The sequence below is a fragment of the Uloborus diversus genome, unplaced genomic scaffold (assembly GCF_026930045.1).
Source record: "Uloborus diversus isolate 005 unplaced genomic scaffold, Udiv.v.3.1 scaffold_75, whole genome shotgun sequence".
In the NCBI taxonomy this organism is placed as follows: Eukaryota; Metazoa; Arthropoda; class Arachnida; order Araneae; family Uloboridae; genus Uloborus; species Uloborus diversus.
Genome location: NW_026558956.1, coordinates 1 through 105,125, shown reverse-complemented (window position 1 = coordinate 105,125; position 105,125 = coordinate 1). Strand labels below are relative to the sequence as shown.

The following is a 105,125-nucleotide window of genomic DNA, read 5'->3' as shown; positions in this document are numbered from 1 at the left end:
AAGAGGTTTTCCATCTCCAGCTCAGTCACTTTCCTATGCCGGGCTGATGAGTGCTAATAAGCACAAAACTGCAGTCCTCGGCTGGAAATGACTGAGCTGGCGGTGTATTTCACGTATTATAATACAATGTTATATTTGAATTTTTTTGTGTAAGACGGATATCTTTTAAGAGCAGATTATTTGTACATTGCTTCAACTACAACGCAAAATTAGTAAAGAAATTATTTCGTCAAATAGTTAACAAGACAGTACATCATGAACCAGACCGTTGCAAAATGAGCAAATCACCAATCAATGACATCATTTGCCAAAAGAAATTTTCCCAGATGATTTAGTTTGTATTAAAACATATATGATTGAAATAACGTTATTAAATTTTATTTACTAAAGCACATTATTCTCATATAAAATTTTTTTATTTGCTACATTTCATTTCTTAGTTTTTTTTTTTTTTTTTTTTTTTTTTTTTGTGTGTGTTCATGGAATTTAGCTAAAATGATTCTTATTATATTCTGGACAATTCATCAACAGAGGCAATTAATATTATGTGTCACCCATTTAACATTAACTTTCAAAATTTTATGTTGAAAATACTGTACTTCTTATAGCCAGCCTAAAATATATCAAAATATGCAACAATCTGCAAATCAATAATACTGTGCATAAGAATGCATTGTGCACAATTGACATACGGTACTGTTATCCTATCCATAAATTCATAAATGCACAAAATATTATGATTATGTTACAACATATTGTTTCATAACATTTGCACCTTCAGTATTGTAGGGTAAAATATAAGTTTTGAAGCAATTTTTACTTTTGATAGTTATTCAAATAAATAACAAAAACAAAACATTGCTCTAACAAATTTGAAAACAATTCAAGTAAAATTCAATCCAAAGAAACAATCAAATATCTTCCAGCACAAATGTTAGAAGGGCAAAGCTTCATTAGAAATATGGAAAACAATAAAATACTTTTACATTACACTCTTTGCAAATTTATATATATAGATATATATCTGAACACATATTAAATGAAAATTCTCCATACATTTAGCTTTTACCTATACTAAATGTTTAAAAATATGAAGCCAATACACCGGTACTAGAAACATTGGTATTGCAAACTCTAAAGATTGGAAAGGGTTAGGAAATGACCTGAATTTGGTTCAATACAACAATCATAAATATAAACAGACAGTAAAAAACAGTCAATGACTAAGTCCTACTAGAAACGTCATTAAATATAAATTAACTTGAACTATGTACACATACCCCACAGGGGTCACTTTCAAAATTAACTTCGAGTCAATGCCACATAACTGCTCACTGGGTAACCTTGGAATGTACAAGTGTTCGTTAATAAGCACCAATCAACTCTATACAAAGTGCTGAGCACAAACAAAAATTTTTATGTCTAGGACTGCGGATAGTGAAACACGGGCATGTTGCACTGAAAAAATCACATGCAAGTGTTTCACTTTCATAAAATAGATTTTGAGCATACACATTTCTGCTCAGTCAAATTTTATGGTGTTTTTGAACTGTTATTTAGTGTAAATCAAAGTGTTGTTAAAATGTCACTAATTACAGGAAGAAAACATTTTAAAAGTTATTGATTAGTACATACACATACCTGTGATTTTCTAAATGAAAAAAAAAATGTAAGCAAAATCTAAATAAAATGTTGTTATCAGCAGAATGAAAACTTTCATCAGAACTTAAAGTTCAAAGAGTTCAAATATAGTCACGCCCATTTATAGCATAGCAGCGAATTTATGGCTGTAACATAATAGGTTCAAATCCCCTTCATGGTTTTACTGCGTGTAATTCAGCTTTTTATAATGAAATTACAGCTATAAAGAAAATTTCATTCAGTCCCTTTGATTTTGATACAAGTGGGCATCGACTGTAGTTACTAAATAACAAAAAGTTCTTAATTAAAAAAGATCTATAAAAGCAAAACTTCATGGTTGTGAGTACTTTTTCAAAATTATATCTCTATATCGTAAAAAAATGCCAACCACGGGCAAAAACATCCTTTTCAACATTCCACTCTTAAGACTTTTATTTTTCTTGCAAAATTTTGATAGAAGTTTTTCACATGCTATTTATTTCATGATGCAAGCAATTGGTAAAATATGTTTATTTGTTGGTTTTTTTTATGAAAAAGAAGTAAACATATTTTGTTAAAAAATTGATATGTTTTTTATCTTCAAATTTTCCTTAATAAGTAAAAGGGTCATTTAATAAAAAATATATACATGCAGTTGTTTTTCAAGCGCAATTGTGATAAAAATAATTAAGTAGAAAAGCATTTTTTTTTGTACTGAATAAAAAAGAGGGAGGGAGTAATATTGAAAAATAAGAATAAATTTGCAAAAAATAATAAATGATGTAATTAAGAAAAATCATATTAATTTTTACAATAGAAATTTCAAGATCATCAATCTAATTGTAAACTTATTTTTCAATCATCAATTCTTATGATACAATAGGGCCATTCCAGGAAAAAAAAGTTTTTTTTTCTGTACATAACAGCCTATGTATTTCACTAACAGTAATAATTTTAAAAGGTAATGAACAAATTTTTTGCCCCAGAAATCACATACATTAGTAACAAAAAATTTTCATTGTCCTTTTAAAAATCGTTATTTTTAATAAATAGATAAGGTATCAAGTGCAGGACAAAATGTGCATTATTCTATGGAATGGCCCAATATAAGATTTTTCGAATTATGTTACTCTCAAAATATTTACATAAATACAAAAATAATATACATAAATACATCATTAAATAACTATAGTTCTATCAAAAGAAGACAACATAGATTTTACTTTTGCATCAAAACATTAAATGCATTGATTAAAACAAAATATTTTTTAATGTATTCTTTGTATTTTGTACAGCTGTACACGAAAAAAAAATAATCTAAAACACTAAAGAAAAATATAATTATAAAAATCATTGATTTCATTAATACAATGTTCTAGATTTTTCTTACTTAAAAAGAACAGCAATTGTACTTAAGACAAATAAGCAACACAGTAAACATTCTCATATACCATACCTACTTGATGCTTCACTCTTAGTTGTACAGTATGCAGAGGGTGGCCAAATTTTTATACTCAAACTAACTTTTCATATTTTTAGTGTTTTTTATTGTTGTTATTGTTTTATCATTTGAACACATTTTAAAGTTTATTTAAAATATGAATTGAACATATTAAATGTAAAGGAATTTCTGATCGATACTACAAATAGCTTGATTTTAATTTATTTCTGTCAAAATGTTTTTAGTTCACAAGTTAATTTCTTAAAACTAAACTGCTATTCTTCATGTATTTTTTATCTGTTTCTGTACATCAATTTCATCTAAAATAAAGGTGAATTTCAATTAAAGGTATGTCTAATGCTTCTTTTATGGCAAGCTCCTCGTGTTGATAGTAAGGGAGAGATTTCTGTATTTGAATGTACTGCAATTGCACATAATTACATAATAGCAGGGGTCATTTCCTCATATTTAAAACAAAAGGATAAGTATATATATATAAATATATACACACACATCTACATTCACAAAATTTTTCATAGTTTCATTTTCCATGCATTGAAAAATAGGACCCCCACTGTGACTTAAAACAGTCTTATAATACTTTTTTTTTTATAATTATAAATTTGTGTCTTAAGTACATTGATGTAAACAAAATGTTTGCGATCTGCTCAAAATGAATAGAATGATTTGTTTCAATAGAAATCCTAATCAAAATTATTTTAAATAATACATGATTTTGAAAAAAAAAAAAAAAGAATTTAGTGGCACATGTCTTTTATTAGTATCATTTAAAAAAATTACACAAAAACTCATCAGTAAAGCAAAATAAATAAATTAGAAAATCCTAACCTATTCACTAATAAAAATATGTTCATAACAGCATAAATTGCTATAAATAGTTTTAAAAAAATTCATAAATATTAAAGCATAAGTAAATATTTGGCATCACACTTCCTATATGTATGCAGCATTCAATAAACAAATGAAAAGATCCACAATCTGCTGTTAACAATTATTAGTCAAAAATCACATTATTCAGCAAAATATAAAAACCATAGACATTTGTTCAATGTAAATTAAGTTTCAAAACCAGAGTTTTGAATAAGTACATTCATTTACATTCTTATGAAACATTGCCAAGATTTTAAGAATAGCAAAAATAATTACTTTTTTTTCCTCAAAGGTCCATTTGTTTTTCCTTTGAATATATAAACCAAATGTTATAAAAAATTTTAACTTGTACTGACATCATGACAAAAAGTAATCACAAAATATATCAAGATATATTAATTAAAAAGAATAAGAAAGAAAAGTTACATCCCAAAAAAATTATGATAAGGCCTACCAGTGACATAACTCATTCAACTAAATGCACTAAAAGAGCTAAATGCTTTATATAACTTAACAGACTATTGTTCATATTTCTAAGCAACTTTTAAAACAAATATTTAAATGGAGAGACAATTTACTGATTTCTTACATTTTATTTTTTTTTTAAAACAATGGTTACTTTACTAAGTGAGAAGATATCTAACAACTAAAGAAGTAAGAACTTATGATCTAAAAGCAAAAAATTATGGGAAAATATACAATTAAGAGTTTAATACTTTTTATTAAATTCAATGACAACTTTCCCTTTAAGTTGTTAACAGAAAGGAAAAAATATCAAGTAGTCATTGATACTTCAAAAAACATATACACACATGTAGTGTACACTCAAGTTTATCAAATAATTACAACAAATAAGGCAGCTTTTTAAAAAAAAATTGGACTGGGCAAAACTTGAACTTCAATCTTCAGGCAATAAAATTCTGGTTAAAACAACTGTTGTACCAGGAAAAAAAAAAAAAAAAATAAATATATAAAATCTCACTTGGATATGCTATGGATACACTCAGTGTACTAGCAAAAAAAAAAAAAAAGAGAGAGACTTTTCTCTTGGTACAACATATGCACTATTGCTGTAAGGAAAAGGTTTAACTCAAAAACACAAATGCCTAAATGGTTTTGATATTTTTTGAAATTTTGATCCCAAGAATGCAGCAGCAATGATGAATTCTATCCTCGAAAAACCACACCACAGTGATATCTGAGATTCGACATTTTCAGAGGGCCCATGTACGTAAGGCAATGCACAGCATTCGGTACAATCAGCACTAGAGCCGAATTTGTGGAGACTTTTCAAGTACTTATTTAAAATTTTGTGCTAATCAAAAGCCCTCTACAAAACTTGAAGGGAAGAGTCCAGTTTTACCAGTTCTTTGCAGTGTACCTTTATACCATCCGTCTTCGCGTTTTTTGTGAACATAAACAATATCACCAACTTTCAATTCTAACTCATAGTCACTGTTAGGTGGATAAGGCACAATGCAACGAAACCTGAAATAAAAGTGGATTGTTAATTATTTTCATTAACATTAGTAATTTGCTTGCATTTTTTCTCATTTCAGTTAAACTTGAAATTCAAGTCAATTTTATTAACAGCATGTCGATTCCAAAATGACGTAAAATTTGTCTTTAAATAGGCTGAATGGCATTCTTATTTGCTCACATTTTGTCTTGTGTTGTCACTTTTAATGTGATTATATTTTCTTGGTAGTTATGCTAAATATTAATTATTTTAATAAATGATTTGTGAATATCTAACCTGGCAGCATTATGAAGGTTGCACAGATCCTAATCACAGCTTTACTGCCCTACTAGGCTAAGTTTGCCTTAACAATTGAAACACTATTTAACATTGAAATAACTGAAAAATCTTAAATGTAATTTAACTTTGAGGATTTCAATATAATTTTGAAATTCATTTGTGTAGATTTGTTTATGGATTAAATTTTAATTTGCATATACATAAGAGATAAATGTACCCATAGATACATAAGTAACAATTTAGTAAAAATTCAATTTAGTAAAAATTAAGTTTTAATCTCTCGGCAGGGGCGCCGACTTGCAAAACTATTGGGGGGGGGGGCAGATATCACTGGGATATTCGGGTGAATGAACTCACCCTCAGGTAAGGGGGAGTCTGGCTGTCTTTTCCCATAAAATTTTTAGGTTTATGTACCTTGAAAATGACATTTTGTAAATTTTCTAGTGCATACAAGTCACACAAATCAGTAATATATGATATGTCGCTTTCAAGGTAAAAGAATCTAAGCATTGGTATACTAATTTGATGGTTCAATTAGACCATGTCAATTGACTAAAGGGATATTTTGACAGCTCTATATTGTGTTGAGCCTTGCAGTGGACACATATTGTTGTGGATGGAAATATAAAAACCAACTTCTGAAGTCTACGAAACTACACCCTCATATTCATTGGTGGGGACCGGGACTTATAAGTTGGGGACAAATTCTTTTTTGAATACTGAAGACTTTTTAGGCCATCTATGAGTGACTTAATGACTCTCCCCCATGAATGCTTTGACATTCTAGTTCTAAAAACAGTTTTGATACTACTTTGTCAACATATGGAAAATGAAGTGGAGAATCAAGGGTTCCCACCAGTAATCATTCGAGATTGAAGTCTTAAAAAAAACTTTTGGACTGTCTTGATGATGTGAAGGTAAAGAGGGATGTTCCCAAAATTTTTTTTCTGAAACTGTTGTCGAAAAAGCGTAAGTTTTTGCCATCTTTAGCAATTTTAGGAAGTTTGGGGGGTTTCTCCTGAAAAATTTAGTGACTTTGAAGCTTTATAAACGTAATTTCAGGCCGTCTCACAGTGGGGCGAAAATGCCAGAAAGAGCTTAAAAATGTTTTTAAACCTCTCTCACTTGTTTGTTTACAAAGGCATGTTATTATGGAGCTTTTTCAATTTGTTTGGGCTCAGGGTCCAAAGTTTGCAGGTTTATGCAGCTAATTTCTTTTCAGGGTCTTTCTACAGACCATTTATGACTAAGTAGTATTAATTTCTAAGAGGACATAAGAGCAGGGCCCAATTTCCCAATAGGCAGAGTAGGCAGCTGCGTAGGGCTGCAAATTTTGCTTTAACCACGTTTTTATTTTTTTAAATTATTACTCTTGAAGCTATTATTCTTTTATTTTCCATAGTGACATCCTTTTCTTGCAATTTAATAATAGTTTACTTTAACTCATCTTATGAAAATGAAATACTTTTCAAGCATGGAAATAGATGCGTGTAAAACAATAAGTGTGAAGACAAATAGCGGCGTCGATTGAAGAAAAGCAAGTGTCATTGCGTTTGACCAGAAGCTCCAACAAGATTGGAGTTTGACAAAGATTTTCAGTGCCATAGTAAAGTTAATTTAATTATGGTTTCTTCAGTGATTGACATATATTTTCTTTTCTACATTATTAATATTTAAAAACTTTTCGCTTAATAGTAGTAAGTCTGGGCGGCAAATGAAATTGAGTGATGAGCGAAAAAGGTTGAATGATTTTAAATGAAGAGAGCATGCTTAGTTAAAAACCGATGAACAAAAAAGAGTTTTCAAAATGTTTTCAAAAAGTGATACATATTTTTCAAGTGGGCAGTTTTCAAAAGCAGAATCTTTGAGCTTTTTGGAATGTAATCCAGTAGCAATTTACAAGTGAAATACCATCGAGCAATGAGGAATGGTTAGAAACGTTAAGTGAGTGAACGTAATATCACACAGGAAATTACTTAAATCGTTGATTCACAGATGAAAACAATTCTCAATTTGCAGAATGATAAAATACGAGCATGCACGAATATCATACATTCAGAACACTTAATCGGATGGAACATTTTTCAGCATTAAAAAACAATTTTAAAAATTTAAAAAAAAAAAAAAATAATAATCTCAATGTTGCAATTTTGTCTCTGAATTTTTCAAATAAGTAATTTTTGGGGAGGTCACAAGCGTTTTTTTTTTATTCATGGAATTTTTTTATCTTCTTAAAAAAATTTTTTAGAGTAGGGTGGGCGGCAGATTTCAGACTTGCCTAGAGGCGGCGTGGAGCTAAATTTGGCTCTGCATAAGAAGACTTTTTTTTTGTAGAGTGTTTTGAAAAAAAAAAAAAAACCCTTCAATTCCCAAGTTTTCGGTGCTGATTAAAAAGGATTTTCAGTTTGAGAATTCAGTTACTTATTTTTTGCGTCCTATTACTATGGTTGGACACGAGAGAAATTAAATATACCTGCCTCTAAATAAGAAAAAAAAAAAAAAAAAATCCTGCTTAAAAGCAATTTTTGTAAATTCTCACACTCATGGTTCTTTAACTTTCTAAAGGTTTCCTTCAGCTTTGTAGTGGACGAAGGGTTCTAAAATTTCAGTTCCGATTGTCAAAGAATAGACCTGTGCAAATTTATTAATCCTCAACTGGTTTAACATAGGAGGAAAAAAACATTTATAAGCGCTTTTAGGCGTTTTTGTTCCACTGTGTGTCTTTGGGTGACAAAAGAAGGAAAAAAGGGGTTTGAGGGTTGTCTTTGTATTTTTTTGTTGTTGAACTAATGAAGTCCTAAAAATTCAATTTTGGAGTTTCTGTTATGACTACAGAAGAAGATTCAAAGGCTACCCCTGGATTTTTTTCTAAATTGAAGTCACAAAAACGTAATTTTACGCTATCTTTAGGCTTCTTAGTAACACTAATTTAGGCATCTTTGAAGTTGGGAGGAAGGCAGTTTGGGGGTTTCCTTTCAAATGTTTTGAAATTAAAACCTTAATAATATCATATTTTTTGGCCATTTTTTTTGTAATTTTAGGGTTCAGATGATCTTTCTAGAATAAAAGAAAAGTGTGGGAGCAACCCCAACTTTCTTGAGCAGGATACAGAGGTTGTGCATTGAAACAATAGATGTATTCTTATACTTACAAATTGAAAATTATGTTGTTTTGCATAATTTCTAAAATTGAGTGGCAATCTTGAACCATCAGCCTGTAATTCTCTATAATAGTTATCATTTTCTAAACAGAGGACAATATAAAGCATAAGGGAGAATCCCCCCTACTAATGTAGGTGTTTTGTTAAATTCCTGTATTTCTCTTTTAAAATCTTAAAAACAGAACAACTGAGAAAACCGACTTCCACAAATCTAAAGACTGGAATTTGCCTATTAGTGGAAAATCATGAGTATAGAGTTTGTCATCTCAATAACTAACATTCAACTAAAACTTTAGTAAATATGGTACAGTGAAACTTCTCCAGAGTGACCGCTCTCCGATCCTGACAATAGAGGTCCTTAATGGATGGTAGTCATTCAAAGAGGTCGTTTTTGAATTCCCAAAAGACATTAGCACCAATGGAAATCGTTTTAATTCAGCTTAGAGTATATTAAATAGGACCATTATGATATGAATATATTTTAGTACAGGAACTAAAATTTTTCTTTTCAAATTTTTAAAACAAAATATACTTATTCTTACATTTTTTTTCCTAGAAACTAATTTGCTTTAAAATATTAGGAAAGAGATCTATCTCTTTGCTTTGCCTGAAACATTTTTTGTTCCCATTAATTTTTTAGCTGCAAAAATAAATGATTAATGTCTTTATCATTAGTGCAATAAGAGCTTATTAGTGCAATAGAGAGAGAGAGAGGGAGGGGGGGGGGACAAGTGCTTAAGATCTAAACTAAATTCTTGCAAAAAAATTCAAACGGCAATTTAAAGGCAAGAAACTTTACAACATGAAGAGACTTAAAATTTCTCCAGAAAAGAATTTCAGAATATTTATTAAATTATTTATGAATGCTTTTAATTTCCCCAGGTACAACCTATGATGAAATATTCACCTTATTGTCGATTTAATGTTTACACAATTTGATAAAATGAAGCATTTACCTCTCTCGCACAAGTGGAGCGGGCTGTTTCGGCCGTGACGAAGACTTTGGAACTTCACCATTCGAGCCATCTAACGATCCCGTTTTTTTATGACTGACATTCTGACTACCCAATGCTTCACTGGGGCATGATGTAGATCTGAAATGTTAAAAAATTACTGTTCTGGTTAAAACTAATGGAGTCAAAAAATTTCACTGTTTCTATCAAAACAAGGGCTGACACTGCATATTAATTCTTTGCATAATTTCATACACACTTTGACTAGGTCAAACATTTCAATGTTCTCAGCACAGTTTTATTAATACTTTTTTTCACCAAAAAACATTCACAAGAAGATTAGGTAAAAGCAAATCTTCCTTCACTTTGCAAGGAGAGCAGTACCATGCTAGCAGACTGTCACTGGTGTGCTAAATTAGTAAATTTAGCTACCAGTGAGAAGGTAACCTCAGCTTCAATGAGAGAACGGGAAAATTAGTGATGATGATTTTTTTCTGCAAATCAATTTTTCAGTAAATTAAAAAATACCAACTTCATTAAATTCTGAAAACACTGACAAATACAGATCAAACTGAAGAATACTGACTTATATTGACCAGTTTTATGCCCTGTTTTAAATTCAAAATAAAATTTTTAGCAATGTCTCTACACTGAAATAAAATAAACACACGTTAAATAACAAACAGAAAAAAGAAAAAGAAAAAAAAGAGGATAAAATTTTAAATTCCTCCACTATCAGAAAAGCTTAAAAACAGTTGAAGAATTTTATTTGTCCATACTTAGGAAAAAACATGGCATTCAGATAAATTCAGTCTATATATATATATATATATATATATATATATATATATATATATATATATATATATATATATATATATATATATATAAATCTATATCTGACCCAGACTATTTTAATGTCGAATTTAAAAGTGATTTTCCTTGCTGGAAAACGCGCTTATTATGATTTTCCTGGTTAATTTAGGTACCTCGGTACTTTTGGACCGAGTGCAGAAAATCTTCTAAGGGGGTCAACACAAACTGAAAATTTCAACAAAATTGGTCCAGTAGTTTCAGAGTTTACTCGGGATATACACATTTAGACTTTAAAATTTATTAATAAAAAAAAAAAAAAAAAAAAAAAAAAAACAGCTGCATTGCTCGGGGTTGCCCCGTCTACCTTGAAAACAAAAGTTATGTCAAGTGCGCATGTTGAACATTCAGGCATAAATAAATAAAAAAGAAAAAAGGTATAAAATTTCCCATCAACGTGCAGAAGAGAAAATTCTTTATGACTCAAAATTTAAATTTAAACCTCGTCAAATTATTCAAAAAAACTCCAAATATCAGTTATGTGAATTTTTGAGCATCAAAGGATCTCTGAGCCAAATTTGGCCAAGATCCGATGTAAACTTTGGATTTGTATAAAGAACATACACTCAAAGACATACATTCTTTTATACAACACTCATATTATTATTATTACTGTTATTGATTTTTCCCAATCTTTTGAAACTGGCTATTAGATGGCAGCACATGCAGTAATTATTTTAAAATTCAAAGAACCCGTTTTGTGAATTTTTGAGGATGAAAAGATTATTCGACATAAACTGTGGATTTGTAAAATGAACACACAAACCCATTTTATATGCATGTAGATTGAAAATTACTTATGAAATGATACACCAAAATAGATTTATTAGGCAATAGGTACCTAAAATTCTATACTCGACTGCAAGCTTACTTGACAGTGGAGAACTATGCTGAGGTGAAGAGAATGAAATAGTTCCTAGCTCCTTGTCTGATAGTTGGGTGAAATTACGCTCTTCAATTAAGAAATCGGATCAGTTAGTTAAACCCACACATATGTAACCATTTTTTGTCATAATTTCTGTCAATCTTTAAACATTTTCAATTTTACCAGAGAGCATTTGTCCATTTGAATCAAACACGCCAACTAATAGCAACTCATAGACAGGTTGCGATCTTCTCTTATTGGTGAAGAAGATAGGGGAGGTAGCTAGTCAGTTTTTGACGTTTTATCTGTTAACTCTTTTTTCTCCCGCACGTCGTGATGTCATTGCCAATTTAAGTTGCAAGCAAGAACAGCTATGCTTCTGTACAAAAATATAACCACTTTCCATGGCTTAGTTTACATACCTTACATGAACAGCAGAGAGAGATTGTTGAGATGATGATGTTCCATCTACGAATGAGGGATTATCACATGAGTAATCAGATGGGGGTGGAGATTTTGATTTCCTCTTCGTCAGCCTTTTCATTAGACTAACTATTTCCTTTTCCTTCTTCTCTTTGTGCTAAAATTATGAAGAAAAGTTGATATAATTGCGTTAAAAACACAGAAGGAAGTAAAATAATCAGCTAAAAGGATTTTTTTTCAGTAAAATTTAGAGGTTCTGAACATAGTCAAATAAGACTCCTATTGATTTTTACTTTCAAGCTGTTAGCATATCTTTAAAAGCATCCTAAATAACTTTTCTTTTTGTTATTTATGCTTTTATAAAAAAATTCATGCTTAAACTAAAAACTTTAAAACAACAAAGATATAGAACTAAATAAAGCAAAGAAATATTCCAAAAGTATATTTTGTCACTATCATTATTTACATGTAAGTACATAAAAAAACTGCAATGTTAAAAAATTCAAAAATGAATGAATAAAAGAAGTTTATTGTCTTATTTAAGGACTTTCTGAAACTATTTTAACTGATTTTTACCTTTAAGTTTTCGAAATACATGACTGTATAATAGGGTGGTTCAAAAAAACTTTTTTTCAACAAGGATCCAGGACACCCCCATCTTTTTAGACTTACTAATAGTATTATGCTGTAAAAGTATTAGCTTCTTACTCAAATTTTAAGAGGTGCTCAATGACTCCTCAATTTAACATTAGCCGTACCGTAGAAAATGCCACAAATTCAGAAACATTTAATATCCCCAGCTGTTTTTTTGTAAATAATTATTTTATTGCAATGCATATTACTACCTCCCCATACTTATAAAGTTTGGGGGAGGGGATTGAGCATCCTCTTTCAGTTGAAATAGGAAGCTAAAATTCTTCCAATATATTGCTATCCACAAGTCTAAAAAATATTGATGGGTGTCCCGTTATCTAGGAGAAACTTTTTTTACATGTATTTTTGAACCACCCTACCGTAGAACTTGCTCACATTAATCATCAGAAAAGGAATTACTTATTTTTAACATTCTATACCCAGTTAAATATTCTGTATTGAAGATAGATGATTTCATACAAAAGAAAAATAAATGCCAAAAGAGCTTAGACATGCTTAATTTTGATATAAAAAGCAAAAAAGAAACTCGCAGTTTTCATTATTGTTTTTCAGCTTCCACAAATCAGCTCAAATCAAGTTTTGTAAGATAAACTTTCATACTGACAGACATGAAAATAAGAACTGCAGAAGTCTAAGACTTTTTTTTTTTGAAATTCTTTTTAAAGCTTAATTTGTAGATAAACACAAATGAAAACTAAAAACAGATAGAGTGAAACCTGTATAAGTTGACACAGTTGATGCTTTAGTGATGAATTTAAACAGGTAGTCAAGAAGTATAGGGTGATGACAAAATAATAGTAGATTTTTTTTTGTACCTGACAAAACTAGTCAACTTTACAGGGTTCAATCTACAGTTAACTAACTCGCTTAAATATGATGATCTAAAATCTGCACCGATAACAATGAGTTAGAATATTAATGAAGAAGTTTACAGTTGACTGCTGAGAAGAAATCAAGCACTTCTGACATAACAGATTTAAGATGTTTACAGACAGCTCATTCATCTCGAATTTAGAGAATATGTAATTTTAAAACTTTTAGTAATTATTAGTAATAATGAACTACTAGAGAACTGTCAAAATTTGTTATTTTTATATGATATACTTCCTTGTAGTCAGATACAGGGGCCCAGTAGGCAGGGGTAGGGGTTAATCCTTCAGAACCCATAGTTTCAACACATAGGGTGGGTTGGGATAAGTGGGTCACCCCCCTAAAACTGAAATATGGATATTGTTTTTGTCCTTTTTTACACTGATCATGTTAAATTTCATTCCGATTGATTGGTTTTGCATACATTTGGGATTTGTGGAATTTTTTTCTAAATCATTAAACTTAGTCAAAAAAAAAAAAAGAAAATTTCTAAAAAATATTTTTTTGCAAGTTCAAGAAACACTTTTCAACACAGTGTTTCCAGGGCAGTTTTTGTTATTCATTTATGATCATCAAACTTTCGTGTCTAGTGTAACCTTAAGTGTATGATGCAACAAGAATTTTTGTTTAAAATATTATTAATAAGTATTTAAGAGAAGGGATCCCACTCACCTTGTAAATTTTTGCTATAAGGGGTAGTGGTCCCTCCATATTAGTGACAATTTTAAAATCAAAAGCAACTCTAATGAAGAAAATTTTTTATTAAACAAATACGAGATAACTATGAAGACCTAGTAGGAATTAATAGTTGAGCTACAAAACTACTAAAGCTGATTGCTATGTATTTATGAAACTTGCACCAAAGAAAAACATGAAGTATTATGAAGCTCTAATGTTGGAAGTTGATGATGCAAAAGAAAAAATACTGTTGAATTTTCAAGAACAAATAGTAATGGTGACCCTTTTTATTGGCCTGATGCAACGGATGTTGAAATTATTACTGAGGATGAAGTGATAATTGTTCTCCCTTAGCCAACTCTAAATAGACCTTACGATCTAGTCTTTCCGATTTCGTTTTTAAATTAATATATCTGGCTAATTTACCAAAGTTGAGCTAAATCATCTGTATTGTGTTTATTCAACACACCTTATATGTAAAAGTAAAATATATGCCTATAGGCTTTCAATAAATTTCACAGATGCAATTATTTTGTATTTTTCTTCTATGATTACTAGTTATACAGATTTGAATGACAGTAAATATCTCATAAATGGATGCATTTACAAAAAACTATTGCATACTAAAAATTTACATACTTTATCACGTAAGACCTTCCTAACCCTGTTTTAGATATGCTTGATTTAAATTCAAACAAAAGGGGGTTGACCTACTTACTCCATCGTATGGAGTAAGTGGGACACCCATCCGATTGTTTGAAAAATATAATCGTTAAGAATATTGAAAGCATCATTTTAGAAAATGATAATGAACTTTTGTTTATTAATAATGTCCAAGATAAAATCCATGACTTTTCCAGTCGGCAGATACCATAAAAAAAAACGTTTTAAAGCATGCCGTAAACTACCAATTATCCACAGAACAGGGTGGCATGGTAACCAAGGATAAGCTGCAACTTTGATTAAATACGATATTAATGTATGCAAGAGTTTAAAAAAGCAATAGCACTCGAATACAGCTGTTTGAAGGTAAAGCGCAGTATCTGCAGGAATGTGTTTCTGAGAGATTTGATGTAACACGTTTTGGATTCCATACATAGAGATAGAGAAATGCTTGAATTTGACATTTTTTGTGCTTTATTTGCGATGGAAAACAAATAAGCATGTTTGTGCAATAAAGCTGAAAGTCTCTCTGTGCGGAGGATGTCTGGATGTCTGGATATCTGTAGGATGTCCATAGGATGTCTGTAGGATGTCTGTGACGCGCATAGCGCCTAAACCGTTCGGCCGATTTTTATGAAATTTGGCACAAAGTTAGTATGTAGCATGGGGGTGTGCACCTCGAAGCGATTTTTCGAAAATTCGATGTGGTTCTTTTTTTATTCCAATTTTAAGAAAAAAAATTATCATAAATTACGAAATTATCATAACGTGGAACCGTAACATGGGCACAAGCCAATTGGCGAGATACAAAATTATCATAACGTGGAACTGTAACGTCGGTACAAGCCAATTGGCGAGAAAATTCACCATACATTATTTGTAAATATACAAGCGAACCAAAAGACCTTTAATTTTTCTATTACGGGCGAAGCCGTGCGGGTGCCACTAGAAGATGATAAAAATGCAACAATTTGCATTGAAACTACAGCTAAAAACAATAACAGTGTATGTAAAAAATGTTGATAACAGTAAATCAAAAGAGGTGAGTTGTGTAGATCTAAAAATCTGGTTTCAAGTGTGGTGCAGATCTAAAAACCCCATAAACCAGTAAGTAGTGTAGGTTTGAAAATCAGACAGGGCTAGTCAAGTTTTGGTGACCGAGGAAGGTTTGATGTCATTCAAAGGAGGGGAAGAAAGAACCACTAGTAGCCTACAATCTGTTAAACTCTCAGTCCCAAGCCGTGCAGATTTAAAAGAGTCAGTTCGAAACAAAATTACCTTTTCGACTCTCGTCTGAGAAGTGGTCGCTTGGGCCGCCAAGAGGCAAGCTGTCGCTGTCGTGACGGCAGAGCATCCCACCCTGTCGGGGGTGACGAAGGGGTTCGTGTTGGGGGGCGCCACATGTGGCATCATCAGCGGCGTAGAAGGCTGTGAGGTGCTGTACCGGGGCTGGGACCCCCCTTCCATGATCCCCTGGTTGGGGTTGCCGATGCCAGTGGTGGGCGAGGCCTGGTAGGAGAGCATCCTCGTTGGCGAAGCACTGGTGGTCCTCACTGGGAAGTCCGTGATGACCTGTGAGGATGAGGGCGGTGAGCTGAAGTCAATGGCACAGAGGGAAGTCCAAGGAGCCATTGCTAATGAGCGGGACTGGGTACATGGGAATCCATTTTGTTTCAACATCTAAAACAGATTTGGGGCACATTTCTTCCATTGTTTTGCATTTCCGTTCATTACATGAATTAGTTGTTTTTATATGAAATGAAGTGCAGCTAAGATTGCCACATATGATGGTTTAGCATTCATTTAGGAAAATACTACGGTTTGAATAACTTCAAATAAAAATTTAGATGTAATGACTTTTAAGGAATTAACTCATTATGAATGGGACAGTGACATGCTTTTATGAACTGATCGGGAGTTTTGGGAGTAATTTATCACCAACATCAATAAGTTCATTGATTATAGCAGAACACATAGCTATGTTTTTAATAGCTTAAGTAAACGTTCATTGTTCGAAATGAAAAGCAGATTCTATTTGCTTTTACTTTGGCAGCTATCTGTCGATACACTTCCAGACACAGGTGAGACATTTGTAAAGGGTTAAATTAAAATACAATTAACACTTTACAACAAAAAATTCAGAATAAATAGAAGACAGGCTTTGAAAAAAAAAAGAAATGAATTATTTTCTAACTTTTCAATAGTTTCGTGCATTGCCTTAGACAAGTATAACTGCAAGTGATTATATTCACTAAATATTGATTAGTATCTCTCAGATTTGTACTGTGACAAAACAGTCTTACACTTTTTGGTTTACAAATGTCAAGTTTACACAATAATTGTTTTATTGCATTAATCAATAAAACAATTTAAAAAAAATGTTCAACACATTTATCAGGTGAAACTAATGCTAACTCTGAATACTATGAAATGCTTTTCATTAGTTCCACCTCATTTATTTCTGTTTTTTCATTGAATAAATATTTTTGCTGAATTCAATAGAAGCCTCAAACTTAGTTTCAAAAACTTCTAATTTTAAAGTTACAAATGGTTTATATTATTACTATTTTTAATCCTTACTTGGTATATCTTATTTATAGCAATGCTCTTCTCTAAAACAACATATTGCTATTTCTTTCTCTAATTTATTTGGGATTAACTTTTTTCATAGTGGCATTCAAGAAAATAATTACTATCATAGTCAATTACTTGCTCAACTGTGTTAATCTTTAATAATCATATCATAGTTCTAACAACTTTCTGTAGTGTAAGGGAGGAGATGCCATTCACCAAAATATTAAATTTTTTATTGAAAAAAAATCCCATGAAAATCCAATGAATATTGGTTTCAAAGCAACTTGAAAAAAAAAAGGGTCTGCTTTTTCAATTTAAGCTGAATAATTAATCTAAACCACTTTTTTTGACCTAACAAAATCTGTCAACCATAAGATCTATTTTATAATAAATAGAAGGGTTCATCCCAAGTATTTTCTAACTACAGCGCTGCATAAAAAGAAGAGCTGTATTTTGAAATTTAGCATTGTTTATAACATACAAGTGCTATTTAAAGGCTTGAAAAGGTTTTTAAATGTATGAACGGGAAACAACATTGTAAAGATAATATAGTATTATAACAAAGACACATGTCAAGTTACATGTTATACTTCATAAATTCATTACACATAAATACAGTTAAACGGTATACCACCTCCTTATTTGGAACATTGAGGTCGTAAGCTAAATAATGTTACAGATGATTTACATTAAAGTTGACAACTAATAAAGGGACCAGAATTATTTGATGCCATAACAGTGTAGACACTATGAACACAGTCATTATAACTTAAGTTCAACTGTAATTTTGAGAACAAGCAGAACTGTCAGAATAGTACTTGTATGTTCCCTAAAATTAACAACTGATATTTTCAAAACAAGAACTCAATTAATTTTTATGTGTAATTGAGCAGAGTTATTGACAATTTACCAATTTACACTAGATTTACTTGGGGCACAAAACTAAGCACTTAAAAAATAAGTAAAAATAGAAGTAAATACTAAACACACTTTGTTTTTCATTCATTAATTTTGAAAGTAAAGCTCCAAAACTAAGGGTGTATCCAATTTCTGCAATAATGACTGGCTATTCACACAAGAAAGACTATCCCTTTTTGGCATGAGTCTTTAAAGTTTTAGAAATACTGCAAAAAAAAACACTATGAGCGGGTGTAATTGATCATATAGACGTAGGTTTTGCAGTCAAAAAAAAGTTTAAGGTTTTATTCTTTTGCAGTGAGTGGTGCCCTATTTGTCAATAGCACTGACCTAGGGAGGGTATGTTTATTCTTTCAAAAAGGAATTTTTATCTTTCACAAAAACATAATTGAACACCTCACGGAAAATGAAGAAAATTAGTTGACTGTCTTAGAACCAAATTAAAATTTTATGAACATTTTTCCACTTTTGCGATAAAAAAAATTGGGGAGATTTTAACAAGAAATTGAGACAGTAGAAAGTCACTTTTGTACTGCTGCCATCCATAGTTGTTAAAGAGAAAAAAATATTACTTCTGCGGCAGTTTTTGTGGTTTTATATAAGAAAAAAAATTTTTTTTAAAGAAATTTTTTGACTGGTGTCTATTGTGCCTGAGAGGGTTAATATGACAGTACAGTAAACTCCCGATTACCTGCAGAATTGAGTGGCACAGGTGTTGCGGACAGTAAAAATCGGGGATAAATCGCAAAAAGGTTAAAATGAGGGACAATAAAAAAAAACATTGTCCTTCCTCAAAAACTTAGCTGTATTGATGCATAATACTTTCTACCAAGAGTGAAATTATATACAGTACAGTAAAAATGTTTTGTATTCTTGCACACAGAATTTAACATCAATATAGAACGGATGTATGTACAATAAACAGGCCCAAAAATAAACAAATAAATAAAGCGAAACAACTGAGTTTAAATTTACAATTTTTTGACAAAAAACAGTCATTGGTATTTGCTTTTTGCTGCAAAAATACACATTTCTGATCGTTGGTTGACTCGCGGATAATCGGGAGTTCACTGCACAAGAAACATTACTTCCAAATTAATAGTTCCAACTTACCTCAGATTTATACAGTGCAGGAGAAAATGCTCCAACAGAGCTCAGGGGCCTTGGTAACCTCTGCAAAGGAGCAGCCACTGCAATACTATGTGCCCACTCCAAAACAGCAGGATGAGCGGGAGAGACTGGACTTGTCGAGGTGGCTGGGACTCTCCCGCACATGGTGATGGGGCTGTTGGTGTAAATGGGTCCCTGAGTGGAGATAGGGTAAAAGAGGTGTGGGTTGTCTGTCGTTGCACCAGAAAGACTTGTTCGCTGTTGGATTGCAGAACTCGAAGGAGGTGGGGAAGTAGTTGAAGAAGCAGGTGAAGTTCTACCTGCCACAGAAACATTTATGTGTGGCTGCAGCACTGCTGACCTGAAATTCACAAAAGTAAGATTTTTAAAATTAGGATTGCGGTATAGAAGGAAGAAGAAAAACATTTCTGAATAACATTTTACACAAAGGTTTTAAGATAGATTTTTAAAATCAAAGCACAGTAGTTAAGTTATATAATGAGAGAAATGTTTTCCAATACATTAGGCTATAAAATATAGTTTCAAATGCTGCATCAACACTTAAATATTGGCAGAATAATTTAGTAATATTATACAAACAAAGTACAATAAACATCATTAAGCCAAAACCGATAAAACAAGTTAAATTTAGAACAGAAGTCCAAACAGTTCACATGTCTTCAAGAAGTAGTTTACCATTGACATTGAAGTTCTCATATAAAACATACTGACATTGCAGAACATTTTATTTTTAGGACCCTAATTTAACACACACATAGGGGAAGGGGAGAGGAGGAATGGTTATTATTTTTACGACTTGCAATTCGATGTTCTGCTATTAAACGCTAAACAACACTTATTACATCTCAAATGCATTTTTTTCTCTTTTAACAAAGGAAAAAATTGCATGAACACTTATAACAGAATGGTCACTGAAGGGCAAAATAAATTTCCTAATATTTTCAAGTTTACAACTGTTTCCAGCTTTTTTCAGGTCTACCTACTTCTTTACTTACATTGTTTCCCACAGTTTTGTTTTAGCAAAAATTAAATTTTACTTTAATGATTAATTAACTTTAAAGTAAAACAGAAAATATCCTGAAAATAACATTTACACAATGCAGGTATAAGAAACTACAAATGCAAGTGTTAGTGATCTTAGGAAATTTTATTTAAGAAAAAGTAAAGACTAGAACCAATATGCACTTGACCATATTTTATGGAAAATATGAAAAAAATAGAAATGTACGAGATCATAAGAAAATGAATTTAAGAAAAACATAAAGAATAACATTACTTTGCAATTTGAACATAATTTCCGGGAAATACTCCACTAAGCCCAGTTCTTAAAGATGTCCCTTTAAACCAGCCATCTTGGCACTTTTCACTAACAGTATATAATTCACCTTTTCGAAGTTCCAGTTCATCTTCTTTCAGCGGTCTGTATGTATAAAGTGCTAAATAGCTGTATAAAATAAAAATTATAAACATCATTTAGAGAAGATTTCTTTTATTTTGTTTGAAAATTTTAAGCAACTTTAAGCTAAAATTGCTTTTTGCCCCGGATCAATGAGAAAAAATACACAATAATGAGAAGAATTGAATAAAATCAGGAATGGCAACAAATATAAACCAATTGACAACTCAAAAAATCATCTGTCATTCAAGAAACCATTTATCTCCATTTTTAATTTCTCAAATTAATTCTCTCGTTCTTAGTTTCTGAAATTGACCTGCTCGAAATGTATACTATTGAATGTTGCAGAATTACTAACTAGAGCAGCCTTTCATAAATTTTAGACTGTGACTCATTAATGAGTTGTGAGTCTTCTTCAGTGAGTTGTGATCTATCTAATAATCTTTATTTTTTAAAATTAGAGGGTTACTTTGCACCAGACTTGTAGGAATAATTTGGATTGGTTCAAAATTTAGTTTTCAGAAATCTTTTTTTTGCAAATAGAATGAGGACAATTTTTTAAGAGAGGGGGGGGGGGAGGGATCATATAATATCTGACATTTAAGTAGTAAATTCTCGATAAGACATCCCCCCCCCCCCAACATTTTGAACAGTAAAACATCCTGCACAAAGAATATGGTCTGGTCTTTGGATTGCTGTCTAGTATGTGACAGTAAAATAAAGTGAAGCAAGCAATACAAGTAGTGCCATTAGTTAAATAAATCAAACATAGTAAAATAAAAAAAAAAACATTTTAAGGTCTTTTATAAAGGGGGTTGAAATGTTAAAAGATATGGAAACCCATCCACTAGAGACAGAATTTTTAGAGAGAAAACATTCTTCCATCCTTCTCATTGGAGATTGTCCCTAACATATATAAATTTTAATATTTTCAAAAGTAGGCAAAGCAGTAAATTGGGGATAGGGGGGGGAACATCCTGGTGAATGGCAAAAAACACTTTGAAAATCCTCCAACTCCACTATTTCCCCCTCTTTTTATTTTGTAAGCTGCAACGTTATTATCTGTAAATTTCAGTTTTTATTTTGCTCATTTTCTGGAATTCTTTTTTTTCTTTCATGCAACTAAGCATTTATTAAGGAGGTTTTTAATTGAAAAAGAAAAAATGCCAGAAGATTCAGAATTTTCTATTCAAGAGCACAAGCTATGTTTCTACCAAACCATAAATCTGTTCATAATTTTAAAATTATGCCTTGTACAAATAATAACATTAAAATACATACGAGAAATTTTCCAAAAAAAAAAAAAAAAATTGAATAAATTTTTTCTATTCAAATTTATTAATTCAATTATTATTTCAGAGTTGAACAAGAAAATTGATAAAACAGAAATCAACATACAAAGTTGGAACAGCAACGTGTGTTGAGGGCTGACTGGAACTGCTACTTCTAGCAGAAGAGTGACTACTTTTTGAAGCATCGGATGAACACACAAGGGGAGAAGTGACACCAGAACTCTCTTCCTGGCTTCCTTGGGTGGGAGTATGAGCACCAGTAATGGATTCAGCACGCTTTAAAGTAACACAATATAATTGATGAAAGGTTGATTTAGTCAAGTCATACATTAAAATAACTTACAATTCATGACACAGTTTGGGCAAAGAGAGATAAATAGTCTACAAAACAGTGGAAAAGTGACCCAATATTAACCCTTGAGAACTATAACTATCAGAACTGTAAATTTGCACGGAATATATCTGGAGGTACTTATTGGTGATGTGGACCATGCGTTGGTTCTTTTTTGAGTTGTCACCAACATGAGCATTGCTGATCTTTGGCAATAAATTTGTATAAACTACTATTAGTAAGTTCATGATATTTGAAAATGAATGCGAAGGTTGCTATTTGCTATATCAGCTGATTTGAGATTGGTAGAAACTTTTTTTTTTATGCATTTTGCACATAATATTCACTTTTCATAATTCCAAATGGTTGATATTAAGTTGCAAGGCAACAAGTGTTTGAGCATTCTTACACAGATGGTATTATTCTAAATATGCAAAATTTTAATAGAAAACAGTTTTGGACAGATCAGGTTTGGTTACTTGTTTAAATTCAAACCATGGATGTTAGCATTATGATAAAAAGCCTCAATCGAATTTCAACTGCAATGCAAGAAAATTACCTGACAAAAATTTAAAAAAATATTAAAATTTTTTATCAGATGAAAAATTATACATTCAAAAATAAAAGCTGGAAAATTTATCTGATTTCATGATTTGTTTAACCTTATCAATTGGTTATTGTTATCAAAATTATTTTGCCCCAAACTGATCTCATCAAGTGAAGACTACTGTATTTAAGTAGTTTGAAATACATTCATTTTTACAGAAACTGACAAGAAAAAGAAACCCTAAAATATGCTGAAATATCTTGCAAAAAACAAACTTATTGCAAGTCATACCTGTGTGACTAAAGGAGGAGTGACAGAAGCAACAGAAAAAACTGGACCAGGACTGGGCGTAGACCTAGATTTGGCAACAGCAGATGAAGTTTCGTGTGAGCTATCTGCAGCAGACTGATGGTCTTCAGCACCATTTTTGGCTTGTTGCTGCTGTCTGTGGTGAGAACTACTATGATGTTGGGAGTCATACGAAGTGCCGGGATATGCAGCCATGCTGACGCTCTGTTGCATTGTAAGTGATGCATTGTGGATAGGAGATGTAAATGCTGATGATGAAAAAGGAGGATTGATGGCCGATGACACTGGCTGGGGAATATTACCTCCGGAATTCAACTCTTGATACTGTGGACTCTGAGATGCATTAACATCTGGTAATAAAATGAAGAAAAGTGAGTGTTAAAGATTACTAACTCTGCAAATAACTAATAAACTTTTACTTACAAAGGATAAATTATTTTTTCAACAATATTCATATCACTTATTGACACGAGAAGGAATACAATTAAAAAAAAAATGGAAGATTTACTTTTCATACTTGATCTTTAAAAGATTCTTTTTTTTTTAAAGTACAGTAAAATCCCATTACTGGACTCATCCTCTCTTCTCTTCAATAGGTAGCTAAAATGAGTACCAATTGTGCTTGAGAACTAAACAATGGGATTTCACAATCAAATGACCACCTAACTAAAACATTTGCCTTTGCATCCCAGAACCCTTGCTTAAGAGAACTGAAATGGCGACTGTCATCCTAGACCCTAATTGGACTGTTGCAGCACTAGTTTTAGTTTAAATCCCCTTACGACGAACTTCAAAGAATTACATATTGTTCACTGTAAGGGTAGTTCAACCGGGACTGAACATTTATTTCATTGAAATGGACTTTCATTGCATTGGTGTTTGCTGTAATGAGATTTTACTCTAGTTTTAAATCTAAACAGGAATTTTTTTTTTTCACAAGTTTACTACAAATAAAAGCATTAAATGTTGAGATTAAAAAAAAAGAAAACTGGACTATTTTTGTTTTATAAGACACGTATCCTTCAAGAAAAATATTTGAGGAGGGGGGGGGGGAGGGCATAAAAATACAAAAGTGCAAACAAGCAACAAAAGCAATAAATATTATTCAACACAGAAATCCGAAAATTATTTAATTTTAAGTCTTTTTCAAACCTCACATCACATTTCCTAAACTTGAAAAGACTCCTGCTGTAGGGGAAAATTAATTGAAATTTTTTTACAAGAGCAGAACTTTGCTAGAAGTAAAAATCAAGAATATTTGTGCAGATGTACAGAAAGCTAATTTGAAAACATTGTGGCGCAGTAGGGGTCAAAAACAACTCCCAGGGGCAATGTTTTTAACATTATTGCCAATCCTAGAACAGTAGTTTATGCACATGTAAGGACTGTTTTGTTAAAAAAAAAACTTTCCAGAAGGTAATTCTGGCTGCCTTAGAGGTCTTAAATAATCTTTTCTTTTACAATAAACCATAAATTCCAGGACAAATATAGAAAAAAATGTAAATAAAAAATACTTACTTGTTGTAGGAGTTTGAGCTGAGACAAAATGAGAATCAGTGGATGGGGCAACAGGTGGTACAATTCTTGATGAAGACTGAGCACTGAAACACAATTTTAAATTAACATCCGAGTGATGACATTAAAAAACACTCAAATAAAAATGTAGTAATGAGTAATGGTACAAATAAGCACATGGAAGTACATTGATAATTAGATTATAAGTCTTATATTTGAATTGCTAGTTCTAAAAACCCTAAATGTCACTTTTGGCATTTTGGCATACGGCTTGGTTTTTGAAGTCAGACTTATTACAATAGGACAACAAAATTTATCAGTTCTTTATCTAGAAACATAAATTTAATTCTGCTCTTTTCATAGTCATTCTTTATTCAAAACCAAACTCAGTTCTCATTAACACACATCACTATTCAATGAAAATTTGAAATTCCAGCAGGATTTTACAAAAATTGATTGATACATAATTCCCTTTCATTTTACAGAAAAAGCCTGACTATTTAAGAAGTAAATTACAGAAATTATACAAGTATTATTCTCTAGTCCTCTACTGGAGATCTTACAAGGTAACACATTGATACAATACATATACATAGACAGCTCTAATATCATACAAGAAAAAAGTTTATAATCATTAGTAATTGTAAAAAAAAAAATATATATATATATTTGTGATGATGAGCAATTTAAAAATTTGCACAACTTATAAAAATAAGATGGAAAAAAACTAAAAACTTACTTTGCAGATAATTTCATGACAGACCTTGCAGCAGCATTCATCTGCAAAAAACCAATACTTCAGATTAATAATATAATAAACAAACGAAATAAAAATACAATGATGATGTTGCTCAAAACATTACATGTTACAAAAATAGCTTGATAAGAAACAAATATAAAATCTTGTTGAACATAGGAGAGAGTGGCTCACCTTGGGAGACACAGCAAACTGCAAGCGGCTCAAGTTTTTGCCCAAGATTTAAAATTAATGCTTAGCTTTTGCAGATGTTGATACATGCCGAAATGAGTTAACTTTAAGGTATATCTTCATTCCAATGATAAAGCAGGTTAGAACTTATCAAGATTTTTATTTAGCAATCTTGTCAAACAATTTTCATGAAAAAGTTAGATAAGTCGTATGACGGAATTTCAGCGAAAATATATTGAAGTAAAAGGTAATATAGGAAATTTTTAACTTTTCCCTATCCTATGAAACTACTCTAGTAGACAACTTTAAAGTAGAATCGTCTAATGCGTGTACGCAAAGTGTCTGCCAAAATTAGTTGGAAAATTTATAAACTGCAGATACATTTACTACTTAGGTATAACTTTACATTTTGTTAAATTTTTCATTAATATTAATAAGAAACTCCTTTATCAAACCTGCTTGTCGCCTAAATTACACTAGAATAAATCTAACACACAGGCTAAATAAAAAAGATATGAACAATAAATAACATGGATTAAAATTTATGCAAAAAACAACTTAAAACAATAACAGAAGATATATATTAAAAAAAATAGTACCTCAACAAATGATATTGGAAAAATTCCAATCCGATCTCTCAACTTTCCTTCAGCCCAATGGTCATCTATTCTTCTTATCACGGTTAATACATCACCCTAAAAAAGTTATTTTGCATTATTATCAATATTGATTACACAAATAGAAATAGATGAACTCGTGGCTTATTCAAGAGTTATTCAAATTCAGCTCATTAGATCGGTGATAACTTTTTGAATTTTAAAGATATTCAACTGGAATTTTATCACGAGTTGAAGAATCTATTTGGGTTATATATTATGGAAGTTATAAAATGCTATCTTTCATGCATGAGCAGTGAAAAATGAATTGTTTTAAATGTCCATATTTTATCAAATTTTCAATATTTTTAATTTCAAATTTTAGTATTATACTTCTCTTGAATGCTGTCAAGTTTTCTGAAATTTAGTGATTTTTGATGGAAAACTTTATGTGTATGAGCCAAAAGCCTTCAAATAAAATTTGTAGTTTTGAAAGAAATGCTCAGATCTTCGTGAATATCCGGGATACTTTCTCGAAAGTATGTAAAATAATTGTAAGTAGTAAGCAAACTAATTTCTGAAATTTATAGCTTATTCTCAATTTGTTACTGATTAACGAAACGCAAGGGTGATATAACTTTTATTGAAAAATAACAGCTAGAGCATGCCTTTTATATGACAAAAGTTACAGAGCAATTGGTGTCTTATTTCTCAAAAAATTCTTTAAAATGTGAATTTTTGAAAGTGTCCCAATACTTTTGGTCATATGGTGTAAAATGTTAACATGTGCAAGTATTTTTTCACCCCAAATTACAGAATTTATATGAAAATCACACCTTATGGGGGGTCTTGCCCCTATAATGGGACGAAAATTACGTCATGTGTTATTCTGATGCATAAGCTATATTATTGAAAAGTTTCATTAAAATCTATTCAGTAGTTTTTGTGGGAAAGAGTAACAAACATACAAACATACGTTCATATAGATAATAAAAATAAGATTTTTTTAAATATTAAATATTGTATGCAAAAAAGAAGAATTCTGAAAACCATCATGAATATTAATACAATGAAGAAAATCATACACATACTTTTCCAAATGTTAAGCAGTCTTTCTCCTCACTACTGCTAATCTGAAAGTCATATAATGCTTTACACTGTGGCACATGTGAAGGAATGGGTACAACAACTTGCACAAAGCTGGCTGGTACAAAGCCAGATTTGCCACCCAATTCTCCATAAAACCAGTTCTGATCCACTCTTTTCCGAAGAATAATAAAATCTCCCTTCTTAAATGTCAAATCACTGAAAAAATAAATAAATAATAGAAGTCAAAAAACAAAATAAAAACCCAAAACTAAAAACTTAAGGGTAGCATAAAATATAGATCTTAACCAGTATTATTGAAGAATTTCATTTGCAAACTATTGTATGCAAGTGTTACAAAGAACTCCTTTTTTAATGATGTATACATTAGCTTATGTATAAGAAACTATCCTAAAATGTTTTCAGTACTGAGAAAAAAGTGAAAAAAAAAAAAGAAAAAAGAAACAACCTTGAAATACCAAAACACATGTATGCAATAATTTGCAATATTTGAGACCCATTATCATTGTTCAGATAGATTTATTTAAATCACAAACATATTTTATTTTTAACATGAAGTATTTTTCTAAAAATCTATATTTATTTATAACTGTGTCCAAGAACACACAGAGTACAAATTTTTTTTTATAACTGCAGTTAAAACACGTTGCATTAAGAACAATGATTATACATAAGTAATAAAGGGAATATTGAATTAATGTTTCAACATTGTCAAATCTTGGCTACTTTTGAATAGTTTTTTCTTTGTGTCATGGAATATTTTGAGATTAAAAAAACATATATTTCTTTATTTTATGGTATTTTTTAAAAAATGTCTTCAATTGTTCACATGTGCCCTTATAGGAGTGCACATGTGTTACATACTGCACATATATGAATATTAATTAATAATAATTATGAATAAATTTTCAAACTGATTGTGAAAAAATAATAATTTACACATTTTTTAACACTTTTAATATTCTACACTAATATTAAGAAGAAGATATGGGAACTGTTCACATGTGCTCCTAGTTGTTGTGTTTACAAGTGTCCCCCCATGCATAGAAGTAACTTGCAAAAATAAAGAATTCTTATTTAATAAAAATAATTTAAAATTCATAAATTTCCTTGAATGTTCATTTAACGGTCTGCCAATAATTAAGTAAAGCTTATTAGTTAGTTGATAATGTTTTTATTTTATTTTATTTTTTCATGTGAAGAAGATCTACTAAAACAAAGAAGTTGTCAACACAGAAACATAAACTGGTTCATTGCTCTAAAAGTTCGGCCAAGGGTAAGGACTGGTACTGTCATTACTTGATAATTTTTCAAAATTTTTTTGCTTGAAATTATCTTAGTAAAACATACCGTGTTTATAGATGCCCCCTTTCTCCTTTAAACAAAACTGATGAACAACACAAGCTCTGGATACAATTAAACTGGTTCTTGTCAAATAATCTCCAACTAAGACACTGAAATTAGTTCTAAGCGTCACTTTCATTTACTTCATAAAATTTACCATTTTCGCACAGCTTCTTGAGAAAAAACTTTTGATTCTGTAATTTAATTAAGCAAAAAAGTGGCATATCGGCCCGTCAGAACAACAGTAGGAACTTTTACTGTTATTTCTGGGTTTAGATGTCTTCTTTGTTGCTCTGAGGCAGCGATATATATGTAGTTTTACAAATTATCTATTCTTACTATGTATCTTTTCTTTCAACAGCATGGAAATACATTGCTCTTTTCCTAAATTTGAAGCTTACATAATTTTAGTCAAAAAAATTATATATATATATTTTTTGAACAACCTACCACATTTTGCATCTTATACAAGACCAGGGTTCGTACTCAATTTCAGAAATAAAATGAAGGAGTTTTGAAGGAGTACTAATGGGCTGCCCATAAATGATGTCACACTTTTTTTTCCAAATGTTTGACCCCTTCCTTCTTTGTCACAAAGTGTCAACTTTATCTTACTCCTCCTCTTGTCAAATGTCATATTTTTTTATAAACATACTGTTATAATAACTGCGTGATGTTACTTTTTGTCACCCTCTCTCTTCCTCTTGTCACAATTTCATGAACCCCTCCACAACTCTCAAGGCATGACAACACTTGCGGACGTTACAATATCATAACTGCGATTTGCTAAAGAATTTTTTTTTTTTAACACAATCACTTCTTAACGTAGTACATCTGCTTATGTATTTCTAAATATTTAAATAATAATTACAAAAACTGACTTTTGCAGATGAGAGTGTGGTGGAGAGAAAAGCACAGCCAAGCACCATTTAAGTATGGTTTACTTTATTTATTATATGTCTTAGTCTAATAATATTTTCACTTTCAACTTTTATAACTTCTATGATCAATTTTAAATCACATCTTTATGAAAAAATAAATATACGAAATTACTACATTAAAATCGCTCTTATACCTTCGTCCTTGTGATGAATGTAAGTTATGTCGACTGAAGTATTTTAAGTTAGTTATAGAAGAAGACTATGTAGTCTTGCAATAAGGAAGGAGTTTTGAAGGAGTTCAAAAAAAAATGAAGGAGTCTGAAGGGCTCTTCAAAAAAATTTCCTAAATGAAGGAGTATTGGAGGAGTTTTGAAGGAGCGTACAAACCCTGAAGACATGAATAATTACTTCTACAATATGTTTTCTTGTTTGTGTCAATATTTCTATTGTAACTATTTAATATTACTTGTAACAACTTGGTTCTGATACAATTAGTTTCAAAATTGAGAATCAAACGTAATCTGTTATATTCGCTGAGTTATAAACAGTAACAGTACTAACTCGATGAAGCCACAATTAAAATTAATTTGTGATATCATACTTCAGATCAAAATAATTTTAGCTGTTTGAAACAAATGATTTATTAATGTATTTTAAATTTGACTGACAACTGATTTATAAGTTTATAACTAACTAAAAGTGCTATAAAAAGACTTTTATTGCACCCTAACAAGCTACAGTAAACTGAAATCAGATCATACATCTCATAAATACACACAGAGCTTTAAAATATATGAATTTTCTAAACAACTGTTTGCATACAAATTTTCAGTTTGATCCCTTTAAGTGGCTGCAATGCAAAATTACTTCACTAAATAACACATCTAAGAGCGCAATATCACACTGTGGCGCGGCCGCTGAAAAGGTAAAAAAAAATATCTTTAAATAAAACAAATTACCCAGGTACTTTGGCTTCATATGGGTAGAGAGCTTTTGCACAAGGACATGCTTGAAGGACCTGTAATCAAGAAATATGAAATTTATTATAAAAAATTAAAGCATGCGGTTTCCTTTTTTACTGTAACAATCATAATGCATGGACAAAGCACGTTACCATGAGTTGGGACAGCACGATAAAAACAGAGGTGCTCACTCCCCTTAAAGGCAAGTTCGCACCCCCCCCCCCTCCAGAAGCAAGAGCTCCACAATGAGAAAAATACCCATCAAAACACTCCCACTCCCAAAAAATTTCAATGGCGTAGTCTGTGCCTTGACCCCCCACCCCAGATGGGTGCCCCTGATAAAAATTTAAAGCTGAATATCTTTTTGCTTCCATATCTAAATGCTTACTAGTTATGAAATTAAATTCCTAACAAGCCATTGGATCTCTTTCAATGCTCATTTCAGGGTACAAAAAATTAAATTTTTTGAAAAATGAAAAAATTTATGGCTTTTTAGCAGAAAAAAAAAAGTTTACCAAAAATGAATTTAGTTTTTTAATATCAATATTAATTTTTTAAGTTACAATTAGTGCTGTTGAACAGGTTAATCAATTGGGTAAGTAAATTTTTTTGGGTACAAAACAAGGGAGCCTCGATAAATAGTGGTTAAGACGCTGGCCTCTCACATTTAAAGGAGCAGGATCAAACCTGGCTCTAGTCGGGGATTTTCAAGATACAGAAAATTGACAGTGTCCATGTCGTATGATTATGGGGCATGTAAAAGATTCCTCGAGTACTCATTGGACATGGAGTATCTCTTGGCAAAATTAAATTCCTAGTGCAGTTTTGCATTGAATAGAGTCAGGTGCTTCCATCTAGTGGGGAAACTGGGCGTCGAAATTCTCTTGGCAATGGCATCCTGCCGATAATGGTGCTACATGAAAGAGTAAATGTTAAGCTTGGGGTTCACACTGGCTACGTAAAAGGCAATGCCTCCACCGCAGCCCCATTAGAAAATAAAAGAAAAAAAGAATTTTGTAAGCTGAAAAAAAAAAAAAATAAAAGAACAAACGTAATAGTGATTTGTAGCATTGGAAAAATGGAATTTCGCTTGAGAATGAAATTTTGGTTCAGAATGGTGATGTAAAATCCCCAGGTATTAATTTTTAAAGGTAAATACCCAAAATGGGTATTTATACTGGTATTTATTTCAAAAATTTATATTCAACTAAAATACTTTTCTGTATGTATTCCACTATGTATATATACAGGGTCTATTCCAAAAGTAATGCAATTTTTTTTAAAAGTAATTTATTGAACAGATTTGCACAAACACTAAAAATTCTTCAAAGTAATGTCCTTGGGCTTCTGCACATTTCTTCCATCATCTCTGGCATGACTGGTAAGTGTCCCGAAAGGCGTTTTTGGGGACCTCCTTTAAGGTCTTCATCAGGGATGATTGGATCTCTTCTAGGGATGAAAAATGGGTTCATTTCAGGCCTGCCTTAATCCGAGAGAACAAAAAGTCTGTCGAGGCGACGTCAGGAATATAGGGGGCTGGGACAGCGTTTTCACCTGGTGTTTAGCCAGGAACTCGGGGATTCATAGCGCGTTATGGCAAGGTGCTTCGGCACGAACTTGCTTCACACTTTTCTTATGGCTAAATCTTGAGTAAAGCGAAACACAGTAGTAGACGACATGTTCAGTTCATTTGCAACCATCTTGATAGTCAATTAAGGGTCAAAGTCCAACATGTGAGGAACACGAGTCACATTGTTGTCGGTTTTGCTGGTTGATGGCTGCCCAGAGCGTTGTTCATCTTGAATCTCTTCTCGGCCCTCTTCAAGGGTCTTTAACCATGTCAAAACTTGTTAACAGGACATAGAAGAGAACCCATAAGCCTCAAGAATTATTTTGTTAGTCTCCTTAAGAGATTTTGTTGGTTAAGCTACAAAACTTAATGGCGTACCATTGTTCCCGTGACACAGTCGATGCGCAGAGGTCTTACATCCAGCCATTTCCACAGCTCGAAGAACCCTGAGACTGGTTTTCCGGAAAAACTTAGGGCCCCCCTCATCGAAACCAAGTAGTTCGATTATACTTCGAACAATAAAAGCAGCCAAAAAAAACCATTGCATTACTTTCAGAATACACCTTGTATAATGTACAAAACAATAAATTTTTGCCCAAAAAATTGTATTTTGATCACATATTTAAAGAATTATTGCGTGAAACAACTTAGCAATTTAATATGGTATTCACATTAAATGTATTGGCTATGCCTAATCTATGTTGATAGCCAAATTTCAGATATAAAAAGCCATTCTACAAAAAGTAAAAAGCTTAACTGCTTACAAAAAAGGGCAAACATCTTCTCCAATTATGACATTGAAAAGAAAGATTCTTTGGTTCACACGACATGTTTCTTTCATAATTTCATCAAGTCTTTCAATAAAAAATATTATGAACTGTGTAATTCATATGTATGTATCAGTTTTACCAATTATTTCATATTCAGATTCTTAAAAAAAATTCCCATTCACTTTTTGCATTTTTTTGTAAAATACCCAGTTTTTGGGTATTTACCCAGGCCTTGGGTAAATATTGTACCCAGGCCTATTATTACTAGGCCAGGTATTTACCCAGGCCTTGGGTAAATATCCAAAAAATATTTACCTACCCGCTGGGTATTTACCAGATCCACATCACTAGTTCAGAATAGCACAAATATTATTTTTCCTTTAAATAATGTATTAATAATCATGTAGGAACAAACATATTACCTGTTTTGGCACCATTCTTAAATCAGTTGCACTAGGAGTGCGAGGCAAGTTCCCCAAAGGTTGAGGCAACTGTGGGTGAGGTGGTATTTGTTGCTGACCAGATGAGGACTCTGCATTACGAGAAATAACATCAGTACTGCTTCCAACTCTTTTTGGCCGCACATTATTTTTTATGCCTTCAAGAAGTCGCACAAGTAAAATATTACAAGGCAGTTCTTCAATTTTCACATCTACCAGAATTCTGCACTCTGGGCATCTCAGTTCTTTGTGAGAGTTGAGAATTTCCTGTAGGCATCGCTTGCAAAACGTATGTTGACAGGGTAGAACTTTGCTGCTGCTATCTAACTGTTCCAAACATACTGAGCATTCAAGAAGATCATTCAAAAATGCTTCATCCATAGTGAAACATTTTACACTTTTGTCACATTTTTCAGTGTCTTTACCCAACTCTACCATGGTAGAGGAAGAATTATTCATTCTACACATGAAAATAAAATAAAAAAGTTTATTGAACTGAAAATGCTGTGAAAAGTTCAGTTTTATATAATTTAATAGAACACATTTTTATCACTCTAGAGTTAGCATCTAATCAGTAATCGCAGATCAAATATTATACAAATTTGTTACATTTGAAATTGGGATCCCGGAAACTTTAGGGCCACGTTTTACAGTCAATATTTGAACCATCTATCAGTTTTCCCAACCTTGATTTACGGACCAGCAAAAGCTTTTGAAAAATTTCCCAGACTTGTGAAGTTTTTTTTTTTTGTCTTTTTTTCTTTCTGTCTTGCAATATTAAAAAAATAATAAAAAACCCTTGCATCTCTCGATCATTCAAAACAAGATTTTTTTTACAATTAAGTGAAGATTCCTCAGCCTTTTTTTTATATTTTACAAAAAATTAAGGAAAAACTTTCGACTCTTGGACCAATAATAAACATTGCTGAAAATCCATAGAAAACTAGAAAAAATGATTACAGAATCTTCTATAAAAGATGTCATATAGGATATTATTAGGTATTATTGTGATGGTACTTTTTTTTTCCTTTTTAGTACGGAAATATTTTAAACGTGGACAAGCAAAATCTCTAAGGGCCAGTCAGATCTTTCTGCAAACAATTGCTGAAGCCTAACAAACTAAAAGGAAAGGTCAAAGATCAGGGTCTAATGGCACAGAAAGCCTATGCAGGAGTAAAGGCTAAGGTTCAAACTGGTGGCATAAAAAGTTTTAGGGTGTTTTGTTTTGGAGAGGGGCTTGCTCTCCCTTTTTTTTCTGGAAGTAGGACTCACACTCTTGGGGGGGGGGGGGGAGACTCTTAGCAGCTTTTTGGATGTTGTTATCAGCGCCATTAGAACCTGCAGTTTTCTGACCTTTTTCTAAAAAAAGAACACATTTCTATTTCCGAAATATACTAAAACATTAATAACATAGAGAAAAAAATATTAATGAAACATATAATTTATGCAACAGTAAAAAATAAATAATAACTTTCAGTTTTAAATTACTGTTTTTTAAAACACACTTTTGCTTATATACAAGAAAACTAGAATAACTAGAAACAAAAAGTTTTCAACTCAAAAATCTCCCAGGTTAAGTGTGTTTTCCATCCTTTTCTAAATTAACTCATTGACTACAAGAAAGAACAAGTTCTCTTTTTCACATGGTTTTCCATGGGTTGTCCAATTTGCTTTCCTTTGTAAAGGACAAAATGTGTTTCTAATTTCATTAAATTAAGCTTCAAAATATAAACTTATCATATTCTTCTTTTTTTGTTTAAAGTATTTCATTACTGTTATGTTTAAACACATGTGTAGTGATATTTTGGATAAAGATGTTCCTTAAATCAATAAAATGTATTGATCATTTCTGCCAGTATAATATTGAACTTTCAATTTACCTATTAAATGTAAGTGAACAACATAATTTTTCCAGGACAATATTTTCGGGTCATTTTTCTTTTTTAAATTTAATTTATTTTTCAAGGTGGAAAAAAGACAAGACAATGCCCTTTCTCCAGCTTTTCTTACAGATTATTCTTATGATTATTTTAAAATTTGTATAACCAACAACTGGAAAAAACAAAACAGGTGGATAATCTAGCTTTAAAAGTAGATGAGTCAATGTTATTTTGAGGAAAACTAAGATTGTAAGACAGGTTCATTGAACTAGTAAACAAATCAATAATAATCAAACATGCAATTTTTAAACATACAGTGACTGATTGTTGGAGAATACATGGTTTGCTCATTATCAGAGTAGGTAACAAAGGAAACAGTCAGGAGTTTGGAATTTTACAACTGAATGTAGTCAGGAAATCGAAGAATACAGCAATGATAATATCCCACGAAATAGGACAAAATGCTCAATTGTATGGTTGGAATAATAACGATGCCTTTTTATGCATTATTATCATGAAGATAAGTAAAAACAACTAAAGTCACAACTTAAAATATAAACAACAATATAAATATCAAGGTTTTTTAATGAGAATTACCGAGGCTTTCACGGATTTGATGCTTTGATTAAAAAATATATTATTTAAAGAATAATACGCAATTCTGAAAGCATACATAAGAAAAACATTAATGACAAAAAATAAAGTAATAATAGCAGACACCGCTACCGCTAGAACATAGAAATCCAAGTTGTTTACTAATACTGTTGGTTGGATAACACTGACGTCTAAAATGGGAATATTAGCAGGCAATTATGCAAGATGAGTGAAAAATTATTGTACACCAAGAGAGGAAAAAAGTTGATCATAAAAAGTTATTATTTTAACAAAAAATACACCGCATATTTGTTTTCGTGTATGCAAAAGAGGTCATGAAAAATAAGATAATAAGAATATAATAGTCTTAAAATCATACCCAAATGTAAGCAGTGCTTGAGGCAGTGTTTAAATTTATACTATCCATAACTTGATTGCTGAAAAACATAGCTCAAAATTCATAAATATCAAATTCAATTTAAAGCTGGATTTAATTTTGCAACTGTTTGACAATGTTACGAATACAATAGGAACTACTGAAAAAGCTAATAAAACATAATCCAGGTATCAGGTGTCAACATTAAACTGCAGAAGTTGACATTGAAAGACACTATGAGATTTTCATCTATTAAAATTGCTTGATTTTAAGCATACACAAACCTCTCCTAACACAATCGGATACAAACCGACACCATGTTTACTCTCGACCACCTGTGGCGGAATAAATATTGCACATTATTGAAAAAATAACTCAAGTTTTTAATATCAATTATACTTATGTATACTGCATTATTAGTGAAAGCAATAAAAAGTGCCAAGTTAGTGCTAACGACAATATAGTATCAACAAATAAAACAATAATCTAGTATATTGAATTCCCTCTTCGTCGAGAGTAGATTACTCATGGCGACCAATTTAGGGTTCAGGTTAGTAGGTGTTTTTATTTACTTTTTGGACGTTTCAATTAACTCTTGAAATATTGCTTTAACAGCTGCAATACGAAGTTGTAACCGATGTTTTTTTTTACATAAAATGTATTTAAATATTATATTTTAATAGCTGCATTTATTTCATACGTCCTCCCACCTTTAGTTGTATTTGTTAAAGGTCTAAAATGTTCAGGTGTTAATTGTTTACTATTTGATGTGTACGGTATTTTTCTTTAATATTTCCCAAAATTCGATATTCTTATTCAGAAGATTGATAAATTTTGGCCTATTAATGTTTCAATCCAATTGCAGTTAAAATTTTCTTTAAAACATAAATTTATTTAATGAAACATAATACCATATTAGTGTTTTTCACTCTTGATCCAAAATTACTGAAATTTACTTTGAAATAACTAGTTTTTGGTGCCAATTTTCTAGCAGTTCGTAAATCTTTTGATGCTCCTTGCAGGAATTATAACCTACCCCCTTCAATACTTGCATTCCGCCGTGTTCATCAATTATAAACATAATTTTTAAAAAATCATCTTTTTTTTTTGCATGTTAAACTACAATATTCATGTTGATGATTTTTGGAACTTTGAAAATGCTGTAACGTTTGCAAGTTTTTTTAAAAATAAGTTTTGTACTTTTATAGTGTTCTTTTTATGAAATGTGTTTCTGTTTATATACATCATGTCATACAATCCGTCCTTGTGTCAACTGATTTAATAAAAATTGATTTATTTTTAAGCAAATGCCAGCATCTGCAAGTTGAAATAAATAAAATAGGTCACAGTCAAAAAAGCAGAGTAAAACCTTTTTTGTTGCATGGCCAATTTTATACTATTTTGTCCAAATTTAAAGTCTGCAACACAAGAATGGATGCAAGGAAGGGTGGTTGCCCCCCTTGAGAGACTCTGCAAAGGCAATTTTTCCAAATTAGAAGCTTTAAAACCAAGGCCCTTTTTGATGACATTAAGGAAAGGAATGGGATTCAAATCTCCTTGCTGGAAACTTTTTAGAATTGAAGTTTCAAACGGGAATTTTAGATGATTTTCAGCGGTGTTAGGAGGAGGCGTTTAAAGGTCCTCACTGGGACGTTTCTTAAAATTTAAGTCTTAAAAATGTGACTGCAGATATCTTTAGGTAGAGTTCGGGGGGAGGAATGGGCCCTGTAACTTTTCTCCGATAGTTTCGCGAAACTGAAGTCTCAAAAAACGCAATTTTAGACGGCCTTTGAGAATGTTAGGAGCAGGGAGTTTCGAAACATTCCCCCTGAATTATCACGAAATTGAAGTTCTGAAATGTAATTTTAGAATGCCTCTTTCAACAGAAAAGAAAAGGAAGAGGTTTGAAGACCTCTTTGGTAAAATCTCTATATTTTAGTAGTTTTATATAAAAATGCTATCTCAGCCTCCCCCCCCCTCCCCCCATCCGAAGCATGCATAATTGTATACTTTGTAAAAGATAAGTTAAAAAACCAACCGCCCCTCCTTGAAATATTTCTAGATCTGTCCTTGCTGCAACATGACACTTTTTTTTGCCATGTAACTATTTAATTAACAGTTTGATCAGCACAAAACTTGATTTTGAGTTAGTCATACTGACATACAAACTGAAATGTGCTAATTAAACGGAAAGTTAAGTAGTTATGGCAAAAAAAAAAACATGTTGCAGACTCGATATTTGGACAAAATACTCTGCAATAGCTTGCATGGAATGTTTGCCCACCTCTCCAGTTATCAAAGTATGAAGTTTTAAAATCAGCCAAATTTTAAAGAAAAGTCTCCAAATTTAAAGATTTAGCTAGAAATGGCAGGCACTACATGACTTCACCTTCTGCATACGGCACATCCTCCTTCTACAGAGGGACCGTGAAAGACTGAAAGATGTCCTCTGTTTCTCACCAAAACTCCCTGCGTTTTGCAACTTTTCTTAAAAAAAATTTCCACTTTAAAACCTTGTAGTTGAAGTTGAATAGCAAGGAAAAATAATTTATACATCTAGGGGTAGGAATTGTCATAAAATACCTAAAATTTAAAAGTTGTCCTAAAATTCCTAAAATTTGAAGCTTTCTCCTAAAATTCCTAAAGTGTTCATTATTTTATTCCATACTTGCTCAGAAAAAAAATTCAACCTAAAAATAAAACTTTTCATGGTAATATGCCTATATTTTAGGATAAAATGAACTTGCTAGACCCTAAAAATTTTTCAATAGTACTGCTGCCTTTTTTCTGGAGAAGAGCAGAGGGGGGGGGGGGAGGGGTTGAACCTTAACATATACTCAATATAAAGCTGTTAGAAATAGAACTGCTCATTATATTTTTTGATGAAATAAAATTTATAAGAAGTAGCAAAGCGAACCAACATGCTCCATCTCCACTTAGATCGTGGTGCATGTTTAATCTTGAAGATTTTTTTATTTGTTGTTGCTAGGGTTGGTTAAACTTTTATAGAAAATACTTAATTTGAACACTTTTTTTTTGTCTCTTTAAAGGATTTTTAACAAAGGAAGAATAAAAGTTCCATTAAAATGAGAAATATTCCTCTAAATAATTGAAGCCATTCCAAATTAAATAATCTGCCAAATAAAAAAAAACAAGCTTTGAAATAACTTGCAAAATCTTATTAAAATAATTTGCAAAATCATTTTTAAATGCTCCATTAGCACGTAAAATAATCAGCTAAATAGATGCATCAAGTCAAAGATAAATGTTTAAAGTTCCACTTAAATGCAAAATTAAAAAAAAAAGAAGCAAACATGGGAACAATGTAACAGTAACTTTCCAATTTTTGCCAAGAAAGTAAGCTTATCCCCAATCCAAGTGGTATATCCAATAGAGATAAGACGAGCTCAGCCCGGGCCCGAAGCAGGCTCAAGTGCAGATATTCAATCGCCAATCTCCATACAAATTCAAAGCAAATAAACATTTTCCTACTTTGAGAAAATGAAAGGAACATTTAAATCAGTTCAATCGATGTCAAATTTACCCCTCCCCCCCCAAAAAAAAAACCAAATAAATAAATTAATTAATGCTTATTTAGTATTTTTTTGCGATTACTATTGCAATATGTCCTACAGTAATGCATTTGAAGTGGAGCATTTTAAGAAAATTTAGAAACTTCTCTCTATTAATGAAGAACATTTGACGTAACATTTTTCATTAACAGAGAGATCATGTCAGACTGTAGAAGGCTTGGTTTTTGATACAAGAAAGTTTCCTTCGGGCTCGGGCGGGCTCGGATTTTGGTCCGAGACAATATCACTCGGGCTCGGTTACAAATTTTCGGGCTCGGGTGGGTTCGGGCTCTCAAAAATGAGCCCGAACTCATCTCTAATATCCAAATGGAAAAGTGCTAATATTTGTAACATAGGTAGTTTAAAGATCAGTAAAAGATTATTTTTCTCATATCAGCGCTTTTTGGGTAACAAAGATTTTAAATTTAATGTGCCTATCTTCTTTAAAAAAAGATAAACTTTATTTATTTATTTAAGGTGGTCATGCATCAGTTATCTATGCTTCTTTTGACAATGAAAACACAGAACAAGGCGATACGCTGATGTAAATTGGACCTTGAAACAGGATGAGTTGGATGTTCAAAAGAGACAGCCCTCTTCGCTCCAGTCTGAGGAGGAAGTATTCTTTTAAGTTGCCTGAGGGGGCTGGCTTAGAAGTATTTCAAACTCATTGGCAGCAAGCGTATAGTGTGATAGAAAAAAATGGGTTTGTATTTTATTTTTATGTTACAGAACATGTGATTCAATTTATTAAATTAAACAAAGGTGGAAAATCAGCACCAGTTTCCAATGTCTGATATATCTTAATACAAAAAGGCAAAATTAGGTTTTATTGTCCAAAAACATTGATACTAAGAAAATAAATGGTTGAAAAACTTTTATCTTGGAATTAAGTCCCTGATATTCCTCCGTGTCAAATCAACGCACTGATTTTACCTCACCCACCCAGATTTTGATAAAATTTGGTACAGCAGTAGTGTTTATAAGGGTATAGAAAAATGTAAATTATTTTTGAAAAATACGAAGCCGTTTTGAAGAAAAGTACCAAACATGGGTCAAACCACATGACTCAATTTTCATAATGACGTAGAATATTTTCTAATTAAGATAGAGGCTGAAGCAGGTGCCATTTGACAGCCTTTTTACTGAAGTTTTCAATGATATGCAACATGATTAGGTCTGAAAATAATATATTTTCACTAAATTTAAATTATAATTTTAAATCCTCAAAATGTGGCACCTTAATATTCTTCAAAATGTTTTTGGAAAATTGTTATATCTAAAGCACTATCATAACATAATACAGCATGTTTTAAGTAGAGAAAGACATTTATTCAAGACATGAAATTAATTCTATTTGAGTTGGATAGTGTCAAGTAATTGATTGCAAGAGTGTTTCCTTGTTTGGAGCTCTGTGTGATTGTGGGGGAAGGGTGGTATTTCATTTAATAATAGTTTTCTGAAATTAAGTGTTTTTTTCATTTGTCATATTGTTTTGATAAATTAGGGTGAAGTTTGAAAGTAGAATTACTCTATGTTGTTAAGCTACTTGTATTAATTAATCAAATTCTCAATCACCAGGTATCTTCATATTTTTGTGCCTGATGCATTGCAAGCTACGAGTTCCACTCTGATCTGCTAGTATGCAAGGTTTGGGCTTAAGTCCAGCAAATTTAATTTGAATAGAATACATTGCTAGTAAACGATTTATTGATTGTTGATTGAATTTCGGCTACAAAGGTTCAATACGCAAATTTTAAAATTAAATATATATTTCTCTTATGATTTATCATAAGGTAGAATTTTGAATTTAAAGGACAATATCTTATATAATAACAATTGTAAAATTCGCAACATAAATTGTTTCAGTCAAAATCAGAGCTCATGATTCGGCCTGGCTGAAGCTTTGTTCCATCTCTAATTACTACTAATAAAAAAGTTGCTGCTAAACTATAACCGCCTCTGGCAATTAACTAAAAATTTGAGTTTTCAGGTCCATTTTATGCACTACAACAGATTTTTTTATGTATCAAAAATGGTATATGCTTTTAATTACCTTTTTTAATCGATTTTTTCTTGAAATCTATTTTTTATAATTTTCTTCTTTTTAAGATCTTGGCAACAGTGTTCCATAACGAATGATGATGTGAGCAGCGTCATTCACCATCTGGAAAAAATGATAACCCTTCTTTTAGAAGAAGCACAACACTCTAATGTTTGTATTAAGAACGGAAATCCTCAAACTGAACCTGAACCCACTGGTCCTTTACTCAACTATTTATTAAAAGAAGGATGTTTGGATAAATTGTTGTCATGGTCTATGCGAAGTGGAGAATATGTAGATATTTTAAAGCAAGAGCAACTCAAATTTTATGAGGTAAATCATAGAATTTCTGAATGACTTTGTTTATAATCAGAATTTAACCATAATGATAGGAACTAATACTAAATTTAAAATTAAAAAAAAAATACTTTGATTGCCGGCCCCATATTAAGATGGACATGCTAGTTGCAAAAGAGTTAATTTATCCCCGAATCCTTAAGAGCAAGGGTGCCTATATGGGGGGGGGGGGGGGAGGCTCAAGCTACCCCCCACCTAGAATTGAGAACTTCCTTGCTTTTAGTACTTTTTTCTTTGCAAAAATGTAAAAACCATTTCTTTTCCAACCATTGATGAATACTTTATTAAAAATGTCAAATTTTAATGTCTCTAATCTGTACTGAAATCGGTTTCCATGCGGAAAATATCTGAACCCCCCCCCCCTCTTAAAATTTTGTGTATGGGCGCCCATGCTTAAGAGAATGATTAACAATCGTTTTAAAAGCCTTTCCAGTTTTTTTTTTATAATGTTGCTTATTCATAAAGTATAATTATGCCAAATATACTTGGAAGATTTATTTTTAAAATTAAATATTTTTTGTGACATAAGATACTTCATTGGTGTGTTTGAAATAATTAGCAGTCTGAGTATTAGTATTTAGTATGATATGAACATCCTTTTAATTTAAGATCATTATTTCTTGATTTGGTTTTGCAGATCTTAGTCACCAACTGTCATCAAGACCTCTTGTTCCACAAACCAATTGTTCGTCCCCTTCTGCGACTGCTGGTCTCATGTGGTGAATGTGCTCATATTGACGTTGAGAAAAGGCTCATCATATTGTTAAACACTTTGTGTGTCTGTCTTACGCAGTTTCCTGACCTGTTGCAAGTATTTTTTGGAGCAAGCTCTGACCATGGATCTACAAGGTCAGAAAAACGAGACATGTATGTTGGCTGCATGGGTTTGTTTTATTTCGTTATTCCCCTTTATTAGTTCATTATTTTGGTTTGAAAAAGTTTTCCTATAGTGACCATGAAATTAGTTTCTGGAACATTGAATGTTTTTCTTTCAAAAACTGCTGTTTAATATTTAGCATGTATAGTTACTTACTGTTCATGTTGCATTTTACTTGCATGTTTTTTAAATGAAATGGTAACTAGTATTTTGGTATTGACAATTGACTTACATTCGTATTTGCTGTACTTTGTTACCTTTTTGCTCTGCTCTTAACTGATAGAGCCTTGCATTAATCTTGAGTAGTCCTTGCATATCTTGCTTTCAACTTAAGTACTTCTGAAAGTGAATTGAAAAGCATGTGTCAAAGTAAAACTCTGCATTATTTTTATTATTATTATTGTTTTTAAATATTTGTGAAGACTAAAAATGCCCTTTGTAAAATTAATTTATTAAAATTATCAGAATCAGTAGGATGCATTTTTTTTCTTGTGGCATGTTCATTTGTGATGCCTCTCAGTTCAGTGTAGTGAAACTTCGATTTTTATAAAGTTATTCTTGTTATCTTGGTACAGTTTCTTACGCATCTCACCCTGATTTCTCCCCCCCCCCCCCCTTCCCTAACTTTATTGATAGAAATGATTCTTTAAGAGAATCAATATTGCATTGCTTAAAATTTGTTCTTCTATGCAGTTATGATTTTTGAATTTAAGTTAAATTTTTTAAATTAGGGATTGATAAAAATATAAAAATAAGCTACAGTAAAACTCCAATTATCAAATCAGTTGGGACCAGTCCCATTTCGATAGTCAAAAATTTGAATAACTGGATTTTTTCCAAATATATGTCTAATTTAATTACTCGGGTGTTTTGATCCGGAAGTTCTGGAAATATTGGGTTGCTGTTCCTGAAAATTTTGGGCTGATAACACATTCTAAATCATTAAAAAAGTAAAATAAAAAGACTTTTGAAAGTTTTTTTTTTCCAATGATTTTTGTATGCATATTTGAAGAGTTTTTACTGGAAGTGGATTGGAGGGGGGGGGGGGGGGGGGTCAAGCTTCATCATAGTTTCAGAAAATTTCACTGTCTTCAGAAAATTTTACTTGAATCCACTATGACCCCTGTATCTTGAAAATCGATTAAAGTGAAAGAACAATATATTAATTAAATGAAAGGTAACACATGTTAAGCATACTTACAGATTCTGTGCATTATTACAGTATGTACATACCATACTTTCATTTTTTCCTCAACAATATTGTTAATTAGAAGTAAGTTATCACCTTTTGTAAACCTGGGCTAAAGCAGAACTATGTGCGAAAATATTTAGTCGTGATGTAGGATGTCATAATCAGGTTGTCAATATTTTTGTATCTAATATTTATTTTTAAGAGGGTAATTTCAGCAAAGTTTAAATGGTTTTTGTATCACAAGGTATCAAGAATTTTGTTCAGAAATAATTATGAATCATATTGTTGTAAAAAGTGTTACAGATATTTTTAAGGTTTTTATATTTTACTTGTCTGTATATTTTACTATGTTGTAATTTTCATATCTCATTAACTGTTCATGAATGACTGAAATTCTGTTTATTAATCTAACTTTTGAAAAATGAAACTCTTTTAGGTTTCTCATATTTTCACTTTTGATTCCTTTTGTTCATCGAGAAGGTGCAATTGGTCAACAAGCTAGAGATGCTTTATTGTTATGCATGGCATTATCTCGGAGAAATGAGAGCATTGGTGTCTATATTGCGGAACATTCCAACTTTTGTCCAGTAAGATATATATTTTTTTTTTTGTTTGTGAAAATTTTTACCTTTCATTTAAGGTGTTAGAGCAGCAGACATTTTTCAGCTAAAAAGTACTTTCATACTTGTTAGAAATGCATGCAAGTATTTTGTTCCATAGAAGTATGATAAATAACACCAGCTGATTTAGACACCTGACAGTGTGTCGGATGTTCATAAATCAGGAATGTCTAAAAACTGGCGACGCATCTGCCTATGTGTAACTTACACGAACCATTTCATACTACTTTCAATCCCCTCATTTCACAAAAACTATTAGATCTACATTCTTGAAATTTTCTATCTCTAATAGAGCTGCATAGAAGACCTATAATCCTAAATTTCATGAACTCCTATAGTAATAGAATTATTAATGTCTAAAAGTTGTTTTTTTTTTTACACTGACTGGCTTTCATCAAAATGTTTACTCATTTCTAAGTACCTCACATGCTTGAAATTTGGCACAAAGATAGATTTTCATGCATATGTAAAGGAAAAAATCTGAAAAGTCAGAAAACTACATTAATATTGCAAAAAACTACGCTGTTTTTTATGAGCATTACGGTGCAATCACTTCACGGCACATTTTCAAAATGTTTCGCCAAATAAATCAAAACAACAAAGCACCACTTTTCAAACGTTGCCAATACAAGATTGTTGAAGTTAAAATAAAGTGCTTAACTTTTATACAGAATCGGGCTTTAAACAATACTGAAAGTTTTACTGAAATGAAAAATGATCCATCAAATAATTTAATGCACCTTCTACAGCTTGAATTCACTATCTTGTGGTGGTTTAAGAATTCAACAAAAGAGTTAAAACATTCAACTCCTTCTTTGAGGTAAAAGGTAGGCTTCAGACATTGGTAGTGATGTGGATCGGGTAAATACCCAGCGGGTAGATAAATATTTTTTGGGTATTTATCCGGGCATTTACCCAAGGCCTGGGTAAACACCCAAAAACAGGGTATTTTACAAAAAGATGCAAAAAGTAAATGGGATTTTTTTGTTAAATCTAAATATGAAATAATTGGTAAAACTGATACATACATATGTATTACACAGTTTATAATATTTTTTGTTGAAAGACTTGATGAAATTATGAAAGAAACATATTGTGAACCGAAGAATCTTTCTTTACAATGTCATAATTGGAGAAGTATAAGCTAGTCAATGATGAACTTCAGGATTTCAAAGTCACAATCTAGATTAGTCATATCCAAAATGGGGGGAAAAAAAAAGAAGAAGCATGAGGGATGTTTGGAAGGATAATCTGAGAAGTTATTAAGACTATGATGTTATTTATTTTATTGCTGTTTAAGTGATAATGTGGCAAATATAGAAACCATTTTCACATTTATAAGCACAAAAAAATTCGCAATGAAATCACTTCAAAGTTTTCTGTGGCATACAATTGAAATTGTGAAAACGATAAAACGAAGCCGTGTATTACAAGCAATGTTCGTCAAAATTCAAAATCAAGAGGTGGCGATATCTGCTCCTTCTTTAAAACTTCCAGTGAAAAACTAGATGAGGCAGTTATTTGTACTGTTTCCAAAGTTTAAAAGCTAACAAATTTGTACTTCAAACTCTAGCAGTCAGTGAATACCAGTTGTCCAGTGAATTTAAGAAAAGGCTCCTAGATGATGAAGTATTTTGGCTTCGTATTGATAAAATGGTTCATATTTTAGAATCAATGGTGAAGTTGACTTTATCTCTGGAGTCAAATGATCCGCAAATACATTTAGTCAATGGCAGTTCAACGAATTAGAGATTATATTACTGGAACCCATGTCCCCTTTGCAAAAAAATGAAGAAAGAGAAATTTTGAATAAGTTTAAAGAAAGGAAAGAATTTGGCATTGGTCCAATTTATCTTGCTACAGATATTTTGGATCCAATGATGCAAGACGAGGATTTGAAACCACCTGATCTGCTCGATGGTTTAACGTTTATCTATCAAGTTGGGAAGCATATGAAATTAGATAGTGTTCAACTGAAGACTGAACTTGTTCATTATAGGGAAAAGACTGGGATATGGGGAAGGAAAATAGTGTGGGAAGGATTAGAAAGTATGAATCCTTTGTTATGGTGGAGAAGATTACGTGGAACCAGTATTATATAATAGAAGTGGCTTTGTGAATTTGAAGTGCTCATGTCATGCAGGGACATACAATACACACAATAATTCTTTAAATATGTGATCAAAATACAATTTTTGGGCAAAAATTTATTGTTTTGTATATGGTTGGTTATATATATACATAGTGGAATACATACAGAAAAGTATTTTAGTTGAATATAAATTTTTGAAATAAGTACCTGGGTAAATACCTATTTTGGGTATTTACCCGGGTATATACCTTGGGTATTTATCCCTAAAAATAAATACCCGGGTATTTTACATCACTAGACATTGGTGATGTAAATATAATTTCAAAGGAATAAAGAAAGAAAAAAAAAATGTATATTTTATGATCTACATTATGATGAATCCCCCGGGCAATATAGAAATTGCAGAAAAATTTTGCAAACTATGAGTCTTAGCAATTTTCCCAATTTTTGTCATCAAATTTGTGGATGCTAAAAACCTAAGAGCTAAAGGACTTCGGCCATACCGATAGTGGCCGAAACAGACGATTATTGCCCTAAATTGGCGATTGCCCCAAGTCCCCAGTCAAAGAAATATCTTCGAAACTACTAATAACAAGAAATCAGTGCACCGTAAAAGCAGGAAAAAAAGGGAGTCATATATTTGAACATGCTTTTACATTTAATTGTCTAAATTCCAACATAACCTTTGATTTAGCTTTTCAAAAATTAATGATATCCCAGCAAAGGACAAATGTGGAAAAGGAGGCAAGTTTGGTTGAAATGAGAATCGGGGTAGGTGTTGTCACTGACAAAGAGTTCAGATCTATCTAAACGGGTACCAAGTTCCATAGCAGTTCTTCATAGATGCTGGATTTTTTCTATATTCTTCAATTCATTTAGAAAACATTTTTTTTTTTTACTTTCTTTGATATTGGATTTAAAACTTGGCAAGTTACTTTATAATTGGAGTAGATAAATGTTTTGAAAACAATTAAAATTTTAATATCAAAGAAAGATAAAAAAAACAGGAAGTTTTCTAAATGAATTGAAGATCATTGGAAAATCCAACATCTATGAGGAACTACTATGGAACTTGGTACCCGTTTAGATCTGAACTCTTTTGTCCTTTACAACCAGGGCTGCGGAGTCCAAAGGAAACTGGCTGACTCTGACTCCTGGATTTTGAAACGTCCAACTCCGGCTTTATTTATTTATTTATTTCAATTCCCCCCCCCCCCTCATGAGATTACTTGAAAGTCCCACTTTAAAAAAAAGGGATTAATTTCTTTCCCTTTAATGTTTAATCGATTTTAATCAAATCGTGTGCTTTCAATTTTTTAAAGCTGTAACTTGAGAGAAAATTTCTTGAGAAAATTTCAGACTTTTATTTCATTTTTACAGAAATTTAATTGTTGCAAATTGAGTTTAAAAAAGAAAAGCTTTTCTGTCAGACTTGTACTAACTGAAAAACAGATTTCCTGCAATGGACCTGATTAATAAAATCTTCAGTTAGAGTATCCATGTAACTTATTAATACTTCAAGTGTAGTTGCTACTTTTTATGTATCATGACTTTTCTAATAAATTGGTTCTAGAAGTAATTTTTAATTTATTTTTAAAACACAATCCCCAAGGGCCACCTCTTATATTAACAAAAATCTTTTCGGAGAGAAATTTTAAATTTTGAATGTTTAAAAAAAATTCTAGATAACTGAAAGATAAAGAAGGGGAAAAACAGATAATTACACCTATCCAAGTTTTTAGCTGATCGTAAAAGCTGAATCCAGAAGGGAAATTGAAAATTCTTTCAAAAACTTAGCTTTTATAATAAAATCAATGAAAAGTATTTCATTTTTTAAGAGGTAGAAAATGGCAACAGAGACAAATTTTAAGTTATTGAGCTTTCTCTGATTGGCAACCAACAATGAACTTGCTGCATATGAAGTGTGAAAGGCTTTACTAAAAAAAGTTATAATTTCAGTTCTGTATAGTTTGGAAGTTTAAAACAAATTCAATCATATGCATAAAAATTCGTTCTTTCGATTGGTACCAGTATTTTAAATGTGCAAATAAGTTTTCAGTAAAAAAATTACTAAATAATGTTAATTTGGTGCTTAATGTTTGTATTAATTAAAATCCTACAAAGATAAAGCTATTTGAAAATCAGTTCATTTATCAGTTGAGAAGCTTATTGTATAGACTAATCAGTGGTGGTTTTTAATTTTTTGTTTTAAATTTATTTGTGCTAAGAAGCTGTGAACTTTTCTAAATATTTGCTTAAAATGTATTCTCATGAAATGTGTTCTCTCAAAAAACACAAAAACTTAAAAAATACTATGTTGTTCAATTTCATGATGTTCACCTTAGGTGTTAGCAACAGGACTCAGTGGCTTATACTCACTGCTCCCTAGAAAACTGCCCAGTGTTGCTGAAGACTGGTATCGATTTACAGCTGAAGATATAGCTGAAATTTCTGATCTTGCAATGTTTCTTAATTCTCTAGAATTCTGCAATGCAGTAATTCAGGTAATGTAAAAATATATTTTAATATATTTGTTTTAAGTATGCGATGCAAATTGTTCTATGAGTCATGAGTGCAACTGCTTAGTTAAATATTTTTTTGGATTGATATTATGTAACTAGAAACTAAAGCCTTTTGAAGTAGGCATCATTGATGTCGCCCAAAGTATCCAGTTTAAATTTTATAAAATGAATTTTTTGTTGTAGAAAGAAAGTTGTATGATTTCTGTTATAAAAGTTCAAGTCCCAAACCTTACTGTGCTTCTAATTTCTTATTCAGGTATTGGAAAAAGAAACTAAACAATTTTTAAATTTTTTTCTTGTAACAATTTTTAAATTTTTTTCTTGTAACAATTTTTTTGGTATCTTGAGCAAAGTTTCAATTTTAAGCAAAATTCAGTTCATCAGTTTTTTACAGATGAGATTGTTTCATTTCCAAAACAAGACTAAATTTTAAGCTTGGCACCTACATACAGGGTTTCAAAACATGATGCTTCAAAACTTGGTCTGAGAATACAAAATTCATCTAACATTTTTGTGCAGCAAACTAAAAGTTACTAAAACCCTTGGGCATCAGTACACTGCATCAAATCCTGTCAAATTGCTTCTTTTTCAGATCTTTCTTAAGGCAAAGGAAAGAATAAGAAAAGGCGCTAGTAGCAAGGTTGGGGCTGTAGGGGGCTTGCTACAGTGACATGCTTGCGCTCCGTTAGCTCGCATCTCCCATTAGCTCACCCTGTAGGTTGAACAGGAATGTTCAACCTACTCAGCAAAAACCAGTCTTGAAACTTTGAACAAACCCTGTGAGGCATTCAAAGCTAAAGGGGATCAAGTGGTTCATGAGATTGATCCACTTTAGCTCTGAATGTCTCTGTTAAGTAAACTCCTTTATTTTCTTAGGTTGCTTGATAAAAATTAGTGAGACAGGTGCATTTTTTATTAGTATATATTTGGAAAAACTTAACATCGGAATAACATTTCAACAGCAACGACCATTTCAAATATGGTGAAGTAATAAATGTTGCTTGAATGGTCAAGATAATCGTAATCATTGAAACACTAGAAAGTCGCCCGTCAAGGTATGACGGGTGAAAATTGCTTCTACATTTGAATGAAGCCATTGCCTGTTTGGTGATATTTTGATTGTTGAAATTGTAACTTAAACTCGAATAGGTAGCGTTCACTGTTGACCGTTTTTTCGTTTCTTCATTCCCCTGAAATGACAGTCTTACCAGTAAAACAGTTAAGTTACCCAATTGAGTTCAGCCTTGTCACAATAAAGCCTTTCCCTGCATCAAATTATCATGCCGTGAAACTTGCTGGATATTCGATATTATTTATATGAGGATGTCCAATGTTATTGATGTGTTGACAATGAGTGCTAATGGTGTCTTTAAATTACTTTAGCCAAAAACTTTGATAAAATATTTAGCGAAGGTATTACTTTAAATAAGAAAAATCTAGCTTGGATTTTTCTGACTTGACCCTAGTCAGCTGTAAAAATGAATATTTAGACACAAGAGTATATATGTAATTTGAACAGGTTTCCTGAAATTTAGTTTATTGTGTTAAAATATAATGTGGTATTTTCTTTTAGGTTGCTCATCCTCTAGTCCAAGAACAACTTATGGAATACCTTTATCAAGGTTTCCTGTTTCCAGTCTTGGGGCCTGCTTTACATCAGGTATTTTTTCTCCCACTTTATAAGACACCAAGCATAAAGATTTTTTGAAATTACTGTGTTATAAAGGTTTTGTCTCAATAAAAAGAAAAAAAAAATAAAATATTTATATTAGAAGGCAAAATTGTTTGAGTTGTATTTCTAATATTTTGATGGAGGGGGGGGGGGGGGTACAAAAATTTGTGTCAAGTGAAATCTTCTAGTTTTCCCAGAGTGAGCCATGTTTTGTTAACATTTATGAAGAGCAAAAACAACCCAAGTTATTGGTTTAAGATTAGTTAAGTTATTGGTTTTATATTTAATTCCTTTGGGCTTTTCAACTATTAATTTGTAAATGTGTGTTGCATTAATGCCAGGAGGATTTATTTGTTTTTCCGAAAAAAATACTTTAGATATAATCATGAAGCTATTATTAAGGCTTCTAAAATTGATATTCAGGAAAGGTGTTTTTAAGATTGAGCTTTTATGATGTATGAATGGAAAAATAACTTTATAATTTCAAATTAAAAGTAATTTTTAAAGAATACTAATTTCTTTCTGTAGATAAAATTGTAATTTAGATTTTCAAAGTAGAGTATTTTTCAAGGATCCCAGATTAATATTAAATTTGTAACGTCATCTGTTTTCACAATTAGTTGGGCAAAATTCCTTTTTTTGACAACAATTACCTCATTATATTCTAATGAATTGTGTTATTGTAAAGTAATATGCACCCTATTTCTCCTCTATTTTCCACTTGTTGCTGTGGCATTTGTATGGTGACATCAGGAAGCTGTAGCAGTGCCTGTAGCCAGGCTTGAAAACACTTCAAAATATTTGGTCAGTACTGCAGTTGATTTTCCTCATTGTGGCTTTGGACTTGCGGTGTTTGTCTGATCTGACATTAATCCTGTCAAATAACAAGGAACAACTCTTAGCACTCTTGTTTCACCCCTTGCCTCAGCTGCCAACCTTTGTTTATCATAAGTATGGTTTTGGGGGTTCCTTATGGCACCCTTTAGTCAAGGCTTAAACTTGTCATTAATAAATATGAAATGACTTAAGAGAGTGTTATTTATCTGTTCAGTAAAATATATTCCGTAGGGTAATTTTCCAAAAAAAAAAGAGAAAAAGTAACCAGCAGAGAAATAAAGAATTGAAATCTTAATCGTACCTTTTGAGCTTATTGCTTTTTGTTTTGATTTCATGTCTCTCGAAAAGTTCACATCATGGAAAAATTCAGCCAATATAAATGAATCTGAGAGAAAAAAAAAAACATGCGACTCCAGAAAGTGTTAAAAAAAAAGGAAAACAAATAATAAAAGGAGTTTGAAGTTTTTCTGATAAAAAAAGAACTTGTTAGAAATTCAGTGGGGAAAGGTTTGAACAATTTTTTACTTAAATAAATGGAATGTTCAAGTTATAGATTAAAAATTAATCTTTGGAAGCAGAAATTAATTAATTTTTTTGAGCGTTAGCAAAATTGAATAAATTCTATTTGCCGCAGGTGCATTTATTATTCTCTCTCTAATTGTTGAAATCTATGTTTCAAACCAAATTTAATAAAATTCAAATCAAGCAAAATATTAAAGAAAAAAAGTTTTTGAAATTTAACCTTTAAGAGCTTTAAATCCAATTTGAAGCTACATTGGTGTGCAAAAATTAAGGTGATGAACGTAAGTTAGCTTGGAAGCTAAGCAAGGCAATGAATGTACCAAAAGAACAGTCAGGAAGCCAACGCGGTACCGCATGCAGATTTATGACATGCTTTAAGATGAGATCAAAAGAATATAATGCAGGGTCGAATCAAAGCAATATTATTATGTTTCATGCAAAAAAACTTCTACATGATATTACATTTGAAAAACTATTTGGTCCTTAATTCAAATCACTATGCGATTCACCTTAGTTTAAGTGAAGTTAATTTCTTAACAATGCTGTCGGTTTTCCGGAATAAAATTAAATAAGGAAAAATGTTCATTAATAATTTGTAAGCTAGACGTAGTAATGAAAAGCAGTAAGAGGAATGAAGTTAAAAGTTATTTATTAAATTCTGTTTTTAGAATTCAAAAGTTTTGCAAGTATTTTTGCTATTAGATATGTATAAGCAAGATGAAGTGTGAAACGAATAAATACCTTTGTGCTTGAAAAGTAAAAAAATAAAACAACTTTCAAAGGGACAAATTAGCAGGAAAACTACTTACACATGTTTTGGTTACAATGAACCCCTTTTCAATGCAAAAGAAGTGAGTTTAGGGATGAAAAGACATTTGACAAAAGCAATCTGTTGCATTTCTTGCAAGGACAGATCCAGAAATTTTTCAAGGAAGGGGCGATTGATTTTTATTACCTACTTTTTACTATGTATACTGATTTCAAAATATTGATTACAAAAGTTTTTGACTTTAATTCCGAAACAGTTCGGAGATAGGGTCATCTACCCAAACCTCCCTCCTCCCAACATCAATGAAACTCCTCTAAATTTGCATTTTTTGAGCTTCATTTTCGAAATATTACCCGTGGAGTGTCCCTCAAGGGAGGGGCAATCGCCCCCATCGCTCCTCCCTTGCATCCGTCCCTGATTTCTTAGAGCAAAGCAATGTCAAGCTTTTAAAAGGGGTTTCTGGAAACACAATTATGCTGTTTCCCTGCTAATTTGTGCCTTTATATGTTGCTTTATCTTCTTTTAAGTTTAAATACGAATTAAAAAATAGATTTTGTATCAATAGAAATGTAATCTAAATTCTTCACAAAATGAAGTCTCCTTAAAAGTTTTTTCAGAATATTACTGGTTTCTTTAAACCGTTCAAATAAACAAAATAGTTTGTAATACTGAATACAAAAAGGTTGGCAGCTTTTTAGTGCATGCTTGTGATGCATGTCATGATATTTTGCATGTAATTAACCTTAAGTTTTCGAGACTAATATTATTTGCAGTTATTTCTATTCGCTTGTAAATGTAGTGCTTAGTTGCATTTCTTAGACTGTAAAAAGTAAAATTTTTAATGTATTCTGTAATAAAAATATTTGAATTCTAAATGTTTTCTCATTTTTAGGTTATAAATTATTTTTGTGTTTGATGTGGTCTAGAAAATGATTTTAACACTTTACTAATTTCCATATAAAATATATTGAATATGTTTGGAAGGACATCACTTCATTCTTTTTTATGGATGGTGTTTCTGTACGGAATGTTTTTCATGAATATATTTATAGTTTTTATTTAAAATATTTTAAAACCTTTTGATTACATATAGATTTATTAATTTTGATAAGGCTTTGAGATTTAAAAAATGCATAAAAAACTTCATAAACTAATTCATTTTAGAAAGTAAATTTCAGAGCTTGACATTGAAGTTATTGTTTTTGTTTTTTGGCTCCCTTTTATTCTTTTTATGCCTTTTTATTTATTTGAGGTAGTAAGAGCTTTAGAGAGAGAAAGTGTATTGAAAATGAAATCTTAATTGCTTTAATCTTGAAAAAAAGTACTAAAGCATATTAATTATAAAATTAACTTTTATTAGTTGTGTAATACATACTTCAATATTTTTGGTGAATCAACCAGTTTTCAAATCACATTGCACATTTCTTCTTGCAAGCCACCACAGTGAGAAAGACAACTGCTGTGACTGTAACTTTTATGTTGTATTGCTTTTGCTTCCATAACTGAGATTTTATGTATTTGTTTTTCTCTTTTTCATGAAATGCTGGCTGTGTTTAACATAGCATTAAAAATTATCAATGCTTAGCTGACTGTGTGATTAGCTTGAATATGCACTCATTGCCATTAAAAGCATGCAATTAACTATAATTCAGATGCGTTTCTTAGTAGAGTCAAACCTCGTTTTAACAAACCCAGGATGTAACAATCTCCTGGTTGTGGTGAACCTTTTAAATAGACTGAAGCCCTATGTTAATATATTTTTAAATGCTTGTAATGATCACAAAACTCTAGAGAATTGGTTATAGTGATCCAAAAATTTTGAACCTTTCATGGCATTTGCCCCAGCTATGTCCCTTACCAATTTTTACAAAAACAAACACCATCTTTTGCAATAGTTACCCCCATTTTTCACCAGAATTGCCTAGTCCCAAACCACATACCTCACCTATTGTACCTCTGATAATATTGTGAACTTTACACTGACCCTAGCAAAATGAAGCAAACTCTGAAAGCTTTTTTTCTGAAGGGGGTTATGTTACATTTATTCTGAAATTGAAAAGCAACAAAAGCCACTTCTCAATTTTCAAGGAATTTTCCCTCTCTGAATTTACTGCAGCTGCTATTTGGCAGAATTTTAACTCTAGGGCATCTGTCAGAGTTTTGAGAAAAACATTTTATGACAGAAACTAGTCAAACAAGTAGATTTTTTTTTCTTTTACATGAAAATCAACATAATTTACATAAAATTCGAAAGCTTGTAACCAAATATAATATTTTTCTCCCATAAATAAGGAAAAGGTCATTTTTTTATAGTTTGTTTAATACAGAGTACATTAGTTTATACTAATATTACTAATTTCATCCTAATCACTAATAGAAATGTCATATAATAAATATATTCATTATTGAAGTATCTTGGCACATTTGGACTTCTTTTTTCTTAAATTGAAAAATCAGATGTAGCAAACCCTGGATTATTACGATCTCTTAAGCCAGTCCGTTGAAAGATCATTGTAGCGAAGTTTGACTGTATTTGAAACCTTTTTGTTGTGTATATGAATCAGCTTTGTACGCCTGAAAATTCTTGAAGACTTCTGGAATTTAATTTAATGTTTTTCAACTGAAAACTTCTGAATACTTTGGCATCATAGTTTTTTTTTTCTGGAAATTATGTTTTCCCATGGAAATTAAAAATATTTCTAAAACTTTTGTTTTTTTCCCCTTATCAAAAATAACCAGTTGGATTTTCATGTTAGTGAACCTGAATGATATTATCTCATTTTGAACCTTTGAGTAAACCGAGATAAAGCATTGCATCCATGTTTGACTGTTTACTTTCTTCACAGACTTCAGTTCTTGTGGAGATTTCTATTTCAATCAAATCAATCTCCCTCCATATTGTGTTCATTTTTCATGAAATTATATCATTATGGAAATCTCGTTTCATGGGTGCTTTAGTAAGATGATTCAGACAGTACTATTTTATTGAAAAACACTTTTCTTGTTGTGTTATATGTAATGCATTTTTCTTTTATTGTGTTTGAAAAGAAAGCAACAAACTGAACTTCAAATCCAGAGCTGATTTAATTTTTATATTAGTCAACTATTTCTTGAGAGTATTATTTATTAAATTAGCTTTTGTGTTTTTAGAATACAGTTGAAGAAATAATTGCAACGACTGCTTATCTTGAACTTTTCATGCGCACCATAACAGAACCAATATTACTGCAGATGTTTTTAAAATTCATTCTGACAGCATCGTATGATGGACATAGGGTTTTAAATTCTTTAGTTGATCGTCTGGGAGCTCAAAGTCGGGTAAATATTGTTTTAGAATATTCAATAATCTTTTAAAGTTTTGAATTGAAAAGTAATACTACATACTGTTTTTCTTTTCGTATTTTAGTTGTGTCTTGTTACCATGGCATTGTTCAAAACTTTGTTGGATTTGAATTGTGAAGATGTATTGTTTGAGTTAGTGTTCAGGTGAGCTTTATTATTATTTGTATGTATAAAACTTAAATGTGTTAAAACCCATTTATAAATAAATGCAAATGCTTTAATTTAAAGATTGTTTTATTTTCTTTCTTTTGAGGAATGACAAACTGCCCTCTGATGACTATCTTATCCGACTTTTTGATGTTCCTATGATTTTTCAGATTATCATGAGGATGAGAATGGGTCTAGCCCATTGTTTTTAATATTTATTTGGAGAGACTATTTTTTGTCATGGTAGCAAATCGTCTGTGCTCATTCAAGGCGTAACTCAAGCAGATTTTACATTAAAATATTTTTTTTCCTGTATGTAAAATTTTTGTTGACCTATAGAAGAACACCTTTTTTGACAAACTTAATAGCAAAACTTTATCTAACTACAAAATTTTCGGAATTCTAATTCCCATCATTTAGATTGATGAGGAATAAAAAAAATACCATAACAGTATACGCTGTAAATATAATTTTTATGACAAGTGTACGAATGCAAATTGACCATATATTTATATCTTTATAACTGCGTCCTAATTACCTTTTTTTAAAATGGATATGCCTCATACTACCTAATCTAGAACATCACCAATTGACGGGTGCAAATTTCTTCTCCATTTCTATTCAATTTCATTTGTAGAAACAAGAAACCCAACAAGTAGGGTCCTATCCCAATTTGTGATTGCGAAAAACATAATTTGAATACAAGATGCTCTGCATTCAAATGAATGCCAGGGGCTGAATGCTGGATGTTTTTATACTTTGTATTAGTACTTGTTTTTGTTGAACTTTGTAAACATGCATGGAAAACTGAAATTTTGTCAAGAAGCATTTTTTAGAGATGTTTGAAATAATTTAATTGCAAATTAGACAATTGAACAATTGTGCAACAAATTTTTTAAAAAAGGTATTTATTTTAGAAAAAGAAAAAAACCTAAAGCATGAATGTTTTATTCTTGAAAAAATGTCTCATGCGTAACACTAAGTTTTTTATTTCATTCAAGTAACTATTAATTAAATATAGGAATAACTGTTGTGGTTCGATAGTATATTAAAGCATGTATTGTCAACCAACAGCAATATTTTTTGAAGACTGTGATTAACTGGAAAAATTAAAAACTTAGGGTTAAGCACAGGAAATTTTTTTGAGACTTGCTCAATAGTCATTGTTCACAAAACATTTATCTTTTGTCTACCTCTTGATACAAATTAATGACAGAATGTACATAGAGGGAAAAAAGGAAAAATTAAAAATCTATATTACTTACTTAAAAGCATTCTGTAAGATTCAAATAGCTAATAGATGCTATTAAAGCATTGAAAATAAAGTAATCAACCTGGTATGCAGGAACCATGATGCATTGCTAACTAAAAAATTCTTCATGAGCAGGTTGATTCATATAGATATGATATTGGCAATCAACAAAATACCTAGACAGACTCATTATGTACCGCACTCATAACCCCTTTGTACATTTCACTTAGATTAACACAGTGTGTCGAAAATTATTTATTAGTATTTTATTTATTTTCTTTGCATATTAGCTTTTTACTATTGTTTTCATACTATAACTTATGTAAAGTAACGTTTCCTTCAGGTTTACTCTTCATTCCAATAGAATTTAAAGAGAAAAATTTACATTTCTATAGGCAGGGTATCCGAGCATATGGAAAGTCGGGGAAAGGCATGGATTTCGACTCTGATGGAAAATGGTCATGGAAAATCATGATTTTTAGCATAAAAGTCTCAAAAGGCATGGAAAATGGCAACTGGTCATGGATTTTGGGTTCAAGAACGTGCATATTTATTGAATTTTACATATTAGGTGCAAAATTTATGCATCTTGGCCATTTCTTATGCTTTTATGCACATCAGTCCCGATTTTTCACATGTTTTGAGATCCGATTGCATCCGCGTCTATAAAACTCGCTCAATTTTCTTTACTGTGTGATTCTACCAATTTGGACTTTTATAATTTTGTGTTTAGCATTATTTTTAACCCTCCTTATATGTCTAACTAGTGGTACCCGCATGGCTTTGCCCGTAATAGAAAATTAAAAGCTCTTTTGGTTCGCCTATATATTTACAAATAATGTATGGTGAATTTTCTCGCCAATTGGCTTGTACCCATGTTACGGTTCCACGTTATGATAATTTCGTAATTTACTTGTCCATTTTATGATATTTTTGTTCTTAAAATTGGATTGGAAAAAGAACCTCATCGAATTTTCGAAAAATCGCTTTGAGGTGCACACTCCCATGGTACAAACTAACTTTGTGCCAAATTTCATGAAAATCGGCCGAACGGTCTAGGCGCTATGCGCGTCACAGAGATCCTGACAGACAGAGATCCGGACAGAGGACATTCAGCTTTATTATTAGTTATTAGTAAAGAAAAAGATAAAGATTGTGTAGTTGGGGACTTGTAGATTTCTAATTTTGCCGCTCACATTCGGCTCAAAAATTTTAAGTCATTTGCATCTGAGTTACTTCAAGAGGCTCATAAAAAATTATCATTCTTTTTCAGCAGTGTCTTTAGTTAATGAACATTTTAGTAAATAAAATTGGTCTTAAGAATTAAGAACGTTTAGGACAATGATAAAATACAGGAATCAAGGAATTTTCAAGGGTAAAATTTTTAAAAAGTATGAAAAGGATGCAAATTACTCAAATTCGGGAATTTTTTTCAGTATTTCTTACTTATTCTAAAATTTTGCGAGTGTAATGTCTGGTAATATAAATTATCAGGGTTCGTACGCTCTTGAAAAACCTTGAAAAGTGCTTGAAAAAAGAAACTTCATTTTCAAGTGCTTGAAAACCTTGAAAAAGTTTTAAAACCTTGAAAAAGTTTCTTAGTGCTTAAATTCTCTCAAAAATCAACGAATTGTGTTTAGAAGTTTTAAAAAAGTATTTCACCAATGCAATTTTCTGAACATGTGTTTAGTATGCAACATCGCGAAAAATTGCTTCCGTGTTTGGGATTTCAATCCTTTTGCATCTTGTAAATATTTTGATGTTTTTTACAACCGAAAGATATTTTGACATATGGTACCTTAGATTAGTTTATTTTTTGTTTAATTTCATTAATTAACAAAGAAATTAATTTCGAAACTATGACAACATTGAACTTACTCGGATTTCGCGGAAAATTGCTCTTGTGTTTGAAATTTCAATCTTTTTGCATCCTGCAAATATTTAAATATTTTGGCTAATCAAATGTTAGTTTCGCATATTTTACCTTAGATTAGTATATTTTTTGTTTAATTTTAATGAAAAACAAATAAATTTATTTCATGGGAAACATGCCACGTCGAACGAACTCAGACTTTGCGAAAAATTGCTTCTTGTGTTTGAAATTTCAATCTTTTTGCATCTTGCAAATATTTAAATATATTCACTAATCGGATGTTATTTTCATATTTGCTACCGTATATTAGCATATTTTATGTTTAATTTCAGTAAAATATAAGTTTATTTTATGGGAAACATGACAACATGAAACTTAATTCGCGAAAATTTGCTTCCCTTGTTTGAGATTTCAATCCTTTTGCATTTTGTAAATATTTTTATATTTTTGGCAATTAGTAGTTATTTTGACACTGCCACATCAGATTAGCTTATTTTATTTTAATAATTAAAGAGTTAAAGAATTTATTACCTTGGTCTTGTTTAATTATTTGCTAATTTATTTTTGCAATTTTGAATGATATCTTTACCTAATTTTTGGTCATAACAGATTTTTTTTAAAAAAAATTTTAATTTCAGCAGTTGAGCACCTAACAAATTAACTTAAAGTTTGTATTTTAAACATAAAGTTGATTTATATAATTTTATTTATAAGTACATCATTTTTTTATGTCTGCTAAAATAAATAAGGTGTATAACAGGGGTGGTTGTGTTATGATTATTCACTTGAAATCCAGTAGTGTTCGTTTTTATGCTTTTACCTCCTTATATCTCCAATTTTCCCCTTTTCCTCAAATGTTCAAAATTACTACTTTATTAAGGTTGTGGGTATTTGGAGCTTACTGAAAGAGGCTTTAATCAGCAAAGGGGTAGATAGCTTAAGGAGAGTCTTTCATCTTCATTTGGATCTAATAAATTGACCGTGGGGTGCGTGCGGAGAAAAGTACCAGCCTAGCTAGGCCCAGTGCCTGTTGCTGGTTATCAACAGGCACTGGACATGGTATTTCTATGCAGAATATTTTGACTTAATAAACTATTTTATGAATTGTATGCATAGCAAAAGTTATTGTTGTACATATGTATATTCAAGTAATAGGGGTCTTAGTTTTAAAAATTATTCCCCCCCCCCCCGCCCCATTTTGCTCTTTGAAACTTTCAGGTAATTTTTTATGAACTCACAAATCACAATTACACCTGAATATTATTGCCTTTCTAAATTTAAATTCTAATTTCAACAATAACCCATTTTTTCCCAAAATAAAACTACTTTTGTCATAATACATGTCAACTTCTTTTGAATCTTTTCAATTTCGAAATATGGCTCTATAAATCTGAACTTGCACATTTATTGTCTATTGCAAGTTAATCAATGAAAGCTGAATGGGCTCAAGTTTGCATTCAGAGTATTTATCACTGCTTAAGCTGCTTTTGTATATTTTGAGGTGTAGAGACTGGACTGTGGACTTTCATAAACTTTTCTTACTTCCTAATTTTTAAATTTACTCGAGGTTAGTTGAAATGCCTTATTGGCTGAACAGCTAATAAATACATACGAATAATTGATTCGCATACTTATAAATGATTTGCAAACCTAATATTTTTAGAACTTAATAGTGCAAACTGAAATAACTTTCTGGGTAGTGTTTTTGTCCTAACCGCCCTTATAGTGTAATAAACCACTGTATAGATATTGGAAATAAATGTTGAAACCGGGGGGGGGGGGGGGGGGTAACTTCAAAAACTCCTCTCTGGCAATGACATTGAACTTGGGTATTTTTAGTTTCTTCCCATAAAAGTTAAAAGCACTTATGAAAGGGTTTTTTTTCAAGTATTAATTTGCTGATTCTAGAAAATATACAAACTGCTATTTTTTCTAGAATCAGCTGCAACCTTTGAAAAACCTCAAAATTAAACCTCTTGGTATCTGCTTCTCTTTATGACCGAACTTTTCAAACATTTTCAGAAAGACTTTCAACGCAGTAGATCTTTCATCAAAGCGTCTCTTGTTGTAGAAAAAACAATTTTGTTTTCCTATACTTTTTTGTATTATTGCCTTATTTCTATGTGTTTGTAGTAAATGAAATCTGCATACAATATTTTTAGTACAATATTGATATTGCCTTGAAAACAAAATTTTTTTACCTTGAAAAGTACTTGAAAAGTGCTTGAATTTTTTTCTGCCTAAAGGGTATGAACCCTGATTATTATAGATTCTTTTTTTGTTTATAAATTTAAAAATATTTATTTTAAATTCAAAAGAAAAAAATAAAGGAGAAAAAATAATAAAAATCAAGTTTAAATGTTTTGTTGTTCACCAGGAGTTTTACATCATTATTGCTGTTTGTAGGGAGCTTCCTTTATTTTGAAAAATTATTTTGCAAATAAAACTTTTTTTTGGTATTTTGAGTGATTTGAAAATAGTTGTATTTCATATCAGATTTTTTGGGAAAAAAAAATTGTTTGCATATAAATTCTTACATATATTAAAATTTTGTATCATTTATTGGGAATTCAAAAATTATTTTCCTAAAATTTTAGATTTATAAATGTTTGTCTTTGGTAACAATATAATTGTTTCATGTTTATCACTAGTCATTGATGCATAAATTGTTTTTTAATCATAATAGCAGCTGAGCTAGTGACATTTCACTTTAATTTGAATTTTTAGAAACATTTGTCCAAAGCATAGATCAGATGGTTGAAATTTAATTTTCACAAAACGTGAATTCAGATATTCTTGTAAAAAAATAATGTTTTTTTTTTTTTTCTGGAAAAATTGCATGCTGTGAGTCATGAAAAGTTACGAGCAAAAGTCATGGAAAGTCAGGGAAAGATATAGATTTCAAAACTCAAAATGTAGCAATTACCCTGGATAGGAAAGTGCTACGAATTTTTTTTTCTTTTTACGTTAATGTAATGAGAACATGAAGAAACTATTTCATAGGTTTTGTATTCTTGTATTGTAATTGCCCCCCCCCCCCCTTAATCTGTATGTAAATAAAAAAGTAATAAATAAACTTGTGCTTCTGAAACCTTTAGTAATTATTGAAAGAAAATTTGGATCTTGTGCTTAAAATTTCTATCTATTTTAAATTTGGTAATATTTTGAAACACATTTTCGCTTTTACAGGTACTTAATCCCTTGCACACATGTGATGGTAAGCCAGCGTAGTCGAGTGAGGGATTTAGATTTTTATAACCAAGCTGCTGAAAAATTTTTGTCTTTGATTCCTTCATCATCTGTGTTGCATAACAATTCTGAAAGTAGCCTTCCCACAAGCCAAAGTACTCCTTTATCATCGATGCCCATAACTTCTGGATTCAGCAACTTGCAGAATTTCACGCCGAAGTCTCGAGGTGGAAGCCTCAGGTTAAAGCGTCATCACAGATCTCCTTCTACATCAAGTTTTGCTTTTGGGGAATTTGAAAAAGTTCATTCTCAGACTGAATGGTACACAAATATACCTGAAATTCAACCATCCAGCTATATTGATTATTTGAGAGAGGCTCACCAGAATGTTAAAACATGTACTATTGCTTGTCGCACTTGGTCAGCTGCTTATGATGGATTAGAACCTCCCCCAAATTCTCTAAACCAAAGCAAAGAAAATGAAGATTTTAGTCAAAATAATATAGTTCAAATTGATAGGTTAAAGTTGACTGATATTGACATTATTAATGAGCAGATTAAATCATCCAATGCACAATTCTTACAAAAAAATTGTGATACAGATTCCAGTGGAGTGTTAGAATTATCTTATGCAAATTTAGCTGTGCATCAAGACAGTTTTAAAAACATACCTCTGGATAAATCTATGTTGGACAATGCTGCTGCTAAAGACAGCTTTTTGCTTAAAAGTATTAACAAGCAAAAAAGTGAAGCCATGAGTAGTGAAGTGTTGAACGAAATTGTGAATGCTGATGATGAGAGAACGTTTTGGAATTTAGTTTGCTCTACTCGCACACCATCATCAGTCGACAATTTAGATGATAGCTTGGAAACTATTGATGGCTATTTAAATGATGTTGAAGAGGTTGACGCCGGACAAGTGGGAAAGATACAAGTGTGTTTTGCAGAAACGGTTGATTTGAAAGATGAATGCTCGAATGCAGATTCCGGTGTTTTTGAATCCAGGGACAGCTGTGTTTCAGAGAAGGACTCTGAAGTTTCTCCAATTCTCAATAGTGCCAAAACTAGTGATCCTAAGGATTCACTTTTTATATCTATTCCGTCGTCATGTTCTGTAAAAAATGACTTGAAAATTAATTCAAACTCCGTGTCCGAAACAAGTACAAAGAGCAGCAATAGTCCAGCATCACCAGGTACCTGGGAATCATTTGGCAGTCCTGATATTGGACCCTTTTTAAGTATTATTCTAACAAGGCTTGAAATGATGATGCAGAATGATGTATATACTAATTTACATTTAACTGGATTGATCTCAAGGCTGGCCTATTTCCCCCAACCTCTTCTTCGATCTTTTCTTCTGAATCCTTCTTTAGTATTTCAACCAACTGTACGAAGTCTATTTCAGGTAAGGAGTTAAAATTGTTTTCATTCAAAAAAGGTATTCATTCTTTCTAACAAAATTCACAAAACATTACCATTTTTTAAAACCGTTGATAACTAATAATAGTAAAATTTTGTGTAAGTTTAATCAATCCAATATTGTCACTTCCCATAGTGACCACCTCCTTAACTAATTTTTCGCGAAACCGTAGGTGATCTCTCTTGAGGAGTTACACTGTAAATTTAAATAAATGATACCAATCATCTGTCAGTTTCTGGGGGTAATTCCATAATAAATGTGGATGTCTTTCATGATTTTAACTATCCTATAGGTCCTTGGCTCCCTGAAGCACAAAGTTGACAGCTATTCTTACACTGTGGACAATTATGAAGAGCTTGTTAGCCAAAGTAAACAGTTTCTTTTAGCGAGAGAGGAACATTTGCCACTACCTCCAGCAACACGGGTTTATTCTGATTCTTTGTCTCGGATACGGAGCAGCACCATTCCCGAACTTCGAAGAGGTAATGGAAATTAATTAAACATGTTAGTTTTGTGTGTTTTATTTTGTAAAAGAAATTTGTGTGATTCATCTACGAGAGTAGACATTTACTCATACCAGCTGTATGTAGTTTACCTGAACTTGCATTCTGAAATTAAAGTGAATATCAACCTTTTCCTCATTGTGTCTCGATATCCATTCTGGAAGGGAAAAAAAATTAACACTTTGAATTTTCTTAATGTAAAACTTTGCTTTTATTGTGATTTCATGACCTAGTGTTTTGTGGTTTAGGGTGGTCAATTGCCCATCCTATTTATTTGAAAATGTAATTCTTTAAGTGAGCATGATTTTTTGCTGTTTTCTAATAAAATTTACCTTAAGTTCCCTTCAGCCCCCCCCCCCCCCACGGAAAAAAATGAAATAATGGGCTGGTTGGAAGTGTTCTTAGTTACCTCTCATCTTATAGGACCTTAATTACTGACGATATTAATTAAAAGCCATAAAATGTAGCATATTTTGCAACTGGGATAGTGAAAACATACTCATATATTTAATGAGATGACCAATATTGTCATTTGATCTACGAGTAGAGAAAGCTCAATTATTTAAAATATTTATTTGTATCCGTTTTCTATATGTTAAATAATCAAATACTTATGATTGGTTTTAGAGAGGAATGCTTTACTAGTGATTAACTGCATTAGTAGTTGATCCCCCCTCCCCCCTTGATTCTGCTTCTGCAGTTAACAAAAACTTAGTAGTTGTAATTATCTTCCTTTTCATGTTTTATCTATAAAAAATAAACTGAAATGCATATATAAACTTTGTGATCTAGCGTTTGAAATACATTTTGATATGAGGTGATTCTTGGTCCATTTTTTTATTTTTTTAAATTCTTATTTAATTTTAGTTCTTGTTATATTCTAATTTGTAATATTTCTTTATGTTATTTATAGAGCTTAGAGGATAGTTTAACATTTTTGTGAACTAAGTTAAGTACGAAGAACATACTTAAAAAATTGGTGCAGCAAATTGTAGTCTTTTGCACAACCCTCACCCAAAATTTAGAATGTCTTTCAAAATACTATCCTTTTTTTTCATATGGAATCCTCTTGTGAACTTTTCTTTCTATGAATTATTTTATTTTTCAAACAAGAAATAATAGTGTATAATTTGATTTTTATATTTTTCTGTTTGCCACAAAATAAAACCATTATTACTCTTTAGGTGAGCCGCGCCGCAAAAGTTTAACCAATTTCCTGTTTCGAAAAAGCAGTTTTTTGAGAAACAAGGAGCACAGCTTTGTCAAGGAACCTTCTTTAGAATCCATTTCTGATGGCCATGGATATAGGTAATGTAATATTCTATGACGATTTTATTTGAAATTAAAGTCCTAGTTTAATTTTGTACCATATACCTTTATTTTTACTGCAAGATAAATCTTTACTTGACTATTGTTAAATTACAAAAATGTAAAATGCTGATGTTAAATGCTTTACTTAAGTACTTTTTGTCAAGGTTTATAAAAATTACAAATTAAAAAAAAAAAAACCTCATTTTTTAAATTTAAACAGATTTTTTAACATTCAAATAGAGTTTTTGAAATTTAAATATATTTAAGTGTGATATTTGATAACCAATTAAATTGTTCAAGTTAGGTGTATAAATTCTTTTTTTTTATTTGTAATTAAAAATACATATAACTAAAATATATATATATATATATATATATATATATATATATATATATATATATATATATATATATATATATATATATATATATATATATATAAGAATAATTCATAAATCAGTTGAAAATATTACTTTTAATAGAGGGTTTTCTGCTTGTTTGAATTATCATAATTTAAATAATAGATGATTCATGTTAAATGAGACATTTTATCAACCACAAAATTGCTAGAAAGATGAAGTTGACTAATGGCTAACTATCTAATTGATGGCTCATTTCCATGTCAGTTTCGAACTTCAGATTGCACCAATCCATATGGTGAAAAAAAATTTCTCAATAGAATTTATTGATGGCAGCAATTGATTGAGTGCCTAGTTCAAGTGATCAATTTTTCCATTCTTATCCTTATTTTAGAAAAAGTGACTTTTTGATAAATCAAGTGGAGAAAGGTTCAATATTTCTCAGGAATATCAGGAGAGTACTTTTCATTTGCAAATGTAAAAGATTTTTTCTTTCCAAAATGGTTGGGGATAGTGGAGACCATTATTACATGTCTGGAAAGAAAATAGTGAAATTATATCATAGTAGGTCAGGAAATTTTTCAGCTATTGTTCAGCGAAATTCATGTTAAAATTTCTGCGGGAATCCTGAACTTGCTTCTGTATTTAAATTTCAACATATTAAGGGTCTTTAAAAAAACTTCAAGCTTACTTAACAAAAAAGAATATATATATATATATATATATATATATGTGTGTGTGTGTGTGTGTGTGTGTGTGTGTGTGTGTGTGTGTGTATAAATTGCAGGGAGAATATTTGTTTTGAGAGTTCAATGGTTTTGAGATATCAAGGTTTGACTGTAGTTAATATGAAGAAGAACTTAGTGTGTGTAAAGGACTAATGTTCTTTCCATGAAAGACAAACAATGAAGCAACTGTGCCAGTTGCAATATATACAGTCAAACTCTGTTGACACAAACTCTCTTGAGGTGAAATGAATGCCTTCCCCAATAGATAAAGCTTGAAATTAATGCTTAATCGATGATCTAGAAGAAGATGATTCTGACGAATTCTCATTTAAGATGGAAAAAAAAATTAAGCCCCCCTACCCCCAAAAAAATAACACTAATTGAAATACATAAAGACGTAAGAAAAAACATGTCCTTTTGCATGAAATATCCTTACTGACTTTGGACGATTGAAAGATTTGCACTTTAACACAAACCATTGTGTAGCCATTCATAGTGAATTTATTCCCAGTTCTGCAAAAAAAATTTTCGCAGCTCTGTGCAAAATTTTTTTTCCTCCATTATGATAAATTTTGTTTGATACTAGTTATTAAACTTAATGTAACTTTTGTGCTTTAAATATAAATACAAATGCTTGTGTGCATATTTCTAGAAAATGTACTTAGGTTCCTATATTTTCTGTATCTCTGAAGCAAAAACTTTTGTCTGCTTACTCAAAATTCAGTAAACATAGAAATTGGTTAACTTGAAATTTGGTTAACGCAAAAGATTTTGACCTCCTAATCTCGTTAACTAGCTTATACTGTATTTTATAAATTTCAAGTAACTTTAGTGAAATGAACCATTCAACCTGTGATTCATGAGGCCTGACAAATTTTTCGATTGGGTGAAGCAAAGGTAACTGACTCTAGCTCGGAATTTCGCTTTAGTGAACTTTTATTGGGGCAAAAGCTGGAAATCGAATTGTGTGTGTGTTTCCTTTTTTCTTTTTTTGGAGACATAGAAATGTATTGTTATATGTATTCAATATATATACCTTTCATTTCATAAAGGAAGGCTTTATGTTGAACTGCAGCTCTAAAAAATTCCCAAGTGCTAATATAAGCACAAAATTTTATTTATGCAGTCAACTTCTGATTATCCGCGAGCAGATTATCCACTAGTCAAACAGGAATATGTATTTTCACAGCAAAAAGCAAAAACCGATGACTGTTTTTTTTTTCCAAAAAAATTTTAAGTTAAACTTGGAAGTTTTGTTATATTTATTTAGTTTTTGCTCTTTCTTTATCGTACATGCACTTGATATTTATCCATTTTAAGTTCTGTTGTGCAAAAATACAACCCATTTTTCCTATTACTGCATATATTTTCACTGAACTATGCGCCAATGCAGCCATGTTTTTGAGGAAGAGTTTTTTCCCTTTTTGTCCCTTATTTTAGCCTTTTCGCGGTTTGTCCGCTAGGCACTTGTGGCTCCCAATTCTGCAAATAATCGGGAAGTTTGCTGTATATTAATAGGCTTGCCAGACATCGCGGTTTTCAGACAGAATCCTGCTGTTCTGGCCGGTTTACTTCCCATCCAGGTAAAAGATAAATTTGATGTATATCCAAAAATGTCTAAAAGTAATTTAACTGCAAAGGACTATTTAGGATAATTACTTCATCATTTGTAACATTAACATGTAAAACTAATATCAGATTAGCTTGTAAAGATTTTTACAAGATTTAAAACCAAAAAGACTTTCTGAAAAAAAGTCCCAGCCAGTGAAAAAGACGTGTAAATATTGTTAAAATTTTTATTCCTCATTCAAAGTGTATCCTTTTACTAAAGTAATGTATAAATATTAACATGTTTTTTTTTTTTAAAGGGCTAAATTTATCTGCTTGTGTCATCTATTATTACACCTGTGGTTTAAGTTCATATTTATTAGTAACCAATTATTCATAACCTTTCGAAGGTACTACCTTCTAAAACACTCTAAAAACAAGCAAAGGATGTGTACCCTTTTGAATACTTGCGACTCTGGGGAGGAGGGGCGCATTCCAGTGTCCTGGTTGAACATTTCAGAAATCGGAAGGCCAATATACATATACATTAGGGTGTCCCAAAAAAATGAAAGTCGTTTTTATTAAACGCATACCCTCTCATTTTTTTCTTTTTATATCAAAACCCTTGTACAAAAAATTTCATACAATTTGAAGCACGGTAAGCCGTGCCGACTTGCGCCTAAAGGCCTAAACGTGTAAATAGCACGTGTATTCATAAGCAAGCGAACGCTGGCAACGCGATACTTTGTGAAGCTCAAAGCAGCTGTAAATAGTGCACAGAAAACAAATGAAAACAGAAAAACATATGTTGGGGGGGTGGGGGTGCGTATCCGTGGCAATTTGCAAACCGTCAAACGTGTCAGTACGAATACATTCCGGTCAACGAGCGCAGTATAGTCCTTCCATAGGGAACGAAACATGGCAGTAGAATTGTAAAGTTCGAAGAAAGAGATTTTTAATAGGAGTTGCGTAAAACACCAAATTACTGGCTTGAAACTTCCCTCTAACGGACAAGTTCTGTCTGTTTTGTTTTATGACATTCGAGAAGTAAATTTAACCAACAGTGAAAGTGCAAATCTCGCTATTCGGGAATGCATCATCTTTTGGGAAAAGGCACGCATTCCCACCAAACCGTTGCCAAATTGTGTGAATATACTTAAAAACCTGTATCCAATTTGGAGAGACTTCCAAAAAAAAAAAAAGAAAGGAAAGAAACTGCAAGAAGTATTCAGGCAGCGGCAACAAGAATTGTTGAGCAATTAAAACAATTTATTCAATATTGCACATGCTGATGCACTTCGGTTAATCAAACTAGAGGAAGATGGGATTTTCTGAGCTGTCAAAGAAGAAAACAGGCGCATTAAATGCGATTCCACTACAACATCCCCGGAATTGTATGAACTTGTACAAGAAGATTCCTCTTCGAGCTCTAGAGAAAATATTAATTCAGAAGATTTCCCTAAAACATATAAATCAGTACCTGGAACAAGTATATTAGAACCTGGAGCAAGTATATAAGAACCTGGAACAAGTATTCCAGAACCTGGAACAAGTATTATCAGAACCTGGAACAAGTAAATATGTCATGAGGAGCGATTTTATTACTCCAAAGTCAGTTGCTTCATTGGACAGGTGTCCAAGTATACAAGATTATGTGTTTATTCTTGAAGCTACTATTGACGTACTTGGGTGTAACATTGATGAATTTCTCATAGGTAAATCTTCAATTCAAAGAATTCGAACCGAAAAGCGGAAGGAGCACGAGAAAAGAATAAAAATTGGTTTTTAGTACGAGGTACCATATGTAGTGAATTTACCTTGGAATATGAAACTGTTGCCTACTTTGGGTGCTCAAAAATCAAAAGAAGATCGCTTATCTATAGTTATTTCATATGGATATGATGAACAACTCATTTTTGAGTCTAAACTGGATAGTTCTACAGGAAAAGAACAAACACTGGCTATTTGAAAGGCAGTTTTAGATTGGAATCTCGAAGACAGAGTTAAAACTCTCTGTTGTGATACTACAGCTTCCAAAACAGGTCCTTTAAGTGGTCCTTGCGCTATTCTTGAGCAAAAAATTGATTGAGAAATGCTTTCCTTTGCTTGCCACCATCATATATATGAACTATCCATCCCACTAAAATACCGTGCTATGGAGGAGCTGCGGAGTTGTTCCGAAATGTACCCTGTCTTAGAAAATTTATTTGACTTTTAGCGTGCTGAACTTACTAATATTACAATCAGGAATGACTATCAAGAGTTGATAGAACTGCCTATCCTATTTTTAGGTGGAGATACAGAAAATGAATTTAAAATAAGACCACCAGGAGCCATGCACCAAGCTCGATGGATGGCTCGAACGAATTACTTCCTAAAACTGTTTCTGTTTAGTTCATAACTAAAACTTGATACCAAGAAAGATGAAGCATTGTTTGATTTCTGCTTTTTTTTAGTGACAATATATGTAAAACCATGGCTTCAATACATTTTGACAGTCAAAGCACCCAAAAAAGATATGTGCTTTTTGAAAAAAGTACGAAAATGTGGACCCAATCATCTCTAAACTGCTCCAAAAAATATTCGTCCAGCTTTTAGGGTATGGTCAATAATATTTCATTCCTTGATGTGAAAAAGACTGTCTCAATGCTTAGAGCAGTAAGCGATGCAGCTGAAAGAACGGTAAAAATGATGCAAGACTTTCATGGTTTGCTAACTGCTGATGAGGAACAACAACAATTTGTGTTACGTTGCGTTCAAGAGCACCGGAAGCTCTATCCTGACTGCAAAAAGCAAACATTGAAATAAAAATTTGTACAGTAATGTTTCTTGTAGTCTAATATTGTTCTAAATATCTGCTTTAAATAAACTGATGTTGCGTGTAGTAAGGAATTATACAGGTAGCAATCTTTCGACTGTAGTCACCGTAGAGGATTTCAGGTCCAACTTTGACCTCAAGTCGGCACAGGTTCCCGTTATTTTATTGCAATAAAACTTTTTTCTCATGTTTCTGAGGTGAAATGGAAAAAATTTGGAGGGTATGCATATTCGATTTCACAAATTTTTTTTCGCCATTATATCTTGGGACACCCTAATATACATATATATCTGATGTGCTTAGTTTTTTTATTTTCATTCATGTTGCATTCAATTATAAAATATTTTTTGTGCTATTTGAAATATAAGTTGAAATCTAATGGGGGAAAATGTGAGAAATAAATTGTTTTATCCATATTTCAGGTACATTAGCAAGCCCAATCCATTTTCTTTAGAAGGTGAAATGGAAGCTGTAAAAGCTAGGAATGCTATTTTATGTGCTGTGGTGTTAGAAGAATTTCTCAAGGAGTTGGCAGCCATTGCTCAAGAACATTCAATCATACAGCTAAATCCTGATTTTTGGGAAAGAATCGGTAGTCCATGGGAATAGTTGAATAGTTAATATTTTTAAAATCCGAACCACCGTGTAGTCACTGAATTTGCAGTCTAAGCTGTTGCCTGTCCTGTTTGTAAATTGTATTCTAGATTCTAACTAATTAGTTAAATTATGGAATTTTGATCCATAATCAATATCATCCATGTAAATTCATCCACTTTCTCAACCTGTTTTCGATTCATTCTCGAAACCTTTGTCTTATTCCGATTCATTTCTTTAGTTTTTCTTTCAAATGCATTTTTAATTTCTATAGAGACAATAAAAGTTTTATAGGAATTAAAACAACACCTTATTTCTGAAAACAAATAGTTGAAAACAATGTTAACCAAATAGAAATATTGAGTTATTGCACATACAACTTTCAGTTACAAAAACCCTTTTTCCAAAGTGAATGAGAGAGCATTTGGCAAGAGCAGTTGGTTTAGAAAATTTTATTTATACTTCCAATGTTCTTATTAGTTGCTGGTTAATCCTTTTTTTTTTTTTTTTTGTTTTAAACTTCTGTTCTTGTTGGTCGGTCTTTCATAAGTTCACATGGTCCGCATTGAATAAAGAGTTCCTTTTAACTCCAAAATATGTAATTGCCGTACTTTGCAAATTTTGTGCTTTATCAATGTTGTTTCAAACATTTATGATGAGTCTTAATTTTTCCTAAAAATCCACATTCATACTGACGTAAGGGCCAATCTACTACTGTGGCATATTGAAAATGTCGGTTCTCTTCTAATTAATAAAACTAAAATTTCAGACAAATTTGATGCCATGCCACTAAATAATACTATAATTATTTCTAAATAATTTAGCACCAGCATAGGGCTGCAATAAAATCGAATTTAAATTGGAAACGTTTTTAACTAAGCTTTTTTTGTGAAGAGAGATAAGTTGTTTTTAATCCATGAATTTGTTTTGTCCTTCATGAAAGTACATTTCTTGGTGTTCTGAAAATATTTACCCCTGGCTTGTAAAAAATGTATTAAGGCCATTCCATGGAAGCAGTCGGCCCAATTTTCACATAAATTAATGAATATTGGCTTACCACAATATTCATTAATTTATGTGAAAATTCTTGCAAATATTAATACAGTAGAGTCTCGAAAATCCGAGGTAATTGGGGCTCATGCCACCTCGGATTACTGAAAACTCGGATTATCTGGAAAATTCTTTCAGATTAATTTTTTGCACTTTTTCGATACATAAAGAGTAGCCCCTTTTACTTCCTTGTACAAAGAAAAGCAGTATTGTATTCGTGAAAAATTATCACCGAAACTTCAACATAAATTTCGTTTTTTAATACCTTTAAACGATTCAATGCTCTAACTTAATTACGGCGGGAGTTATTTGTGTTTTTAGCTTGAATTTTTTTAGCTTTGCTGAAATTTTGGCACTATTTTCTTCATCAAATATATCAATAAAATGTGAAGGAATTTTCCCACAGTTTTCTTTTTGACACTTTTGGAAAAAGCGACATTTTTTACTTCAGATCTATCTAAACCTATGGTCAAAAAACTAAGATTCTATCTCCAAAGGAAAAAAAGTTACAAGCCTTTTTAAATCAAGTTCAAAAAAAATCTCATCTCCCTTCATGTTATTAACCATTTTATTTTCCCATTTCCAAGGTTACACTTTTTGAATCCATTGTTTCTTTTCATCTTTCTCTTTTCAATTTCTTAAACTTATTTTATTTTGTGTTTCCATGGTTATGTTTTTTAAATCCATCTTTCTCATATCAATTTCTTAAAAGTATTTTAATGTCTGTCGTCATTGTTTGGAAGGGAAATTTCGCATGATGTTTTTTTTTTCTCTTTTATTTAAGCTTGATTGTTAAATATGCGTCACTTGACACAATTTTTATTTTTAAGGTAGACCGGACCGAGCCGGGCAACACAGCTAGTGTACTTCTAAAAGTCTTTAGATTTTAAGTGGCATCTATTACTAAGTTTCATTTTTTATATAGTAAGAATAACTAGTTGCTACATCATTGTAAAATACAGTGGAAAAATAAAGCAGAGCGATTGGTACTTTAGACAAAGGTTTCCTGAAGGAATTGTTATGTGTTAGAAACACCTCCATATTTCTAACATTTTTGTCAAGTTTGAAATGTAGTGTTATCATCATGTAATGGTTTTGATACAAAAAAAGATTTTTTGAAGTTTTTTTTTATCGTTGACTAATGTAATAAATTTACTTATAATTTTCAATTATGCATTTAAAAATAATTATTTTGGATTGTTGTAATTTATTATGTCTGTGATCTTTCATGTCTTGATAGACTTATCTATTTTATTTGTGATTAATGAATGATTTTATTAGAGAATTTCTGTTTAAATTTTAATATATTCTTGAGCCAGTAGTTTGTGTTTGTGAGAGTGAACTTTCTTAAGATTTTATTTGTGCAATTTGTTTTTTTATTAATGCCCACAAAAAGAAAATAATGCACACAATAAGAAGTAAATGTTTTATTAGTGCATGTTACAATTTTATACATGCAAATGGTGGGAAAAAGTTTTGGTTATGTGATAGAGCAAGTGCAATTGTTTTCCATTTTCTTTGTTAAAAAAATGGCTATCAGTAACATTTTCATGCAATATAATGTGTGTTTTAGTTATTTATTCAGACTGTTTACAGTAAAATTAAAATTCATATCCAAGTATTGCTTGCCTATGTTTGAAGTTTTAAACAATAAATCTATTATTTCAAATAACTTAGAGAAGCAAAGAAAAATTATTTATGCGTATCATACTTGCCAACTTTTATGGATTAGGCGTAGTTGTTTTTTTTGTAACTAGCCCGATTTGTAATGCATTTCAAAATCCAATTACATCTTTCTCTGTAAAATTTTCCTTGTTTAGTTTCTATTTGAAGCGCTACGGGAAAGAACGTTCAAAGTCCAGTTTTCTAAAAAAACTCTGGTTAACCTATCGGAACACGTAGATTATTACGGACAGTATCAGGATTTAAGCTGGGTTCAAAAGTTCTTTAGCATAAAAGCTAAAATTGAGGGGAAAATGTTAGCAAAATGCTAGAATGTTACACATTCTCATATATTTATATATGCCTTAGTGTGTTTCATCTCCAGTTGAAAATAAAATTCATATTTCATCTGTGACATCTTGAAAGAAATAAGTACAACAGCTATTTTTTTAAACATAATAAAAAAAGAAAACACATGATTGGTGTTTAAAACGTTGCAGTCCCAATGCAGTTATTGGGGGGAGGGGGGACATAATGCTGGATAAGACGAATAGTTATTGAACTTAATAGTAGCTTAAACATCTTAGCTGAGATTTAAAAAGGATTAAGTTGGTTATCGCCATGCATGCTACCTCTCTAGGATCATACATTTCTCCTTTTTTTCTAAATTAATTTATTTTTTATTTGAGCAAAAAAGTGAAAATGCATTGCTTTATTTTCGCAATTCAGATAGTGTTTTCACATTATGCGAAAAATGCGACCGTAGTGGAAACCCTGAAATGTATTCAAGAGAAATATTATTCAGGCCAGAATCATCATAGTGAGTGAGTTTTAACAGGGAAGAATGAGGCTAACTTGGAAACGATTCGAGATTTCAAGTTCAAAAACGTAATAAGGGAAATTTGAGCATGGTGGACTATGAACATTCTTCCCCGTGGCCCTTCATTTGATTCTACTGCTTGAACATCGCTAATTTTGGGTTTACCCTTTTTTTTTAAAACTTTTCTTGTATTTTATATTCTATAGCAGAATATGTTTGCGTTTTTCCACTGCCACTTGTGAATTTCAATCCATTTGCATTCGAGTTAATTTGAACCAGTCAAAACATTTTTTCTAAAATCTTCCTTAAGCTAATGTAAGCACCTTAGATTTATAAAGGTTTCAGAAAATTAAAATTGAGAGAAAATAGATTAAAAATGTTTAGGATGGCAGTAGAATATCAAAGTTAAGTAGCTTTGATAGTGATGGTAAAATTATGCAAAAATCAGAAAATGATACCAGTTGGCTAAATTCAAGAATTTTTTTTTTCATTATCTTTGAACTTTCTTAAAATTTTGGTGACTGTGTCAGCTAATTTAAATGTGAAGTATTTTGGCTTTTTTAACCCTTGCATTCATATTTTTACACCATTCATATTATTGTGTGCTCTCAATTAAATTTTAGCAAATTTTTAATTGGACAAGATATTGATATGCACTTAAAAATTTTACTGATGCTCATTCCCCAAAGTTGGCAAATATTTCATTTTCTTTTCTTTTCTTTAAAATGAATTTATTTCAAAAAAACTTACCAGTTTAAATTTTAATGTTCCAAGTTACCATTGCCTACTTTTTAAATAATAAAATTCTTGAATAAAAAAATTGTATACATATTTTTAATAGTATAAAAATATGTTGTCTTGAGGTACAAAAGTGGTGACAATTAGATTATAAGAAACTTTTCATCCTGAACCACTCATGAAAAATATCTCTTTTCTATTTCAAAAAGTAATATGAGATCTATAATCTTCATTTCTTTTTCTCTTTTTGACAATGTTTCTAAAGAAATGTAATATTGTAACCTTTTGGAACTGTCAAAGGGGAATATCAAAAATTTTTTTTCTTGTATCCTGTCCATAACTGGCATTTGCTTTATTCAGACAAAATGTGTTGTATTATTCTTAAATTTCAGTTGTGTAAATAAAAAAAAATCAGGCTGTGATAAAATATTGTATAAATGTATGTCAGATGCATTATGTGCTGTAAATTAGTTAAAGGAAATAACACAATGTTGCTTTAAAGCTGTGAGAGGACAATTTTACTAAAAAACATAAAATAAGTTATTTAACTATTGTTGAATAATCAGTTATATTTACAACTAAGCACATTTTGCAAGTGATTATGAGTCATGTCATCATTAGAAAAAACATGTTATGGATCTTACAAATGATACGAAAGTTTTAGAACGAAGCAATAATAGCCTGTTCTGATTGCCAGAAATGAATGATAAAGTAAAATGGAAAATCGTAAATTCAGGCAGAAGAAAAAACTGAATAGTTATGCTCATTTTGAATTAATGTTCTTTTTTAAATGACTTTTTTCACTACTTCCATCAAGCTTTTGTTTCCACAACTTATTGACGGAGTTTCAAATGCAGCAAATATTGCACGCAAATGTAATACTTGTGCATAATTCTGAAGAAACATCAATTTTTAAGTTTGCGAGAAATGTGTACATATCATACTTTTGTTTTGAGAAAAAAATGCACATTTATAACTTTGTTTTTGGTAAGGGATACCAAGAAAAGTTTTTTCAATTTTTTTGTTAAATAAAATTATTTTTTCACTGGCCTGTCTTAGGCATACCTACGGGTTCACCTTTTTTCAAGAGTGGCACATTTTTTCCTGCTGTGTTTCTATTTCTTGCATAAGAAGGATCTTTTTCCTCTTTTTTTCAAGATATTTATCTAAATTATGTATACTTATCTATTTTTTTTAATGCTAACTTTATTTACTCCAATGTTCTAATTAACAACCATGTCGATAATTAATTTTCTTCATGTACAATTTTTTTTAATGATTTTTTTTCCCAATATATTTTTTTTTCAAATGTAAAAAGTTTTCATCCTTCTGATGCTATACTTTGAAATTATACTTTGTAAAATGCAATCTTTTTGTCTTTGGGGATTGTATTTTATTAAATTTTTGATGTTTCCTTAGGCTTTTTGAAAAGGTTAGTGAATAAAATATCTGATAATTTTCATTGAAACTGTAGTTTGAAATAATCAGAATGAAATTTCATGATCAGTAAGAATCTGAGCCTGTGAAGGTCTGGAAGTTTAGTACCAAATGGCTGGTTTGATTTTACTTTAGTTTCAGTTGTATTAAGCAATATAATATTTCCGATCGTTCAAAAATATGTAAAATAAGTAATTGAGCTGATAAAAATGGTTAAATTTGAAAGAAAAATCCTGAAAAAAAAATTAGTAAAAACCCACAACTTGCTGCTTTACCAAGGGGAGAAAAATATTTATTCTTCATCACAATGAATTGGTTGTGCATGTAAAGTTTATTGTTTATTTTGCAGTTTTGATGACTTATCAAAAAATTTTAATGGACACGTACTTTTCTATGTATTATTAATAATTTACTATACCGTTTTGTTATTGAACGTTTCAATATACTCATAGCCTAGTTGTGTGTATATTAATTTTTTCATCAAATGAGTTTAACCATTGTTGTTGTGCTGTATTGTTTTTTTTTTTTTTTTTTGAAGTTTAGCATATTTAATTGGCATTTTTAATTTTTTTTAAATATACTGTTGGACAAAATTAGTGACTATTTTTAAAAGTTTGTCTTAGTTATATAATAATAAGAATGTTTAATGACAAGTTTATTATTTTTATTTTCCAGCCTAAAAGCACATTTATTGGGAAAGAACCCCAAAATTTAGGGTTTCATGCAAAATAATTTAAATTTTTGATTCCTATTTTAATTTATCATTTTTTTTTAAATAAAGCAGCTAACAATCACTAATGGCAACATAGATTCATGTCATGACTTTAAATGAAGTTATTCGAGCAAAATTTTACTTTAATCTAGGATTTTTTACCTTTGAGTTTATAATTTTGTTTCAATGTCACGAAATGATATATTATTCAATTTCTACATCTTTAAATTAAAACAAATTTGTTTAGTTTAGTTTTGAGCTATAATTTTGTCCATCAGTGTGTAGTGTACCCAAATCTAGTTTTTGTTTTCTTTAAAATGCACTATAAGTTTTAAAAAACACATAAACAAATATTAAAGTATTTCGGTGCCTGCTTTTGCATTATGAGGCAGTGAGAAGCAAAGAGATATAAGTGGCAAAATTAAAAATTTGGAGATGACCAGTACAAATAGTAGGGGAACCTCTCTTCTGTCTTGGGGCAAGAGATAGTACTAGTAGCCCTAGTAGGTGCTGCTATACAACATGATTGAGAAAAAAAATCCATGAAAGCCTACCTAGGATGTTATCTTGAATGTCGTTTCACTCAAAACTTGAAAATGTCCACTTACATCCCTTTGCTTCTCATTGCCTCATATGATGCCTAACTCTTTTTTTTTTTTTTTTTTGATAAAGTTGTTAGATTTTAGTTATTTTTTTTTTTAAATGTAAGTGGCCTTTAATAAAAAATTAAAAGCTAATTGTAAAAAAATATTAGAAAAGCTTGCTTTGAAAATTTCTCGCAACTGAGAAATCTGCCGGTTTTCTTTCTGCTTCTCAGAATAAAACCTACTATATGTGTTTCCTTCGAAAATGTTGGGTGTCGTAATGTTTTCTTAAATATACTTTATATTGAAAAAATGGAAAACATGAGGATGGTGGTTGAAATTCAGGATTCTTTTCCCTACTTTTTAAGAATTCTATGATTTTTTATACTATTATTTTTCTTTAGGTCATTGGTTTGTTTATTTATTTTTTCCATCTCATTAATTAAAATTTGTATTTATTTTTGCTTCCTACTGAAAGTTACTTTTTTATATTTTTTAATGCAATAGCTATAATAGTCAATCGCGTTTTTTATTTTTAAAAATTAAATCTGATTATTTTTTATGGACTGCAGCGTACAAAATATGTCCAAGTTTGCAATATTTGTTTTATAGTATTTTCTTGAATATACTTTATTTATAGTAAGAATTTAAAATATGATTTTAGTAAAAGATATGGTTATGCTTCCACAGTCTGTTTCCATTCTTTAATAATTTTATCATTCAGTTTTCTTTTGCTATTTGTTTAATTTTTATTTATCTAACTAATTAAGATTTACCTTTATTTTATACTTGCCTGTAAATTTTGAATAGTAGTTTTTTTATTCTACTTTTTTCTGAGAAATAGCAGTTGAGTTGTGTACAAGCACAGTCATTTATGGTCAGAAATCAAATGTGAAAATTATTAAATTTAGATAAAATTTCCTCATTTGATGGGCACTTTGATCGTAACCAAATATCTATATTAGTGTAAATAGGAAAGCAAGCGTCGTTTTCCCAAGCCAAAGAATAATTAATGTGGAAGGAAATATTGACACAGAATGTAAGGTAAATCTATATGATAAATTGTTATTCTTCATTTAATAACTAGTCAGCTAACTAGTGATTTTTTCGGAGAGTAAATTTTTCCAATCAATTTATGTATATATCATCCTATCTGTCTGAAAAAAAAAAATCTTTTAATTGTACTCCTTACAAAGCAGTTGTACTCACATGTCTCCAAAAGATTTGCAATGGTTCTGATTTGTTTGGTTAGTTTCCACCCAGACAGAATGTTTTTTTTTTTTGGGGGGGGGGGGGGGTGATCATAAACATTCTACGTATGTAAGAATGTTTGAGTAGGTATAAAGCTATATGTTCTGTAAAATCTTTATATTGCTTCTACTTTTTTTTTTCCTTTTATTTATTTATTATAGAAAGAAACCCCTTTTTTAACAACAAAATAAGAATATAAAATTTTGAGGATTGACTTCTTTTATCTGTTTTTTTAAATCTATTTTATGTGTTTAAAATGAGAATATTTGTGTTACCCAATATCACAGGGGCTCTCAAACTGGGTGCCGCGGCATTCTGGTGTGCCGTAAGAGGAGGTGAGGGTTGTCGAGTGGGTGTCCATGATATCAACTTATGTATTCAAACAGATAGAGTAGGATCATGGGCACCCATATGACAAATTGTAAGGGGGGGGGGGGCTCAGAAATTTTAACCATGGTTTAACAGGATATTTTCCCTATGGAGGCAGATTTCAGGACAGGTTAGAGTCATTAAAATTTGACATTTTTAGTAATTTATTCATTAATGGCTGGAAAAGAAATTTTTATACATTTTTGCATAGAAAAAGTACTAAAAGCAAGGAAGTTCTAATTTTCAAGGGGGGGGGGGGCTCGCCCCCCCCCCCCCCTCTTGCCTTTCTATATGGGCGCCCTTGAGTAGGGTGTTGCTAGAAATTTCTTATCCTTCAAAGGGTGCTGAGAATTGAAAAAGTTTAAGAACCCCTGCAATAGCAATCAAACTTATTGTTTTTCTTTTGTATGCGTACACACTTTACCATTTTCATGATGTTGTTCAAATTGCATTGAAACATGACAATGTACTCATTTTTAGTCCCTTCTCACTGATCTTCTAATAATCTGTCAAGTTTTAGACACAACGAAACCTCATTGACCAAATTAGAGTGACTTGCTGTTTATAAAATTAGGGTTATGCCATACAAAGATACCCGATGTTAGATAAATTTCTTACTCCAAAGTAACAATTATTTGGAAAAAATTGCAACTAAAATTACAAATATTGAAACCTGTCAAAATCAATTGAAAACAATATTGTCCATTATTAGTCAAGACATGAACTTTTGAAAACTCATTTTTACCAGATTTCAGCCGTCTTGGATATGGTATTACTGTTAAAAATTGCAATAACTTGAAAATAATGGTACCGACTTCATATTTCGTTATTTATATGAGCTACGTCATAAGTCTAGTGTTTACAGTCAAATAAATGTTATATTATATTTTTATATGAAAATGAAAAAATTCATCTTCAAAATTTAGCAAAATTTAATAAACTGTTAAAAAAAGTATGATCTAATTGTTTTCTGAAGTTTGTTAGAGACACAAATCAATATGGGTTCTCTTAGAAAGTGTATTACTAGATCATTGTCATAGCAACCAATCTTTAACTGCTTAAAATTCTAAAGAAAGATTCTAATTTATTTTAAATTGACGTTATTAATTTGCATTGACTTTATTTGTCGTGTTTTACAGGTATTTAGGTTGTGAATGTGCGTGAAAAATTTAAGAGTACTGTAAAGTACTTTTTTTTAAATGAATTGTTAATTTGACTTGTGCACAATGTGATATTTGCATCAAGATTTGTTACCGAATATTTTTTCGTTATTTTCTGGGTGTTTTTGAAAATTGTTTTGATATGTGATTTTGAGTTAATTTATAAAAACCTGCTGTGATCTTAATTTTATAGAATGTACATTGTATTTAATTGTAAAAATAAATATTAATGAAAGCTTTAGTTCTTGTATGTAAAGCTTTAGAATTTTATTTTTATGTATATAAATAAAAATGACATGCATCTAATAATAATTCTGAGTTTTTTTTTTTTTTTTTTGGATGAACATGCACACATTTTGTTCCTGCCATTTATATCTCATGTTTTGCTGAGTATTGTTTCCATCTCCAAAGAGACCCTATGCAAAATTGTTAACATGTAACGCAGAATCTCCAAATGAATTTGTCGTTATGTTACAATGGGGCCACAATTTGCCTGAAAAAAAGGCTTTCTTATCGTCTTTGGCATGTCAGAAAACAAAAATAAAATACAGTGAAACTACTATGAGGGGTCACCTCCATTAACGACCAATTTTTCCCCTTATCTATTCAATGTTAAAAATTCCCCCTAGGAAAGTGCTTCACAAACTATGGTCCGAGAAACCCTTGGGGGTCTGTTGATCTTTAGTAGTGCGTCTGCCGCCAATTTAGGTAAAAAAATGTTTTTCAAACATTAAATGATATTTAAATATTACTTTTGAATTTGAAAGATAGAATTTTCACCTAAGTATGGAGTTGCTTTTTGAACACGATTTGCCAACATATCGAGCAGGTTTGATTTCTTAAATTTTTCAGCTCCAGAACGCCAATCAGAAGTACTTGAATCTTTAGTTGTAAAGTTTTATGTAAAAGGAGACAGGAAAAGCTGTACCAAAATGGCATATCAGGCCAAATTATCCCTGATCTTGAAATACAATGCCGTAAGATCATTCAGCCACCACACTGCAAATTCCCATACAAATTGGAAACCCTTGGGGCAGTTCAATTCAGAAAAATTTTCTAGTTGTCTAAATGTGTTCCTTTAAAAAGAAAGTGTGCAGAAATTTGCTCTGAACGTGTTCCGCTCAAGATATTTTAAATTTATCAAATTTAAAATATCTTGAGCGACAAATTTAAAATATTTTTTTTGGGAACAGATGTAGACAGAATTGTAGTACCTTGAGGCACACTTGCGAAATCATAGCTGTCTTTCGTACAATTCTAATTTCAATGCTTTTTTTAACTACCAATCAATGAATCAATAGAATGACTCTTCTAGAAATTTTCTTGTAAAGAATTACTGTCGGCTAGTGTCAAGAATGATGAAAAAAAAGTTTGGTCTTCCCTGATAGAAAACTGTCTACTGCCCAACCTAAGTTGACAGCTGCCTCAAGAGCTTGCTGTAAAAGCTACTGATGAAATCAAAGGAATGTGCTGTAAAAGCTACTGATGAAATCAAAGGAATGTTCCATAAGTGCTGTAAAAAGTGAGTTAATAAGTGTTCTAAAAATAGAGATGTGTCAATGTTCAAAAACTGTTCTCAAATGCGTTCCCAAAAGGGTTAAAGTGTGCTGAACCAAATAAGTGTTTTCAAAAGTATTCTCAGTTAAGTGTTTTGAAAGCTGTTCCGAGATGTGCTTCAAAGTGTTTCAAAAAGAAAGACAACTGCCTGTTTTCAAGAAGTATCCGAAAATTTGCTGTGCAAAACTGAATACCGAACGTGTCTAAATTCTGATCCTGGTATTACACCCTGGCAATCGAAAATTCAACGCAATGTATTGAAATTGTGCTGGCGAAAACAGCCTCGCCTTTCTTCCCTTTCAATGTACAATTTTGAATTTTAATTATTTTTTTTTGTTACCAATTGATTTCCGTCTGATCAATGTGATTTTTTTACTCCAGAACCTAATATTATTAAAAGTTGTATCTACGTAACATTATCTATTAATGTCATCGTCATTGCTACTCGTGGGTGAACGACAAAAAATTGAGCATCGAACCAGGTATCGATTGATTCTTAATTTTACAGGTTACATGTTTTGCTAAGTGGGATAATTGTGCGACTCTAATTCCGAAGATATTAATTAGAAATGCTATTTTTCTAGCTTGGAGCTTCCCTGATTCTTGGCTTTTCCTTTCGACATTTTAATCTCCAGACGTGATAGTATTCGAGTGCCGTAATAAAGCACTTTTTTGGATGCGCAAGGAAGTAATTATAATCGCATCAAAAACAACCCTGTTGTAAAAATTTCCCCACCAAGAAAACCTTTACCTTTTCCGCACAAAAAAGAAAACCTGCATCCTAAAACCAAAAACCCTCAGCCATAAAAAGTTATATCTAGTTTGCCTGCCAAGTATCTGCCAAACTATCATCCTCCCTCTTCTCCTTTTTCATCACAGCTACTTCCATTAGAACCTCCTCCCACCTTCTACTCCTCAGAAATATGGATAGATCTTTTAAATTGTTTATCTTGTTTGGCGGGAAGCTTTTTGCTCACCAAGCAACCACTTCACTTTGAAAAGCTTCCCGCCAAACAAGATAAACAATTTAAAAGATCTATCCATATTTCTGAGGAGTAGAAGGTGGGAGGAGGTTCTAATGGAAGTAGCTGTGATGAAAAAGGAGAAGAGGGAGGATGATAGTTTGGCAGATACTTGGCGGGCAAACTAGATATAACTTTTTATGGCTGAGGGTTTTTGGTTTTAGGATGCAGGTTTTCTTTTTTGTGCGGAAAAGGTAAAGGTTTTCTTGGCGGGGAAATTTTTACAACAGGGTTGTTTTTGATGAGATATCACATCTTTTTGCATTGATATTATTACTTTGTCTGTATTTTTAGAATTGAGAACTTCAAGTCAGAAAATTTTCAATTGAAACAACGCTGTTTTGTGTTTTTAAGGAACAATAATGGCTAGCTTAATTTTACGTCAAGTTATTTTCTGACTATTAAGATTCTATGTTCATTTTGCGAGAATTGGGCGGTTTAAATTTTATTGCAATCCTTGTATCCTCTGTTGTAAAGAAAACTTCTTGGATAATAAAATACTATATTTTAAATTATGTTGTTTTCGAGTATTTTACAACTTCGCAATAAATTCTATTACAGTTTCTTTATTTGACAGATTATTCAACATTTTCATGAAGGTTTCATTAATGTTTTACAGCTTGAGGGCTATTTTAATCTAGCTTTTCACTTTTTGTTTAATTACATTTTTTCTTAAATCGTGGATTATTTTACGTTTTATGGGATAATTTTAATTGTTTGGTGATTTATCTTTTTCTTGATAGAAGTCTTTGTCTTGTTTAATACCTAGTTTTGTTTAAAAGTTCATTTAAAAAACGAAATAACGCATTTTATCACCAAGCAAAAAAAAACTAAGCCATTAAATATTTTAAATTTGAATGTGTCAGAAGATCTATACAACTTTACTCGATGTCAAATCGCGGATATCCCAAATTTGCCATAGCGAATGCGCAAGTTGCGCGCGGACTAAGCTCATTAAAAGTCTTGCTTAAATTAATTACAAAAATTTTTTTCAGCTAACAAATTACTGCAAAGCACGGATATCCATACACGTATTTCATATATTTTCAATTTATTATGTGTTGTTTGTGAAAACTCCATTAATTTAGAAAATAAGCAAACAAATAAAAAGTGCTATTTTTCGCTTTCAATTAAAAAGTTATATGTGCCGTATTCATATGCGTACAGTTTCATATAATTTGTCACGTAAAATATTGTAGTGGTTTAACCCCAGTTTCCCGCCGACATTTAAAATTTCTTCTCTCCATAAATATATCAAAACTGAAAAACAGGGGAAGGAAATTTCGTATCGGCAAAACTTTGGGGGGAGGGGGAGGACAGCATTCTAATCTCATTCATTAATTTGTTTCTCTGCTTAAGTATAAACAAACAACATAGATAAAAAAAATACCTTTGTGCTGAACAGTAATGCAAGACAAACAACGTTAGAAGAAGCACAAATTTGCAAATAACAGCAGACACGTGTTTCGGCGTTACAGGAAACTCCTTTTTCAATGCAAAAAATAATGAGCTTATGGATGAAAAGACATCCGACAAAAGCCAAGAGCAGACAAGCATGCAGCTTAAAAGATAAAAACAGCGGATTAGCCAAACACCAATGACAAAGTTATAAACACAATCAGGAACCAATAGGAATGCAGGCAAAGACCAAGAGCTTTCTCTTAGGTACGAAACCCAGAAAGATTGCATTGAAAAAGGCGTTCCCTGTAACGCCGAAACACGTGTCTGCTGTAATTTGCAAATTTGTGCTTCTTCTAAAGTTGTTTGTCTTACATTAAACAACATAGAATCTGAAAACAGAAAGCCCAATGAGCTAAGTCTGCGCGCATGCACAGTCGCTGTGGCAAATTTGTGATATCCGCGACTTAACGTCTAGTTGCAACTGTTGGATATGTTTTAGTCTTGATTGAAATTCATTTCCTAAGACAACTTTGGAATAACTGTTAAATCTGTTCTAACCTTGCAATTGCAGTCCGAGATAAACAAACCCTATGAGCTGAGAGTAAGTACATAAGAATGAAGGGAAAATTAGTGATTTTCAAACTTCAATTACTCCGGCCCATGATGTCCCTGGGGGTTGAATTTTTGTATATGTACTCAATGGCCCCCCAAGAATATGTATGCAAAAAATCATTACCGTAGCCCCTCGGGGGGCTGTGATAGAACCCCGGGAAGGTACAATTTGGGGGGTAAAAACGAGGGGGGAAGTGGAGGGGGTCAAATGGCACAAAAGGCACATCAGCAGGGCACAAGGAATGTGTGTGCGAAATTTCAGCTTGATTCCTTTTTTCGTCTGGGCTGTATAGCCCTGTCAAAGAAAGCGAAAACTGTTTTGAACAGCGATTTTATAACTTTAATAACTCCTCCCCTGATGGTCCAGGGGATTTTATTTTGGTTTACGGAGTCAAGGGCCACTAGAGATTGTGTGTTCCAAAAATCAATTCCGGGGGTCTTCATGGGGCTGAGATACAGAGGGGTGAAAAATCCAAAAAACCCCAACTTGTTCTGTCGTGTAATCTTGTTCTTGGTCGCTTTTATTTTCTTTCGTCTTTGGCGGTGAATTTGCTTCTGTTGGCTGCTGACGTTTGGTTTCCTTGGCGGGGCGGGACGCTCCCGCGTCCCGTGATTTGAATTTGCTTGCTTAAGTGAATCGATTATCTCGGAAAAGATCCATTATGTCATTGTTTTCAAAATTGAGTTCGCTGTGGTTTTCCCATATTTGTGTGCAGAGAAATCGACTAGTGTAGCAGGGAAGTCAATCTCTGTTATACAACAATGCATTTTATTTAGTTGTCACATTTTTTGTTTAGTGTAGAAAGGGCATAAGTTCCGGACTTATGCTCTTTCTGCACTAAACGCAAATGAAGAAATAAACGCAATGTTAATATATGGCAAGATAATAGAAGGACTAGATTTTTCGCGTAGAGAAATAAAAACAGTCCTTTAACAGGGCCGTTACCAGAAAATAATTTTTCTTAAATTCCCTTCCCTTTAACTTTAGGGGGGGGGGGTTGCTCCAGAAAAGTTTATAACTGCTGTTCTAATTTCATCCTACGACTAAACATTGTGCAATATGAAAACGGGATGAAGTTTTGTTTTATTTCTACTGATTACATTCAATCTTTTTCATTTTATGCTGAAATGTAGATTTTTCTATTAGCAGTGTTCGACCTTTTGTATAAATAAAAAAATACTACGCCAAATTGAAAGTACGAGTTTCACCCTGTAAACCTTTATCTTTTTATTCGCGAATACGATGTAAAACATTAAAATTATTATCAACTTCATAAGAAATCATTTTCCACTCCTCTGCTTTCGGCAAAAAAAAAAAAAAAAAGCATTTTGTCTACGTTTGAAACATTACACTTAAACAACGGACTCGGTTCAACTGGTTTTGGTTTTGAATTTTAAGTGTTCGATTAAAAGAAAAACATGTGCTGGCATTCAAGCCGTAAGGTTAGAGCAGCCTGCTATGGAAATTGTATCAATTTTCGAAAATAAAAACACTTATATTCTACCTAATTTATTATTTCTCTAGAATGTTTGTTTCAATCGCTAAGCGAGATCTCTCTCATTCCTTCGTCAAATTTCATGTTTTACGAATAATTTTAAAGCGAATCTCGCTGGCTAATGACAAAACATAGACGCATGGTCTTTTTTTTTTTTTTTTTGGCAAAAAGCCTTTTTGCTGTTTTTATTACACATTCCTTCAATGAATAGCATTCAAGTGCAATTGTTCGGTTGATTGGAGTCTCGTGCTAATAATCAGAATGGCGCTGGTTCGAATTCGTGCCAATAAATACCTCTTCAATGTTTCTTTTTTTCCGTCAGAAGCTCGCATAAGCAGGATTGTATTTGCCATAACCCGTTTACTTCACATCTGCTTTTTCACGAGTCACTCAGTCGAAATTTTAATCATATTTATGTTTAAATTGAAAATACGTTCAACCAAAAAGTGAGTGATGATCACATTATCACAACATTGTATTTAACGAAGTTTTGTTGCTGATTTCTTCACATTACATGCCTTCTTTTGTGCATTTACTTTAATCCGTTTACTATTTTCGGTTCTTCTTCATCATGTTCTTTCTTTGACATTTTTAAAGAGTGAAATGCCACATGAAACGATTCGAAGCACAGTGCGGAGTCCCGCACGGGTCGACTAGTATTCTATTAATCGATCAAGGGTGTGTACACTCTTGAATATATCAGCGACGCTTGATTTCGGTGTCCCGGTTGAACATTTCAGAAATATGGCAAGCTTACTCAATCCTCTTCTTTCCTAGAAATAAACTTTCAATCTAGTTTCAGTTTTGACTTTTCTTTCTTTTTTTTTGTGCTCTCCATTCAGAAACTCATGTTAACAGACAAAGGGTCCAGGATCAGACAATCGTAAAAGTTTGGATTTTAATAATAAGAATTTAAGACGGATAAAACTAATGTTGCTGAGGTCCATTAATACGGTGCAATATTATCTTGTGCTATCAGAGTGAATTTTATGAGCCAGTTTGAATTTACAAGCCGGTGGTAGAAGGTTTGAGCAACCACCACGAGATCAGTTGGTGTTTCATGTTTATTTAAATTTAATAAGGCTTTCTAGTTAGTTCTAAAACTAAGGAACTTTTGCACATTTTAAAGAGAAAAATGGTCGTTCATTCCTCATCCTGTCTTGCCGGATATTAGCAGATTTATCGGTGTCTGTTACTGGGGGTCAGGCCCCTTTCCGAAATGGAGCAAATGAAAATAGAATAGGGAAGTTGCAACCTATTAAATATCCTTATTTTGCTATTAGATATTGTTAACAGCAGTGGCGGCTCGTGCCTTAATTTAGCGGGTGGGCTCGCTGTATAAAGTTTTCACAGTAATATTTATGCAGATAAAATGGAGAGAACCGTAGTTAGTAATGCTGAACAACGTAAGATAGTCCTTATTGCAGTTCCTTTATTTCGAGCTTCTCTTCTAGCGTAAAAGTTGAAATTGTTTTAGAAAAATATCCACTTGAGCATTTTTTTTTATAATTTCAAGGTTAACAACCTAAATTTCAAGACCCCATGCAACTAGTAATAAACAACACTCAGCATTATTCAAACTACTGCATATTACACTCTTGATGCCAACACGATCACATGATCACGCAGCAGCATTAACTTTCGTTTTAGCATGCTTCCTTACATCAAATTACGAAATTGGTAACTATTTTTTTCTAGAAACACAAACAGTTTCCTCAATCGCCAGTATATTCTTCATATATCGAAATTCGAATTACCGTCAATTTTTATTGTGTGAAACTACATCACAATACCTAGGGCCACATATCACATTCATAGCACTTTTTAAAACATTTAAATAAAATGTGTAATTCTTTAGAATCTTTATATTCGCTTACTTATTAACTAATAATCAATTTTCATGCCCTTTAAAAAAATCAAAACACTGAGGAATATTTCAATTTTTTAAAAGTTTATGAGATTTTCAATTCAAATTATAGTTTTTAATATCGCGGATTGCGATAAGGGGAGTTTCTTTTTTCTACTAATGGCTTACCGCAACCATAGTTTGAATTCATGACGTCTAAATTCAAATGAATGCCAGGGACTAGATAATTGATACTATTTTCGCGTAAAAAAGATTGTGTTATGTCATGAAGGTCGTTAATAAATAATTCGATTCCTAGGCGCATGGATGCCTGCATTATAAGAATAGTAAAATAAAATCAAAGGTTCAAAGGCAGACGTAAATTCAACGGTCAAGTCAAAATAATAAGCATTCGCGGTTGCTTAAAAACCATTCGAAATCTAGAAAAAGCGCACCTAATGTGAGGAAGCTAAAGCCAATAACTTTTTAAATAAGTAAACTGGAGCTTGAAACTCTCTTCATAAAGTTTGAAACAATCTGAAGTTTTAAAATAAGCAATAAAAGATCGATAGTTCGGTCATTTTTGAGGTAATATGGTCGTTAAAGGCGTAGGCCTTTAAGGACTTAAAGCGATGTACCGGATCAAATTTAAATATGAGTATAATATATATGATAGTACGATTAATACTTATTGCTTTATTCAAGTATCAAAACAAAAAAGAAAATTGAATAGATCTCACAAAATTGAAGTTTTTTTTGTAAAAGTTTCGGACCAATTCAGAACTTTTATTTGCACCACACTCAAAGCCAACTGAACTGTACTGTGTACTAGGGAAAGAAAAAGTTGTAAAGAGTATTCCTTTCCTCCAAAAAAATGGGAACTAAAATGTAAGTAAAGAAAAATTCAATTTTTTTTTATCTTTGATCATATATCAATTGAGATACAAAAAATGAACACTCAGTTGATCCAGACGTGATTTGAAAACGCAACCTTCGGATCTGGAGCCCGACGCGCTCCCGTTGCGCCACCGGGTCAGGTGTTTTAGTTAAGACGACATTGCTGACCATTCTAATTAAACTAATTTTAAAATTTTGCAATTAATACTTTTACCTGATATTTTTTTAAGTAGACAAAGAAAAAGTTGTAAAGGGCGTTTCTTTCCTCTGACAAAATGTGAGTCACAATGTAATTAAACAAAAATTTTTTTCTTCTATCTATAAATAGCTCAATTGAGCTATAAAATATGAACAATTAGTTGACCCGTACGGGATTTGAACCCGCAACCCTCGGATCTGGAATCTGACGCGGTACCGCACTAAGGACACGAAATCGTTCACACACGATATCGCTGATCCTTCCAATGCCGCCAAATGTAAAATTTTTCGCTAGGTTATTTTACCTGGCACTTTTTTTTAACGAGGCAAGGAAAAAGGGTTAAATAACGTACCTATTCTCCGATAAATTGGGAGCCACAATCTAAAAAGGCAAAAAAAAAAAAAAAAAAAATTCTCTTACCATATCAATTGCGAAATAAAAAACGAACTGTCACTTGACCCGGACGTAATTTGAACACGCAACCTTCGGATTTGGAAGTCGACGCGCTACCGTTGCGCCACCGGGTCACGCGATCTTGTTCAAACAACATTGCTGACCATACTAATTAAACTAATTTTAAAATTTTGCACTAGTTTACTTTTATATGGCATTTCTTTTAACGAGGAGAAGAAAACGAGTTAAATAACGTTCCTTTTCTCCGATAAATTGGGAGCCACAATGTAATAAGGAAAAAAAATGTTTCTCTTACCATATCAATTGCTATATTAAAAATTAACAGTCATTTGACCCGGACGTGATTTCAACAAGTACCCTTCAGAACTGGCGTCTGACGCGCTACCGTTGCACCACCGGGTCGCATATAAGTTACTTTTACTCCTGTTCAAGCATAGGAAATTTTCAGGCCCTCTCATTGGCTTATTCGAGTGTCAATCAAAGCTTCAAAGCTGTGACGCCACTGCAATGTAGATGGTCGTCCTTCGCAGTGTGTTTCTTGTTTGTAATCTGCTAAATACGAATAAGCATTTGCAAATGAGAACTTTCATTGAATGTTACTGACAAGCATTATTATTTCCAATGAATTTCATCGTTTGCAAAACAAACGAAAGTAGCCTTTGAGAAACTATGCATCGAAATAAAAATAGGTGGCGCAATCTTTAAGCAAAAAATGCATGTTTTACGACATCATTTTAATTTAAATTGAAGTTATTTTTAAAATAATTCTCATTTGTTGATGGAAAAGCTAATCTACAAATTTTCATATTCGTAATGATATTTAATGCAATTTAAACAGCTCTTCTTAAAAAATGATTACCATTTGAGTTAACAATAAATACTTCTGGTGAATAATTTAGTACATAATAATTTATAATATAGTTTTCTCTTGTGCCAGTTGATTTCTAGCTAATGTCTATTGAATATGAGTTAGTATCTGAGAATAAGACTTCCAATTGAATATTGAGCGAGTCTGGCGAACATATCCTTCTTGTCACATACTAATTTCATTACTCATAAAATACAATAATGCTCTGCTTAAAAAAATAATTAAAATAAATAAATAACTAAAAAAAATGTAAAATATATAATTAAACGAATAAATAGCATTATCGGTACAGATCAACACAGATAAAAGTAAATTACAGAAGCATTTTAGAAGCATTTTTTTCCTTATTAGAATGTCCCTCCCAATCTATCGGAGAAAAGGAACGTTACTTAACCCTTTTTCTCTGCCTCGTTAAAAAAATGCCAGATAAAAGTAACCTACTGCAAAGTTTTAAAATTAGTTCAATTAGACTGGTCAGCAACGTTGCCTGAACTTAAGCGCGTGAACCGGTGGCGCAACGGTAGCGCGTCGGACTCCAGATCCGAAGGTTGCGTATTCAAATCACGTCCGGGTCAAGTGACTGTTAATTTTTTAAATATTAATTGATATGGTAAGAGAAGTATTTTTTTCCTTATTAGATTGTCTCTCCTAATTTATTGGAGAAATGGAACGTTACTTAACCCTTTTTCTCTGCCTCGTTAAAGAAATGCCAGATAAAAGAGTAACCTACTGCAAAGTTTCAACATTAGTTCAATTACACTGCTCAGCAATGTTGCCTGGTCTTAAGCGCGTGACCCGGTGGCGCAACGGTAGCGCGTCGGACTCCAGATCCGAAGGTTGCGTGTTCAAATCACGTCCGGGTCAAGTGACTGTTAATTTTTTAAATATTAATTGATATGGTAAGAGAAGCATTTTTTTCCTTATTAGATTGTCTCTCCCAATTTATCGGAGAAATGGAACGTTACTTAACTCTTTTTCTCTGCCTCGTTAAAGAAATGCCAGATAAAATTAACCTACTGCAAAGTTTCAACATTAGTTCAATTACACTGCTCAGCAATGTTGCCTGGTCTTAAGCGCGTGACCCGGTGGCGCAACGGTAGCGCGTCGGACTCCAGATCCGAAGGTTGCGTTTTCAAATCACGTCCGGGTCAAGTGACTGTTAATTTTTTAAATATTAATTGATATGGTAAGAGAAGCATTTTTTTCCTTATTAGATTGTCTCTCCCAATTTATCGTAGAAATGGAACGTTACTTAACTCTTTTTCTCTACCTCGTTAAAGAAATGCCAGATAAAATTAACCTACTGCAAAGTTTCAACATTAGTTCAATTACACTGCTCAGCAATGTTGCCTGGTCTTAAGCGCGTGACCCGGTGGCGCAACGGTAGCGCGTCGGACTCCAGATCCGAAGGTTGCGTGTTCAAATCACGTCCGGGTCAAGTGACTGTTAATTTTTTAAATATTAATTGATATGGTAAGAGAAGCATTTTTTTCCTTATTAGATTGTCTCTCCCAATTTATCGGAGAAATGGAACGTTACTTAACTCTTTTTCTCTGCCTCGTTAAAGAAATGCCAGATAAAAGTAACCTACTGCAAAGTTTCAACATTAGTTCAATTACACTGCTCAGCAATGTTGCCTGGTCTTAAGCGCGTGACCCGGTGGCGCAACGGTAGCGCGTCGGACTCCAGATCCGAAGGTTGCGTGTTCAAATCACGTCCGGGTCAAGTGACTGTTAATTTTTTAAATATTAATTGATATGGTAAGAGAAGCATTTTTTTCCTTATTAGATTGTCTCTCCCAATTTATCGGAGAAATGGAACGTTACTTAACTCTTTTTCTCTGCCTCGTTAAAGAAATGCCAGATAAAAGTAACCTACTGCAAAGTTTCAACATTAGTTCAATTACACTGCTCAGCAAGGTTGCCTGGACTTAAGCGCGTGACCCGGTGGCGCAACGGTAGCGCGTCGGACTCCAGATCCGAAGGTTGCGTGTTCAAATCACGTCCGGGTCAAGTGACTGTTAATTTTTTAAATATTAATTGATATGGTAAGAGAAGCATTTTTTTCCTTATTAGATTGTCTCTCCCAATTTATCGGAGAAATGGAACGTTACTTAACTCTTTTTCTCTACCTCGTTAAAGAAATGCCAGATAAAAGTAACCTACTGCAAAGTTTCAACATTAGTTCAATTACACTGCTCAGCAAGGTTGCCTGGACTTAAGCGCGTGACCCGGTGGCGCAACGGTAGCGCGTCGGACTCCAGATCCGAAGGTTGCGTGTTCAAATCACGTCCGGGTCAAGTGACTGTTAATTTTTTAAATATTAATTGATATGGTAAGAGAAGCATTTTTTTCCTTATTAGATTGTCTCTCCCAATTTATCGGAGAAATGGAACGTTACTTAACTCTTTTTCTCTACCTCGTTAAAGAAATGCCAGATAAAAGTAACCTACTGCAAAGTTTCAACATTAGTTCAATTACACTGCTCAGCAAGGTTGCCTGGTCTTAAGCGCGTGACCCGGTGGCGCAACGGTAGCGCGTCGGACTCCAGATCCGAAGGTTGCGTGTTCAAATCACGTCCGGGTCAAGTGACTGTTAATTTTTTAAATATTAATTGATATGGTAAGAGAAGCATTTTTTTCCTTATTAGATTGTCTCTCCCAATTTATCGGAGAAATGGAACGTTACTTAACTCTTTTTCTCTACCTCGTTAAAGAAATGCCAGATAAAAGTAACCTACTGCAAAGTTTCAACATTAGTTCAATTACACTGCTCAGCAAGGTTGCCTGGTCTTAAGCGCGTGACCCGGTGGCGCAACGGTAGCGCGTCGGACTCCAGATCCGAAGGTTGCGTGTTCAAATCACGTCCGGGTCAAGTGACTGTTAATTTTTTAAATATTAATTGATATGGTAAGAGAAGCATTTTTTTCCTTATTAGATTGTCTCTCCCAATTTATCGGAGAAATGGAACGTTACTTAACTCTTTTTCTCTGCCTCGTTAAAGAAATGCCAGATAAAAGTAACCTACTGCAAAGTTTCAACATTAGTTCAATTACACTGCTCAGCAAGGTTGCCTGGTCTTAAGCGCGTGACCCGGTGGCGCAACGGTAGCGCGTCGGACTCCAGATCCGAAGGTTGCGTGTTCAAATCACGTCCGGGTCAAGTGACTGTTAATTTTTTAAATATTAATTGATATGGTAAGAGAAGCATTTTTTTCCTTATTAGATTGTCTCTCCCAATTTATCGGAGAAATGGAACGTTACTTAACTCTTTTTCTCTGCCTCGTTAAAGAAATGCCAGATAAAAGTAACCTACTGCAAAGTTTCAACATTAGTTCAATTACACTGCTCAGCAAGGTTGCCTGGTCTTAAGCGCGTGACCCGGTGGCGCAACGGTAGCGCGTCGGACTCCAGATCCGAAGGTTGCGTGTTCAAATCACGTCCGGGTCAAGTGACTGTTAATTTTTTAAATATTAATTGATATGGTAAGAGAAGCATTTTTTTCCTTATTAGATTGTCTCTCCCAATTTATCGGAGAAATGGAACGTTACTTAACTCTTTTTCTCTACCTCGTTAAAGAAATGCCAGATAAAAGTAACCTACTGCAAAGTTTCAACATTAGTTCAATTACACTGCTCAGCAAGGTTGCCTGGTCTTAAGCGCGTGACCCGGTGGCGCAACGGTAGCGCGTCGGACTCCAGATCCGAAGGTTGCGTGTTCAAATCACGTCCGGGTCAAGTGACTGTTAATTTTTTAAATATTAATTGATATGGTAAGAGAAGCATTTTTTTCCTTATTAGATTGTCTCTCCCAATTTATCGGAGAAATGGAACGTTACTTAACTCTTTTTCTCTGCCTCGTTAAAGAAATGCCAGATAAAAGTAACCTACTGCAAAGTTTCAACATTAGTTCAATTACACTGCTCAGCAAGGTTGCCTGGTCTTAAGCGCGTGACCCGGTGGCGCAACGGTAGCGCGTCGGACTCCAGATCCGAAGGTTGCGTGTTCAAATCACGTCCGGGTCAAGTGACTGTTAATTTTTTAAATATTAATTGATATGGTAAGAGAAGCATTTTTTTCCTTATTAGATTGTCTCTCCCAATTTATCGGAGAAATGGAACGTTACTTAACTCTTTTTCTCTGCCTCGTTAAAGAAATGCCAGATAAAAGTAACCTACTGCAAAGTTTCAACATTAGTTCAATTACACTGCTCAGCAAGGTTGCCTGGTCTTAAGCGCGTGACCCGGTGGCGCAACGGTAGCGCGTCGGACTCCAGATCCGAAGGTTGCGTGTTCAAATCACGTCCGGGTCAAGTGACTGTTAATTTTTTAAATATTAATTGATATGGTAAGAGAAGCATTTTTTTCCTTATTAGATTGTCTCTCCCAATTTATCGGAGAAATGGAACGTTACTTAACTCTTTTTCTCTGCCTCGTTAAAGAAATGCCAGATAAAAGTAACCTACTGCAAAGTTTCAACATTAGTTCAATTACACTGCTCAGCAAGGTTGCCTGGTCTTAAGCGCGTGACCCGGTGGCGCAACGGTAGCGCGTCGGACTCCAGATCCGAAGGTTGCGTGTTCAAATCACGTCCGGGTCAAGTGACTGTTAATTTTTTAAATATTAATTGATATGGTAAGAGAAGCATTTTTTTCCTTATTAGATTGTCTCTCCCAATTTATCGGAGAAATGGAACGTTACTTAACTCTTTTTCTCTGCCTCGTTAAAAAAATGCCAGATAAAAGTAACCTACTGCAAAGTTTCAACATTAGTTCAATTACACTGCTCAGCAAGGTTGCCTGGACTTAAGCGCGTGACCCGGTGGCGCAACGGTAGCGCGTCGGACTCCAGATCCGAAGGTTGCGTGTTCAAATCACGTCCGGGTCAAGTGACTGTTAATTTTTTAAATATTAATTGATATGGTAAGAGAAGCATTTTTTTCCTTATTAGATTGTCTCTCCCAATTTATCGGAGAAATGGAACGTTACTTAACTCTTTTTCTCTGCCTCGTTAAAGAAATGCCAGATAAAAGTAACCTACTGCAAAGTTTCAACATTAGTTCAATTACACTGCTCAGCAATGTTGCCTGGTCTTAAGCGCGTGACCCGGTGGCGCAACGGTAGCGCGTCGGACTCCAGATCCGAAGGTTGCGTGTTCAAATCACGTCCGGGTCAAGTGACTGTTAATTTTTTAAATATTAATTGATATGGTAAGAGAAGCATTTTTTTCCTTATTAGATTGTCTCTCCCAATTTATCGGAGAAATGGAACGTTACTTAACTCTTTTTCTCTACCTCGTTAAAGAAATGCCAGATAAAAGTAACCTACTGCAAAGTTTCAACATTAGTTCAATTACACTGCTCAGCAATGTTGCCTGGTCTTAAGCGCGTGACCCGGTGGCGCAACGGTAGCGCGTCGGACTCCAGATCCGAAGGTTGCGTGTTCAAATCACGTCCGGGTCAAGTGACTGTTAATTTTTTAAATATTAATTGATATGGTAAGAGAAGCATTTTTTTCCTTATTAGATTGTCTCTCCCAATTTATCGGAGAAATGGAACGTTACTTAACTCTTTTTCTCTGCCTCGTTAAAGAAATGCCAGATAAAAGTAACCTACTGCAAAGTTTCAACATTAGTTCAATTACACTGCTCAGCAATGTTGCCTGGTCTTAAGCGCGTGACCCGGTGGCGCAACGGTAGCGCGTCGGACTCCAGATCCGAAGGTTGCGTGTTCAAATCACGTCCGGGTCAAGTGACTGTTAATTTTTTAAATATTAATTGATATGGTAAGAGAAGCATTTTTTTCCTTATTAGATTGTCTCTCCCAATTTATCGGAGAAATGGAACGTTACTTAACTCTTTTTCTCTACCTCGTTAAAGAAATGCCAGATAAAAGTAACCTACTGCAAAGTTTCAACATTAGTTCAATTACACTGCTCAGCAAGGTTGCCTGGTCTTAAGCGCGTGACCCGGTGGCGCAACGGTAGCGCGTCGGACTCCAGATCCGAAGGTTGCGTGTTCAAATCACGTCCGGGTCAAGTGACTGTTAATTTTTTAAATATTAATTGATATGGTAAGAGAAGCATTTTTTTCCTTATTAGATTGTCTCTCCCAATTTATCGGAGAAATGGAACGTTACTTAACTCTTTTTCTCTACCTCGTTAAAGAAATGCCAGATAAAAGTAACCTACTGCAAAGTTTCAACATTAGTTCAATTACACTGCTCAGCAATGTTGCCTGGTCTTAAGCGCGTGACCCGGTGGCGCAACGGTAGCGCGTCGGACTCCAGATCCGAAGGTTGCGTGTTCAAATCACGTCCGGGTCAAGTGACTGTTAATTTTTTAAATATTAATTGATATGGTAAGAGAAGCATTTTTTTCCTTATTAGATTGTCTCTCCCAATTTATCGGAGAAATGGAACGTTACTTAACTCTTTTTCTCTGCCTCGTTAAAGAAATGCCAGATAAAAGTAACCTACTGCAAAGTTTCAACATTAGTTCAATTACACTGCTCAGCAATGTTGCCTGGTCTTAAGCGCGTGACCCGGTGGCGCAACGGTAGCGCGTCGGACTCCAGATCCGAAGGTTGCGTGTTCAAATCACGTCCGGGTCAAGTGACTGTTAATTTTTTAAATATTAATTGATATGGTAAGAGAAGCATTTTTTTCCTTATTAGATTGTCTCTCCCAATTTATCGGAGAAATGGAACGTTACTTAACTCTTTTTCTCTACCTCGTTAAAGAAATGCCAGATAAAAGTAACCTACTGCAAAGTTTCAACATTAGTTCAATTACACTGCTCAGCAAGGTTGCCTGGTCTTAAGCGCGTGACCCGGTGGCGCAACGGTAGCGCGTCGGACTCCAGATCCGAAGGTTGCGTGTTCAAATCACGTCCGGGTCAAGTGACTGTTAATTTTTTAAATATTAATTGATATGGTAAGAGAAGCATTTTTTTCCTTATTAGATTGTCTCTCCCAATTTATCGGAGAAATGGAACGTTACTTAACTCTTTTTCTCTGCCTCGTTAAAAAAATGCCAGATAAAAGTAACCTACTGCAAAGTTTCAACATTAGTTCAATTACACTGCTCAGCAAGGTTGCCTGGACTTAAGCGCGTGACCCGGTGGCGCAACGGTAGCGCGTCGGACTCCAGATCCGAAGGTTGCGTGTTCAAATCACGTCCGGGTCAAGTGACTGTTAATTTTTTAAATATTAATTGATATGGTAAGAGAAGCATTTTTTTCCTTATTAGATTGTCTCTCCCAATTTATCGGAGAAATGGAACGTTACTTAACTCTTTTTCTCTACCTCGTTAAAGAAATGCCAGATAAAAGTAACCTACTGCAAAGTTTCAACATTAGTTCAATTACACTGCTCAGCAAGGTTGCCTGGACTTAAGCGCGTGACCCGGTGGCGCAACGGTAGCGCGTCGGACTCCAGATCCGAAGGTTGCGTGTTCAAATCACGTCCGGGTCAAGTGACTGTTAATTTTTTAAATATTAATTGATATGGTAAGAGAAGCATTTTTTTCCTTATTAGATTGTCTCTCCCAATTTATCGGAGAAATGGAACGTTACTTAACTCTTTTTCTCTACCTCGTTAAAGAAATGCCAGATAAAAGTAACCTACTGCAAAGTTTCAACATTAGTTCAATTACACTGCTCAGCAAGGTTGCCTGGTCTTAAGCGCGTGACCCGGTGGCGCAACGGTAGCGCGTCGGACTCCAGATCCGAAGGTTGCGTGTTCAAATCACGTCCGGGTCAAGTGACTGTTAATTTTTTAAATATTAATTGATATGGTAAGAGAAGCATTTTTTTCCTTATTAGATTGTCTCTCCCAATTTATCGGAGAAATGGAACGTTACTTAACTCTTTTTCTCTACCTCGTTAAAGAAATGCCAGATAAAAGTAACCTACTGCAAAGTTTCAACATTAGTTCAATTACACTGCTCAGCAATGTTGCCTGGTCTTAAGCGCGTGACCCGGTGGCGCAACGGTAGCGCGTCGGACTCCAGATCCGAAGGTTGCGTGTTCAAATCACGTCCGGGTCAAGTGACTGTTAATTTTTTAAATATTAATTGATATGGTAAGAGAAGCATTTTTTTCCTTATTAGATTGTCTCTCCCAATTTATCGGAGAAATGGAACGTTACTTAACTCTTTTTCTCTACCTCGTTAAAGAAATGCCAGATAAAAGTAACCTACTGCAAAGTTTCAACATTAGTTCAATTACACTGCTCAGCAATGTTGCCTGGTCTTAAGCGCGTGACCCGGTGGCGCAACGGTAGCGCGTCGGACTCCAGATCCGAAGGTTGCGTGTTCAAATCACGTCCGGGTCAAGTGACTGTTAATTTTTTAAATATTAATTGATATGGTAAGAGAAGCATTTTTTTCCTTATTAGATTGTCTCTCCCAATTTATCGGAGAAATGGAACGTTACTTAACTCTTTTTCTCTACCTCGTTAAAGAAATGCCAGATAAAAGTAACCTACTGCAAAGTTTCAACATTAGTTCAATTACACTGCTCAGCAAGGTTGCCTGGTCTTAAGCGCGTGACCCGGTGGCGCAACGGTAGCGCGTCGGACTCCAGATCCGAAGGTTGCGTGTTCAAATCACGTCCGGGTCAAGTGACTGTTAATTTTTTAAATATTAATTGATATGGTAAGAGAAGCATTTTTTTCCTTATTAGATTGTCTCTCCCAATTTATCGGAGAAATGGAACGTTACTTAACTCTTTTTCTCTACCTCGTTAAAGAAATGCCAGATAAAAGTAACCTACTGCAAAGTTTCAACATTAGTTCAATTACACTGCTCAGCAAGGTTGCCTGGTCTTAAGCGCGTGACCCGGTGGCGCAACGGTAGCGCGTCGGACTCCAGATCCGAAGGTTGCGTGTTCAAATCACGTCCGGGTCAAGTGACTGTTAATTTTTTAAATATTAATTGATATGGTAAGAGAAGCATTTTTTTCCTTATTAGATTGTCTCTCCCAATTTATCGGAGAAATGGAACGTTACTTAACTCTTTTTCTCTGCCTCGTTAAAGAAATGCCAGATAAAAGTAACCTACTGCAAAGTTTCAACATTAGTTCAATTACACTGCTCAGCAAGGTTGCCTGGTCTTAAGCGCGTGACCCGGTGGCGCAACGGTAGCGCGTCGGACTCCAGATCCGAAGGTTGCGTGTTCAAATCACGTCCGGGTCAAGTGACTGTTAATTTTTTAAATATTAATTGATATGGTAAGAGAAGCATTTTTTTCCTTATTAGATTGTCTCTCCCAATTTATCGGAGAAATGGAACGTTACTTAACTCTTTTTCTCTACCTCGTTAAAGAAATGCCAGATAAAAGTAACCTACTGCAAAGTTTCAACATTAGTTCAATTACACTGCTCAGCAATGTTGCCTGGTCTTAAGCGCGTGACCCGGTGGCGCAACGGTAGCGCGTCGGACTCCAGATCCGAAGGTTGCGTGTTCAAATCACGTCCGGGTCAAGTGACTGTTAATTTTTTAAATATTAATTGATATGGTAAGAGAAGCATTTTTTTCCTTATTAGATTGTCTCTCCCAATTTATCGGAGAAATGGAACGTTACTTAACTCTTTTTCTCTACCTCGTTAAAGAAATGCCAGATAAAAGTAACCTACTGCAAAGTTTCAACATTAGTTCAATTACACTGCTCAGCAAGGTTGCCTGGTCTTAAGCGCGTGACCCGGTGGCGCAACGGTAGCGCGTCGGACTCCAGATCCGAAGGTTGCGTGTTCAAATCACGTCCGGGTCAAGTGACTGTTAATTTTTTAAATATTAATTGATATGGTAAGAGAAGCATTTTTTTCCTTATTAGATTGTCTCTCCCAATTTATCGGAGAAATGGAACGTTACTTAACTCTTTTTCTCTACCTCGTTAAAGAAATGCCAGATAAAAGTAACCTACTGCAAAGTTTCAACATTAGTTCAATTACACTGCTCAGCAATGTTGCCTGGTCTTAAGCGCGTGACCCGGTGGCGCAACGGTAGCGCGTCGGACTCCAGATCCGAAGGTTGCGTGTTCAAATCACGTCCGGGTCAAGTGACTGTTAATTTTTTAAATATTAATTGATATGGTAAGAGAAGCATTTTTTTCCTTATTAGATTGTCTCTCCCAATTTATCGGAGAAATGGAACGTTACTTAACTCTTTTTCTCTACCTCGTTAAAGAAATGCCAGATAAAAGTAACCTACTGCAAAGTTTCAACATTAGTTCAATTACACTGCTCAGCAATGTTGCCTGGTCTTAAGCGCGTGACCCGGTGGCGCAACGGTAGCGCGTCGGACTCCAGATCCGAAGGTTGCGTGTTCAAATCACGTCCGGGTCAAGTGACTGTTAATTTTTTAAATATTAATTGATATGGTAAGAGAAGCATTTTTTTCCTTATTAGATTGTCTCTCCCAATTTATCGGAGAAATGGAACGTTACTTAACTCTTTTTCTCTACCTCGTTAAAGAAATGCCAGATAAAAGTAACCTACTGCAAAGTTTCAACATTAGTTCAATTACACTGCTCAGCAATGTTGCCTGGTCTTAAGCGCGTGACCCGGTGGCGCAACGGTAGCGCGTCGGACTCCAGATCCGAAGGTTGCGTGTTCAAATCACGTCCGGGTCAAGTGACTGTTAATTTTTTAAATATTAATTGATATGGTAAGAGAAGCATTTTTTTCCTTATTAGATTGTCTCTCCCAATTTATCGGAGAAATGGAACGTTACTTAACTCTTTTTCTCTACCTCGTTAAAGAAATGCCAGATAAAAGTAACCTACTGCAAAGTTTCAACATTAGTTCAATTACACTGCTCAGCAAGGTTGCCTGGTCTTAAGCGCGTGACCCGGTGGCGCAACGGTAGCGCGTCGGACTCCAGATCCGAAGGTTGCGTGTTCAAATCACGTCCGGGTCAAGTGACTGTTAATTTTTTAAATATTAATTGATATGGTAAGAGAAGCATTTTTTTCCTTATTAGATTGTCTCTCCCAATTTATCGGAGAAATGGAACGTTACTTAACTCTTTTTCTCTACCTCGTTAAAGAAATGCCAGATAAAAGTAACCTACTGCAAAGTTTCAACATTAGTTCAATTACACTGCTCAGCAATGTTGCCTGGTCTTAAGCGCGTGACCCGGTGGCGCAACGGTAGCGCGTCGGACTCCAGATCCGAAGGTTGCGTGTTCAAATCACGTCCGGGTCAAGTGACTGTTAATTTTTTAAATATTAATTGATATGGTAAGAGAAGCATTTTTTTCCTTATTAGATTGTCTCTCCCAATTTATCGGAGAAATGGAACGTTACTTAACTCTTTTTCTCTACCTCGTTAAAGAAATGCCAGATAAAAGTAACCTACTGCAAAGTTTCAACATTAGTTCAATTACACTGCTCAGCAATGTTGCCTGGTCTTAAGCGCGTGACCCGGTGGCGCAACGGTAGCGCGTCGGACTCCAGATCCGAAGGTTGCGTGTTCAAATCACGTCCGGGTCAAGTGACTGTTAATTTTTTAAATATTAATTGATATGGTAAGAGAAGCATTTTTTTCCTTATTAGATTGTCTCTCCCAATTTATCGGAGAAATGGAACGTTACTTAACTCTTTTTCTCTACCTCGTTAAAGAAATGCCAGATAAAAGTAACCTACTGCAAAGTTTCAACATTAGTTCAATTACACTGCTCAGCAATGTTGCCTGGTCTTAAGCGCGTGACCCGGTGGCGCAACGGTAGCGCGTCGGACTCCAGATCCGAAGGTTGCGTGTTCAAATCACGTCCGGGTCAAGTGACTGTTAATTTTTTAAATATTAATTGATATGGTAAGAGAAGCATTTTTTTCCTTATTAGATTGTCTCTCCCAATTTATCGGAGAAATGGAACGTTACTTAACTCTTTTTCTCTACCTCGTTAAAGAAATGCCAGATAAAAGTAACCTACTGCAAAGTTTCAACATTAGTTCAATTACACTGCTCAGCAAGGTTGCCTGGTCTTAAGCGCGTGACCCGGTGGCGCAACGGTAGCGCGTCGGACTCCAGATCCGAAGGTTGCGTGTTCAAATCACGTCCGGGTCAAGTGACTGTTAATTTTTTAAATATTAATTGATATGGTAAGAGAAGCATTTTTTTCCTTATTAGATTGTCTCTCCCAATTTATCGGAGAAATGGAACGTTACTTAACTCTTTTTCTCTACCTCGTTAAAAAAATGCCAGATAAAAGTAACCTACTGCAAAGTTTCAACATTAGTTCAATTACACTGCTCAGCAATGTTGCCTGGACTTAAGCGCGTGACCCGGTGGCGCAACGGTAGCGCGTCGGACTCCAGATCCGAAGGTTGCGTGTTCAAATCACGTCCGGGTCAAGTGACTGTTAATTTTTTAAATATTAATTGATATGGTAAGAGAAGCATTTTTTTCCTTATTAGATTGTCTCTCCCAATTTATCGGAGAAATGGAACGTTACTTAACTCTTTTTCTCTACCTCGTTAAAGAAATGCCAGATAAAAGTAACCTACTGCAAAGTTTCAACATTAGTTCAATTACACTGCTCAGCAAGGTTGCCTGGTCTTAAGCGCGT

The 105,125-nt window shown here is 32.6% G+C and overlaps 2 protein-coding genes and 42 non-coding genes across 44 annotated transcripts; 43 read left to right on the top strand and 1 right to left on the bottom strand.

Moving 5' to 3' along the window:
• Nucleotides 1–5,271: 5,271 nt before the first annotated feature.
• Nucleotides 5,272–34,019, bottom strand: LOC129233812 (E3 ubiquitin-protein ligase SH3RF3-like). Its single transcript, XM_054867787.1, has 14 exons — nt 33,444–34,019; nt 30,679–30,737; nt 27,479–27,692; nt 26,391–26,486; nt 25,603–25,643; nt 24,867–24,949; nt 23,340–23,698; nt 22,268–22,437; nt 20,750–20,917; nt 19,456–19,813; nt 16,129–16,530; nt 11,985–12,142; nt 9,828–9,965; nt 5,272–5,440 (listed from the first exon to the last, which is right to left on the bottom strand). Exons 1-14 carry the CDS (start codon nt 33,927–33,929, stop codon nt 5,272–5,274), a joined length of 2,901 nt encoding a protein of 966 aa, XP_054723762.1. The 5' UTR covers nt 33,930–34,019.
• Nucleotides 34,020–36,829: 2,810 nt separating this feature from the next.
• On the top strand, nt 36,830–74,026 carry LOC129233811 (FHF complex subunit HOOK interacting protein 1B-like). Its single transcript, XM_054867786.1, has 13 exons — nt 36,830–36,861; nt 40,361–40,589; nt 41,996–42,260; nt 42,922–43,151; nt 44,790–44,940; nt 49,411–49,569; nt 51,161–51,247; nt 56,538–56,705; nt 56,794–56,873; nt 63,191–64,595; nt 64,903–65,092; nt 66,298–66,421; nt 72,300–74,026. Exons 2-13 carry the CDS (start codon nt 40,450–40,452, stop codon nt 72,484–72,486), a joined length of 3,186 nt encoding a protein of 1,061 aa, XP_054723761.1. The 5' UTR covers nt 36,830–36,861; nt 40,361–40,449; the 3' UTR covers nt 72,487–74,026.
• Nucleotides 74,027–93,069: 19,043 nt separating this feature from the next.
• Trnaw-cca (transfer RNA tryptophan (anticodon CCA)) lies at nt 93,070–93,141 on the top strand. Its single transcript has one exon. It is a non-coding gene; the product is annotated as a tRNA-Trp (tRNA).
• A 217-nt stretch (nt 93,142–93,358) lies between these two features.
• Nucleotides 93,359–93,430, top strand: Trnaw-cca (transfer RNA tryptophan (anticodon CCA)). The gene has a single exon. It is a non-coding gene; the product is annotated as a tRNA-Trp (tRNA).
• A 215-nt stretch (nt 93,431–93,645) lies between these two features.
• Trnaw-cca (transfer RNA tryptophan (anticodon CCA)) lies at nt 93,646–93,717 on the top strand. The gene has a single exon. It is a non-coding gene; the product is annotated as a tRNA-Trp (tRNA).
• A 215-nt stretch (nt 93,718–93,932) lies between these two features.
• Trnaw-cca (transfer RNA tryptophan (anticodon CCA)) lies at nt 93,933–94,004 on the top strand. Its single transcript has one exon. It is a non-coding gene; the product is annotated as a tRNA-Trp (tRNA).
• Nucleotides 94,005–94,219: 215 nt separating this feature from the next.
• On the top strand, nt 94,220–94,291 carry Trnaw-cca (transfer RNA tryptophan (anticodon CCA)). The gene has a single exon. It is a non-coding gene; the product is annotated as a tRNA-Trp (tRNA).
• Nucleotides 94,292–94,506: 215 nt separating this feature from the next.
• Nucleotides 94,507–94,578, top strand: Trnaw-cca (transfer RNA tryptophan (anticodon CCA)). The gene has a single exon. It is a non-coding gene; the product is annotated as a tRNA-Trp (tRNA).
• Nucleotides 94,579–94,793: 215 nt separating this feature from the next.
• On the top strand, nt 94,794–94,865 carry Trnaw-cca (transfer RNA tryptophan (anticodon CCA)). The gene has a single exon. It is a non-coding gene; the product is annotated as a tRNA-Trp (tRNA).
• Nucleotides 94,866–95,080: 215 nt separating this feature from the next.
• Nucleotides 95,081–95,152, top strand: Trnaw-cca (transfer RNA tryptophan (anticodon CCA)). Its single transcript has one exon. It is a non-coding gene; the product is annotated as a tRNA-Trp (tRNA).
• A 215-nt stretch (nt 95,153–95,367) lies between these two features.
• On the top strand, nt 95,368–95,439 carry Trnaw-cca (transfer RNA tryptophan (anticodon CCA)). Its single transcript has one exon. It is a non-coding gene; the product is annotated as a tRNA-Trp (tRNA).
• Nucleotides 95,440–95,654: 215 nt separating this feature from the next.
• Trnaw-cca (transfer RNA tryptophan (anticodon CCA)) lies at nt 95,655–95,726 on the top strand. Its single transcript has one exon. It is a non-coding gene; the product is annotated as a tRNA-Trp (tRNA).
• Nucleotides 95,727–95,941: 215 nt separating this feature from the next.
• Nucleotides 95,942–96,013, top strand: Trnaw-cca (transfer RNA tryptophan (anticodon CCA)). The gene has a single exon. It is a non-coding gene; the product is annotated as a tRNA-Trp (tRNA).
• A 215-nt stretch (nt 96,014–96,228) lies between these two features.
• Nucleotides 96,229–96,300, top strand: Trnaw-cca (transfer RNA tryptophan (anticodon CCA)). Its single transcript has one exon. It is a non-coding gene; the product is annotated as a tRNA-Trp (tRNA).
• Nucleotides 96,301–96,515: 215 nt separating this feature from the next.
• Trnaw-cca (transfer RNA tryptophan (anticodon CCA)) lies at nt 96,516–96,587 on the top strand. Its single transcript has one exon. It is a non-coding gene; the product is annotated as a tRNA-Trp (tRNA).
• Nucleotides 96,588–96,802: 215 nt separating this feature from the next.
• On the top strand, nt 96,803–96,874 carry Trnaw-cca (transfer RNA tryptophan (anticodon CCA)). Its single transcript has one exon. It is a non-coding gene; the product is annotated as a tRNA-Trp (tRNA).
• Nucleotides 96,875–97,089: 215 nt separating this feature from the next.
• On the top strand, nt 97,090–97,161 carry Trnaw-cca (transfer RNA tryptophan (anticodon CCA)). Its single transcript has one exon. It is a non-coding gene; the product is annotated as a tRNA-Trp (tRNA).
• A 215-nt stretch (nt 97,162–97,376) lies between these two features.
• On the top strand, nt 97,377–97,448 carry Trnaw-cca (transfer RNA tryptophan (anticodon CCA)). The gene has a single exon. It is a non-coding gene; the product is annotated as a tRNA-Trp (tRNA).
• Nucleotides 97,449–97,663: 215 nt separating this feature from the next.
• Nucleotides 97,664–97,735, top strand: Trnaw-cca (transfer RNA tryptophan (anticodon CCA)). Its single transcript has one exon. It is a non-coding gene; the product is annotated as a tRNA-Trp (tRNA).
• A 215-nt stretch (nt 97,736–97,950) lies between these two features.
• Trnaw-cca (transfer RNA tryptophan (anticodon CCA)) lies at nt 97,951–98,022 on the top strand. Its single transcript has one exon. It is a non-coding gene; the product is annotated as a tRNA-Trp (tRNA).
• A 215-nt stretch (nt 98,023–98,237) lies between these two features.
• Nucleotides 98,238–98,309, top strand: Trnaw-cca (transfer RNA tryptophan (anticodon CCA)). The gene has a single exon. It is a non-coding gene; the product is annotated as a tRNA-Trp (tRNA).
• A 215-nt stretch (nt 98,310–98,524) lies between these two features.
• Nucleotides 98,525–98,596, top strand: Trnaw-cca (transfer RNA tryptophan (anticodon CCA)). The gene has a single exon. It is a non-coding gene; the product is annotated as a tRNA-Trp (tRNA).
• A 215-nt stretch (nt 98,597–98,811) lies between these two features.
• Nucleotides 98,812–98,883, top strand: Trnaw-cca (transfer RNA tryptophan (anticodon CCA)). Its single transcript has one exon. It is a non-coding gene; the product is annotated as a tRNA-Trp (tRNA).
• A 215-nt stretch (nt 98,884–99,098) lies between these two features.
• Nucleotides 99,099–99,170, top strand: Trnaw-cca (transfer RNA tryptophan (anticodon CCA)). Its single transcript has one exon. It is a non-coding gene; the product is annotated as a tRNA-Trp (tRNA).
• Nucleotides 99,171–99,385: 215 nt separating this feature from the next.
• Trnaw-cca (transfer RNA tryptophan (anticodon CCA)) lies at nt 99,386–99,457 on the top strand. Its single transcript has one exon. It is a non-coding gene; the product is annotated as a tRNA-Trp (tRNA).
• A 215-nt stretch (nt 99,458–99,672) lies between these two features.
• Trnaw-cca (transfer RNA tryptophan (anticodon CCA)) lies at nt 99,673–99,744 on the top strand. Its single transcript has one exon. It is a non-coding gene; the product is annotated as a tRNA-Trp (tRNA).
• A 215-nt stretch (nt 99,745–99,959) lies between these two features.
• On the top strand, nt 99,960–100,031 carry Trnaw-cca (transfer RNA tryptophan (anticodon CCA)). The gene has a single exon. It is a non-coding gene; the product is annotated as a tRNA-Trp (tRNA).
• A 215-nt stretch (nt 100,032–100,246) lies between these two features.
• Trnaw-cca (transfer RNA tryptophan (anticodon CCA)) lies at nt 100,247–100,318 on the top strand. The gene has a single exon. It is a non-coding gene; the product is annotated as a tRNA-Trp (tRNA).
• Nucleotides 100,319–100,533: 215 nt separating this feature from the next.
• Trnaw-cca (transfer RNA tryptophan (anticodon CCA)) lies at nt 100,534–100,605 on the top strand. Its single transcript has one exon. It is a non-coding gene; the product is annotated as a tRNA-Trp (tRNA).
• A 215-nt stretch (nt 100,606–100,820) lies between these two features.
• Trnaw-cca (transfer RNA tryptophan (anticodon CCA)) lies at nt 100,821–100,892 on the top strand. Its single transcript has one exon. It is a non-coding gene; the product is annotated as a tRNA-Trp (tRNA).
• A 215-nt stretch (nt 100,893–101,107) lies between these two features.
• Trnaw-cca (transfer RNA tryptophan (anticodon CCA)) lies at nt 101,108–101,179 on the top strand. Its single transcript has one exon. It is a non-coding gene; the product is annotated as a tRNA-Trp (tRNA).
• A 215-nt stretch (nt 101,180–101,394) lies between these two features.
• Nucleotides 101,395–101,466, top strand: Trnaw-cca (transfer RNA tryptophan (anticodon CCA)). The gene has a single exon. It is a non-coding gene; the product is annotated as a tRNA-Trp (tRNA).
• A 215-nt stretch (nt 101,467–101,681) lies between these two features.
• Nucleotides 101,682–101,753, top strand: Trnaw-cca (transfer RNA tryptophan (anticodon CCA)). The gene has a single exon. It is a non-coding gene; the product is annotated as a tRNA-Trp (tRNA).
• Nucleotides 101,754–101,968: 215 nt separating this feature from the next.
• Nucleotides 101,969–102,040, top strand: Trnaw-cca (transfer RNA tryptophan (anticodon CCA)). Its single transcript has one exon. It is a non-coding gene; the product is annotated as a tRNA-Trp (tRNA).
• A 215-nt stretch (nt 102,041–102,255) lies between these two features.
• On the top strand, nt 102,256–102,327 carry Trnaw-cca (transfer RNA tryptophan (anticodon CCA)). The gene has a single exon. It is a non-coding gene; the product is annotated as a tRNA-Trp (tRNA).
• Nucleotides 102,328–102,542: 215 nt separating this feature from the next.
• Trnaw-cca (transfer RNA tryptophan (anticodon CCA)) lies at nt 102,543–102,614 on the top strand. The gene has a single exon. It is a non-coding gene; the product is annotated as a tRNA-Trp (tRNA).
• Nucleotides 102,615–102,829: 215 nt separating this feature from the next.
• On the top strand, nt 102,830–102,901 carry Trnaw-cca (transfer RNA tryptophan (anticodon CCA)). Its single transcript has one exon. It is a non-coding gene; the product is annotated as a tRNA-Trp (tRNA).
• Nucleotides 102,902–103,116: 215 nt separating this feature from the next.
• Nucleotides 103,117–103,188, top strand: Trnaw-cca (transfer RNA tryptophan (anticodon CCA)). Its single transcript has one exon. It is a non-coding gene; the product is annotated as a tRNA-Trp (tRNA).
• A 215-nt stretch (nt 103,189–103,403) lies between these two features.
• Trnaw-cca (transfer RNA tryptophan (anticodon CCA)) lies at nt 103,404–103,475 on the top strand. The gene has a single exon. It is a non-coding gene; the product is annotated as a tRNA-Trp (tRNA).
• A 215-nt stretch (nt 103,476–103,690) lies between these two features.
• On the top strand, nt 103,691–103,762 carry Trnaw-cca (transfer RNA tryptophan (anticodon CCA)). The gene has a single exon. It is a non-coding gene; the product is annotated as a tRNA-Trp (tRNA).
• Nucleotides 103,763–103,977: 215 nt separating this feature from the next.
• On the top strand, nt 103,978–104,049 carry Trnaw-cca (transfer RNA tryptophan (anticodon CCA)). The gene has a single exon. It is a non-coding gene; the product is annotated as a tRNA-Trp (tRNA).
• Nucleotides 104,050–104,264: 215 nt separating this feature from the next.
• Trnaw-cca (transfer RNA tryptophan (anticodon CCA)) lies at nt 104,265–104,336 on the top strand. The gene has a single exon. It is a non-coding gene; the product is annotated as a tRNA-Trp (tRNA).
• A 215-nt stretch (nt 104,337–104,551) lies between these two features.
• Trnaw-cca (transfer RNA tryptophan (anticodon CCA)) lies at nt 104,552–104,623 on the top strand. The gene has a single exon. It is a non-coding gene; the product is annotated as a tRNA-Trp (tRNA).
• A 215-nt stretch (nt 104,624–104,838) lies between these two features.
• Trnaw-cca (transfer RNA tryptophan (anticodon CCA)) lies at nt 104,839–104,910 on the top strand. The gene has a single exon. It is a non-coding gene; the product is annotated as a tRNA-Trp (tRNA).
• Nucleotides 104,911–105,125: the final 215 nt, after the last annotated feature.

Bases quoted from the DNA above. Each gene is read 5' to 3' on its own strand.
- LOC129233812 (XM_054867787.1), bottom strand. From the start codon at position 33,929: ATGTGTAGAATGAATAATTCTTCCTCTACCATGGTAGAGTTGGGTAAA. The intron at 30,738-33,443 runs GTAATATGTTTG...TCTTGATTACAG, and splicing joins TAAGAATGGTGCCAAAACAG to GTCCTTCAAGCATGTCCTTG. The intron at 27,693-30,678 runs GTAATTTGTTTT...TTATTTTTTCAG, and splicing joins TATGAAGCCAAAGTACCTGG to TGATTTGACATTTAAGAAGG.
- LOC129233811 (XM_054867786.1), top strand. From the start codon at position 40,450: ATGAGTTGGATGTTCAAAAGAGACAGCCCTCTTCGCTCCAGTCTGAGG. The intron at 40,590-41,995 runs GTTTGTATTTTA...CTTCTTTTTAAG, and splicing joins AGTGTGATAGAAAAAAATGG to ATCTTGGCAACAGTGTTCCA. The intron at 56,874-63,190 runs GTGAGCTTTATT...TCGCTTTTACAG, and splicing joins TTGTTTGAGTTAGTGTTCAG to GTACTTAATCCCTTGCACAC.